The 136,781-nt window shown below is 34.2% G+C and overlaps 21 protein-coding genes across 38 annotated transcripts; 7 read left to right on the plus strand and 14 right to left on the minus strand.

The window, feature by feature from the left end:
* Positions 1–9,935: 9,935 nt before the first annotated feature.
* Positions 9,936–15,036, plus strand: LOC110724826 (calcineurin B-like protein 7). Of its 10 annotated transcripts, none has more exons than XM_021904303.1 (6): positions 9,961–10,931; positions 11,020–11,130; positions 11,248–11,320; positions 11,642–11,724; positions 11,864–11,923; positions 14,098–15,036. In XM_021904303.1, the coding sequence occupies exons 2-6, from the start codon at positions 11,050–11,052 to the stop codon at positions 14,332–14,334; spliced, it is 534 nt and encodes a 177-aa protein (XP_021759995.1). In that variant the 5' UTR covers positions 9,961–10,931; positions 11,020–11,049; the 3' UTR covers positions 14,335–15,036. The 10 variants fall into 10 exon arrangements, 5 of the variants coding, with proteins under 5 accessions (XP_021759997.1, XP_021759995.1, XP_021759999.1 ...); XM_021904306.1 differs by lacking the exon at positions 14,098–15,036 and adding an exon at positions 13,466–13,979 and having other exon boundaries at positions 9,975–10,931; XR_002512070.1 differs by lacking the exon at positions 14,098–15,036 and adding an exon at positions 13,232–13,979 and having other exon boundaries at positions 10,403–10,931; positions 11,864–13,009.
* Positions 15,037–15,145: 109 nt separating this feature from the next.
* Positions 15,146–18,814, plus strand: LOC110724825 (14-3-3-like protein). 2 transcript variants are annotated; one of them, XM_021904301.1, is made up of 5 exons: positions 15,146–15,207; positions 16,136–16,643; positions 16,734–16,856; positions 17,356–17,472; positions 18,426–18,814. In XM_021904301.1, exons 2-5 carry the CDS (start codon positions 16,164–16,166, stop codon positions 18,477–18,479), a joined length of 774 nt encoding a protein of 257 aa, XP_021759993.1. In that variant the 5' UTR covers positions 15,146–15,207; positions 16,136–16,163; the 3' UTR covers positions 18,480–18,814. The 2 variants fall into 2 exon arrangements, with proteins under 2 accessions (XP_021759993.1, XP_021759994.1); XM_021904302.1 differs by lacking the exon at positions 15,146–15,207 and adding an exon at positions 15,234–15,252.
* Positions 18,815–21,170: 2,356 nt separating this feature from the next.
* LOC110724829 (ultraviolet-B receptor UVR8-like) lies at positions 21,171–26,116 on the plus strand. The gene is made up of 11 exons (XM_021904308.1): positions 21,171–21,331; positions 21,450–21,594; positions 21,802–21,912; positions 22,013–22,073; positions 22,420–22,535; positions 22,857–22,942; positions 23,114–23,315; positions 23,660–23,713; positions 24,072–24,182; positions 25,329–25,385; positions 25,710–26,116. Exons 1-11 carry the CDS (start codon positions 21,303–21,305, stop codon positions 25,887–25,889), a joined length of 1,152 nt encoding a protein of 383 aa, XP_021760000.1. The 5' UTR covers positions 21,171–21,302; the 3' UTR covers positions 25,890–26,116.
* Positions 26,088–29,186, minus strand: LOC110724830 (protein PLANT CADMIUM RESISTANCE 2-like). Its single transcript, XM_021904309.1, has 4 exons — positions 28,921–29,186; positions 26,817–26,888; positions 26,487–26,699; positions 26,088–26,359 (listed from the first exon to the last, which is right to left on the minus strand). The coding sequence occupies exons 1-4, from the start codon at positions 29,045–29,047 to the stop codon at positions 26,283–26,285; spliced, it is 489 nt and encodes a 162-aa protein (XP_021760001.1). The 5' UTR covers positions 29,048–29,186; the 3' UTR covers positions 26,088–26,282.
* Positions 29,187–31,702: 2,516 nt separating this feature from the next.
* LOC110724831 (cell number regulator 9-like) lies at positions 31,703–33,069 on the minus strand. Its single transcript, XM_021904310.1, has 4 exons — positions 32,840–33,069; positions 32,622–32,693; positions 32,282–32,494; positions 31,703–32,085 (listed from the first exon to the last, which is right to left on the minus strand). The coding sequence occupies exons 1-4, from the start codon at positions 32,958–32,960 to the stop codon at positions 32,012–32,014; spliced, it is 480 nt and encodes a 159-aa protein (XP_021760002.1). The 5' UTR covers positions 32,961–33,069; the 3' UTR covers positions 31,703–32,011.
* A 3,130-nt stretch (positions 33,070–36,199) lies between these two features.
* Positions 36,200–37,267, plus strand: LOC110724519. Its single transcript, XM_021903940.1, has one exon. It carries the CDS (start codon positions 36,200–36,202, stop codon positions 37,265–37,267), a length of 1,068 nt encoding a protein of 355 aa, XP_021759632.1.
* Positions 37,268–37,850: 583 nt separating this feature from the next.
* LOC110724520 (protein ALP1-like) lies at positions 37,851–39,233 on the plus strand. The gene has a single exon (XM_021903941.1). The coding sequence runs from the start codon at positions 37,851–37,853 to the stop codon at positions 39,231–39,233; it is 1,383 nt and encodes a 460-aa protein (XP_021759633.1).
* Positions 39,234–39,828: 595 nt separating this feature from the next.
* LOC110724832 (protein PLANT CADMIUM RESISTANCE 2-like) lies at positions 39,829–43,198 on the minus strand. Of its 3 annotated transcripts, none has more exons than XM_021904313.1 (4): positions 42,992–43,198; positions 42,828–42,899; positions 42,456–42,668; positions 39,829–40,182 (listed from the first exon to the last, which is right to left on the minus strand). In XM_021904313.1, exons 1-4 carry the CDS (start codon positions 43,128–43,130, stop codon positions 40,106–40,108), a joined length of 501 nt encoding a protein of 166 aa, XP_021760005.1. In that variant the 5' UTR covers positions 43,131–43,198; the 3' UTR covers positions 39,829–40,105. The 3 variants fall into 3 exon arrangements, with proteins under 3 accessions (XP_021760005.1, XP_021760006.1, XP_021760004.1); XM_021904314.1 differs by having other exon boundaries at positions 42,439–42,668; XM_021904312.1 differs by lacking the exon at positions 39,829–40,182 and having other exon boundaries at positions 42,217–42,668.
* A 1,324-nt stretch (positions 43,199–44,522) lies between these two features.
* Positions 44,523–47,767, minus strand: LOC110724834 (cell number regulator 9-like). 4 transcript variants are annotated; one of them, XR_002512075.1, is made up of 5 exons: positions 47,470–47,659; positions 47,097–47,168; positions 46,609–46,821; positions 46,093–46,255; positions 44,523–45,506 (listed from the first exon to the last, which is right to left on the minus strand). XR_002512075.1 is itself a non-coding variant. In XM_021904317.1 (5 exons), exons 1-4 carry the CDS (start codon positions 47,546–47,548, stop codon positions 46,182–46,184), a joined length of 438 nt encoding a protein of 145 aa, XP_021760009.1. In that variant the 5' UTR covers positions 47,549–47,657; the 3' UTR covers positions 44,523–45,506; positions 46,165–46,181. The 4 variants fall into 4 exon arrangements, 3 of the variants coding, with proteins under 3 accessions (XP_021760009.1, XP_021760008.1, XP_021760010.1); XM_021904317.1 differs by having other exon boundaries at positions 46,165–46,255; positions 47,470–47,657; XM_021904318.1 differs by lacking the exon at positions 44,523–45,506 and adding an exon at positions 45,513–45,595 and having other exon boundaries at positions 46,165–46,255; positions 47,470–47,700.
* Positions 47,768–49,948: 2,181 nt separating this feature from the next.
* On the minus strand, positions 49,949–52,713 carry LOC110724833 (protein PLANT CADMIUM RESISTANCE 2-like). Its single transcript, XM_021904315.1, has 4 exons — positions 52,523–52,713; positions 52,214–52,285; positions 50,809–51,021; positions 49,949–50,318 (listed from the first exon to the last, which is right to left on the minus strand). The coding sequence occupies exons 1-4, from the start codon at positions 52,659–52,661 to the stop codon at positions 50,236–50,238; spliced, it is 507 nt and encodes a 168-aa protein (XP_021760007.1). The 5' UTR covers positions 52,662–52,713; the 3' UTR covers positions 49,949–50,235.
* A 1,462-nt stretch (positions 52,714–54,175) lies between these two features.
* LOC110724837 lies at positions 54,176–56,232 on the minus strand. Its single transcript, XM_021904321.1, has 2 exons — positions 55,985–56,232; positions 54,176–54,719 (listed from the first exon to the last, which is right to left on the minus strand). The coding sequence occupies exons 1-2, from the start codon at positions 56,115–56,117 to the stop codon at positions 54,316–54,318; spliced, it is 537 nt and encodes a 178-aa protein (XP_021760013.1). The 5' UTR covers positions 56,118–56,232; the 3' UTR covers positions 54,176–54,315.
* A 182-nt stretch (positions 56,233–56,414) lies between these two features.
* LOC110724835 (protein MAIN-LIKE 1-like) lies at positions 56,415–59,542 on the plus strand. The gene is made up of 4 exons (XM_021904319.1): positions 56,415–56,554; positions 57,377–58,714; positions 58,795–59,220; positions 59,317–59,542. Exons 1-4 carry the CDS (start codon positions 56,486–56,488, stop codon positions 59,455–59,457), a joined length of 1,974 nt encoding a protein of 657 aa, XP_021760011.1. The 5' UTR covers positions 56,415–56,485; the 3' UTR covers positions 59,458–59,542.
* A 108-nt stretch (positions 59,543–59,650) lies between these two features.
* LOC110724836 lies at positions 59,651–60,503 on the minus strand. Its single transcript, XM_021904320.1, has 2 exons — positions 60,423–60,503; positions 59,651–60,334 (listed from the first exon to the last, which is right to left on the minus strand). The coding sequence occupies exons 1-2, from the start codon at positions 60,433–60,435 to the stop codon at positions 59,712–59,714; spliced, it is 636 nt and encodes a 211-aa protein (XP_021760012.1). The 5' UTR covers positions 60,436–60,503; the 3' UTR covers positions 59,651–59,711.
* A 5,774-nt stretch (positions 60,504–66,277) lies between these two features.
* On the minus strand, positions 66,278–69,199 carry LOC110724838 (RHOMBOID-like protein 9, chloroplastic). Of its 2 annotated transcripts, none has more exons than XM_021904322.1 (7): positions 69,096–69,199; positions 68,241–68,774; positions 67,918–68,107; positions 67,658–67,823; positions 66,993–67,163; positions 66,745–66,899; positions 66,278–66,645 (listed from the first exon to the last, which is right to left on the minus strand). In XM_021904322.1, the coding sequence occupies exons 2-7, from the start codon at positions 68,728–68,730 to the stop codon at positions 66,375–66,377; spliced, it is 1,443 nt and encodes a 480-aa protein (XP_021760014.1). In that variant the 5' UTR covers positions 68,731–68,774; positions 69,096–69,199; the 3' UTR covers positions 66,278–66,374. The 2 variants fall into 2 exon arrangements, with proteins under 2 accessions (XP_021760014.1, XP_021760015.1); XM_021904323.1 differs by lacking the exon at positions 69,096–69,199 and adding an exon at positions 68,873–69,050.
* A 10,673-nt stretch (positions 69,200–79,872) lies between these two features.
* On the plus strand, positions 79,873–86,946 carry LOC110724840. The gene is made up of 13 exons (XM_021904324.1): positions 79,873–80,335; positions 81,338–81,435; positions 81,555–81,641; positions 81,802–81,967; positions 82,074–82,661; positions 83,135–83,301; positions 83,385–83,582; positions 83,660–83,750; positions 83,824–83,992; positions 84,751–84,858; positions 84,994–85,090; positions 85,782–85,882; positions 86,346–86,946. The coding sequence occupies exons 1-13, from the start codon at positions 80,117–80,119 to the stop codon at positions 86,372–86,374; spliced, it is 2,118 nt and encodes a 705-aa protein (XP_021760016.1). The 5' UTR covers positions 79,873–80,116; the 3' UTR covers positions 86,375–86,946.
* A 573-nt stretch (positions 86,947–87,519) lies between these two features.
* Positions 87,520–89,744, minus strand: LOC110724841 (transcription factor SRM1-like). The gene has a single exon (XM_021904325.1). It carries the CDS (start codon positions 88,676–88,678, stop codon positions 87,770–87,772), a length of 909 nt encoding a protein of 302 aa, XP_021760017.1. The 5' UTR covers positions 88,679–89,744; the 3' UTR covers positions 87,520–87,769.
* Positions 89,745–90,718: 974 nt separating this feature from the next.
* Positions 90,719–95,988, minus strand: LOC110724842 (thylakoid membrane protein slr0575-like). Its single transcript, XM_021904326.1, has 9 exons — positions 95,449–95,988; positions 94,799–94,845; positions 94,611–94,713; positions 94,256–94,342; positions 94,032–94,115; positions 92,601–92,654; positions 92,234–92,314; positions 92,031–92,076; positions 90,719–90,993 (listed from the first exon to the last, which is right to left on the minus strand). The coding sequence occupies exons 1-9, from the start codon at positions 95,719–95,721 to the stop codon at positions 90,938–90,940; spliced, it is 831 nt and encodes a 276-aa protein (XP_021760018.1). The 5' UTR covers positions 95,722–95,988; the 3' UTR covers positions 90,719–90,937.
* A 1,681-nt stretch (positions 95,989–97,669) lies between these two features.
* LOC110724843 lies at positions 97,670–101,178 on the minus strand. Its single transcript, XM_021904328.1, has 5 exons — positions 100,790–101,178; positions 100,610–100,654; positions 100,152–100,481; positions 99,839–100,041; positions 97,670–98,090 (listed from the first exon to the last, which is right to left on the minus strand). Exons 1-5 carry the CDS (start codon positions 101,001–101,003, stop codon positions 97,857–97,859), a joined length of 1,026 nt encoding a protein of 341 aa, XP_021760020.1. The 5' UTR covers positions 101,004–101,178; the 3' UTR covers positions 97,670–97,856.
* Positions 101,179–109,607: 8,429 nt separating this feature from the next.
* Positions 109,608–117,237, minus strand: LOC110724844. Of its 2 annotated transcripts, none has more exons than XM_021904330.1 (8): positions 115,746–117,237; positions 114,215–114,499; positions 113,311–113,436; positions 112,937–113,008; positions 112,352–112,409; positions 112,043–112,114; positions 111,822–111,966; positions 109,608–110,129 (listed from the first exon to the last, which is right to left on the minus strand). In XM_021904330.1, exons 1-5 carry the CDS (start codon positions 116,686–116,688, stop codon positions 112,381–112,383), a joined length of 1,455 nt encoding a protein of 484 aa, XP_021760022.1. In that variant the 5' UTR covers positions 116,689–117,237; the 3' UTR covers positions 109,608–110,129; positions 111,822–111,966; positions 112,043–112,114; positions 112,352–112,380. The 2 variants fall into 2 exon arrangements, with proteins under 2 accessions (XP_021760022.1, XP_021760021.1); XM_021904329.1 differs by having other exon boundaries at positions 112,937–113,017.
* A 1,326-nt stretch (positions 117,238–118,563) lies between these two features.
* Positions 118,564–120,726, minus strand: LOC110724846 (allene oxide cyclase, chloroplastic-like). The gene is made up of 3 exons (XM_021904332.1): positions 120,282–120,726; positions 120,065–120,189; positions 118,564–119,218 (listed from the first exon to the last, which is right to left on the minus strand). Exons 1-3 carry the CDS (start codon positions 120,496–120,498, stop codon positions 118,814–118,816), a joined length of 747 nt encoding a protein of 248 aa, XP_021760024.1. The 5' UTR covers positions 120,499–120,726; the 3' UTR covers positions 118,564–118,813.
* Positions 120,727–122,048: 1,322 nt separating this feature from the next.
* Positions 122,049–126,964, minus strand: LOC110724845 (indole-3-glycerol phosphate synthase, chloroplastic-like). The gene is made up of 11 exons (XM_021904331.1): positions 126,769–126,964; positions 126,459–126,645; positions 125,368–125,628; positions 125,119–125,295; positions 124,352–124,426; positions 124,222–124,266; positions 123,977–124,141; positions 123,473–123,551; positions 123,280–123,362; positions 123,083–123,151; positions 122,049–122,615 (listed from the first exon to the last, which is right to left on the minus strand). The coding sequence occupies exons 2-11, from the start codon at positions 126,630–126,632 to the stop codon at positions 122,532–122,534; spliced, it is 1,212 nt and encodes a 403-aa protein (XP_021760023.1). The 5' UTR covers positions 126,633–126,645; positions 126,769–126,964; the 3' UTR covers positions 122,049–122,531.
* Between the last annotated feature and the right edge of the window lie 9,817 nt (positions 126,965–136,781).

A 136,781-nucleotide genomic window follows, 5' to 3' on the forward strand; every position in this document is an offset into this window, starting at 1 on the left:
CTCCTTGATGTCGGCATCATCTTCCCCATTTCGAGTTCTAGATGGGTTTCCCCCGTTCATGTGGTCCCTAAAAAGGGAGGAATGACCGTAGTTGAAAACGAGAATGGTGATCTCATTTCAACTAGAACGGTGACCGGTTGGAGGATGTGCATAGACTATAGACGTCTAAATGCATCCACCAACAAGGATCATTTTCCTCTCCCTTTTATCGACCAAATGCTTGAAAGACTAACCAAGCACAAGTATTATTGTTTTCTTGATGGTTATTCGGGTTTCTTTCAAATCCCTATAAACCCGGATGACCAAGAGAAAACAACTTTTACTTGTCCCTATGGAACTTTTGCATATAGGAGGATGCCCTTCGGGCTTTGCAACGCACCGGCAACCTTCCAAAGATGCATGATGAGTATTTTTGGGGACATGCTTGAAGCCGAAATGGAAGTTTTCATGGATGATTTCTCGGTAGGGGGCCTTTCGTTCGAGGATTGTTTGTCCAACTTGGGCAAGTGCTTGACAAGATGTGAGAAGGTCAATTTGGTTTTGAATTGGGAGAAATGCCACTTTATGGTGGAAGAGGGAATTGTCCTTGGTCACAAGATTTCAAGCAAAGGGATTGAGATCGACAAGGCCAAAGTTGAAGTGATAGAAAAGCTTTCGCCACCAATCAATGTGAGAGGAGTAAGGTCATTCTTGGGGCATGCCGGGTTCTATAGGAGATTCATCAAGGATTTCTCACAAATTGCTAGACCCCTAAATGATCTTCTTCAAAAAGATGCCATCTTTATTTTTGATGAAGAGTGTCTCCAAGCTTTCAACAAATTAAAGGAGGCTTTAATCTCAACTCCAATTGTGCAAGGGCCAAGATGGGATTTGCCATTTGAACTTATGTGCGATGCAAGTGATTTTGCGATTGGAGGAGTATTGGGGCAAAGGGTAGAGTAGAGGCTTCACGTGATTTACTACATGTCTAAGACCTTGAATGAAGCTCAATGGAACTACACCACAACGAAGAAAGAGTTTCTTGCCGTGGTTCATGCTTTTGAGAAGTTTTGGAACTACCTCATTGGTTCCAAAACTATTGTTTATACCGATCACGCAGCCATTAGGTACCTTATTGCAAAGAAAGAATCCAAGCCACGTCTTCTTCGGTGGGTCCTATCTCTCCAACAATTTGATGTTGAAATCCGTGATAAAGAGGGGGCCGAGAATGTGGTTGCAGACCATCTTTCCCGACTAGAGAATGTGCAAGCTAGTGATGATGAAATCCCTATATGTGATGAATTGAGAGATGATGTGCTTTACATCTTGAATGAAAAGGAGCTTCCTTGGTTTTCCGACTTGGTGAACTACTTGGCTTGTGGAGAATGCCCACCCGATTTCTCCAAAAATCAAAGGAAGAAGCTAAAAAGGGAAGCAAGACATTATGTATGGGATGATCCCATTCTCTACAAACGAGGAGTAGATGGTTTGCTCCGTAGGTATGTCCCGGATGAACAAGTGCAAGGAGTGCTCAAGATGTGCCATTCCGATCCATGTGGAGGGCATATGGGAGCCAACAAAACTGCATTGAAAATCTTGCATAGAAGTTTGTGGTGGCCTCACATCTTCGAGGACGCTTGGTGATTTGTGAAGACTTGTGACCGGTGTCAACAAACCGGCAACATATCCAAGCGCAATGAGATGCCCCAACAACCGATTCTTGAGCTTGAGGTATTTGATGTATGGGGTATGGATTTCATGGGGCCATTCCCAAATTCTCATGGGAATCAATACATCCATGTGGCGGTCGACTATGTATCAAAATAGGTGGAAATCATTGCCTCCCCAACTAATGACCACAAGGTTATCATGAAGATGTTCAAAAAAGTCATATTTCCAAGATTCGGTATTCCAAGGGCGGTGGTGAGTGACAATGGTTCACATTTTGTTCATAGTGCTTTTCAAAAGATGCTAAGAAAGCACGGGGTCCACCAAAGATTCGGCCTTACCTATCATCCACAAACAAGTGGACAAGCGGAAGTGTCTAACCGTCAAATAAAGCTAATCCTCGAGAAGACGGTTGCTAAGAACAGGAAGGATTGGTCAGAAAAGCTAGATGACGCTCTATGGGCATATAGAACGGCGTACAAGACCCCAATAGGCACAACTCCATACCGTCTAGTGTATGGAAAATCTTGTCATCTACCGGTGGAGCTTGAGCACCGGACCCAATGGGCGATCAAGAAGATTAATTTTGACTTGGCTAGCGCGGGAGAGCAAAGATGGCTTGATTTGCATGAGCTTGAAGAGCTAAGGTTGGAAGCCTATGAGTGTGCTAGCAACTATAAGAATCGCACTAAGGATTGCCACGACCGGAACATTGAAAAGAAAGCATTTCTAAAAGGCGATAAGGTACTCCTCTACAATTCTAGGATGAAATTGTTTCCCGGGAAACTTTTATCAAGGTGGAGTGGACCTTTTGTTGTCAAGGAAGTGTTTCCTCATGGAGCCGTGGAAGTTTGGGATATGGACGGCAAGAGATCTTTCAAGGTGAATGGGCATCGCCTCAAGCTTTACTACGAGGGTGCTCATGTGGGTGTTTTAGAATCAACTCAATGTAATCTTACCTCCTGAGTGTGGAGGTCGTCAAGCTATTGACGTTAAAGAAGCGCTTCCGGGAGGCAACCCGAGTAAAAAAAAAAGAGAGAGAAGAGAGAGTCAAGAAAATAAAAGGAGTGAAAAATAAAACAATGAATAAGAGAAGAAAAGAATATGAGTGTTGGGAATATCTGATTTTGGCCAATATTGTTGAATTTTGTTCTTGTGGTTTTGATATAGGTACTTGAAGCAAAAAGAGCCGAAGAAAACAAAACAGGAAGCTGTCAACAGCTAGGAGCGGGCGCTCCATCACAACTGCACGCCCGCTCCAAATATCAAGAAAAACTGGCAGGAACTCCATTTCAATTAGGAGCGGGCGCTCCAACACCATTGCACGCCCGCTCCTGGCCAATGCCGTAGCCAAAATTGTTTTAAGGAGCGGGCGCTCCAACACTACTGCTCGCCCGCTCCTGTTTGGGTTAGCAAACAGGTTTCAATCATAGCATTAGTGTGGGCGCTCCTCTATCATTGCACGCCCGTTCCTGGCAAATGCCGTAGCCAAAATTGATTTAAGGAGCGGGCGCTCCAACTCACCTGCACGCCCGCTCCTTGCTGGGTCAGAAAGTCAGTTTCTCAACTTCGGCTTGGAGCGGGCGCTCCAACGTCTCTGCACGCCCACTCCAAAATAGGCAGGAACTCAATTTCAGTTAGGAGCGGGCGCTCTTCCCTCTCTGCACGCCTTCTCTAACTTTGGTCAAAAAGTGGCAGAAACTCCGTCTCAGTGAGGAGCGGGCGCTCCATCCTCTCTGCACGCCCGCTCCAGACTGGATCAAAAACAGGCAGGAACTCTTTCTCAGTTAGGAGCGGGCGCTCCTACCCTTCTGCACGCCCGCTCCTTCCTGTCTGGGTAAAAAAAAAAGAGGAACTTTTCTCTCTTTTTTTTTATCACTTTACCCCTCATTTCTCACCACTCATTCAAACATTCATACTCTCTCTCCTCCTTCCCATCTGCTTCTCTCTCTAAAAACCTCATATTCTCCAACTTCTCTCTTCATTTTCATCATCAAATCTCAACTTTCTTCAACCAAAATTCACAAATTCTTAATCTACATCAAATTCTCTCTCCAAAAACCATAATTTTACAAAAATTTGGGCAAAAATTTCGAAGACTCACAAGTGGGAATTGAAGAAAATCAATAGGGAAAGGGGCAAGCTTGCTAGTAAAGGAGGAATTTGGGTAAATTGGAGGATTTTAGAGTATTTTCATACTCTAAGTGGTATAATTTTCTTCCTTACTTCACTTTCCCTCTTAAACCTAAGGGTTTTTCTTCAATATTTCTCTCAATTTGTTTATTTCATGATTGTTGTGTAATTAGTTGCATGATTAGGTGATTTAAACAAATTTTCTTGCCTTTGATAATTAAATTGTTGATTTTTGTGGATAATTGTGGAGTAAGGGAATGGCTTGTGCATGAAAAATTGATTATAATTTGTGGATTTGTGAATTTTTTGTGTGAGAATTGTTGTGTTAAGATTGTTGGTTGGTTGTGTGGAATTATTACTGAATTGTGAGCAGGTACCTTGGATTAATTTGGGGGTTTGAAGTTAAGGAGGTTGTGTTTATTGAATTTTGGTGCTTGTGTGAGGAGTTTTGAGTGAACCCTCTTTACTCCTTATTCCAAATTTGTCAAAATGATGCTAAGATTATTTGGAGGTGCGGGAGGAAAGAAAAGAAAGACTTCCGGCATCCAAATATCCGAAAACCAAAACCAAACCCAAACTCAAAACCAAGACAATGCTCCTCCTCCCATTAGAATCCCCGAAAAAATCAAAAAATATCACTCCGAGCTTTCAAAACGAAAAATCCTTCCAACAAGATTTTACGACAAATCAGCTTGCCATCTTTTAGGGATAGATGAAGGAATTCGGCGAGTGGCCGATAATTTCGGATGGTTAAAATTCCTCAAGAAGAGGGAGCTAACCTACGAATCGATCACTCTCGAGTTCCTTTCAACCTTAACCATGCGCCGAATCAATGGTGAGGGAGAGCCTCTTGAGTGCGAAATTAAGTTTAGACTTTTCAATCAAGAAAAGACTCTAACCTTAACTCGCCTCAATGAAATATTTGAGTGGCCCGTGTATAATCAAATAGACAACCCCGATAGTTTCTACCTTTCTAGCTACGAAGAGCAAAATTGGTGGAATACTATCGCGGGGTATCCTAATTTCACCACCCGGTCTAGCCACGCTAGCCACATTGTCCACCCCGTACTCCGTATATTCATGAGAATTATGGGGTACGCTTGTTTCTCGAAACAAGATCTCGGGAAGCTAACAAAAGAGGAGATCAAATGCCTCTTTATAGCTTCCCGATTAGAGGGGGACCTTGAGGGTAATGTGAACATGGGATACTTGTTTATCAAAGGTGCCTTGAGATTAAGAGGAGTACGGAGTTGAGAGGGGAGATAAAATGTGGTGGCATGACCACAATAATTGCCAAGGCTTTGGGTTTCACTAATTGGGTTGAGCGATTAACCCCGGTGAACGGGTCCAATGTCCTTGACCTTGCCGGACTTGCCTCAATGCAAATGCTTGTGGAGCTCCATGGCAATGTCACCACATACTCTTGGTTGTCAAGGGTAAGCACCGTTGCATTCCCCCTAATGCGGCGGTAATGAACACCGTGGGGAACACTTGGCAAGTGCCAATTGAGCCACTCCCCGCGAATGTTCCCAACCTTGACCAACCATCTCAACCTCGTCGCCATAGTATTTCTACCGCTCCTAGGTTTTTCGGCGGCTCCTCTTCTTCTTCTTCTTCCTCCTTCGACCTTGAATTGGCTTTTCACCACCTAAATCTTTCCAACCAAAAAATCCTCCAAGAAAATGAATATCAAAGTTATATGTCTCAAATGACATATCAAAACCAAGTTGAGAGGGGAGACTTTCTCCCCTATGTCAACTATCCTAACCGCCCCGTTCAAGAGGGGCCGGTTGCGGGTTGGAACAACAACCAACCCACCTACTCTTATTGGCAAGGACCTCGTAGCTCCGTTTCAGAGCTACGATCCTCCCCTCCCTACGATTATACACAACCCGGGGGTTGTGATTTTAGGGGGGACCCTTCTTATTACCACGTCCCCGAGACATGTGGTAATATGACTCCCGAGGAAATCGATAACCACCCCTTAAGGGGATACTTCGGGTTTCCACCCGGGTATGATGGTGGGTGGGGCACTAGTAATGCACCGGACTACGGTCACTATCGTAGTAGCCCCAACTATGATCTTCCTCCATACGTGGATCAACCTTCCTTTTTTGGCGATGTAGACCTCAACTATAACTACATGCCATCACCGCCTAGGGAGGATGATCGGGAGTAGCCTTTAGACATTTTTTTTTACCGTTCCCTTCTCTTCTTTTCCCATCATGTGTAATACCGAGGCCGGTGTCGAGTTCTAGCTTGGGGGGGGGAGATGTTTCTCATTGTGTCCATCTATCGTGGGAACGGTAATCAAATGTCTAGCTTGGGGGAAGTCTTTGTGTCTAGGGTAGTTTTCGGTTTTGGTAGGAAATGTGCTTTCTTGTGATGCCTTTTGTGCTATGTATGGAGAAGTTTGAGATTGTTTGTGCTATCTATCGTGGAAGGGTAGTCTAACCTTTGGGACTTGTGGTAGGATTCATAATGTATTATGTTCTAGTTTGCGTGCCTATTTTAGGTTGGTTGTTACCCTTTTCACGTTTTTATGGCATGCCTAGGCTAGAACAATTGCATATTGATGTTTTTGTCTCACTTCTCTTTATGTGTGTGCTATTTGGAGCATCTTATCTATGGCTTTGATATGATTATGCTTTGGTTGGTTTGCTTGGTGGTTGGTATCATGGTTGATTGGCATTGTCCTTGGTCTTGCTTGATGATGAATTTTGATGATGATTTCCCTTAATATCCAAATTTCTTTTTCTTATCCTCTAACCCCTCTAACATCCAAATTCCCTAATATCCAAATTCTTTAATTAGTTTCTCTTTCCCCCATCTTCAACCTTTTTCAAAAAAAAAAAAAAAAAAAAGATTTTGTTTGCCTTTGATCGGTTTGCAATGATGATATTGAATTGTATGTGGTGGATGTTTGTTTTCTTTTCGTAATAAAATTTCGAGCATGGTTTAGATGCCCTTGGTTGAACATAGAATTGGTTAGTTTAGGCTAGTGTGAGAATAACTTTCCCGAATGTGCGAAACTTAAAGTCTAGGTTTGTGGTAAGATGGAGTCGCCCATATCAAAGGAATTTGAACCCCAAAAGGTAGTAATTGATCCCACATTGTTCCCAAAAGTGAGGTTGTAATATTTTTTTCAAGCCGACTACATTTTGAATGAGTGGCAAGGATCCTCTTTGATTTAGTACCTAGATCGAGAACTTGAGTCCTGACTCCCAAGATCGCGGCCTAAACTACTCTTAGTAATATGAAGTTGTTATGTATTGTTCATTAGCACAAAGTTAAGGCATGTCATTCTTGTTTCCTTAGTTCAATCTTTAAGTTGTTATAAATAATAGTTTGTGATGTAAATGCCCAAGTTTGAAAAAAAAAAGAAAGAAAGAAAAGAAGTGATGAATAGCCACCACCCTAGCGATTAAACAAGCTTGGGGGTGCGTTTTTGTTTCAAGTTTATTCATAGTTTGTAATTTGGGTCAAAGTTAGAAACCTCTTTAGGTTTGCTCTTAGTGCTATATATCTTAGCTTGACTTTAATTGCAAAGCACTTCTAGTTTTCTCTATGCCTTAAATTTGTGACGTATTCCTTGAGTCTTGTAATGTTAGTAGAATAGTTGAAGCCATAGACGGTGGAGGGAGTTGGTTCACAAGCATATGGAGAGGGTACTTATCATTGAGATGTCGAGTGTTCTAAACCTTATTTGGTCTATTTTTCTTCCGGCTCCTTCGAGGAGTCATGAGACATTACCGAATTTGAACTTTGTGTTGGGGACGCGGTAAGATTGGTTGAATGGACCAAAGTTGAGTACATTCGGGAAGGTTAGCTAGGCCTTGGCTAGTCATGACCGTGGTTGATCTTAGGCATATACCTCATGCTCGAGTTTTATTGCTTAAGGATTCTCATATCTATGCATGTGCTTTTCTTTGAGCAAATTGATCTTTGGGTTTGTTTTTGGGCAATGTGAATTGCTTGAGGACAAGCATTTGGCTAGCTTGGGGGGATTTGATAAGTGGTTTATTTGACCACTTATTGTGTAAATTTAAACCCGATTTTGCGTTCATTTCCCCTCTTTCTAACCCTATTTTGAATGAAAATGTTTTGTCTCGGCTTTCCCCCTCTTGGTTTGTGTTTGTCCATGTTTTGCAGGTTTATGGACTCAATTGGGCAGGCTTTCGGTGCATGAATCGTGTTTAAGACAAGAGGATTGAAGATTGGAGAGGGCGCTCCAGGGGAGCGGGCGTGCACCTCTCATGGAGCGGGCGCTCCTCGACTCTAGCTACATTCTGCTCAAGTTCAGGTGTTGTTAGGAGCGGGCGTGCATCATGTGAGGAGCGGGCGCTCCTCCTTGACTCTTTCAAATCTGATCCTTCATTGAAGCATTCTGGAGAGGGCGTGCAGCCGAAAGAAGCGGACGCTCCTCATTGTGGAGCGGGCGCTCCCTGCTGGGAATCCGTTTTCTTTTGACGGTTTTCCCTATGTGTTTCGGGGAGTATAAATACTTCCCCTTTAGCTCATTTAGAGGGAGAGTACAGTAGCCTAGTTTTCAGAAACCTATCTTAGTTTGAAACATTCCTTAGGATTAATTTAGCTTAGTTTTCATCAAATCAAATCATTGTATTAGTGAAATTCAAGAATTACTCTCAAAGTTTGGCAATTTGTATTCAACATTTGAAGCTTCAATTAGTAATTTCTCCAACCTTTTTCCACTTAATTTCAGATTTTATTTGGTATTTGCATGTTATTTAAATCTTCTTAGTTCTTGGTAATTTGTTATTGGATGATAGTTATTTCAATTGTTAACCACTTTTCCCCAATTATTGAAGTATTTAGAACCCTAATTCTTGATTGCATGTTGATAAACATGAGTTGTGAGTAGTCTTCTTGCTAGGGGTTGGGTGAAGCTCGACCTTTTGGGTTAACTATGCAAATGTGGGAGAAGCATTGATGTTTGTATTGCAATTAAATTGATTATATGAGATTGCTTGTTAGTTCCTCATGATAGGTTTAGCTACCCTTGACTTAGGAGCTTGATAGTATGATATGCCTAATTTGACATGGAAGTGTAAATTGAGTATGTCATTACTTATTGTAAGTTTGTTTTTGTTGTTGTTGTTGTTGTTGTTGTTGTTGTATTTGGTTCAAATTGACGACGGTGGCGACGGTGGTTGTGGGCAATCGATGCTTGCTCCGGATCTAACCCCAACCAGAAGTTGACGACGCTTCTTCGCCTTTTCAGGCGCAGACAATGTCTCGTCGGCCTCGATCTCCCTAATGTTCTTGATCAAATCACTCTTGAGTTTTAGCTATTGACAATTTTTGGTTTGAGTAGAGAGAGTGAGTGATTTGAGGAGAGAGAAAGAGCAGATGAGTGAGGAAGAAAAGAGATGCGGAAAGAGAGAGTGGCATGAGGAGAGAGAAAGAGAAGAGGAGTGAGGAAGAAATGCGGCTGGGGGAAGTGGGAACAGATCGAACATTTAACCCTAGAGAGTTATTTACTTGTAACGGGCTTTATATTTGTCCGTTACAATTAATAACTATCCGTAACGGACATTTATTTGCCCGTTACAATTATTAATTGTTCTTAACGGACATTTGTTTGCCCGTTACGAATAAGTTTTTTCGTAACGATCAAATATTTTGCCCGTTACAATTACTCTTTTTGTAACGGATTTTATCATGCCTGTTACAAATAGGGTGTTACAAATGACAATTTTTCCACTAGTGCTAATTTGACATGGAAGTGTAAATTGAGTATGTCATTACTTATTGTAATTTGATTATGTATCATCTATTGCTAAACTAATGAGGAATCTAAGTTTAGTAGTGTGAGTTGTTTTCTAATTGCATGAGGTTGATTTTACATATAGTCCTTGCTATATCTTGTCTATTTTACTCCCCGTATACCTAATTGCCTTGGTTGAGTGGATCCCATTCCCTAGTATCTTTAATTTATTGATTTAGAACCATAGTTTTTTTGTCTTCTTGACGAACCCCAATTCACCAATTGACTTCGAATTAGCTTAAGTGTAAAGATCTTTGGCAACCATATCCCGTTCCTTGTGGACCGAACTCTTACTTGTCATTATGCTTGGTTTGTAAGGTGTTTGATAATAAATGTGTTTGATTGAGTGTGGAATGTACGACCGTTCTAACCCCATCAATCATCGCTTTCGACGATGGGGCTTCAATTCTTTTCAGCGTCCGAGGTTGTGGAAGATTACTTTTCGATCGTCACATTTATCAGGTTCGATTTTGTTTCTCTCTCTTGATTTAGTTTCAAATTTTTGGGTTTGATTGTCGTGGATTTTTGCATATATGTTCCTTTTGTTTTCGATATGTTCAATGTGTATTCGAATTTTTTTGGTTGAATCTTTGTGGGTGTATTTCAACAAAATCGCTTCGTTTTTATTGGGGTTTATTTGATGGATTTGTTTTCGATTTTTTGGCTTTATTTGGTCGATTGGTTTTCGATTATTTTGGGGTTTATTTGATCGATTTGTTTTCGATTTTTTGACTTTATTTGGTCGATTGGCTTTCGATTGTTTTGGGGTTTATTTGATCGATTTGTTTTCGATTTTTTTGTCTTTATTTGTTCATTTGGTTTTCGATTATTTTAGGCATCATCCAATCTTCTTTTTTTAGTCAATCATAATTAGTAAAATATTTGATATCTTAGAAAAACAGGTCATTGGCTGCAAATTAGGGTATGAAACTTGGTATTCAAATACTTTAATGTTCCTGCTTCTTTATTTGATTGTCATTTTGAATAGAATTGTGCTAACCTAATCATCTAATGATTCCCATCCTTAAGTATGTAGACATTTGATTATTTATTTCCCATTAAAAGGTGCTTACACTGTTACACATGTTATGTAAAGTATTTGGCTTGTCAAATTTGGATATCTTTTCTGTTGATCTTTGGGTCAAAGTCTCTTATGAGATCCCTTGATTTTAGATATATATTTGATGCACAGAGTCTATTACTTGATTCTTTTTATATCTGGCTGGGTATGATCTAGCTCCCTTGTCTGACTGGTGTCCATTATGAATTGTTTGATTTACAAAAAGGTAAACCTTCACAAATTCCAGCAGTTGAAGTTGAGCCTCAAGGATGCTCTTTTAATCCAGAGGATGAGAGTCATAAGGTTATTAGTTATTACCCAATATCTCTTATTGTCTTGCGGTTTTAACCACATCAAACGTTTACTTAATTTTAATCGATGAGCATTTTAGGACTCCTTGGCACAAGCTGTTGCAGAAGAGATGGAGAAAATTTATAAAAAAGAGCTGGAGCCTGAGCCAATTCTTTTAACTGTTCCCGGAGAACCAGTCACTGAAGATGATGTAAGTTTTTATTCATTTTAGCTTGCCTTGTTTGAGCCTTGTGCCATTTGTAGTTGTCTTGTGAAGCAACAGAAGATCCTGACAATAGTAACATTTATCAGAAATATTTTCTGGAAGTGGACAATGAAGACGATGAGGAAATGGACGAGGAAAATCAAACTGAAGATGGGAATATCAAAGATGAAAAAAGGTAAATTTTGCATTACTTTTATAAGTAGAAGACTTGTACTCGCATATATGTGTGCCATAACTAAGAAATTATGTTGGACTCGGAGTTGGTACTTCTGAAATATTTGGCACAATATTTTGATTTTTGGTACAAAATATGATCTTTTTACTCCATATTTTTTGAAAGGTTTTTCTTTTTCTTTCACAAAAGTAATGTTACATACTTCTTTTTCGGTTTTTTTTTTTAAAATTAAACAAAGAAGCTATGCCCAAAATTACCTAAATATTTTAGACAAAATAAATATTTATAATTTGATAATTTATTGATTGTTTTGTGTTGCAGTTACTGAGGATGAAGTGGATCTTTTATATGACTTATTCAATAAACTCAGCAACTCTGTTGTCAAAGATGGTTTTATTCAAAAGGTATATAAATATCCTTGATGTACAAGTGATAATCTGTTTTATATGGTAGCAAATGAAGAGTTGTTATGTATTATATTATTGCTATATCAAGTTATTATTGTTTCTTTATTCTAATACAATTATCAATTATGATGATCAGGAAGAACTTCAACTTGCATTATTTAAGAATAGTATGAAGAGAAGCCTTTTTCTTGACAGAGTATGTGTTTCCTTTTTGTTGTTAGATGCTGATGTCCCATATTTCATGCAAGAATTTCCGATCTATAGTTGTTCACTTGTTCTTTTTCCTTCAGTTTACATAATACTGAAGTATTTTTTGCCTTACAAGATAAGTTGAGCAGTGTTTATTAAGTATGAACTCTTGAAGTTATATTACTTCAGAATTCATAAAACTGGACAACCTTTTAGCAATTTGAACTGTGGGAATATCATTGTATGATCTGATTCACTGATTGCTAGGTGTCACGTGTCGTTTTGGCAGTCAGACTGATATATATGGTGGATTTTATTACTATCTAGGGCCTTGCACATGCTGACAAATTACTAATTCACTACTGTTTTTGTTATATGCACTTCCCAGACTATTGTACTGACTTAAAATGTATCACAGCCTTTTGCCACAGCCTTACTTACTCGGTTAATTGCATAATTGCAAATTTTTGATCTCTTTGATGTCAACCACAATGGCTGCATTGAGTTTGGAGAGTTTGTTCGATCATTGAGTGTCTTTCACCCTAGAACTCCTGACAAAGATAAAATGAAGTGTAAGCGATACCATAACTTATATTTAAGCCCGAAGTTCCTAGATAGCTCAATAACTTGTTTTGCAGTAAATTTAAAGGGTTGTTTAGTGAACTAAGCTGGTTTTTGCAAAAAACTTTGGTTAAACCATTTCTTCTTTTGATTATGTCTACGTTGATTTCCACGCTCCTTAGTGTGGTCACTGCAAGCGTCTCTCTCCTGAGGTATCCCACTTCATTTTTTGGATTGAATTGAATGATTGTAAGTTTTCTAAATGATAAAGTTTTGATTTTGGGTTAAATTGAATGATTATAAGTTTATTAGCTGATAAAGTTTTGATTTTTTTATTATATTATATGCTTTTTGGGTGATAAAGTTTTGAACTTTTGATTTTTATGCTTCTTGGATTATAAACTACTTTTGATTATAATTGTTTTCTTGGATGATAAAGTTTTGATCTTTTTGATTTGGCTTTGCAACTATTCTGGGTTGTCTTTGGTCTTCCTTCTAATGTTGAGCCTTCACTACCGGGAGCGTGTGATAGGTTTGAGCCTTTTTCTGTTCTCTGCTTACCTCATTATAAGTTAAGTGTTCTACATTGGTAACTTTTGAGTTGCTACTTGTTGGTACATAATTGGCATGCTTTGTCACTTTAGAAAGAATAATTACCAGTGAATGTCAAAATGTAAACTGGTGATCTTGAAATTTATTTTTCTAAAGTAAAGGTCTTTATATTGGCTTCTAATCCATGGATGATGATGTTTAGGAATCTAGGGCATCCCTCCCTTTCTACACATACCCCTCCACCACCACCACCACCACCACCACCACCAGTCCACCACAATAAGATAAGTCTTGATAGTGTAACCATTTGAAGCGACTTTTCAAATATTGGTACAACTCTATTGGCATACACTAGAAATCAAAGTTTCTCTGATCAAAATGAAAAGTAGTGCCTGATCTTTTTCCGTGCTTACTATCTCTTTTTTGTTTACAACAGGCTTTGTCTTGCTTTCATGGGTAGAACATGGAGGCTGGTTCATTCATTGGGAACTCTTATCTTAAATGTCAGTCTGCATTATTTCATCTCATCATATTGCAGATGCTGCTGGTTGGCCAAAAGCTTATGAGTGTATATCTTGCAGTTATTTAGATACTATATTATGACTGCTGTTATGCTCTTAAACTAAGCTAAAATTTTGTAGAGTTGGTGGATTTGCACTTGCAAGTTAATGCCAAGTACATTAAGATTAAGACTTTGTTGTTGACCTTTGAACTATGCATCTATATGTTTTCCATTTCTATACAACTATACAAGTATATATGAAATATATATTTGTAATCTTTGAACTGTATTTTTATCCGAGACAAAGGTCCTGACCGTGGAACATGAATATGATTTTCAGTACTTGGTGGACTGCTGGTAGATGTATAAACACTATGAAGTGCTAAACTTCTTTATTGTGTACTTTGTCTCTGAAGAGCTTAGTAATTTTTTATTGAACAATTGAGGACAAAATTTATAATTTTTTTGTTGCTACTGGTTCAGGTTTTGTACTTCATTATCAGTCATTTTTTACTTGATCTCGGGTTTTTGCATATTTTATTGTTGTCCTGTTTTAATCATTTCAGGACGAGCTTAGGCAACTATGCTTATATGTTGTTTTGTTCCTTCCATTAAAGAGCATGGTGTACAGAGATAACAAGAAGAAAGTAGCCTTCAGGACCCATCCCCCCTCCCACACCCAAAAAAAGAGAAGTATAAAAAACACACTTTTGCACAACCCAGTCATAGCATCTACTTTTTTTATATTTTATGTATTTATTTATTTATTTTTATTTGGAGGTCCTAGATTATCCACCAATTGAAAGGTCCTCCGGTACTCCAAGAAAAGCAGTACATGAGGGGTATCAAGAACAAGTTTTTTTTGCAAGAACCAGCTTAGTTCACTAAACAGCCCTTTAAATGTATTGTATCAGTTTACAAACTCTAACAATTATAATTTCCAATAGAAGAACCACTCGAAAATTTTCTACTTTAAATAGTCTAACAAATATGTATACAATTCTTTTATATATTTTATATTTAATCCATTTTACATAACTTTAACCTCTAAGATTGCATTTCCTTATTACTAATCCTTATAATCACAATCATTTTAAAATAAAGCTCTTCGAAATTATTTAGGTACTCAATAAACCATATTATGTTCTGAAATAATATCTAAAACAATAGTATACTTTTTTTAAAATCATTAAATTCTAACAAATTCTAGATAACTTCACTTATATCAATTGTTTTTCCATACATATATCTCCATAGAAACTTTATCACTATTCCTTGTTAGTACTTACAAATTCTTGTATCCTTGCTATTACAACACCCGAATACAACCATGAATATTACAATCGAATTTTACTTATCTTACAAGTTTTATCACTACCCCTTCTAACAACTTATAAATTAAAACGCCTCTATAATCTTAACCTAAACAAAATTACAAAGACCTTTTGGAACAATTTCACGAATCATACTTATTTTGACGTTGCTCCAACGACTAGTATAAAAATAAAAAAAAAAAGATTCCCTGGTTCCCAACCAGGTGTCAGGTTTCAATTGGACCCCTAATTTTAATATCACATATTAATAATAAATAAAATGATATTCTTCCCATATTTAATCTCCCTTCCCCTATTCTTCTCACCTTCCACTCGCCCTCTTCCTCTCCCCCTCTTTCTCTGGTACGTCCCTTTTCTCTCTCCTCCGATTTCCCCTTCATTTTTAGGGTTTGTGCTTCATTCTTCTTTCTCATCGATTCGACTATTTTCTACAATTTCTTTAATAATTGTGTTTTTCAATTTGTCTCAGATCTTTGCTTTAATTTATTTTGCGAGATTCCGGTTTCGTAAATGTGTGAACATTTGACTTGTTAATTTTATTTTTAATTATTTGATTTTCTTTTTGGTGTTGTACTTTGGTTAATTTTTACGTTATTGCTGTTGATTATTGTCGATTATTAATTGGGAATGAAATTAATCTAATGATTTTATGTTTTGTTTATTAATTTTGTTTATCATGTTTTATCAGAAACCATTATTTGAATAATTGTCACATTGTTTGTTTATTAAAATTCAGATACAATAGAATTATCATGGATGATCGCTGAAAATGGGCAATTGAATAAATTATGGGGTGTTTTTTTTTCTTCTTGTTTTTAAATTTTTGTTCATGATTATTTGTTAAAGGTTGCTTTTTAAGCTTTGCATAATAAAGTACGAGTGGTTAATTTGTTTTTTTAATTAGTTGGGTGACATGTAGACTTTGACACCAAATTTCGGGTTTAATTAAATCATTTACCAAATGTTAGAGAAATTATTATTATAATTAAAATGGGTTGGTTTTGTAATATTTTATGTTCTTTTGATAAGGAAGGTTAATGTGAAACAAAGTAAATATTAATATTAGTTTAGGAATTTATGACAAAATCACAAGTCAATCGGTATATGAAAACATAATGTTGTATGATATTTTGGATGATTTGATTGATTGTTTTGTTAGTGATTAGATTTGGTATGAAATTTGCTGCAATAAGTTTAGAGATTTGCATTTGCTATTCCTATTAGCTTACAAGAAAAGTATGTCTCATGTGTTGTGCTTTTATGCTGCCAGATTTTTAATTTTGCTGTGAGCGGTAGAAATGGCGACTGAATCAAGGGAAGACAGTGTTTACATGGCTAAGTTGGCCGAGCAGGCTGAGCGGTATGAGGAAATGGTGGAGTTCATGGAGAAGGTTGCAAAGATGACAGATGCCGAGGAGCTTACTGTGGAAGAGAGGAACCTCTTGTCCGTGGCTTACAAGAATGTGATTGGTGCAAGGAGGGCTTCTTGGAGGATCATTTCTTCGATTGAGCAAAAGGAGGAAAGTAGAGGAAACGAAGATCATGTTACAACCATCAAGGAGTACAGGGGTAAGATTGAGACCGAGCTTAGCAAGATCTGTGATGGGATTTTGAACCTTCTTGAATCGCACCTCATCCCTTCGGCTTCCTCTGCCGAGTCTAAGGTATTCTACCAGAAGATGAAGGGTGACTATCACAGATACCTTGCTGAGTTCAAGACAGGAGCTGAGAGGAAGGAGGCTGCTGAGAACACCCTGTTGGCTTACAAGTCCGCTCAGGTTGGTTCTTCAATATATTTCCTATTCTCATTTGTTCTTTTGGATGGGATTTGCTGACTTATTTTATATGATTTTCCCCCCTATATCCAGGATATTGCTCTTGCTGAATTGCCTCCTACTCATCCAATTAGGCTCGGGCTTGCTCTTAACTTCTCCGTATTTTACTATGAGATTTTGAATTCTCCTGACCGTGCCTGCAATCTTGCCAAGCAGGTATTACATTGTATACTAGTTTTGTTTTGTTAGTATTAGTTTTTTCACTGATCATGTTGATGAATTTTATTGTCCATTTAAATCGTTAGTTCTTCACATGCTTTAAACACAATTATATGCTTGTAAAGCCTTGCTTTATATGACTATCTGATTATGAATGAACTTCTCCGTATTTTATATGACTATTTGGTTATGAATGAACTTAAGTTATTTCGTGTTAGAGAGAAACAAAAAAAGTTTTGTTGACATTGTGAAGAATTATTTGTTAAATATTCTGAACCTTTTAACTTATTGAGTGCATTGTAACCGTGTAAAGGTATTGAATTATGCTGTATCAAGCCCTAACATAATGATCTATGTTAAAAAGTTTACTAAATATCAGAAGTATTTTACTGTTTAAGCTTGGACTGGCCCTTATTTTGCTTGTTATGAGGAGGCTGGCTATGCTCTGGTGTAAAGTGTCCTGGTTTCTGACTCTACAATATTGTGTACTATATAGGCTTTTGACGAGGCTATCTCTGAGCTGGACACATTGGGTGAGGATTCATACAAGGACAGCACATTGATCATGCAGCTGCTGCGAGACAATTTGACCCTTTGGACTTCAGACAATGCGGTATTTATCTGTTCCTAAGGAGTCTATTTATGCCTTTTGTAGCCTACTGTGAAGTTAACTTAAATCTGATTTATTCTCGCCCAATGTGCTGCTGGATTCTCTTTTTGGGCTCTTTTTATGGTTTGTTCTATCATTGATTTCATTAAAGATAGAATTATTATCCCTTTGTTTAAGATAGGTTAACATGTAATAAATATGAAAATTAGAATTGGTTGCTTCTGCTGCAAGGATGAGATGTTTAGTGAGACTTAATATTCAGTAGATTGGCCGAGAGTAGTCAAAATAGGCTATTGTCTGAAGCTATAAGGGATTATACACCTGCTACAAGCTGCCAATTGGTTTCTGATTTTGTGGTTACACATGCAAATAACCCTATTCATTGTCTAAGGCTTTGAGTATCTTAACTACCTTATCTTGAGCATTTTGAACGTCTTTAGGAATTTTCACATCTGGCAGCATACATTTCTTTATATACTATCTTCTTAGTTTAAATTAGTCAGTAATGGAATGCTAACTAGACAAGTATGGGATGACATGTAGGACTTTTCTTACGGGAAATGATGTCTTACTATTTTCTAGGGCACCCTTCCACCATTTTATTTGTCATAAGTATGTAATAGAAGCTTGCATCATCATGAACAAAACTACAGAAGTGTGATCGCCTAAGAAATTTGATCATTATTTTGGGGGGGTTAGTAGTTGTATTTTTATCTTTGCTAATGCCCGATGTTTATGAATACCCTCTCTGTATCATTTCAGAACATGTATCATGTTTGCTTGAGAAGCCTTTGTACTTGTTTGCAGGCAACCTTTTTCACCTCTTGTTTTGGCTGTCTTTGAAGTTTATTGCTGTTTTTATTATTACATACTCGTATTATCATCATCTTAAGCTTTAATTGTGACCCCTACACCTCTGTTTAACTGACCATGCCCAAATCTATTTATTTATTCAGGAGGAAGGCGGTGACGAGATTAAGGAAACCGCTGGAAAATCAGGCGAACAGTGATAAGTTGGAGAATTTTGCTATGTATTTTTGGCATGAGACTCCAGTATAGTAGTTGTTATTTGGATCGTAGTAGCTAGGTTAATATATTAGAATCACATGGTTTTTAGTTCTGGGTATTATCGTACTCGTATTTAGTATTCTCTTTTTCATCTTAGACACTTCAAAACACAGCATTGTGCTATGTTTATTTTATGTTCAATGTGTGAGATGTAGTTGCATATTTAATCTTTGCTTGGCGAGGGAGTATTGATTTTTGTCATCCTCAAGGTTTGGTGTACTCTCTGATTGTTTTGTGACTTTCGTCAATGTTTAATAATTATATGTTTTTTAATAAATTGCTTTTGTTTCAAGCTGAATTAAATCATTCCACATTGCAACCAAACACACATACGAAATCATTTTTTTTTTTTTTTGTATGTACAATCGATTGTACATTGTGCATGATACAATCAAGGCTATATGTAAAGATCCTCGAGAGAAGAATTAAGTTTTCTTTTTCCGATGCGCATTTTTTTGCTTTTTCTTCGGGTTCTTTTCAATGGTGTGGTTGGGTTTAGCTTTATGTTCTTGTGATAACATTTAGTATAAGGTGGTTGCTGACTTGATGTCCACTACCAATTTCTTTTTAGGAGTAGATGGATTGGGGCATCTGGCAGCATCGTCCATGTTTGAGCCATTGATAGGATATGTCATATGTGGTATGTCCACTACACAAATTATGTTCTTAATTGAGCCATCGACTGCTCATACAAATTATGTTTGGTTCGACAGGAAATTTTGTGCTTTGAATCAAATTATAGCAAACTTCAAGTCTTTCAATCAATGACTTGTTAGATTATACACTTGTTGATACAAATGACTAGGTATGAAAGACATCATTAAAACTTTTGATAACATTTAGGAGTATTCCGTACTATTGCGCAGAGACATTAAATGACTTCAAGTCTCAATGTTAGTTCATCTAATTAGCATGTTTAGTCATCATTTGAATGTGCCTTAAATTTCGTTCCCTAAGATGATATTTTTCTCTATACATAATTATATGAAAATTTTGAATTCTTTTAGTTTCTTAGTTTCGGTTTCATATAATCTTTAGCCGTTCACGCAATATATTTTAATTTTAGAGTTTTGTTTTTTTTTTTTTTTGTTTGACGGGAAGCAAATTTATTAAGCAATAATGCATAATGTAATTTTAAAGTTGATTTTGGTTAAATTCAGCTAGTTGTGGATAAAGATTTGAAATTTGCTTCAACAGCGCATAAAACTCTGTAACAACTTTAGGTGATGTATCAACTTCCCATGAAAGTCCAACTTTTCTAATTTCATTAATTTCATGCCAACCGAAATGACAAATACGCAATTCAATTTCTCTATGTCCAATTACTAAATGGTGCACTCAACTCATGTACCGAGAGCTGATACACATACAATCATTGTATGTGGTCCCTACATACAATACCATTAGAGATTTGACACATCATAAAAAAGGGAAGAAAACTATGAGTCAAATATAAATTGAATTCTAATGGAGCTTGGACCCATAATTTTAACTAATAAAAACATGACAAATAGTGGTTGTATGTAGGGACCACATACAATAATTGAATAAAAAATTATGTATGGAGTACTACTAGATTGCAATTTCATAAACAAATTTTTTGAATTAATTAGCAATTTATATGAATAAATACTATCTACAAGACTACAAAGTATTATCTCACAACTTATTCTTCTAAAATATTTTGTTTCCTTTTATTCAACATAATGCTTTTTCAAAGCACATTTGAATGTAAATTTGATTAAATAAATGTATCTTTTGTTACTATGCATACAACATTACTACATCCATTGTTTTAGTTGACACATTTTATTTATTATACTTATTTATTATACCTGCCAACACATAAATTGAACGATTAATATTTTCAATCAACTAACATTGTAAATTTATATTCCATATAAAATAGATAAGAACTATAAATAAAATTTGCATTCAAACCATTCAACTAAATTCCACCTAACTATATATTGTTTCGGATGAAAACAATGGGACCTTGCCGAAGGTCCGAAGAAGTGGACGAAGACTGATCCGGTCCAATGGATGCTGGGCCGAAGGTTTCCTGCACAGCCAACACACGTAAACTGGCCTCGGGGGTGGATCCGAGGAAGACCCCTCCGATGCCGAAGTCAAACAGTGTATTTAGAGAGGAAGCTATGCAAGAGATTTAATGCTTGAGGCTTTTGTGTATATGTCATAAATGAATGAATTGAGGGCTTATATACCTTTGCATATGAGGAGAGGAGAGTAATTGAGCCCTTAAATAGTCATGGGCTGACCATAGCAATTCGGACCAAAGGACTCCTGGCTGACTTGGCTTGATTGGAGGCTCGGGCCTTGACCTTGGAATATTGGATCATTTAATGACCAGACCCAATGAAATAATTGGACCCAAATAAATGACTAGACCCAATTAGATAAATTGGACCCAAACATATATTATCGTAAGTTCGTAGCTATAAATTACAAAAGTTTAAAAACGGAGCAACTATGTTCTTTCGAATGTACAATGACTTACTGAGTTAGGGCCTATTCCCTTTAGTTCACTTCAGCTCAGTTCACTAAATTATAACCGGCCCTTAGCGTCGCAGCGGAGCATGCTTCACCCGTGTGCATAATCTAAATACCAAGCAGGGCAAGTACAGAGGCTTAAGCTTCAATCAAACAACCTCACTACTCAATTACTCGTTTCATACCTTCTTCACATAAAAACCCCGTTACTCTCGCCGTTCTATACATTTTTCTCTCTTCAACTCTTCAACTCTATGCCTTCAGACACCGCCGTCATCGCTTGGTCTCTTTACTTCTTCTTCCCTTATTTCTTCTGTATATTTAACTATTTTATTTTCTGGGTTAGTTTACTAATAGTTAATTAATTGAATGCTAATGAAGTTGCTTGTTAATGGTGGCAGGGGTTCAGGAGAAGATGGACAATTAGGTATAGGCAACAATGAAGATAAAGAATGGGTCTGCCAAGTTAAAGCTCTTCAAAATTACAGTGTTTCCTCTGTTGTTGCTGGTAGTCGCAACTCTCTCGCTCTTTGTGAAGATGGCAAGGTTAATTTTTGATTTTTAGAATTTTTTCGGACTAAAGATTAGATATTTTCATCTGGGTTGTGCTAAATTTTTAATTTTTTGTTTGAAGCTGTTCTTAATTTTGGTGGGTTTTGCTGAAAATTTCATTTTGTGCTGCAAATTCAAATTCAATAGTTGGGAGTAATTTAATCAGCTGAATTGATTGGAATTTGTTGATGTTTTTGATAGTTGTTTACATGGGGATGGAATCAAAGAGGGACTTTAGGGCAACCACCTGAGACTAAGGCTGAGAATGTGCCTACTCAGGTTAAAGCTCTTGCCAATGTAAAAATTGTACAGGTGAAGTCTATAAATTTGCTTTAAATTTTTTTGTGGGTTGTTTTGGTATATTCTGTTTGTGTTAGTGGAAGTAATGTGGATGGATTGTGTTTGATTTCAGGCGGCCATTGGCGGGTGGCATTGCTTGGCTGTTGATGATCAAGGCCGTGCTTATGCTTGGGGTACATGTTTTTATTACAGTTCTTGTTCTTAATTTGGTTTCTTACCTAAGGTTTTTATAGTTGAGGATCAAGCTATTCTATCCAATAAGACTATAAGAAAAGAAATTTCTTTAATCTTTAATTGTTACATAGCAATCTTGTAAGTGAGTAGTTAGTTAGCTCATGTATGTGTACCATTTAGCTGTTCTTTGATATCATTACAAAAACCATTGTTGAAATGGGAATAAGGTAATCCAGAGGCTCAAATGGGAATTTTTAAAATCTGTAAACGAAATTGTTTGCTATCGCAAAGCAAAATCATCTATATGTCTGAGCGACTGAGCTTAAATGTATGGGTTTGATGTAGGTGGTAATGAGTATGGGCAATGTGGTGAAGATCCCGAGAAGGATGAAACTGGCAGGCTTTTGCGAAGGGATATTGTAATTCCTCAACGTTGTGCACCTAAGCTTAAAGTTCGCCAGGTTGGATACTAGAAATTTGCTAGGCTCTTAATTTCTTGCTGCTTTCGGTTGTGTTAGATATTCATGATCATGTTCTTGATGATGTTTTTGACTAGGATGGTTGTTGGATTCTTGGATTTTTTTTTCTTAGTTGTGTACCTGTATAGATATTGTGCAATGAAAATGCTACCCGTTTAACTCCCAACTTTGAGGGGTGTATGAGATCTGCTAGAAAGAACTAATCTTCAAATTCTAAGTTTGAGGGGTGACTAAAAAATCTGCTTCACAGCTTGTGCCTTTATGTTGGACCTAGTAATTTTATTTACCGTTCAATTCTTTTAGGTGGCTGCTGGAGGGACACATTCAGTGGTCCTTACACGTGAAGGACATGTATGGACTTGGGGTCAGCCATGGCCACCTGGAGATATGTAGGTTCCTCTCAATTCCTACTGCTGCATATATTAATCTTTAGTTTTGTTTTGTAGGATAAAAGATGCCAGTCTCCCTTTGTTATGCTAGACAAATTGTTCATGCTTAAGTGTTGTGTTATCTTTTGTTTCATTTTCTTATCCTGGTGTCTTGTCTTCCATTTCCATCAGAAAGCAAATTTTTGTTCCAGTTCGAGTACAAGGACCTGAAAAAGTGCGATTGATTGCAGTGGGAGCATTTCATAACTTGGCTCTTGAAGAAGATGGGACGTTGTGGGCATGGGGTAATAATGAGTATGGGCAGCTTGGAACTGGAGATACTCAACCTAGATCACAGCCTATTCGTGTACAGGGGCTTTCTGGTCTTACACTGGTACATGGTTTCTTATAGTCCATACTCCATACTGCTTTATCATTTTTTTTTGGGTGTTTCTATGAATTCTATCCTGTGTTTGGAATTCTCTCCCTAGTCATCGGTATAACTGCAATTGAGTAGTATTTCTGATAGTTAGAGATGTAGATTTTCTGGATTGTACCTGACCATCTTCTTCGCTAAATGATGGTTCTTATTTATGACATTCATATCTTTATTATTTCTCTTAAAACATTGCTTCAGATTTATCGTTATGTCATATATGATGCTTAGATGGATTGCTGCTTTTGTTTAAGAAGGAACTTGTACATTGAGCCTAACTTTTGTTGTCTGTGAGGGACTAGGTTGATATTGCTGCTGGTGGGTGGCATTCTACTGCTCTGACGAGTGCAGGAGAGGTATGCACTTTCATCTACAAGAAACTTATTCATCCTGGCAAATGTTTAATTAACTCATAATGATTGATATTGTCATGTTCTCTCTGCCATGATGGCTTGTGACTCTTACTGCTGCTTATTCCTTAACTCTTGTCACTACCATGCCCCTAGCACATAAATCATGCTACTTTATCAAGGTGCATGCGTTCCTAGATTGTGATGTTTTATGTTCCGTATTTTATATGCCTTGTAGTGCAGCTATGAAAACACAGGGAAATATGATGCTTCTCGCACTTTCTGTACATTACTTTGCTGGACATAAATTTTCCTTTAATCTTTTTGGTTGCTAAGCACATTCCTCATTGAATGCTACTTGAAGGTGTATGGTTGGGGTAGAGGAGAGCATGGACGGCTTGGATTTGGAGATGACAAGAGCAGTAAAATGTTGCCACAGAAGGTGCAGCTTTTAGCCAATGAAGATATAGTTCAGGTATGATATTTGAAGCTTCAAAGCAATCTCCCTTGTGACGTTTTCTTAGGATAATTCAGCAAGAACCACTTTCTTTAGGAGAGTTTGATTGCTTAGAATGTAATAGATCCTTATCTTCCTCATAAATGGTTTTAATACTTTTGTTCGTACTACCTTAGGCCTTTGCTCGCCCTTTTTAATTTTTTTTTTCATTTGTAATTTGTCTTCCCAATAGCTTCTATAAAGATATCAATCAAATGCTTGTGTTTCTCCAGATTTTAAGCTCTTTTTAGTGTGCATGCTCCATTATGTCTTTGGCATGAATCGCTGATTGTAAAACATTAAAAGCTCAAGATATCTAATACTTTTATGGATTATATTATGCTTATGAGCTTGGTTTTTGAGCTCAAACCTCATGTGAGTGTGATAGACTAGTACTTCTAATGTAATCGAAAGACAATAATTAAGGGGAGATTGACTATTTGATTGACGAATTCATGTAACAGGGGATACAATAGCAACTTTAGGTTGCAAATCTCTCTAGCAACTTGAGGTTGCAACTCTCAATGTTTCTTTGCTAATTTTCTGGATGATCCTTCCCTAACACTATCCATGCTTCTTATACTAAGATGGTCAACATGACCTTAAGGTTTACATGTGAAACTTAGCTAATTTGGAAAAACATATATAAACAACATAAACTAAAGTTGCTTTCTTTCCATCCCTGCTTCTTAATTAATTTGTCATCTTCTTCATTGGAGTTGTCAAGGCATGGGATTGTTCTCTGTGGCAGCCCTTAGTTGCCCTTGATTGACTTTCCCCCTTCTTGCATAGACCTTCATAGGAGGTTGACCCGCATTGAGACTTGGACTACTTGGATCCGTGACAGTGAACTTGTGGGATATCCTAATCCTAAGAGTTAAATTGTTAAAGATTTGTACACTATGATGATGTCTGGGCGCTTGTACATGTAGTACAATATAGATACTCAGTAGAACAGTAGTGTGCTGAGAAATTAGTTCAAAGTTTTTTTTTATTTTAATTTTTTTATTTTCATGGGAATGCTGTTGCTGCTTTTATATGATTGATTAAGAATTTGTTATCGTGAAATCATCGAATCAATTTTATTTGACCCTATTGAGAGTGACGTTGACTTTTGATCATCAGGTATCTTGTGGAGGAACGCATTCAGTTACAATGACACGAGACGGACGAATATTTACTGTAAGCACCCTTCGCTCCTCTCCTTTCAGTGACTACTGGCCACAGGACAGGCTTGGTTTTTTGGTGATATGATTGAAAATTTCAACAGTGCTGTATGTTTACTCAATATTAATGCATCACACATTATGTGTATCCCAGTTTCATTTATTCGTCTGTTCGTCTGAAATACATCAAAATTATACTACTCCAGTATTCAAATCATTTTAAGTGATTACCTTAATATTGCACTGATATGGATTTTATGCCAGTTTACAGTGTGTCAGAGTTCAGTATTTAATTTCCTCAGTTTTTGTTGTCAGCTGTTTCTTCTTTTTCTGTTTGCAGTTCGGGCGAGGTGACCATGGCCGTTTAGGATACGGACGGAAGGTCACAACCGGTCATCCGATGGAAGTACCAATAAATCTCCCACCTCCAAGAAATGATGGTGAGGAGGAGAAAGCTGAAGCGCGTTGGCGGGCTAACCTTATAGCTTGTGGTGGTCGACATACTTTGGCTATTGTTTAATGGCAAGCTGATGATGATGAATTGTAAGCTATATATGAAACCAATATTCTTATCACGGACCTTTTATTGCCAATTATAATAATCTAAAACTCCATGAATTATAATCAGTGGTTTTGTTCTCGGCTTCTCGCTGCCCTGACCTCTGTTTATGTTTGGTTGAAGGAGATGAAACAGTTATGTATTTAAACACGAATGATATACGATGAAACATTGTTTTTATTCATAAATCTTTGCTATGATATGACAATTTACACATTGATATGAAGGCGTAAAACACTCAAATTCTCGAAATATAGGACATCCATATGAACATGTATGTAATAATCTTGAACATGTATTTTTCACATATGAACATGTATGTAATAATCTTGAAATGTTCTATATGTGTTGAGCTTATCGGGTCATGCCGCCCGGCATCGGTGGAGGAACCACCCTCCCCTGGTTTTGCCTCTCCATGTTACCATGCCATCCTATAGACACATAACAAAACAACATAAATACAAATTCCATTAATTACAAATTTCAAATGACACGATCAGTTGTTAAGATTATTTGTGGACGGAAGGAGTACTTATAAATAAGGTATTGATAACGTACCAAGGGAAACATCGTAGCCACAGTGTTCAAGCTCGCGGTACTCTTGGCATAATGCACAAGACTCACACCAGAAATGAGTACAACAATCTGCACAGCAGTTCTCTGGTATCCCATATTGCTTCTTCATCTTTGATCGATATGAACATGAATATATCCATTGACATCCCGCAACTACCATGATTAATGAATATAACGCTCCACTTACCCCACATGCTGCATCCCACAATTTATACAAATTCATTAATTCCATCATATCGACTTTTTTTATGAGACAATTACCGTCAAAATAAGAATGAGACGAAAGGAGTAACATTTTGTAGTGCTACTTACATGATGAGCCTTTGTCAACAATCTCTGCTATACGTCCAAAGGTGATGCAGGGGCACCAGCATGTCAAACAACCTGCATTATTTTGAAATTTATCAATTATTACCATGCAGGACAATTAAAAATTCAATAAGATTTTAAGGTTTTTTTTTTTTTTTTAAAGTCCTAAAACCCTAACCCTAACTTTCAATTTCCGGCAGTAGGAGGCTAGAGCAGAGAGAGAGAAAAGGAACAACAGCGGAGGCTACGGCTCCGGTGAAGGGAGATGGCGGATCGTTGATTTCCGGCGATTGGAGGTTATTTAAGGTGTTTTTTCGAGGGGGAGGGGTTACGAGTGGTTTTACGGGGAAAGGGGAGGGTCATCGAGGCTGTGCAGTCACCGAGGGAGGGAAAGGGGGTCTGAGAGGCGTCCGACGTTCGAGGGGACGGGGGTAGGGCTGGCCGTGGGTTGCAGCGGCTGGTTATGGGTGGTTGAATTGGTGATTTTGGTTTTATTTTTTCTTTTTAATTTTTTTTAATTTTTTTGGGATAACGGAACTTTATTAACGGACACTTAACGACAATTGACAATGAACGATAATGAAAACGAATTTAACAAAATCTAACAACAATTGACAATTAATATAAGTCATACGGCATCTACAATTGACAATGAACGATAATGAAAACGAATTTAACAAAATCTAACAAGAATTAATCGGGGAAGGGCTAAGAACCCAAATACATAAATATAACAATTCGGCATATTCTCGATTCGTTGTCTCATACAACTTTTTAAGTGGATCCGTCGTCGCTTCGTAATTTTGTGAGAAAGTAAATTCTTGTGCTGATTCCGTAACCCGAATCTGAGCCACAATCAATAGTAACTCCGCAAAACCGGAGACCAGATTAAGCTCAAATAAAACCTTGTCTTTCGAAGGAAATCGAAAAAACCTTGTCTTTCGAAGGAGATAAACCCATTATTTCAAGGGAGACATTATTGTAACTTAAAACAAAAAGCTTAAAAAGAAAAGGGAAATTCTACATTATAACCCGCTACTTTTTGAAATTCTACGCTGTGCCCCGACTTTTTGAAACTTCTACAATGTAACCCCAAGGTATAGTAAGTAACTCTATTGTACCCTTGATGCTAAATCACCTTTAATATAGTTCCGTTAGACATAAAAAATTTATTTAATTAAATAAATAAATAAATGAAATATAAAAAAAAAAATCAAAACACCAAAACCACCCCATGGTCAGCCCGTTGCCACCGCCGTCCCACCACCCTTCCCCCGGAGCGTCGGCCGCCTAGATTTCTTCCCCTCCCCCCACGTTCGTGTTGCCCCGACCACCTCCCCTTTCCCCTTTGAATCACCCACCACGAAGTTTAACAAAATCTCTCAAATTCCAACCCCCAAATCCCAAACCCTAACCCTAACTTTCAATTTCCGGCAGTAGGAGGCTAGAGCAGAGAGAGAGAAAAGGAACAACAGCGGAGGCTACGGCTCCGGTGAAGGGAGATGGCGGATCGTTGATTTCCGGCGATTGGAGGTTATTTAAGGTGTTTTTTCGAGGGGGAGGGGTTACGAGTGGTTTTACGGGGAAAGGGGAGGGTCATCGAGGCTGTGCAGTCACCGAGGGAGGGAAAGGGGGTCTGAGAGGCGTCCGACGTTCGAGGGGACGGGGGTAGGGCTGGCCGTGGGTTGCAGCGGCTGGTTATGGGTGGTTGAATTGGTGATTTTGGTTTTATTTTTTCTTTTTAATTTTTTTTAATTTTTTTGGGATAACGGGACTTTATTAACGGACACTTAACGACAAGGGTACAACAGAGTTACCAATAAGACCTTAGGGTTACAGTGTAGAAGTTTCAAAAACCAGGGGCACAACGTAGAATTTCAAAAAGTAGCGGGTTATAACGTAGAATTTCCCAAAAGAAAATAAAGATTGAGGCTTTCCACCGGTAAAATTCGATGGAAGCCCCTTTAAAATTGATAATGGAGACTAGGTTTAGGAGAGAGAAGAGAGAAAAGGAGGATTGTATTTTTTTATTTTTTTTAATTTATTATTATTATTATTATTATTATTATTATTATAATTATTATTATTATTATTAAGATGGACTTACATAGAGGAATATCAGATAAACAATCACAAAGACCAGTAGAGAACTCTCCAACAGCACCACCATTAGTTGGAGGAGCACTCGGCTCGGCCACCGGAAATCCCATTGCAGGATATTGTTGCTGCTTCATGATTCAACACTTAAAAATGTATATGTGCAAGAAACAAATCTTAAGAGTGGAGTATAGAGAGTTAATTGTAATATTGGATGATGAACAAAAAAGATTAGGATTATGAGAGTATATATAGTAAGTGCCGAAGTGGTGGGTACTTTAAATTTATGAGAGATGAAAAGTGAGTGGTGGCTGATTAATTAGGATAGAAAATTCAAGGAACAAGGTATGGCAAGTGTATTAAGAGGGTCCCCTTGGCCCTTACTATGTGTAGTCGATATTAGCAGCTTGATTAACACGTTAGAATTTGGATAGGAAATTGAATTGGTAAGATTTTTCTTAGTCGTTGTTGGTCAACTAAGTATTAATTCATAAACAAACAAGAAAAGTTTGTTTTTGTAATATAGGAGCTTAAATTAAGGTTAAGATGTATATGAAGCCTTTTTTATTTTTGTTTTTGTTTCATTTTGTGTGTATTTTGTTATAATTGAGGTCATATATTAAAAATTTAAAAGTTAAAACTAATGATATAGACATAATTTATAATCAAGTTTTAAGTACTACAAGTATATCATTAAGTTATACGACGTATTATAACCGTATTCCTAAAACTATTTGAACATCTTAAAATGCTCGTAATCTATGTAATTGTATCATTTTGTGACGAGGAATTGGTCAATTAAGTATATATAAGTATTTTAAGTAATAAGTATTTAAGTCAACGAACATTACTTATCTTGTAAGAAGTATTAAGATTGTTATGGAGGAAAAGGAAGGGTACAGTGATTGTGCCAAATTAATCAAAGTCAACAATAAAAAGCTTTGGTCTTGCTAAAGCCGCCAAGCCTATTTAAAGTGGAGATGGTCCATACTCCATATGCACATGGTCCTCTCCTAGTTGATAAATTCGTGAATTGAATTATATTTAGGAAAATTTGTGAGGAACTACAAGCTTAATAGGGGTATTTGGAAATAATTACCCACTAAAAAATTTTAGTAAAAACTACCCTCTAAATTAAAAAAGTTAAAGTAGCACTACCCATTTGCATTTTTCGGCGAGAATGTCCGGTGCATGGGCCCACTTTTTCAGTTTTTCTCTGAAAAGACACGATGCAATGACAAATTGGACCTTAATTCGTAACCCTAAGTAGATAACCAATTTGAATTAAAAGCAACAAATTCAATTAATTTCAAATTATCCCCAATTTCTAAGAACCCTAATTTTTCTAATCGTTACACCCTAACATCAAAATTCATAATTAATGGATTAAAAGAGAAGAATTACCTATGAATTACATACCCTACTTGTTTTCACTTCTTCAATTAGGAATTTTCAGAAGAAAAATTAAAAAAGTGGGCCCCACACGCCAGACTTTTTCGCCGAAAAATGTAAAAAGGTAGTGCTACTATAACTTTTTAAATTTAGGGAATAGTTTTTTTGATAAAATTTTTTAGTGGGTAGTTGTTTCCAAATACCCTTATTTAGCATGTAGTTCCTGACAATTTTTCCTTATATTTATATAATATGATTATTATTGTGTTTAATTTCATATAGAAACTAGTTATAAAAACGAAGAAAGTGGTAGCTAGTTATAAAAACGATGGACTTTTGATGTGTAGTAGCTAGTTATAAAAACGAAGAAAGTGGTAGGTAGTTTCAAGATCAATGTGATCATAATTACAAAACTTTTAGCTCGCGCGAGCACGCGTAATGGAGCCGTAGACAATCAAGTATTCAAGTGAAATCCAATCCTGGGATTTTATTTTCCAAATTAATCTCATTTGCTTTTTTCGGTATATAAAAACGCAACATGTCGAATTTAAAATTGACGTCACTACGTCAAGTACACGCTAAAATGAATTGACGTAGTAAAATTTGAAAGGAACTTAAAACACAATAATTTTCAAAGGAACTTATACTGCAAACGATTGTTTTATATAGGGACTTTGACTTGAATTTTACAAATGTATAAGTAAATAATTATAACAATTTCTTGGATTAGTTATAATGTACCAAGTCAACTTTTTCGATCTTAGTAATGTATAACCATCATATAATAAGTTGTTGGATCAGTTACAATGTATTGTACCAATCTATATTAATATTAGCAGACAATTAAACATATTAATGGTCAAAGTATGCATACTATGTTAGTAGCGTATCATGAATTCTTTGGTGAATATATACTTTTTTGCATTGTATTGCATGCAAATTAATATAGAAACATGGAATTTTGATATTCCACTCCTCAAAATAGTCGTTATTTAAATGATCGAGAGATATAATCTAATCTAAGAAAAATTGTAAAACTGATGTGGAATAGTATGAAAAAGGTTATGCTAGTATTGTAGATTAAATTAGTACGTGGTACAAGAAAACAAATACAAGATTCATATACTGTATACATCTGTTAATTATTATGTGCAATAAATGAATATTTTATTCTCACAAATAATACACTTTGTTGCACATAATAATTAACAGAGGTAGTATATAAGTATAACAAATTAGGTTAACTTGTAGTGTATGATTAAAAATCTTGCAACCTCAATTACTTGATCAAGAAAACCAACTACTAAGATATAAATGATACAAAACACATACGTATGTAGTAGTATTTTGTACTTTGATATAATAATAAGGAGCAAATAAGTGTAATAGAACAATAAAAATTTATAATACAAAAGTAAATATTATTTATTCATCAACCCGGAACAAATATTGTACACAGTACACATGCTCACACCCTCAAGGCCTCAATTATTCTCTATAGAAAAAGTGTGAAACCCTCACAAATTAAAAAATTAAATAATTAAACAAATAAAAGAAAGGAATGAAGCTAAAATTAGACTTTTGATACAAACAAACTTAAAAATTACACAAGAATTTATTCATGTCTACGAGTACAATACAAGTATGCAACACAGTATTTTAATTATCTTTGATTTTGAATTAATTCAATAAATGCTTATCAGATCAGCTTATCGCGTCATGCCTCCTGCCATTGATGGAGGTACCATCCCCTGGTTTTTCCTCTCCTCATTACCTTGCCATCCTATACACATAACAATTTAAAATAAACTAATATAAGTTCAATTTTTAATTGTCAAAAAAATTTCCCCTTTAACCTGTAATAATAGACACGAGTCAACTCTATAAAAGTATGAGCAATTACTATTAGAATTCTTTATCTCGAGGAGGATTCCTAATGCGATAAATATGTAAAGAGAGATTAGATGAATGATAATTACCGAGGGCAAGATCATAGCCACGATGTTGAAGTTCACGGTACTCTTGGCACAAGGCACAAGCTTCACACCAAAAGTGAGTACAACAATCTCCACAACTATTCTCTGGCATTCCAAGTTGAGCCTTCAACTTTGAACGATAAGTGCATGAATATATCCATTGACATCCAGTCAATACCAAAAGTAGTGAATACAATGCTCCACTTACACCACATGCTGCATTAATCAAGTTTCACAAAATCAAAATTAACCTAAATATACTTCTTACTACATCATAATTGATGGAATTGAGTTGATCAATCGATTACTCGATAATTTATATGCATAGGACTTGTATACTTACATGATGAACCTTTGTCAACAATCTCTGCTATACGTCCAAAAGTGATGCATGGGCACCAACATGTCATACAACCTGCGCGTGTATTAAATTTTAAGTAACAAACATTACAAGGGTGCACGGGTTGTTGTTAATTCATGGTATATATAGTAAATTAATATATGGAGACGATTAAAGATAACTGGCCTGGCGAATATATGATAGAGATGAGACCGACTTACAAAGAGAACAATCAGAGAAACAATCACAAAGACCACTAGAGAACTCTCCAGCAATTGCAACTGATTGATTTGGTGGAGCTGAAATTGGAACACCAATTGCATGTTGATGATCTTGCTTCATGTTTTTTATTATCTAGAAATAATAATTGTACACGAAAAAATAAATGTAACGTTTATTAAGTTTCTACTTTGTAAAAAAATGTATACAAATATATGATAAAGTGATATTATATCAAACTTGGAGTTAGTCCATATATTTATAGTAGTCTTGGCAGGATGAAATTAAAGCAAAGCTGGAAATTTCAAGGAAGTAGTATTAACTAAGTTATTTGTATTATCATATAATTATATGAAGTAGTTTATTAATACGTAAAATAATTGGTCAATTCAAAATTAGCAACTTGAATCGGATAACACGCTGGAAATGTGATAATGGTAGATAGTGGTCAGATTATTATTAATCGTCATTCATAGTTGGTCAACAAATTATTAAATAATTTAATAATCTCCTGTTATCATCTTTATTTATGATTTTTATTGCTTTCCTACCAGAAATACTTTAAAATAATACGGAGTACGTAGTATTATTTTAATTTGTTGGCAAGTTGTAGGCCATCTTGACATTTTTGTACAGTACTTTTTTTTTTTTTTTTTTTTTTTTTTTTTGAAGAATAACATTTTTGTACACAAGTAAAGTAGTTTATATCGTAGTATTGAGTCTATTCTTTTTTTTTTTTTTTTGACTGAAAAATAAAAAGTCCCTAATTTAATTTTTAGGATTTTTACTATGGAGTACCTATTATTTTTTAAAATTACTCGTATAAAATCATAAAATTGTAGGTTGTGTGCAATATGCATGCATGGAATTTTAAAAGTTATATGTGTATATACAAAGATTTTGAATTTTGAAAATTAAAACATTGAGTCATCAAGAAATTAGTACTCGTTTTTCTTATATAACAGTGTAATATTCAAAAGGATGTGTGTAGGAGTAGTATTATATTAAGATTTTTTTTTTTGACAAGAGTATTATATTAAGATTTAAGAATAGTATGGAGCAAAATGGTATTGAAATAGATATTATTGTACGTGTTTTCATATATTCATATTGAAATATATTTACATACTTTTAATTTGGATCAATGAATTGAATATAAATGTTATGTATATTATACATCGCGTACTCTTTTCATCCTATAATATAGTGCATAAAAAATTATTATTAATGTGTAACAAAAGATATTAATCGTCAAAAATGAATGTTAAACATACTCGGTATGATTGCATGTAATGAAATATGCACTATTATGTTATAAAATACAGTAGATAAGTACTTCAAACAAGTTAATGATAGGATTCAATTTTTTAAATAATAATTGACCCAAAAATGATGGGAAGACACCCAAACTTTGATAGACACTTGAAACAAATGGTACTCCGTATTAAATTAAAGTCAACATAAAAATTCCTAAGTAGATGGCTAATTGGCCATAGTTTCCGCCATCAAGAACTTTACTAAAGCTAGTAATAATAGTATTATTAGGGTTTAGACACATGGCAAATTGGGAAGTGGCTGCTTTAATTTAGTATTAGCGTAAATCATTGGACTCCACATTAGTCGTTACAAATATAGGCACGTTAGTTCTCTACTGTAGTCGCCAAAATCATTGGACTTTCAATCTCAAATGGTGTTAGAATATACAAAGTAATTGTCTCCATCCGTCCCTAAATTACATTCCTCTTTATTTCTATTATGTGAGGAATAAATGCTAAAAAGAGGAATGTAATTTAAGGACGGAGGGAGTACTATTTTTGCTTTCTTATTTGAAAACTTTGCTTGTCTTTTTCTTGATTAATATTCAACATTAATATACTACGAAGTACTCCGTACTTCGTATAGTATATTATAAGGTGATAATGATGTAACTAATTGGATAACTAATGTATGTACAGACTATGTGCGATGGCATGAACTTCATTTTTGTTGACTTTAGGATGGGTATAGTATTGAGTTTTATTATCATGGTTTTGTCGTTAATTCTTCTATTGAGCATGACGACATAGATTAACGTTTTTTTTTTTTTTTTTTTAATCGTCATTGTCCGTGTGTTTATCTGATTTACTCTTTGGACTAATCTGGAATCGGGACTTAATTTTGAGTGGTTATGAGGTTTCAATCACCTCTTAATTGTTGTAATGGGGGCTCAGTTTTAAATGGGTGATTAGAAGATTAGGTTTGTCTTGAATTTGATAGGCTTTAAATGGTTTAAAACCTTCAGTATTGAAAATTTTACAATAGTCGTTTGAAATCATCTTAGGACTTGGGAATTGGGATAATGGGATTGCCAATTTGCCATTCCATTTTCGTCACTTACTCATTTTAATTTGTAAGTTATAAATATATTTATAGAGTAAAATTTATTGATCATATTATATTTCATATTTTATGAATACTTTTATTTTTGTTGAACAGAGTAAAAAAAAAGTGAAGCTAGCTAATTTATTTATCAAAATAAAAGAATATGAAAAATGCAAATATTTATAAGAGCACTCTCACCAATGGGGAGAAAAATGCCCATGGGTAATTTTTGGGGTTTAATAAAAAAAAATAATTCCCCATCAATGGTCTAAATTAAAAATGCCCATGGGCAAATCAATTTTTGATCAAAGTTTGGGCAAAATTAAAAAACTGACCAAGAAGAAGTGGGCCCCACGTGCAAGCTGCATTTAATTTTTTTTTTTGCTAAGCATACCTCAAAACGCAGCGTTTTGAGGAAGCGTATGCTTTGCTTCACCTCAAAACGCTGCGTTTTGAGGGTAGGAAAAGCAGAAAAAAAAAAAAAAAAAGATTTTGGCAGCCCTGACAGGCGCGTCAGCACGCCCAATTAGGCGCTGACACGCGTCCTGTCAGGTGAGTTGGACCAATCAGGAAATTCCTGATAATTGCAACGGTAACAATTTTGTAACGGGTATTTTGTGCTTATAAAATTAAAAAAAAAAAAATATACCAACGGCTAGAAAAAAAAATTCTCTACAAATAGAGACCCATTTTGCCTATATTTTCATATTTTCAAAATTCACATAAATTTGTGGTATTTACATTTTCTCTCAATTTCTCCCTCATAATTAGTCATCCTTTTAATATTAATATTATTATTATTATTATTATTATTAAAATAAATATTATTATTATTGGAAGTATAATTATTATTGTTATTATTTTAGCTTATTAATATTATTATTGTTGTTCGTTATTATTTTTGTTATTAATAATATTATTATTATTATTATTATAATAGTTATTATTATTATTATTGTTATTATTGTGTTAGTTTTTGAAATTAATAAAAAAAAATAGATATGGATCCCAATAACCCCTTTTACTCAATACTTTCTCAAAATTGTAATGATTTTGATGAGAATTTCATGAATCAACCTCAATTTCAACTTTTCCTACAAAGATTGAGCAACACCTCTCTGCTAAATCCTCCACAACAACAAATACCTCCACAACTTGAAATACCTCCACAAATTCCAACTGAAAACACTGATTACGAGCAATCACCTCCTGTCTACCAAGGAAGTAACTCTCAGTACGATGATAGCCAAGAAGAAAATGTGCCTGAGACACCTCAACACCCTCCGTCGACTCAAAGAATGCGTGTGGGTTCCAACCAACAACTCGCTAAAGCTAGTCGTATTTGGTCGGTCGCAGAAGACGAAGCTCTTATTGGGCTATATTTAAAATACAGTGGAAATGCGATAGTGGGTACGGGCATGAAAGCTGCTGAACTTTGGCGACAAATATCTGCGGCGTACGACATGGTTCAAGCTAAGAAGCCAGAAATACTACCACCCAGAAATGCAAAGAGTTTGGAGAACCGTTGGAGAAGGATGGCGGCAGATGTACTGTTATGGACAAGTTGTTATGATGAAGCGGGTCCGTTAACTGGAAGTGGATTCAACGAAGTTGATCGAATTCAAAAGGCCTCGAAGTTGTTCCATATATCAGCCAAACCACCACACAATTTTGTTTTTCCCCACGCTTGGGAAATGATAAAGAATGACCCAAAGTGGAGGCCGAAACTCAGATGGGCATTGTCACTAAAGGAACGACAGGATTGTCAACTACGTCCGGAAGGGGACACCGAGGATAGCAGTGGAAGTGGAAAGAGATCGAGAACTGACAGTGAAGCTGAAGGAGATGTTCCCGTTGGTGGGTTTTCATCAGGAGGTATACCCAGACCCGACGGGGTAAAAAAAGCAAAGGCTAAGCGTAAGGGAAAAGCTATTGCTCATGATAGTGCAATTTTAAGTATTGGTGAACAGATACAGGCTTGTACTGAAGTTAGAAGCTTTGAGGCAAATTTACGGCAGCAAAGGTTGGAGCTTGAAAGGGAAAAGGAAAAGAGGAAAAGAAGAAGATGAAATTTGATATGTTGCAAGCAATTATGTCCAAAACGACGCCACTTACACCAACTGAAGAAGCGTGGAAGGAGGAACTAATTCAAGAAGTGTATGGTGGAAAGTAGAGTAGTTTATTATGCATTATGATTTCAAGTATTTTGTTTATTTTATGTTGCAATGAATTAATTTTTATTATTAATTATGTTCCAAAAATTTATCAAATTATATTACATTTTCATATATTTTGTTCAATTATAAGTGAAGTACTAGCTACTGTGTAGATTTTTGTCTTATATAATTATGAGTCAAGTGGTTGGTTTTATCAACCATTGAACTGTCAAATCCCAAAAAGTAGTCAAGTCCAATTGTAGTTTTTGTTTTATACAACCATTGAGTAGTCATTTCATACATAACTTCAACCGTATGACAAGCATTGGTATTGATTATTAAGAATTGAGTAGTCATGTATTTTGTTTTTACTATACATTGAGTAGTCAGTTCACACTCAGTTGAAGGACATGCATTGATAACATTTCCTATTTAAAGGTGTGAAATCCATAAATTGATCCACAACACCAAAACATTCAAAAACCAAACACAAAAAATGTTTTCCATAAGCTCAACCTCAAGCTCAAATTCTTCTGATTCAGATCAATATGCGGAATTTGATAATCTAGTTGACGAATTTGTCACAAATCACTTCCCTAACATAATGCTTCCTCAACCACCTCCATCCGAGACCGAAATTGTAAATGAAGATGAAACAGTTCCGCAGCATAGGGGAGATAGAGAAAGGGAGAAAGGGAATTTGCAATTGTACAATGATTACTTTGCAATAAATCCTGTGTATTCCGAAAATCAGTTTCGGCGTCGATTTCGAATGCACAAACCTTTATTCTGTCGGATTATGAATAAAGTGGTTGAGGGCGATTTGTTCTTCCAGCAGCGTAGGAATGCAGCTGGTAGGCTTGGCTTATCACCTCTGCAGAAATGCACCGCTGCAATAAGAATGTTAGCGTATGGTGTTGCTCCGGATGCCGTAGATGAATACATACGCATGGGTCAAACAACATCTAGAAAATCAATGCAACATTTTACTCAAGGGGTGATCAAGCATTTTGAGGCCGAGTACTTAAGAAGTCCAACAGATGAAGATTTAAGGAGAATCCTTCACCAAAATGAAATGCGTGGATTCCCGGGCATGATCGGTAGCATCGACTACATGCACTGGGAGTGGAAGAACTGTCCTATGGCTTGGAAAGCACAATACGCAGGTCGTAGCAAGAATGCAACCCTTATCCTCGAAGCTGTTGCGGATCAAGATTTATGGATTTGGCATGCATTTTTTGGAATACCCGGCTCTTGTAATGATCTGAACGTCCTATACCGCTCTCCGGTGTTTGACGATGTTTTGAAAGGTCGGGCACCACCAATTAGTTTTATGGTAAACGGCCATGAGTACAACATGGGATACTACTTAACAGATGGTATATATCCGAACTGGGCAACATTTATACAAGGTATCACATATCCTCAACTCCAGAAGGACAAGTTATTTGCAGATAAACAAGTTGCAGCTCGGAAAGACGTTGAACGTGCGTTTGGAGTTCTACAGGCTAGGTTTGTCATATTACGACAACCTTCACTTGCTTTCGACGAAGACATTTTGAGCGACATAATGAAAGCTTGTATCATTATGCACAACATGATTGTCGAGGATGAACGACACAATTACACTCGTGCCGAAATTTTGAGAAGGTATTACGAAGAAGATCGCCCTCAGCTTCATAGAGCAAGGTCCGGTCCGAGTACAAGTGCCACAGTGAATAACAACGAGCCTTTCGAATTTGACGTTGGCCGACCACCAAACGTTGATTTTGACGCGTATATTCAAAGAAGAATTACCCTACGTGATAGCCAAACCCATTTTTCTTTGAAAGATGATTTAGTTGAGCATATTTGGAAAAAATACGGTCGTAATGAATAAATAGTTTTGTAATCGTTAATTTATTTGGTTTGTATGATTGGTGTACGATCATTATGTTCCAATGTTGTAATCGTTATTGTTGTACTAATGAAAAATGAAATTTCGCATAAAATAATGACACAAATAATTAATATTGTACTCATAAATAATTTAATCAATAAAAAAATTTAGTTAAGAATAAATATTATTATTTTATTAAAAAATACATTTTGCAAAAATTAATATTAAAAATAATTAATATTGTACTACTCATAAATAATTTAATCAATACAAAATTTTGTTAACAATAAAATTAAGAAATACTAAATTACAAATTTAATGATGTGTAGGAGAGATAAATATTGGTGGGGTATAGGGTTAAAAATAGGAGAGAGAATGGTGGGGATTATAATTTTTGACCATTATAAAAATGACCAAGAAAATGCCCATGGGGAGGAGGAGGGAGAAAATGGTTAGAGAGAGATTGGGCAACCAAAAAATACCCATTAGTGGCAATGCTCTAACAGCTTGGGAGATAGACGATCTATACAAGCTCATATATTCTTAGAAAAAAAAAAAAGACTATTTCTTACATAAGCAAGTTGAGTAATCAAACTAGCTCAAACTTTACAAAGAAATCTTGAATAAAATCACATAAGATGATACATTTAATTTCTCTCTCAAATACTGGTAAAAAAAAAAAAAAAAAAAAACATACATTCGATCAACTTGAAATCGGGAAGAAAATTCTAACCACTAGAGTTATCCCTCACTTTCATAAAACATACATTCATCATAAGGAATAGTATACATTCATTATGTTATTTTACAAATATATACGATTTTTTTTTCAAGTTATCTCCCAAGGTTACTCATAAAATAAATCATCCGGCTTATCGAGTCATGCCACCTGGCACCGATGGAGCCATCACGGTTCCTTGATTTTGTCTTTGCACATTACCATGCCAACCTATAATAAACAACATAATTTATGCATGATTTTGTTGAAAATCTATTTTAATAAATGTTGAACAATCAAATAAAAGAGAGATTAATATAATCTATAAACCTATACTAAAAGCAAATAAGTAATGACACTTGTCACTACATGATGAATAATTTTCCCGTCTTTTTATTTTTCCTTTTTTCTTCTCCTATATTTTATTTTAGGAAATTAAGGAAAACAATTGGAAGGTGGAACATATTAAGTTAGTAACATACAATATAAGTAAAATAAATAATTCAACCATACCATTTACAAATTTGTACAAAATATTAAATATTTTAAATTAAAGCTTGACAAAAATTGTGTTATACTAAACATTTTGCATACTAGATTTTTTTATTTTTTTTTGAACGGTTTTGCATACTACATCAATACTAGCTAAATATAACTTTGTCTTTACATATAAAATAATTAATAGTTTCATAGATCATATCAGGAAAAAAAAGAGGCTTTGGATATAGCTCGATATAGGGCTAATATAGCTAATCTATGTATGCATTTTTTAAAATAATTATTGATATTAGAACATTTTAATTGTGTAAAATATTATGAGATAAAAGAGGAATATTAAAGAGACATATGTATATTTAAAAAAAAAAAAAAAAAAAAAAAAAAAAAAAGTAGACATGTGTAAATAAGTCTTTGTTCATATAGTTGTCATACATACATTTTCTAGCTTTTAATTGAGGAATAAGTAAACTATGAGGGAGTGCAATTTAAATTTTATTGTTGTAAAAACCGGTGGAAAGCAGGAAGTTATGAACCCAAAAGGATATGCATACAAAATTAACATTAGAATCTTCATTTAAGTTGTAGAGGCAGTTGGAAAGATTTTTTTATTCATGGTTTTGATTTAAAATTTTATGAATTAGTAGTTATGATTTCATTTTTCTTGAATGTATTTATCTTTCTGAAGTCTCACTAACTAATACGTCTTTCAAGATGGTATCCATAAAAATATAAATATATAATAAAAAAAATTGGTAAAGACATAGATTAACTTAGCCGAATTTAAGATGATAAAAAACCAAAGGGAATGAAATAGTGATAGAATGCGAATGCTCCAATAAAGTCTAAAATGTCGCGTGTTTGAACTTGTCTATTTAAATATGTCTAAAACCGAGTAAGTTTATATATTGAACTATTGCTTTACATTTATTTATTTTTTTAATTTAATTTGTTACATATAACTATTTTTTTTTAAAAAAAAAACAACTTATTTAAAATAATTTTTTTTAAAATTTATTATCGTGCATGGCACGGGACTTAAAACTAGTCTAATATATATTATTATTATATAAATAAAGTAGGCATTTTTGGAGAGCATTGGGAGCGCTACATAAGAAAATGTATATTTTCGACCAATTAAAAATTAGATGTCTATTTTATTTTAGAATTAAAAAAATCACTCGCCACTTAAACAAAAGTGACGAATGAAATTTTAAATTTTTTCCACGTAGGTAAAAACGACGAATAGTTATTTATTAAGATTTTAATTATTTAAGAGCACTAAATTTTTTCATTTTTATTTGTTACAAAACTAACAATTATCTTTAGATATTAGGATTTATATTATTTAAAAAACTAAAAATTATATTTTGATATTTAAAAAATATAAATTATCATTTGATGTTAATGGTTTTATGTAAATATTTGATGATACGATATTTTCATACAAAATTTAAAAACTTATAATGCAAGAAAAAAAATTAAGAGATCACCAAAAAAATATTTATATACAAAATGTATATAAAAATTCGTGCATCGCATGCCACATAAGCAAAAGTAATATTTCGACCAATGAAAAATTAGATTTATATATTAATTTTGAATTTAAATTTTCATCGCCATTTAAGAAAAAATTAGCAAATGAAATTTGAGAATTGAAAACAAAAAAAATAGTAATTTAAGATTTAAATTATGAAAAAAAAACAAAAATTATCTTTTTTATTATCTTTTACATTAGGATTTATATTATTTTAACAAATAATTAGAAATTAAAAAATATATTTTGATTTAATGATTTTATCAATCAATTTATAAATTCAAGTTCTATATACGTAAAATTTGAATAGGAATAATTTAAAACTTAACAAAATATTTTACCTTAAATTAATGTTAAAATAATAGAATAGAAAATAAAAACAAAAAATATTAAGAAATTACAAAAAAAAATATACAAAATGAAATATTTAAAAATCGTGCATCGCACGGGCTTACATCTAGTAATATATTACCAAGGGGAAGATCATAGCCTAGGCGTTGAAGCTCACGGTACTCTTGGCATAATGCACAATACTCGCACCAAAAATGGATACAACAATCTCCGAAACAATCCTCCGGCATTCCCATTTGGGCCTTCATTTTTGATCGATATGCGCATGAATATATGGATTGAAACCCCGTCAGGCCCAAAAGTAGTGCATATAACGCCCCACTCACTCCACATGCTACATTTCACGACAAAATGTACAATCAATTGACATGTAAACTTTTTATTAGAAACGAAGGTAGTAATTTATTTTAAAGATAATGTTTATTTATAAAGTAAAAGGTGAAGATCGATATATTATATTATAGTATATTAAATATTATGGTGTTATACTTACATGAGGAGCCTCTATCAACTATCTCGGCTATTCGTCCAAATGTGATACATGGGCACCAACAAGTCATGCAACCTGTTTGTGTACTCGTACGGAGTAGAATGTAAGATGGTGTAATTTTGTGTATTATATTATACGTACCTAGGCCGGGTCAAAGGGGGACTTACAAAGAGAAGGATCAGAGAAACAATCACAAAGACCGGTAGAGAAGTTTGCAACAGCAGCACCGGGTTGATTCAGGGGTTGAAATGGAGGAACATTCGGCACGGCCACCGGAACTCCCATTGCTGGTTGTTGTTGCTTCATGACTTAATGATACAATTAAGCAATAAAATTAGCCACAAATTATAATTATTGTGGCTTATAAATTTGGATTAATTGCTTAATGAACAAAGTTGCTTAAGAATAGGAGAGTATATATAGGTAGAGTGTATTGGCTTGAAATCTCAAAGAATATGTCATACTTTTACTGGTCTTAGAGGCCAGTTGAATAGGTACTTAGTCAGAGAATCAATTCTCCCGTACTTAATCAACGCTTAGTTCATTTAAATTTTAAAATGTATAATTCTTAGTTAATTATAATTAAGCTACAAAATAAAGATGTTTATACATAGTAAATAACTAAATTTAGCTTAGTCAAGATGTACATATCAGGAATGTACTGTCAAAATATACTCTAAGCTTTAAATAATGAATGAAACTAACATGGAATCATACAATGGCTCCATCCTTTATTTATTTATTTATTAGAAAGGGTAAGCTAAGGCTTTAGGCTTGACTTTTAAGTATTTTTTTTTTTAAAGGGCAAGTGATGTAAACAAAATTTGATCTCAAGTCTTGAGTATCACCCAGCTATTAAAATTTTTAATCAACTATGTTAGTTAATTATCTACAAACTTTAGTAAGCCTGATATAATGAGTAAAAAAAATCGTTGAAGTTTAGTAGTTCAAAGACAAGATCCATAACACTTCGCAAGTCCAAAAAAAGTTTCATCTCAAAACTATATGGTAATAGGAAGAGTAGCCTTTTAGCATTATAAAGTGTTTAATTCTCTTTTCTTTTATCAATGCGAGACTCTTACATATGTTATTTGGTGGGATAAACTTCAACAGTATTGCTTCGCCATATGATTCATCGCATTGTTTATGCATGGCTTCGCTTTGCGTACAGTAGCATCACTAGAAAGCTCGCCTAGTTTCGCAATTGAACCTCTAGATATTATATTGCATGGTACTCTTTGATTGGGTGCAGAGGCCAAACATATTGTGATAATAGAGTCCGAACATGACAACTTAATATTGGTACCACTAAGATGTGAAATGTTCCATTGAAAGTGGAGTAGTATTATAAATGGTTATAAATTTATAATGGTATTAAAGATTGTTAGAATGATATACTTTTAAAGCTAATATATACTACGTATGTACCAGTAGGTTGTGGAATTGTACCACTAATAGTATAACAGTATTATAGTTGGTTGTAATGGAAATTAAATGGCTACAATGATACAGCTAAAATCTGAAAATTAAAATAGAAAAAATGTGATCCTATCACCTTATGCTCTTGTTATGTACCAGCAAATTAAATAATACATAACAATACTCCATTTAAAACTCCTACAAGGTGTTATTAGACAAGCAAACAAGTAGATGAATTAAAAATTATACTTGTATTAGATTATGGAAATTGGAAAGATAGATACAACACCAAGTCTATGCATAAGTATTATTATATGATGAGAAATCTCTTATAACAAATTACAGCTTGCAATGCCACACACAATACCAAAATAATTGAATTGGGAAAAATCACAAAAGAATCACACAACCAATAATGAACTATTCAACATTCTTAACACAACAGATGAATAATATACATATCCCAGATAATTATTAATTAATCACCACCCCCACCATCGCCGCCGCCACACCCTCCTCCTCCTCCATCTCCATCTCCACCGCCAAAACCACCACCACGACCCCAACGCCGCCGTCTTCTTGGATGACCAAAGTGATTAGCACAAGCAACTAAAATCATTGACATGATTGAAATAGACAAAACCATCAAACATATCAACACCAAGACACCCTCAATACTTCCAAGGAACTCAAAACCACCATTCCATACTAAAGCATTCTCACCATGCTTAGAACTTAGAAACCTCACCATTTGATCACACTTAATAAATTAGCTCCTCTATTATTTTCTTCCTTAGTTTTTATACATGGGCTCTTACATATCATCATATCTATATATGTTGTTGACTAATTAAAAATATTAAATTACAGTAATAATGTATCTTAATATATTGTGTTACCTTCTCTGAAAGTTCAGCAAGTTTATAGACATTGATAAAGTCTTAGATCGATCAATAAAATTATTTGACAACGAAAATAGATAGATAGATGTACAAAATTATAAAATAACAAGTGTATGTATTTACATATGATATCTATCACTTACATAGTTACATTATTACAAGATTACAACATATACAACAAATAATAATCAAACAATTAATATGAGGATAGAAAGAGACTACACAACCAACAAGGTTTGACTTTTTCAAACGTACAACACCCCCTCCACCACAGCCACATCCTCCTCCTCCGTCTCCATCTTCATCGTCGACATCACCATCACCACCACATATACAACCGCGTGCGTCGTCTTTGAGGTTACTGTATAAAAACTTGAGTCATACTCCATAGTTCTTTAATTTGATGATATATTAATTTGTACACCGTATATATGTTTTGAGTACGTCTCACTGTTAATCACATGTGAATTGTTGTTGTTCAATTTCTTATTAGAGAAAGATAGAAGACAAAAGATATCACTTTACACTTTAGAGCAATTACACTTATTGTTACCAATTATTGGTCCAATTAATTTTATTATAGAATATGAATATCCTTTAGGCTTGTAAGTAGCCTAAATTTAACAATACGTATAACGCAATACAAATCAAATGCACAATGGATGTCAAATGGTAATAATCACTTTATTCTCTTACCATATACTATGTATATTTTAAGCATTTTCTATGATTGCGTATAAACCACAATCATGTGCTTCAACCATCAGCTAATCTAAATCTTTTGGTTGAGATGGTCCTTTAACACATTATATGTGGACTATCAACATAAAAGTAGATGATGGACATACACAAGTAATGCATTGATACAGAAATTGAGATAGACTAGGGGTATATCAAAGAAAATTAAAGCTACATACAACATATAGAGTACATATATATTATCATACCATATACTCTGTATATACATACGAGTATACATAGAGAGCAAAGATAATTTCTCATCCTCCATTTTGTTGTACCTTGTACGTGAGATTTATTATCTAATCATGCCCACAGGTATTTGAGGAGGCACAGTGGAAGGCTTTTGTCTCTCCATATTTCCTTCCCATCCTAGACACAATACAATGACAAACTTTAATTATTATCACATAAATTTCTAATAAAGTAAATATTCATTTTTAAAATATATATATATATATTAGTGTTAGTGGACCATCTCAACCAAAAGCTTAAGCTGATGGTTGAGACCCAGGAATATGTTTTATACTCTATTAATTAGAAAAAGTAAAAGACTATTCAATGAACCTAATAAACCCATAACATGTCCCCGATCCCACCTTAGGAGCTAGGATTATTGCGACAGAAGGGATAAGGGTAAGGGAATCCCCAAATAACCTCGATGATTTGTACGTCAATTCAAAACTAATGTATATATAGATAAGAGATGGGTTATAGATAGTTACCAAGAGCAGGGTTGTAGCCACGGAGTTTAAGTTCGCGGTACTCTTGAGCCAAGGCACAACATTGACAAAAGAAGTGGATGCAACAATCCTCACAGGTGCTTTCCGGAATCCCAAAATGAGCCTTAAGCTTTGCACGGTATGTGCATGTGTAAATCCATTGAAACCCTACAAAGGTTGCAAGTACCAAGTAGAAGGTTCCTGCAGCACAACATGCTGCACCACCAAATTCATTTTTAATTTAAACATTTACAATTGAACAATTAATTTGTTACAACTTTGTATGTAGTAGTATCAGAAATTAATTCATATACGGAGTAACATAAAAACAATGGTACTCCGTATATGTTATGTACACGATTAATCACATATGGAGTACTTGTATTCTTTTTTTTTTTTTTTTTTTTTTTTTAGAAAACTGGAGTACTTGTATTCTTATATACCTAACGTATATCTGGTAGCATATCGATCGATGTCAATATAAAACTTACATAATGAGCCTTGGTCGACAATCTCTGCAATTCGTCCAAAGGAAATGCAGGGGCAACAAAATGTAAGAAGACCTGCAAAAAATTCTGAATTTTGAATTTTGAAATAAGGGTGATACTTTAACATTATACGAAGTAGCATAAATTATTAAATTATTTAATACTACGTAGTTTATACTATTATCATGTAAGATTTTGTTCAATTAATGTGTGGTCCGAAATTGAAATACTTCATATTTACTTTAAATCAATTTTTTTACATAAATAAAGATAATTATTAGTTATGGTAAAATTAAAATCATTCATATTTTGAAATCATTTTGTGAGATAAAATCGAAATGAGTAGTAGAATAATGAGTTGATGAGCAGTGCTTACAGCTTGAACAATCGGAGCAACAATCACAAAGACCGGTAGTAAAGTCACTAGTAGCTGGTTGATGCTCTGCCTGTTTCATGGTGATGAATAATGTATGATAGATAAACCAATCAAACTAAAATTATTAATTGAAGGACTAAAAAAAAAAGTGAAAGATTTCTAATGATTTAGTTGGGGAAATTTAGCAACAAATATATAGTGCTGGTTAAAATGCATTTGTATGTAGTGGAAGGTAGGGTCTTCTATGTGTCCATCAAATTAAATCACACTATTATAGAAATGTTAGAAATCCAATAAAATATTATTGTCATGTTAGTATGGGTACAAATTATGTTAAACAAATAAGAATGACAATTTATGGAGTAATTGTAATTTAAATGAGTAACTAATTTAACCATAAACACAATAATTCTAACTTTATTTTTAGAATGGGACCAAGTCTCAATCTTTAGTCCAAAAGAGTATAGTAGGTGTGTGGGGTGAATAAACTTGATGATTAGAATGACTTGGATTACATTTTTATAATCATTACAAAATAGTATAGTAGGTGTGTGGGGTGAATGAACTTGATAAATAGTATGACTTGGATTATATTTTTATGATCGTTACAAAATAAGTTTGAGTAAGTTTAGGCATATATATTCACAAGTTTGAGATGAATAAATCGTATAGCCATAAATGAGTTTTATTAAACTATGATAGAATATAAGTCAAATAAAACATAATTTTGATCATTATAGTAATTATTGTAGTCTCATTATTTTTTTATTTTTTGGGGGGGTGAAGGACAGGGGCAAAGGCCCGAATTAAAGCCCCAAGCAGAACAAGTTAGTTAAACTAAAAAAAGAAAAAACTGAAAGAAAGCAACCCATCATCCTAAGCCAAAAATGAGTCATGTCACCCCTCCACAGCCCTCCGACACCAATTTAGGCCAAGTCACTCCACTCAAGTCCTCCAATAAAACGGCATAAAGGTTGAGTATACTTCAGGACCATCTTAAAGAGCACTAAAGATTGTTTGTCATTTGTTAGATGTATGATTGGAACTTTGTTGTGCTACATGCTAATCAGTTTATAGCCAAAGAAAAGGGCCAAAGCATATCAACAAGTAGGAAAGCCAAAAAAGAAGTGTTCTACTTGTCTGCCACATGCACAAAAAATGTACTAGTCGTACTAGTTGGACCCCGTTAGTTAGGAAGAGTTTTGGTTTGAAGCGTAGACAACATAGTCATATAAACACACGAAGTGACAATCTTTAGCCATATCCATCCATCCTAGGCTCCTGTATAGACATGGACAGACGGGTACGTTTGATTGCATTTTGGTAATTTGGTATAGAACTATAGATGGCCACCATACGGGCTTGATCGAGCATCCAACTAGCTAAATTGGGACAATTTGGACACAGCCTAAATACAGACTCTCTTAACTAACTATTACTTGGCTTAATGGTAAGGATTGTGTCTTATAGATAAATTCTTATTAGAGACAACTTAGAAGTGAGGATTCTTTTAATTATTCCTCCTCCCTTGGAATCTTCGACGCACTAACCTGAGTTGGATTGGCTTATGAGAGATTTGATCAGTTCATTAGTAAAGTCCATCCACACTAAAATATTAATGGTATGCATAAAGTTTGATATGATTTACCATGTCCATGTCAAAAATTGTACTGTACAAACCACCAACCATTCCAAGGGAAAAAGTAGGCTAAAGTAATTACTTTTTGTGCTATTGTTGTCAATCAAATGACTATGTAATGTGGATTAAATTTCCACTTTCATTTTTGGTGTCAATCAATTAATTTCTTTATTTCACTAAATTTATTTTATGATAATTTATGTTAGTCCACATTTTCACACCAAATTCCACACTAACCAAGTCACCACCTTGTATGTATTTGTGGTTAGGGGCCCGGATAAGATAGGTCATGACCCGACCAAACCCTTATAATTTTGGTCACAAATAACATATTCTTAAGGATCCACTAAGATATTATGCTTGACATCATGATTAAAGTTGGGGTTTCGGTGCTCAATCATATAACTGTAGTGCTCCAAGTTATCATTTGTAATATGCAAAGGAATTAACAATTTTTATTTTTATTCTTTAATTTAGGGTTTTAGCTAGGAGATTATTTAGATATATATTTTGTTTTATAGCATATAATAATCCGTAGTTTTTGAATTATTTATAGTATTTCAAAGAGGAATTATTGAAATGATACCGCTGGTTTTTAAAGAGTACAATCCGTCAAAAAAAAAAAAAGGAGTATAAATAAATATGACCATTTTTTTCCTCTTTGTTATTATTCAAATATAAGATTCTATAAGTTTTTCAAGAGCCTATCAATCTAATTACTTGTCTATTTTAATTTGATCGCATTTCCAAAATTTATCTTCTTACAATCATACAATAGAAGCTCTAATCTGGCTCATGATAGTATTACTAATAGTTAGATAGGGTGCAAAACTTAAAGCGAAACACAATTGTAAATTCACATACCACAAACACTCCATAATAACAATATAAATATTTTAAAGTACAATACACTTTTTTGCATTAATTAGCTAATAAATCTTTTTTTCTTAGTAAGTTGTTTTTTTTTTTTTTGGAAAGAATTAAGTTGTTAATAAGGAAACGATCTTAAACATTGGGACTTAATGAAGGTATAATTTAGTTCATAAATAGAATTACATAAAAACACAACATACAAAATAGCCAATCAAAGCTAGAAAATGAACTATAAAAGCATATGCATCTTTGATCTAACGGGTCATACCACCCGGCACCACAGGGGGATTATCCATACCCGTGCCCCCGTTTCGCTTCTCCAAATTACCATACCATCCTGTAAACAAAACCATGGATAATAAATAAATTTATAATATTAATTTAATATTACGAAATTTATAAATTAATTCATTATATACAAGTTGACTTACAAATTTGTTAAGATAATTTTAAAAATATATTATTATTCTTCCTTCATTTGTATAATATACTCTACCTTATTGACTTTAAACATAATTTTCATTAATTTTTTAGTACTCCATCTATACTTTAGTTAATACGGAGTATGATTTACCTACTATATAAGAAAAAGGACAAAAAAAAATTAAAATCAATTTCTTGTGAGATCAATCATGATTATTAAATTAGTCTCAAGCTATATGTATATGTTCAACACAAAGATGTTAATCAATACTTATTTAAGAGTTAAAGTTGTGTTTTAACCATTTTCATAAGTCGATGTGAAAAATTATTAAAAATACTCACGAAAATTAGTCCTCATACATTGTACATAAAAATAAATAAATAAAAAGACAGTGAGTACGTACCGAGAGGAACATCATAACCACGGTGTTGAAGCTCACGATGCTCCTGACATAGGGCACAAGGGTGGCACCAAATATGGGTGCACAAATCTTGAATAGGACTTGCTGATATTCCATATTGTCGTTTGAGCTTGGTTCTATAGGCGCATGCGTAAACAAAATGTAAACCCGATAGAAATCCAACTATGCCATATAGAGCTCCGCTCACCCCACACGCTGTCATTATTTACAAACTTAGGTCATGTTCGACAATAACTTTTTGAAGTTAGTATTGTTTAAGTTTAAAAGTAAATTAAAGTCCATTATTATATTAAGGGTATTTTGACTTTTACCACCTTCAAATAACCACTTAATTGAATTTACCACCTCCAAAAAAAAAAGATTTACTTTACCACCTCCAAAATTTCCAAAAATTCGATTTTACCACCAACTAACGGATTCCGTCCATGAATCCGTTAGTAGGGCCCACCTTTTTGACGGTTCTTCTTCATCTTCCCCGATTTCCATATCAACCCAGCCAGCAACGAAATTAACACACCATGGTTGGTCGGAATTTCGTGTGGGGGCAAGGGAGGGGTCGGAATTTGGTGTAACCTAGGGAGGTGATCGGAATTAGGTGGTGGTTAGGGTTTTAGGAGTGCGGAATTTGGTGGTGGCTAGGGTTTTAAGAGTTGTCGGAATTAGGGGGGCTATATGGGTGGTCGGAATTTGGTGGCTAGGGTTTTGAGGTCGGAAATTGGTGAAAGGGGGTCGAAATCCGGTGTGGGGGCTGTGGCTGGGTGCGGTGCGATGCGGTGTTAGCGGTTAGGTGGTGGGGTCGTTGGTCGTAGTGATTAGGTGGTGGCTAGGGTTTTGAGGTCGGAAATTGGTGGAAAGGGGGTCGAAATCGGTGTGGTGGTTGTGCGGTGCGGTGCGGTGCGGTGGTTGTGGCTGTGCGTTGCGGTGGTAGTTATTAGGTGGTGGGGTTGTTGGTCGTAACGGTTAGGTGGTGGGGGCTGGTAGCGGTTAGGTGGGGGGGGCTGGTCGTAGCGGTCAGGTGGTGGGGCAGGTTGTAGTCGGTCCGGTGGTGGGGTCTCGACGATGGCAGCAACCACCGGTTGATGGATGGGGTTTTTTAATTTTTTTTTTGTTTTTTTTTAACTTTTTTTTCTAAAGCTTACCCAATAATATGGCGACACGTGTGCAAGGTAGGCCCCACTAACGGATTTATGGACGGAATCCATTAGTTGGAGGTGATTGGTGGTAAAACTGATGTTTAATTTTTTTATGAGGTGGTAAAGTAAATCTTTTTTTTTTTGGAGGTGGTAAATTCAATTAAGTGGTTATTTGAAGGTGGTAAAAGTCAAAATACCCTTATATTAATGATATGCAAAAATAATTAATAAGAATTTGAAGGACAATAACATACATGATAATCCTCTATCAATTATCTCTGCATTTTGCCCGAAGGTAATGCATGGACACCAACTTGTTTGACAACCTGTACAAGAACATACATGTAACAAAGGTCAGTACGTACGTGTAACAAAGGTTAGTACGTATATCGGATAAGATCTATTCTAGTAATTTGAAAATAACTTTTTGTATACTTACGTACAAAAATTATTATGTGACAATCTCATATATAACAGGTTTGTACCACCTTTGATTTGATATATATACGTGTATAACATGTTTAAATATGTATGTATTGTGAACACGAAGATAGCAAACTTACATAGTTCGATATCTGAGGTGCAGTCAAGAAGACCATTAGACCATTGGCCGTGATCATGAGATGGAGTCCCCATCAACGGAGCATATGCCGGTTCAACAGCCGGTGAACCTATCGGAATTACATTTCCCGGCTTCTCCATGTTAATTCTCAAAAAAACTAGAGTTGTGTGGTGATCAAATGAATTAAATGATGACTACTTTATATAATAAAAAGTTTTGCCAAAAATCTTACTTAGTAGATAGCCACTAATTATGTGGGATTAAGTCGTTAAAAAATTAATTCAATAATTTATGATTATGCAGCATTATTATTATTTCAACTTGGCAAATTAATAACGTAACAGCAGCATTAAATTTTACAACTTGTTGGTCATAGTCTTGACTTTCAAACTTCCAATTATTTTTAAAAAGTCAACTAACCCTTAAAACGTAAATTACTCATCTGATTATGGAGACTTCAATTAGTTATTAAGGAGTAGTATATATATAACGGAGTACCTAATATTTTCACACAATCAATATTGAGAATATTCTCCCTAATGCTAATAGTCAAAAAACAAAATACGAAATTAATACTTGCCTACTTGGTAGTACAAGGAAATGATTCCTACAAATCAAAATCATAATTATAATAAGGAAAAATTGTTAAGAAGTACCCATTTTTTTTTTTTTTTTTTTTTTTTTTTTTTGGTGTGTGTGTGTTTAGAGAGCCACAAGGGCGGGGGTGAGAATCGATCCCAGGATCTCTTGGAATCGGGAGGGAAATTCTAACCACTTGATCTATCACTCACTCTCTAAGAACTACCCACCTAATAGGTCCGATCATTTTGTCAACAACTACCCGTTTAAAATTTTTATCAAAAAAACTACCCACTAAATTTAAAAAGTTTGAGTAGCATTACCCATTTTGGTTTTCCGGCAACAAAATCCGGCAAGTGTGGCCGAATTTTATTTTCTTCCTCCAAAACTTAAGCCGAAACCTCGTATATAACGACCAACATTATTTCCTTTACAATGAATCAACCTAAAAACACAATATTTTCCCAATTAAAGAGGGTGAAAGTAATAGTGATTTTAGTTAAGAAATATGTAATGCTTCTAAATTGATGTTGAATTCACTTGTTTTGGCTTCTTAATTGAGTTATTCATCATTTTCTGTTTAAATTTTTGAAGAAAAAAACAAAAGTGAGCCTTACTCGCCGGATTTTGTTGCTGGAAAATCAAAATGGGTAGTGCCAGTCAAACTTTTTAAATTCAGTGGGTAGTTTTTTTTATAAAAATTTTAAGCGAATAGTTGTTTACAAAATGATCTATTAGGCGGGTAATTCCTGACAATTTTTCCTTATAATAATCCATAACTTATTAACTTAATACTAAAACATAATAAATCGACCAAAACGATACAAAAGTATAAGAAGAAAGTACATAATCTTGAAGAAAAAAAAATAAAAAATCCAATTCTAACAAATCAGACACAATTGTAATCTACGCTAACAAAACCACAACTTATGAAATTAAGCACTAGGGTTTTTCACTTGACCTTAAAGGGTATCAGAAACTTTTTTTTAAAAGGTGAATTAAAAGACCCTACTAAAACGACACCTCTCACGAATTTAGCCAGCCCGTCTATGGAATTACACAAAATATCAGTACATAGCAAAAGTACACTGGATTAGAAAAGGCTATCAAACTAGCTTAGTACGACAAGTATTAGCAATATCAAAGTTTAACAATATACAATTCCGGAGTAAATGTCACGACAAAAAAAAAAAAAAAAAAAAAAAAAAAAGCCAATCAAGCAGCAGGAGGAGGTTCGCTTTCGGTAGTCTTTTGGGCTTCACGAGTTGAGCTTCCTGGGCCAGGCCCACCATGACACAGCCCATATCTCTGATTAAAATGGCCAGCATAAAGTAGAATTATATACAACAAATGGATCAATGTAGAAGTTATTATGAATACTTCAAGCGTTTGCAAACGTTTCCCTCTATAACCACCTAGCCTCACCTCCTTCCAAGCTAACCCAAATGCCAAACCCGTTAGAGCCCATGAGATGACCGCGACAGAGGTGGCTGCTGCCATGCTTGACACCGACCATGATCGAAAGTGTGCTATGCCCACTATGACCGATGCGATCCCGGTGGTTCCGGCTAAGAGTGCAAACATTAACATGTAGTTTGTAGCCGCATTTCCACCTAACACTGTGATCAAACAACTTATAATTAAGCCTTTCATTTGTTTTTTAGAGCACTATCTAACACATTATGTATATTGTGTTACACTAGATAGGGTATATTGCTTATGAGTTTATACATTAAGAATAAATTTATTAGATCATTAATTAATTATATGGTATAGAAGCAACAAGAGACGTTAATGTTAACGAGATTTGTGTTTAAGTCGTGCTACAAGAGACAATAATGTAAGCAAGATTTGTATTCATGTCACAGACTTGTACATATAGCTCTCATTAATTTTATAAACAACTTGGTTGACATCCACATAAATTTAACTTATTACCGGAACTTGGTTGACATCCACATAAATTTAACTTATTACCAGTCCTTCAATTCCATTATTGTAAATGTTTTTTTAAGGGAAATTTCATTGTAAAATTCATTATAATATTTTTTATTAATCCTTACAAAGGTGGTTTAGATAATGAGTAACAACTTTTATTTATATAGAAAAAGCACTTGAGAGTTGAAATTAACTTCTACTCCCTCTGTTTTTAAATACTTGCTCCACTTTCTTTTTTCGACCGTTTTTAAATACTTGTTTTATTTCCTAATTTGGAAAGCTTTTATAATATTTTATTAATTTCTATCACCAAGTGGACCCAACAATATTAATTTCATATTCTCTCTCTTTCAATTCTCTCAACTACTTTTGATTTTTTATAATTTTTTATTTTTTCACCAACCCCATTACTTCCATATTTTATTACATTCTTCAATTTCTCCTAAAACTCCGCGTATGAGAAATGAAACAAGCATTTAAAAACGGACGGAGTATATTCTTATCCGTATGTAGCACCGGTAGCCCAAATATTAACAAATTTTGACTTAAAAGAGATTTTTGCAACTCGTATTTTTGTACGGATAACTAATAAAGTAATAAGCCTTAAAAATTGAAGCAATTATTAATCCAAATTATAATCTAACAATAAACTATTGAGAAAAAGATATTAGACATAACGTAGTTTTTAATTTGAAGGTAGCATTAAACGATGTTATAGTAGGTATCAAAACTAGTAACGTTACAATTAAATTCGAATGAATACGATATGTATATTGAATATAGAGCAAGTACTGAAAACGTATAAAATCATGATTGGCGAACATAAGAGATAAAATCTTGATTCATGGAGCCGATTCCATTATTGAGACTATGTCTTATGATATATCATATTGAAATTGTAAAATAAATTTATATATCATCATAGAAAGAAAAAGGTGAGACTTACAATGGTGATTTTGGTGACCATCGATATATTTGTCAAGGGACCAAGAAGCAAGGCTTAATATTAAAAGATAGACTACCAAATCTACCACCAATATTGGCAACATAAACTTCCTCCCTAGCTTTCCATGCTCCATTTCTTATTTTAGCTTCTTCAAAATTATAACTAAATCACAAAAAGAGGACAGAGAAAGAACTAGCGGTGGATTTTGTCCTGATTTATTAGTTGTTATTTATATCAAATTATTAAATAAAATAAAAAGAGGTGGGGGTGTTTTTGTACTTTACTTCTTTAATGAGATGGCAACTAAATGTGGAAGCTTCTTGATTTATCTTCCTTTGCTTTACTAAAAGAGTAACTGAATTGCTAAACATCGCCCGCGAATCTCCACATAAAGCCCACAAAATTAGAGTGAATTGTCACTTTTGCCCTCAAAGTAAAAAACACAATTTCTTCTCTCAATTCTCTACTTCCACTTTCTCTCTCTAAAAAACTTTCCGAGCGATGTCGAGGCGGCCCGGCAAGGAAGTGGCGGCACAGGCGGCGGGTGGACAGCGGTTTTCCGGCGAGAAGGTATTTTTTATTAATTTTGTGTTTAAAAATTAAAAAAAAAAGGTCGGAGGCGGTGGCGGCGCCTAGGCCAGACGCCACCACCACGGCGGCGGCGTCTAGCCCAGACGCCACTACCACGGCGGCGGCGCCTAGGCCAGACGCCGTGACGGTGGCGGTGGCGTCTGGCCCAGGCGCCAGAACCACGGCACCGGCGTCTGGCCTAGGCGCCGCCGCCTTTTTATTTTTTTTTTTTAATTTTTTTTTGGTTTTAAATTTGAAATTTAATTTTCGAAAATAATTATTTTTTTTTTGATTTTTTTTTAAATTTGTTTTTCTTTTTTTTAATTTTAAATTTTATGTTTCTGATTTTTTTTTTATTTTGTTTTAAATTTTGTTGGTTTTTTTTAAAAAAATTTTATGTTCCTCTTTTTTTTTTTTAATTTTTAATTTTATGTTCTTGTTTATTGTTCTTGTTTTTTTTTTTTTTGAATTAGTTTTTTTACTTAAAAAAAATTTTATGTTCCCTTTTTTTTGTTATAAATTTTTTTTAAAATTTTGATGTTCTTCTTTTTTTAAGTTTTTATAATTTTATATTTTTCACTTTGTTTTTTCCAATTTGTTTTTTTTGGGTAATTTTTTTTTTTGCTTTGTTTTTTCCAATTTTTTATTTATTTATTTATTAGGTTATTAATTTTTTTATTTTTAGGTTGTTAATATTTTGTAATGTTTTTAATTTATTTTCCATCATATGTATATTGTTTTATTTATTTATTTTAATTACTTTTTTTATGTTTATATTACATGTTTATATTGCATATTACATGTTTTGTTATTTTGTGTTAGGCATCGTATTTTCGTTCTGGGGCTGGGAAGAGTATGGACATTATGAGAAGTACGATGAACTCAATGGAGAGCTCGGGGCCCAGACACGTTAGATCCCGTGGTATTTCGGCCTCGGCTCGTAGAGAACGGGTGCACTATTCTGAGGATGATGAAGATGATGATGGTGATGAGGAGGAGGAGGAGGAGGATGCAGATGAGGATGTGGACGATCAGAGTGGACCATATGATGATTACGGTCCATTCAGTCAGAGGCTTGATGATGTGTATGAGACGCGTAGGGTAGACGTGCGTAAGGGTAGAGATGGTAGATTTGTTAGTAGATCTGGCACATCATCTGCGTCCACTGTGTCTGCGGTTAGCAGAAAACGGTCGAGGGCCGTTAATGATTCTTGGGTGGTGAGGGGCGAGGTGGCTGGGGGACCTATAGACGGGAGTGTGATTCCTAGCTTTCTAGGACACATCGCTACCCGTATTTGGGAGGACCAAGAGCGGGCTTTGGATAGCGGCATTTTGAAATGCCAAACCCGGGAGAGGACTTGTAACTTCTTGTGTAGTTGGGCTGAGGCTTGGCCGGAGGAGAGCGAGATGGTCGGCCGATTGAGGGCCACTAGAGTGAGCCACCTTCCTGCCACCATGCATGAGAGGATTGACTCGACGCTGATCACGGCTTTCGTTGAGCGATGGCAGCCGGACACGAACTCTTTCCACCTTCCGTTCGGTGAGATGACGATCATGTTGCATGACGTCGAGGCCATCCTTGGGATTCCCGTAGAGGGAAACCGAGCATCTGTTGTCACAGATGCGGATCAGGCAGATTTATTGGCGGAGCTGTTGGCGGTGGATAGGGCTGCGCTGTACACAGCGGCACTTGGTGTGTGGGATCACGGCGGTGTTAAGATCGCAGCAGTTTTGCAGCGATGTTTGCACCCCACTTCACGTAGGACGCAGGACACACAGCTGGCTGCATATGTTTTTCTTCTTCTCGGGTGTACCTTGTTTCCGGATAAGAGCGGAAACAAGCTCAGGCCACGCGACATAGTTGACGCGTGTGAGCCCGACAGAGTAGGCCAGTTTTCTTGGGGGTCGGCTACATTAGCGTACATGTATCGCCAGTTAGGATTCTCGAGCCGGGCTGATGCGGCAGGTATCACTGGATGTATGACGTTGTTACAGACGTGGATATACGAGTATTTCCCGGCGTTTCGACCACACCGCGACCCGGTTCCTATTGGGGATGGCCAGCCACGTGCCTGTGCGTGGAGTCCGCGTGTCGAGAAGAAGTCCATTGACCGCCTGCGATCGATACGGTTATTGCTTGACAGGATGTCCCCATTAGAGGTAAAGTGTTTAAATTATTTCTACTTTTATAGTTTGATGTGTTTATTGTATGAATCTTACTAATTTTAAAAAATGTGCAGGTGAACTGGATGCCTTTCGGCCAGAACCCTAGTAATAGGGTACCCAGGACCCTCTACACGGGACTGATTCAGTATCGTGAGATCGTAGAGGCGTACATGCCGCAGCGCTGTCTTCGCCAGCTTGGATATGTCCAAGTTGTTCCTCCTCCACCAGCATGGCCCAGTAAGGCCGTCCGATCTGCGTCGTTGAAGGAGTACGTCGTCCAATGGCCGGCAAGCATGATTGGCACGTGGGAGCAGTTTCCGATGGTTGCCCGCATATGGATTGAGCAGTTGCAGCGGCCGCCAACTGGGGTGGCTGCCATGTGTGACCAGCACTACATGGAGTGGTACAACCGGCACTCGCACCCGAGGTTGATCAGAGACGTCCACCACGGCGACGACGCCGATGATGATGATGTGCCACCGCCCACTGCCGTGGATGCGGTACGTCTCATAAAACATTTGTAGTTGTGTTTTTTTTTCATATAATACGTCTCATAATACGTCGTTATTGAATTTTATGTGTTTTGTTATGTGTAGTGGATGGGAAAGATGACGCAGTTGGGACACAGACTTTTTGAGGAGAGGGACAACATGACGACTGCAACAGGCAGAGCTGTTATTGATGAACTGGAACGGGCCCTTGAGCAGTGGCAGTGGGCGTCACAGAGAGATTATTGATATGTCGGCAGTGAATTTATAAAACATTTTCCTAGTTGTTTGTAAAAGTTAACATTATCTGTTCTTATAATTATTATTTTAAGTTCTTAGAATTTGACATTATATTTTTAGTTTTTATAACTTTTATTTTAAGTTGTAATTAGTGGGCATACGAAAACTAAATACAGGTTCACATTTAAATGGGAAAACTAAATACGAAAATTAGAATCCGAAAATTAAATAAATGGGAAAAACATAGCAATAGCAATATTAGGTCACATAGAAAAGGCAACTAGATTGTTCCACTGCTGCACCCGGTCATGATATAACGCATCCCAGCCCTCTACGCTTGCTGTACGAATGGTGTACCACGTTGGTATAATCGGTGGGACCGGAAAATCGGGTGACAGGTCCAGTCGGATGAAATGTCTGTATGACGGCCCCAGAAATCCAATAGCAACCTCTCTTACCGGTCTGGTGACGGTCTCACGCGAACACCAAGGCAGAACCGTGGTACACGGATAGTAAGCTCGACCATGCAAACCAAGGCCGAAATGCATCACTGCACACTTGTAGATGTTTGCAACGGCGAAGAGATCAAGGGGCGCGTCGAACCAATGATTTTGACCGCAACGTCCTCCTCCCCACCGGATACGCTGCAGAGACCTATCCAAGTCCTGTCCGTACACGTGGCGATAAACAGCTCGGTTTGAGGCGATTTCACTGTACATCAACTGACGCACTAAACCGTAGTTGTCTTCACCCATCTGAAACACATCAGCCACAACCCGAAATCCACAGTTACCATCTGCAACCACATCATTCCACCCGTCCAGGAACGGCATCATGATGTTAGGGATCCTGTCTTTATATGGAAAATGTTCAATGTCCATTCTGCCTGTTGCACACATCAAAAAACACAATTAACAAGTTAGCAGAAAACTAAACAAACACTCTAAAAAGTAAATTAAACTAAAGTACCGTACCGGTGCCGGGCATATTCACCGACGAAGATGTTTGACTACCACTTGATGACGATGTACGACCACGGCCACGACCACGACCACGACCACTTCATGAGTCACCGATATAGCACATCCGCACCGAATAGCCACTTCATCACCCAACTCCCTCATCCTGGTGTGCTCGCTCAGAATCAACCCCAAGCAGTAGTGTGACACACGACCATGGAGAATCTTAAATATGAAATGGCTATACATCGTGCCATGTCGCCGTCTGGAGTCCTCGAGAGAGTTCTTGATGCCGTTCCTCTGAGTATCAATAGCCTTGTTTATTCTCTCGAACAGTGTATCCAGAGCAGAGGTGGAAGAATCAATCCAGTCCTTCAGAGCTCTATGAGCGCTCTCAACTCTACATGTAGTAGTGTTTCCAAAATGAAGAACTTGGTTTGTCCAATATTTGACAAACTTTTCCCTCTGAGGCACCCACTGCTGCATCACATAGTCTACGATTGCCGGGCACCATTGGTATGCATCCTTGAAGTTATCCAAGGCTCGGTCGTACTCTGCCTCCGTGGTAGCTTGCAGGATCTTCCGCCACTTACCATTTACCAATCTCTCTGCTGAATCTAAGTTCTTGTTGAAAAGGTTTTAGGCTTTGACTTTCACGCATTTGTTGATGTGCCATGTGCACAGTAAATGGCTCGACTCCGGAAACAGCTCCGCTATAGGGGCAAAGAGACCTCCCTCACAATCGCTGACGATGGCCGATGGCTGAACACTTGGGCCGATGTAATTTCTCAACTTCTCCAACACCCAACGGTAACTCGCAACCGTCTCATCCTTCATAACTGCATAACCAATCAAAAAGTTCTGGTTCGTTGGAGTCATCCCAACCATCTCAACCAGTGGAAACTTATACTTGTTTGTCTTGTACGTTGAATCGATCAGAATCACAGATGGCCAAGACGAAATCATATCAGCACAATCAGGATGCACAAGGAACAAATGAGTCACCTCCGATGTGTCTTCATCAGATTCAAACCAGTACAGGTAACCACGTGCTTGTGCCTGGTGTAGAAGCTGCTGTATAGGGTTCCTTCCCTCTGACCGTTCAAACCTCAATTTATGTCTGACGTTGTAGATGTGTCTTCGGTTTGGCTGGTCTTCAGGAAATTTCTCCAACACAGATGCTAATATTTTAGCAGGCTTCACTTGAGCATCACTCATTTCTTTTACAATTAGTTTCGCAGCAGGACTTAGGCCACTTAACTGTCGATGACCCACTTCATATGCGATCATCTCATGGTTGTGATACCCCCATTTACCGTAACTCTTCACTTCCCAACCGTCACCCCTTTGCTGTTGTCGAACCTTTACTCTGAACTGACACCCACAACCTTTCCGCTTTGTATCAAACCGAATCGCTTGACTGAAATCTCGTTCCTCCCTTTTGCGATAACGGTCGCATCTCAAAATGCGATCCATTCTACCATCCCGTTGAGATTTATGAGTTGCTACTACTAAACAAAAACCTGATCTAATTGCAACCTGTTTCGCCCAATCAACCGCTTGTTGAGCATCTTCGAACAGACCATCGTGTACAAAAATCCCACTATAATCATTTCCGTCTCCACCATAATCCTGCAACAATAACATATAAATATAATCACATAAGAGTAGATTAAATTAATACATTTGACACAACATTAGCACAAAAGCAAAAACAATAATAAATTATAAACAACAAACAAAGAAATAAACAAAAAGTATTCAAAAAAAAAAAAAAAAAAACACAAAAATAAAAAACATAAACAAAACTTTAGATTAAATAAATAAAAATAAACCAAAAAAATAAAAACAAAAAAAAAACATAAAACGAAAAAAATTGTAAAAAAAATAATAAAAAATAAATAAATTAAAAACAAAAACAAATTAAAACAATTAAAAACAAAACAAAAAAAAAACCAAAAAAAAAAGAAAAAAATTGTAACACAAAAAAAAAAAAAAACAAATTTTAAATTAAATTAAATAAAAAAAAAAAAAAAATAGTGGTGGCGCCTAGCCAGGACGCCGCCACCGTGGCGGTGGCGCCTGGCCAGGACGCCGCCACCGTGGCGGCGGCGTCTTGGCCAAACGCCACGGCCACGGTGGCGGCGTCCTGGCCAGGCGCCAGAGCCACGGTGGCGGCGTCCTGGCTAGGCGTCACCACTACGGTCACGGCGTCCCGGCAGGACACCAGCCGCCAATTCGTGGTTTTAGATGGCTTCGTACCTCCTTTTCCGGCGTCAACGGCGTCTCTCCGGTGCATCTACCCGACGTTGAGGGCTCTTCGGTTTCACTCGGCGATCCAGTCCTGCTCCACATTTTTTATGAGTGAAAAATTTTATTTTCGGTAAAAATTAAAACAAGGGCAATAATGTCAACATTTTTAAAAAATGTGGGCTTTATGTAGAAAAACGCGGGCGATGTTTAACAAATCCCAAGAGTAAAGAGCACTTTGATTTTACTAAAAGAAAAGGAATATAATAAAATTCCTCTTAGCATTAGCATGTCCTAGAAGTGATTAACGCCTTCCTCTATAGTGAAAAAGTGAGATTAGTGCAATTTTGTGAAATATTTAGCAACTCTCATATATTCAATCCCAGGTAGAAAAATTGTCGTAAATGGTTGTGGACCTTGTGGTGGTACATGTTTGTGGTGGTATTTTAAATGAATGTAATACGTGTATGGAACATTACTTAATAAGTTAATAGTGACATTCTAAATTATTGTGGATTTATGATAGTGGATTTTGGACTAGATAAACTAGGATGGTCTGAAATTAGAATTCTGGACTTAGGTTGGGTCATAGGCCCAAGGTCAAAAATTTGTTGGATTATTTTTTGCAATTGGTATTACATGCACCTTGGTGCACTTAAAAATAGGTGCACCAGGCCCAATTCTCCGCCCAGCCCAGCAAATTCGCGCCCAACAGTCTAAAGGCCCAGTCATTTTATTTTTTTTTGGTTTTGACCATTGAATTTTGATATTCTCTTTTTTCTACCTCTAAATTCTTTGAAAACCTAAATTTAAATTTTCAACAACCCTTTTCAATTTTTCTGTCTCCTTTTTTTTTTTTTTTTTTTTTGAAGATTATTTTTGTTTCCCTCTAAATTACTAGAAGCTCTAAAAATTTTATCAATGGGGAAAACTCAACTTTCTCTATCCACTTTAATATAAAGTTTCTTGTATTTTGTTAAAAAAAAATGGAGATTTTTTTTTTTTTTGGGAGCTTTTTGACCAATTTCGGTGATTGTGCAATAAAATTAGCAAATTTGATACTAATCGTTCCATATCCCTTACCTTCATTTTTGTGTTCATACATTTCATGTTTGATGTTCATATACGTTGTCTTTTTAGTTCATATATATGTGTTGTATGAAGTAATAATTTGCGTATAAATTTTATCAAGTATATTGGTATGAATTAATAATTTATTTGGATATTATGTATTTCCTTTTTTTTGTTGTTTAATATTTAATTATAGACCAACTACTGAACACCTTCAAGAAATTTCTGAACATCCCCTAGAAACTTCTGATAAGATACCAAAAGCTACACAAAAGCCCCCATAAACTTCTGATAAGCCCCTAGAATTTATGATAAGCTACCAGAAACACCGAACCAACCTCAAAAACCTCTGAATCCCCTACAAAAACTTTTGAACCACAATTACAAACTATTGAACATCCTTCAAAAACATTATAACCACCTTAAAAAAACCTCTGAATCCCAACCACAACCAACTGAACACCCTACCAAAACCTCTGAACCCCCTAAAAAAACTTTTGAGCCCCAACCACAAACCACTAAACACCGTACAAACACCACTGAACCCCAACCACGAACCACTAAACGCCCTACAAAAACCTTTAAACCCCCTACAAAAACTTCTGAACCCCAACCACAAACCACTGAACGCCTTACAAAAAGTTTTGAACCCCAACCCCAAACCACTGGACACCCTACAAAATCTTTGAACCTCAACCACAAACCACTGAACACCCAACAACAAATTCTGAACCCCAACCACAAACCATTGAACACCCTACAGAAACCTCTGAACCCCTACAAAAACTTCTTGACCCCAACCACAAACCACTGAACACCTTACAAAAACCTTTGAACCACCTACAAAAACTTCTGTACCCTAACCACAAACTACTGAACACCGGTACCTTTCAAAAACTTCCGCACCTAAAGACACTGCTCAAAATGCTGCTCAACCTTCAGACTATCCTTATAAATGACTTCATATCTTATACATGTAATAAACAAACACAGTTCATAATAACCATTACTGAAGTTCAAAAATAAAACAACAAAGTTCAAATACAGGAAAATGTTCATAATTACGTTTACAATTATTTTTTAAAAAGCATATAATATATATGCTTAGAGAATTATGTAAATCAAAAAGGTTCATTAAAGTAACCTAAATGTTCATAAAAATAGAAACAGTGTTCATAATATGATATTGCTAATAACAATTTTGATAATAAATAAAATGAAAAGTGCGTCACTCAAATTATATGAACAAAATGTTCAAAAACATGATATAAACAAATTATATTCATATAATACATATTAAATCATCAATTCAACAATTAAATTATAAATGAAACTGAAAATCATCAAAAATAAAAAAAAGCAATTAAAATAAAAAATGAAATTCAACACACTTTCAGCAGCTTATTTAACATTAAATCTCAAATTAATCAATAATTAATAAACAATAACTAATTAATCACATAAATTCTGCATTAAGTGATAATATGAAGCGAATGTTCAAAATCATATTAAACAAATTCTAACAGAATTGTTTAATAGTTTAATCAACAAATGATCAAATTCATCACAAATTAATAAAAAAATGAGAAATCAAAATCTCATCGCAAATTTCATCAGCTTAATTAAAATTAATCAATTGTTTGATCAATTCATCAATTAATCAATTGAATTATATTAAAACTAATTAAACCTAAAAATTATACAGTCACTTCAAATCAACAATCACTCAAAAAAAGTATTAGAATCAACAGCAAAATGAAAAATCAATAACTAACATCAACAACAAAAAAACCTAATTAGCGATAATTATCAAATACAATAAGAAATCTAACCTGTAGTGTCGAGAACCTCAAGTACATAAATTAAATCCATCGCGATGAATAGCAGTGATGAACAAATTTAATAAAAAACAGAGGAATCAACAATGGAGAAAAATTGAGGAGAGAGAAAATCGAGGAGAGAGAAATTGTGTATGATGATTAAAAATGGGAAAAGAATTAAAAAAGAAGAGAATTGAAGAGAAGGAATTGAGAAAGTAGGAAATAATTGAAAAGGAGAAGGACATGCGAAATAATAGAGGAAGAAAGCCGAGAATTTGAAAGATGAAAACTGCAGCTAGCAAATTAATATGTGGCGTTAATCTATTGGTGGAGCACATAGTTTAAGGTGCACCATGGTGCATATTATAATTTGCCTATTTTTTGGGTTTTTGGGCTGGGTTTGGCAAGAGAAAAGCCCAATGAAACAGCTTATTATGGACTGAAGCTTCGAGCCTTTTTGAGTAGATTGTCCAGCCCAAATTTGTCTCAACTTAGGCTATATGAAATCCTTTTTTCACTCACCTTGCCTAATAATGAGGAAAAGAACTTGGCATCAAGAATGGTAGTAAGGCAAGCTATGTGCATATGCCAATTGTTTACGGTCAAGTTAATCTGGTAAATCGCCTTCCTAATTCAAGTTTGTTTAGTTTCCTGAAAGTCTAAACATCGTAGAGGCCTATGATAAGATTGATAACAATCACTTGCTCACATTATATACAAAGTATAGTATAATATCTATAAAGTAACACACTAACATTTTATTTATGTTACAGAACTGTATAGGTAACATATGCATAGGTGCTATCTTACAGAAAAAGGAAGAAAATTACTCGATAATCTGGATAAGCTCTTCAAATTCCAGTTTATCAAGCGAAAGCTCAGCAATTAACAGCAAGGAGCTCAAAGCAGAAACAAAAATTGTGAAAATGAGAAAAGATTTACAGGGTTTAGCTGCTTGTGTGCTATTAAGTGTGATTTCTTCTTTCATCCCACTATTTCTTTCTTGCATGGCAGATGCTGGTGCATCATCTACTTGCACCACAGGACATGTTAAGTACCCGTATATGATTCCTGATACCGCTGCACCAAGACTTGTCCTGCCACAGTTAACAAATTGAGACTTTCAGAGAATTGTTTTCTGATAAATTTCAGGCCTGTTGATGTGACCTACAGAGTTGAAGAACCGAGCAACTTACCAGTTGTCCACAGGCCCAAAGTTTCCGAGAAAAAAGCTAAAAGCTGTAGCAATGACTGCCTTCTGAAACATACTATCAGACAGTTCCTTTACAATTACATCTTTGTTTTGCATTTGATAAACGAGCCAAGCTCCAATGACAGCAAAAACTGGTCCCTAGAAATGGCGTACAAGACTTGGTAAGTCAGTAACAGCAGCAATTGTTGATAGGAGTAAAGAAAAGGAAACAAAGAGGAACAAAATTCTTACTGATCCACCAACAGTGGCCTCTGATGTATGAAGGAAGCTTGAGAGGTTTCCTGAAATGCCTCCTAGAATGAATATCAGGAAGAATGTGAACGAGCCATATCTTTTGCAAACTTGAGGTCCGAAAGAAAGAAGCACCCATGACCCAAGTGCAATGTGCAAAAGTCCTGAATGCTGCATACATCAACTGGTTACATTAGTAGTATACACTGAATTAATCTGATCATTCAAAATCACATAATCTGAATACTAATATTCAAGAATACGACATTATAATAGTTAACTCAGTTCTGTCATGCTCCTCTAAGGCTATAAGTATTGCCAGTTTGAGAATTCTAATCATAAACCATCACTATATTAGGAATTGTGACCAACTTCTTACGAACATTATTAAGAACCATCATGTGTGAATAATAATTTCAGATGGATGGAATTATAGTTATTTAACACTCGGAGTCAGAGAACAACCACTACTTTCTGCATTCTGAGCTCAATCCAGACAGCTTAAAATTATTTATATTCTCATGATTATGCTCAGATTTTCTTACATGAGGCCACAGATTAGTCTGAATAGCCTAAAGAACAAATCCTAGAGATTTAATTAAGGACATATCTTCAATCAAACACAAAACAGAAAGGAACTACGAACCAAATCACTAATCGTGTACCAGAAACATTGGTGTGACAAGCCTCCACCATTGGCCAACCATGATCAAATCATTAACCTTGGCACCGTACATCAGGGGCAGTGAATAGAGGTTGTAGTCTGAGCCTTTTACTGGACTAGCTATCTCAAACAGAAACACAGCTATATTTATCGACAGCAACGTACTTCTGTATGTAAGAAAGTACGGAGAAATTGTTAAATCAACAAAAAGCAGACATTAAACTAACAGAAAATTACAGCAGAATCTTAGCAGATAATTACATCAGGTATAGATTGCCACTCTCTTTTTCGTCGTACATAGGAAATGATGCAGCCTTCCTAGCAATATTACTGCTTTTCTCAAATTCTTGTATTGCCATGCCTTTTATCTGATTCATGCTCATAGATTCATCAGACTTGCCTGATGCATTTCTGTCAGGAAAAGATGACAAACCATCTTCAGACTTTCCATCTGCAAGGAGGAGAAGACAGTAAGATTTCACATTTTTTCTGAAGATTCATAACTTAATGCAACATACAAATATACTGAAAACTCGCAACTACAACAATCAAGCCCTTTACTTAAGCCCTTAACATCTAATTACCTTCTTTAACTGATTCAAAATACTTCTCGAGTAGTCCAAGTTCCTTCCTTGCTGACAGTTGACTGGTTTGATCATCCACATCGGAAACATCACTGTCATAATCCTGTGAAACCTGTTTAGCTTGGCTCTGAAGTTTCTTCAAGTATAATTCTAAAGAACTCTTATGCTTATCCGTGAAATCGGACTCTGAGGCATAAAAAACAGGACTTAAAACATCCTTGCAGGGTGATCCTTGAGCACTACTAGCTTGGAAACACCTCTTTCCAAGATCATCTTCTGTTGAAAAACTAAACCTTCTACTCAACTTTGTCCTCGATTTACTCGAGATGTTATCTTTATATGGTAAAAGACTATTGTTTTTCATACTAATGTTGATAGTTGAAGCTGAAGACGAACACTTGAAACCGTCTTGAACAACATGGAACTCTGAACTGAATCTCCTGGACATAGGTAGTGGTGCAGCCATCCTCTTCGTTGACAAAGCATGCATATATCATTCGAAGCTCGAACACACTATCAAGTATCAATGGTTACCTAAACATTCATCAAAAGACATAGAATAACTTCATAAATATGTTTCACCAAAATAAAAAATAACTTCATAAATATGTTCTTTTTATATAAGGTATTACCTTAGAACATGGTTATATTTAAATTAAACCATATTGGATAATTTAATTTCATGTATATAATTTAACAATAATAATAAAGATTTGTCATAGATGAAAATATGCTGTGCAACATTAAACAGTAGATTTTATCAAAAAAAAAAAGGACAGTCTAAGAATAGTAACTTAGAATATTCCTAAAAAAGATGTAATTATCATAGAAAACAGAAGAAATGATGTAGCATACCTTGTAAAATCATAGTACATGTGAGAGGGGGGGACAGTGGGAGTGAAGCTCATAAGTACTATAAAGGTTGTATTAATGGATTGTCATAATCAAACTAAAATGAAACAGCTAAGGGATACATCCAATAAACTAAATCTTCTCCTATCCATGATGCCCTGTCGACTACTGCCACATGTAATGGAATCAAATAATTTTCGCGTCTTAATGGCCAGACATTTTAGTAGGAGGGATATAATGATGAGGAACTAGAAATGGAGAAAAGTTATGCATTTACTAATGCATAACATTTATTAAAATATTATAAAAATACATGGTAGAAAGAGAAAAGAGGAGAGAGATAGGAAGAGAGAGGCATGTAGGTGGACCACATATATTTTTTGGTTGGATTGCATCACGTGATGGGGGACCACATGCTGATTGCTCCACTAAAAGTTTATATAGTACCATTGAATCCTCAGTGGTACTATCTACGCATAAATTTAGTACAATTGAATGCATATATATAATATCATTATGTGCACATATAGTATCACTGTATATTCAATGGTACCATTTGATCATCCAATGATATCAGAATATTTATTCGTTTACATATGTATAATTACATGAATACCCTTTGTTATGCATTTCTAAATGCCTAACATTCCTCCCTTTAAAATTCCTCATATAATGATATTTCATATTCATTTATCAAACATTTTTAGGCAATATTGATGACTGAGTTCAAGGGCTCTATTTCATTTTATAATGGAGTATTTTATTTGTGTCTCGCGGTTAATCTAATTTTGCTAATTACTTGTTAACTAGTTTAGTTGGTTTGAAACAAACACATTGTGAAATTTGTTTATAATACGGAGAAAAAAGGTTTCTACTACGTAAACTTTTTGTATGCATGGCAAGTATTTTTATACTATAGCATATTGCTTGTAGAATACTAGAGCTATCAAAAGTTGACCTAACTCGAAATACCGCCTCAAACCCGATTATTAACCAACCCATCTAAATCCGAAAAAATGGTGATCCAAACCCGACCTGACTCGACCTGAAACCAACCCTAGACTCGAGTATGTGAGACCCGAACCCAAACATGAACTGACCTGGAGATGACCCAAACCGAATGTAACCCGTAAATTATTGACCTGAAACTGAACCCGACTTGAACCGAAATTGACCCAAATCCGTTTTAACCCGTTAAAACCCGAATTTAACCCGACTTGTTACTAACCTGACCTGATTTCAACCCGAACCATTCCTTACCCGACCCGAATTTAACCCAACCTGTTACAAACCCGACCCGAAATCAACCCGACTTGATATTGACCTGACCCGAATTCAACCCGACTTGTTATTGCCCTGACCCGAATTTTATCGGACCTATTACTAACCTAACTCAAAAATTCAACCCGATCTGTTACTTACCCGATTCGAAATCAAAACGACTTGTTATTTACCCGACCTAAATTTAACCCAAATTGTTCCTGACCCGATTTCAAATCACCTTAAATTCAATTTAGACCACCTTATTATTGTTGATCAAAGCATTTTGTCTAAGGAGACCAAGTCGGTCCAGGCCAGCAAAAGAAATAAACATCATCCTCAAATTTAAAAATTAAATATAGTATATAATTGTTGTATGTCAAAGGAGATAATTATCTTTCTAAATTATAAACTATATAGTTCCCTAATATATTTCCATATATATTATAGTCAAAGGAAATAATTAGCTTGATAAAAATGATAATTATTTATTTACAGTTAGTTGAACCACAATATGAACTCACTTGGAAATGACCCGACCTCATTGTAACCTGCAAATTATTGACTTGAACATAACCCGACTTGAATCCGAGAATGACCCGACTTGAAAATAACCCAACCTGATTATAACCCACAAATTATTGTCTTGAATCGAACCCGACCTAATTATAACCCGCAAATTATTTACTTGAACCGAACCCGACTAAAACCCGAGAATGAACCGACCTGATTATAACCCGCAAATTATTGACTTGAACCGAACACGAATCGAACCCGAGAATTACACACTAACCCGTGAAAACCCAAATTAAATCCGACCTATTGTTCACCCGACCTGAATGTAACCCGACATGTTATTAACCCGACCCAAACCCGATAAGAAGTATGACACGACATGACCCTACTAAAGCATGACCCAACCTAAACCCGACCCGCATAGATTATGGAATTAATCCGAATTAACCCGACTCGAGTTGAGTCGACCAACTCTTACCGACCTGAACCCCATCCGATTACTCGAAACCTCCAAAATTTCTCAAAAAGCGTGGATATTAGTCTTCAATTTTGGAATATTTTGACTTTTTTTTCACCCGGAAATAAAAATTTCCGAAATGTTTACCATGGTCCCTAATACCCTTCTAGAGTCCAATTGGCTGGGTGGAACCATCCAATTTGCCTTTAAACGACTAATTTACCGATTTACAACTTGCACCGATTTCAATAATTTAAGGCTACCACGAAAATTTATTACAACAAATAATGATCATATATGATTCCAAACGACATTATATGACCCCGAGATATATTCCCAACCATTTCAAGACTTTCCAACACTGGGCCCCGAATACTCCAAAAATTCTCAAAAAGAGTGGTTACAGCGTTCAATTTATGAATTTTTTGACTTTTTGTGGCCCGTAAATAAAAATTGCCGAAATGTTTACCATGGTCTCTAATACCCTCCGGAAGTCCAATTGGCTGGGTAGAACCATTTAATTTGCCTTTAAATGACCAATTTACTGGTTTTCGATCAACTTGCGCCAATTTCATTAACTCAAGTCTACCACAAACATTTATGACAACATATAATGATCATATATGGTTCCAAATGGAATTATATGACCCCGAGACGTATCCCGTATAATATAAAGGCTTTTCGACACCGGCCCCCGAAACCTCAAAAATTTCTAAAAAAGCGTGGATATTAACCTTCAATTTTGGAATTTTTTTTACTTTTTTTGCCCGAAAATAAAAATTGCCGAAATTTTTATCAAGGTCCCTAATACCCTCCGGAAGTCCAATTGGCTGGGTGGAACCACCCAATTTGCCTTTAAACGACCAATTTACCGGTTTTCAACTTGCGTCGATTTCATTAACTCAAGTCTACCACAAACATTTATGACAACATATAATGATGATATATGGTTCCAAATGACATTATATGACCCCGAGACGTATCCCCTATAATCTAAAGGCTTTTCGACACCGGGCTCCGAAACCTCAAAAAAATCTAAAAAAGCGTGGATATTAGCTTTCAATTTTGGAATTTTTTTACTTTTTTTTGCCCGAAAATAAAAATTGCCAAATTTTTTACCAAGGTCCCTAATACCCTCCGAGAGTCCAATTGGATGGGTGGAACCATCCTATTTGCCTTTACGACCAATTTACTGGTTTACAACTTGCACCGATTTCATTAGTTCAAGCCTACCACGAACATTTATGACAACAAATAATGACGATATAAAGTTCCAAAAGACATTATATGACCCCAAGATGTATTCCCTAAAATTTCAATACTTTTCAACACTTGGCTCCGAAAACTCCAAAAATTATCAAAAAACATGGATATAGCCTTCAATTTATGAATTTTTTTGAGTTTTTTTCGTCCGGAAATAAAAATTGCCGAAATGTTTACCATTGTCTTTATTATCCTATGGGAGTCCAATTGGGTGGGTAGAATCATCCAATTTGCCTTTAAACGACCAATTTATCGGTTAACAACTTGCGCCGATTTCATTAACTCAAGTCTACCACAAACATTTATGACAACATATAATTATCATATAAGGTTCTAAACGACATTATATGAACACGAGATGTATCCCTTCTAGTCTAAAGGCTTTTCGACACCGGGCCCCTAAACTTACAAAATTTCTACAAAAGCGTGGACATTAGCCTTCAATTTTAAAATATTTTTACTTTTTTTCGCCCGGAAATAAAAACTGCCAAAAGGTTTACCATGGTCCCTAATACCCTCCGGGAATCCAATTGGGTGGGTGGAACCATCCTATTTGCCTTTAAACGACCAATTTACTGGTATACAACTTTCACCAATTTAATTAACTCAAGCCTATTACGAACATTTATGACAACATATAATGATCATATATGGTTTCAAAAGACATTATATGACCCCAAGATATATTCCCTAGAATCTCAAGACTTTTCGACACCGAAACCTGAACACTCCAAAATTTCTCAAAAAGCGTAGATTTCAATTTTGGAATTTTTTAACTTTATTTCGCGCGGAAGATTTCCGAAATGTTTACCGTGGTCCCTAATACCCTCCGAGAGTCCAATTGGGAAGAAGAGATCATCAAATTTGTCTTTAAACGACCAATTTAACGGTTTACTACTTGCACCGATTTCATTCACTCAAGCCTACCACGAACATTTATGACAATATATAATGATCATTTATGGTTCCAAATGGCATTATATGACACCGAGATGTATCTCTAAAATCTTATTTCTTTTCGACACCGGGACCCGAATCCTTCGAAATATCTAAAAAAGCATGGATATTAGCCGCCAATTTTGGAATTAAAAATTGCCGAAATATTTACCATGGCCTCTAATACCCCCCTCGGAGTCCAATTAGGTGTGTGGAACAATCCAATTTACCTTTAAACGACCAATTTATCGGTTTATAACTTGCACCGATTTCATCAACTCAAGCCTACCACGAACATTTATGACAAAAATTAATGATCATATATGGGTCCAAATGACATTATATGACCACGAGATGTATTCCCTAGAATTTCTAGACTCTTAGACACCGACCCTGAACACTCCAAAATTTCTCAATAAGCGTGGATATAAGCCTTCGATTTTTGAATTTTTTGACTTTTTTTTCGCCCGGAAATAAAATGTGCCGAAATGTTTACATATAATGATCATATATGGTTCCAAACGTCATTTTATGACCCCGAGATGTATTCCCTAAAGTCTCAAGGCTTTTCGACACCGTGAACCGAAACCTCCAAAATTTCTCAAAAAGCGTTGATGTAAGCCTTCAATTTTTGAATTTTTTAACTCTTTTTCGCCCGCAAATAAAAATTGCCGAAATTTTTACCATGGTTCCTAACACCCTCCGGGAGTCCAATTGGGTGGGTTGAACTATCAAATTTGCCTTTAAACGTTTAATTTACCGGTTTACAACTTGGACCGATTTCATTAAATCAAGCATACCACGAACATTTATGACAACATATGATGATCATAAATGGTTCCAAACGTCATTATTTGACCCCAAGATGTATCCCCTAAAATTTAAAGGCTTTTCGAAACCGGGCCTCGAAACCTGCAAAATTTCTCAAAAACGTGGATTTTAGCTTTCAATTTTGGAATTTTTTTTTTACTTTTTTTGCCCGAAAACAAAAATTCCTGAAATGTTTACCATGGTCCCTAATATCCTCTGGCGGGATTCCAATTGGGTAGGTGGAACCATCCATTTTGCCTTTGAACGGCCTATTTACTGGTTTATAACTTGCACCGATTTCATTAACTCAAGCCTACCACGAAGAACTATGACAACATACATTGATCATATATGGTTCCAAACGACATTATATGATCCCCATAATTATTCCCCAAAATTTCAAGACTTTTCGACACCGGACCCCGAAACGTCAAAAATTTCTCAAAAAACGTTGATATTAGCCTTCAATTTTGGAATTTTTTTACTTTTTTTTGCCCAAAAATGGAAATTGCCAAAATTTTTACCAAGGTCCCTAATACCCTCCGAGAGTCCAATTGGCTGGGTGGAACCATCCTATTTGCCTTTAAACGACCAATTTACTGGTTTACAACTTGAACCGATTTCATTAATTCAAGTCTACCACGAACATTTATGACAACAAATAATGATCATATATAGTTCCGAAAGACATTATATGACCCCAAGATGTATTCTCTAAAATTTCAATACTTTTCGACACTTGGCTTCGAAAACTCCAAAATTTCTCAAAAAACGTGGATATTAGCCTTCAATTTTGTAATTTTGACTTTTTTTCGCCCAGAAATAAAAATCGCCGAAATATTTACCACGATCCCTAATACTGTCCAGGAGTCCCATTGGGTGGATGGAACCGTCCAATTTGCCTTTAAACGACCAATTTACCGGTGGGTGAAACCATCCAATTTGCCTACCACGAACATTTATGACAACAAATATTTATCATATAAGGTTCCAAACGGCATTATATGACCCCGAGATATATCCCTTAAAATTTCAAGACTTTTCGACACCGGGCCCCAAAACCTCCAAAATTTCTCAAAAAACGTGGATATTAGTCTTCAATTTTGGAATTTTTTGACTTTTTTTCGCCCGGAATTAAAAATTGCCGAAATGTTTACCATGGTCCCTAATATCCTCCGAGAGTCTAATTGGGTTGTTGGAACCATCCAATTTGCCTTTAAACGACACCGGTACAATTTACACGGATTTCATTAACTCAAGCATACTACGAACAGTTATGACAACATATAATAATCATATAGGGTTCCGAACGTCATTATATGACCCCGAGATGTATTCCCTAAAATATCAATACTTTTCTACACTGGTCCTCGAAACCTTCAAAAATTTTCAAAAATCGTGGATATTAGCCTTCAATTTTGGAAGTTTTTGACTTTTTTTCTTCCGAAAATAAATATGCAGAAATGTTTATCATGGTCACTAATACATTCCGAGATTCCAATTGGGTGGGTGCAACCATCCAATTTGCCTTTAAACGACCTATTTACCGGTTTATAATTTGCACTGATTTAATTAAATCAAGCCTACCACGAACATTTATGACAACATATAGTGATCACATATGGTTCCAAACGTCATTATATGACCCCGAGATGTATTCCCTAAAATCTTAAGGTTTTTCGACACCGGGCCCCGAAACCTCCAAAATTTCTCAAAAAACGTAGATATTAGCCTTCAATTTTGGAATTTTTTTGACTTTTTTTTGCCCGAAAATAAAAATTGTCAAAATGTTTACCATGGTCCTTAATACCCTACGGGAGTCCAATTGGGTGTGTGGAACCATCCAATTTGTTGTTAAACGACCAATTTACCGGTTACAACTTGCACCGATTTATCGGTTTACAACGACCAATTTAATTAACTTGCACCGAACCCGACTTGAATCGAAATTGACCCTAACCCGTTTTAACCCGTCAAAACCAGAATTTAACCTGACTTGTTACTAACCTGATGACAGGGTAAAGTCATCCCCTAATCAAAAATAATTCCTAGGTCCTCTAACTAAAGTAGATAGGGAGATATGGTCGATCTCCACAGGGAAACAAATCTTTTTACTCCTAATTAATTAATATAATCTAAATTATTTAAGTAACCAATATTTATAATTAAGTAAGAAACTAAACTACTAAGGTTGAGAATAAGAAGAAAATAATATATGAAAGGATCTAAGGCATAGGTTCACCAATAAATAATACTCCAGGGTAAAACATAGTAATCAATCATTGACATAGCATAAATAACATGATTAACAGGCTCTCGCAATTTATTAATCAACATAGATCTAACAGGCTCTCGCAATTTACTAGATCTAAGTTCTTATTGAAAATAGCCTTTAATATCAAATTAACATCTGCTCGATTCATCAATTTAATATTGCTATACTTTTACAAGCCGCAATTGTAAAACATTAAAACAATCCAATAAGAAATTATCATGCAATACCAATAATCAATAATAGTCAATCATCAATGCATCAATTAACCAGATTGTAAAGGGCTCTCGCTACATATTACAATCACACAATTAATTTACCGGTATTAAATCTCATCTCTCGAATATTGACTTAACCATTTATAAATTAACTTGCCTATTGAAGCTATACCTAAACATTAATTCTCATCTCTCGATTCTTGAATCAATATTGTCAAACTCATGCATAAAAGATAGGCCTAATCTAGTCACAGAGCATTCAATCAATCAATAGGAAATTAATCTAGCATTGATAACAACAACAATAATTTACCCCTTCATATTAATTATGGATCCCCATAACCCTAGAATGAAATTACTCACACATAATTAAATATAAAATAAACAAAGTAATTGAAGGAGACATGATGAAAGAAAGAAAATAAATAACTGAAATTAAACCAAGAGTTGTAGAGATAGAAACAAGAGAGAAAATAATACTAAGAATTTAATTAAGGGAGAGAGAGAAAAATTAGAGATAGAAAAAAAGAAAAGAAAAAAACTAAAACTAAAACTAAAAGAAAATAAAAACTAAAACTACATAATCTACCTCCTGACCTCCTCCCTTACATACTACTACTACTCTTATTTATATCAAACCCACCGACTTAACTACAAACAAAGCCCACTAATGAACGAAACCCACAAATCCCACTCACCTTAAAACTCTAAAGGAATTTAAACAACATGTACCAATTTTTAAATCTGTACGCCTGAGTTATTTAAATCTTTGGCCCAATTTTCCCCTTGGTTAGTCCATAATAATTTGTGGAATCTTGTACCTTCTCATATATTGAGCCCTTATTCACCGAATTAAAATTCTCCAATTCGGCCTTGGGCTTAATATATATAGTCATAAAATACGATCCGACTCTAATATTTTCATAGTGGCTCAATAAACTCGGAAATTGTCATAAATCTGCAAATTCCTACAAAATAATACCAACTCTACAAAAACACTATAAAATGTGTTTTAGTAACAAAAATAGCTCCGTAGAACTCAAATTAGCACAAATACGACCATGGGACGGGGAATAAAAATATATATAAAATAGACTCATCACCTGACCTTTATTCAGCCCGACTCATTCTTAACCCGACTCGAATTTAACCTAACCTGTTACAAACCTGACCCAAAATTAACCCGACTTGTTATTAACCTGACCTAAATTCAACCCTACTTGTTATTGACCTGACCTGAATTTTACCAGACCTGTTACTTACTCGACCCAAAAATCAACCCGATCTAAATTCAACCCAAATGGTTCCTGATCCGATTTCAAATCACCTTAAATGCAATTTAGACCACCTTATTATTGTTGATCAAAGCATTTTGTCTAGGAAGACCAAGTTGGTCCAGGCCAGCAAAAGAAAGGAGCATCATCCTCAAATTTAAGAGTTAAATATAGTATATATTTCCTGTATACTTGGATGGTCAAAGGAGACAATTGTCTTCCTGAATCATAGACTATAGTTCCCTAGTATATTGTCATATATGTTATAGTTTAAGGAAATAATTAGCTTCATAAAAATGATAATTATCTATTTGTAGTTAGTTAAACCTGAATATGACCTGACTTAGAAATGACCTGATCGATTGTAACCTGCAAATTATTGACTTGAACATAACCCGACTTGAATCCAAGAATGACCCAACCTGATTATAACCCGAAAATTATTGACTTAAACCGAACCCGACTTGAACCCGAGAATGGCCCGACCTGGTTATAATCCTCAAATTATTGACTTGAACCGAACCCGACTAAAACCCGAGAATGACCCAATCTGATTCTAATCCGCAAATTATTGACTTGAACCGAACCCGACTCGAACCTGAGAATTACCCTAACCCGTTTTAACCCGTGAAAACCCGAATTAAACCCGACCTATTGTTCACCCGACCCGAATGTAATCCGACCTAAACCCGACCCAAACCCAATAAGAAGTATGATCCGACATGATCCGACTAAAGCATGACCCAACCCAAACCCGACCCGCATAGGTTATGAAATTAATCCGAATTGACCCGACCCGTTTACCTTAATTAACAGCTCTATATTTACCCTCGTTATTGCTTTTGTTGCTTAGTGGCTGTTTCGTTAGGCTGGTTTAAATTTGGTTTAGATGTCATTATGAAAACCTATAAAGTTTTGATAGAACAAAAAAAGTTGGTTCTCAAATTTAACTAGTGATAGTTGAATATGTTTATTGACACTTGTATTTTTTTTTTTGAATAGCAAAAATATTTCATTCGGTGTTAACAAATACATAAAATATTGAATCAAATAGAATTTTCCTTCATAAAAACTACGATCGTCAAGTAGATCTTGCACTGCGGAGCATCTCCCGCTTATATCGCTGAAAATTACAGCCTTGTTGGAGAGACAATCTAACAATCCTTTGTAGCCGTGAGGATGTTTTCCTTCTGATTCATTTGTTCGTATTCGAAAACTTGATAACTTTTTCACCAACGAAATAATTTCACGACAATCCATTAGATCTGCTACCATGGATTCAAAACTAAGAAATTTTTCCCTCGAAAAGAAGAGATAAACCTTGTCTTTCTTGTCTTTCGAAGGAGGTCGAAAAACCCTTGTCTTTCGAAGGAGATCGGAAACCCTTTTATTCGAGGGAGAAAAGTTCCTCCCAAAAGGAGAAAGCATTATTATAAACCTAAAAAAACAATAAAGAAACAAGGATTGAGAATTAATTTTATCTTGATACGGTTTTGGAGAGAGAAAGGAAAAGAGGTATTTAATTCAACAATGGAGGCTAGGGTTTTGTAGAGAAAAAGGAAGAGAGGTATTTAATTTTATCTTGATACGGAGTATTATTATTTCCTTATGTACATTAACAGTTGTAATTTAATGTCAGCTTTTCTAATACGATACGAAATACTCTACAACATTACATGAGAGTATGAGATGGGATAAAGAGATGGAAATATTGAATAGTTTATTTAAAAGTACTACACTACAATTGAACATTTGAACCCAAATGTAACATGGCACCCTAGCCCAAAATTTTGGCCACAAAAAAGAAGTTGGAATGAAATAAATCAAATTGGCGCCCAATTCCTTGTTCCAAAAATCTTTCCCAAAAACTTCGAAAAATGTCCCGCCTTTAAATCCAATTTCTCTGCAATTAATACAACACATTTCTCCAAAACCCCATTTCATCTTCTTTCTGAATCATTCTCTCTCCTCAACTTTCTCTCCTACAACCCCACTTAGCTTTTTGCAGAGGGATTTTAATGGCGGTACCTTCTAGTCCTGTAGCTGCTGCTGCTGCTTCTGAGAAGAAGAAGAAGAAAGAGGAGAAGACGAAGGTCGTCAACAATCAAGTAGTGGAGACGACAATGGAGACCCAGAAAGCTGAAGATCTGAATCAACCTAAGCGTAGTAAAGATCCTGGTGTTCGAGTTGTTGGTGGTAGAATTTATGATTCTCAAAATGGCAAGACCTGTCATCAGGTATATATGTATATAATTCCCCTCTTTTTTAATTTTAATGGGTTTTTATCATTTCTTAGGTTTCAAATTTTTCTGGGTAAATCTTGTTTTTGTGGGTTTTTGAATTGATTGCAGATAAACCCTAGATTTGATTTTGTATCATGTTAATGCTGTTAATTTTTGCGATGATAAATACTTGTGATAGATAATTTTTGTTAGGGTTTAAGGGGGGAAATGGGTTGAATATTTTGGGGTTGCACTTGTTTATATTGTATAAATTGGTGATAATTAGAGCGAATATACCCTAAATTTATAGTACGGTATAGTTTAGTTTTGTCGGGTATTCAGTTATTCGTGTGTTTTTGTTATGTGTTTGTTGGGTCTTAATGGTCGAAGTTACAATGTACATTTCATGAATTGGTGATCTTAGAACTATAATTTTGGATTAGGTGTTAGCCCTAGTACTTTGAAAGTCGTGCGCTCGAGTTCTCTACACTTTGTACTTTGTATAGAATGGTATAATTTATATTCATATGATTTAAGCTTAATAGTTAGTATGAGGTATATTGCGGAGTACTTTGTATAATTTAGGTTTTCAAGGCTTTCATGCTGCTGAAATGTGTAGATTGCCTTGATTGAATAGTAGAGGTTGATTAATAATGCATCAGTATATTATTAACTTTTGTCGCCGAGGATAATAACATACGCGTTTATGAGAGAACTAGATGGAAAGTTGGCAACTATGGTGCCATATTACAAGAATGGTATAATTTCTGTAAGTTTAATGTAAGAAATGATCATGTTTGTTGCAGATTTTGAAGTGTTATTTTCTTCTCAGATGGCATGCCTGAATTTTTAGTGTTGCCATTTAAGTAACGTGTAGGACTTGTTGGAGAGGTTATACGTGTTTATCAAATATAACTGATAATCTGATAATGTAAATCATTAGAATTGAAGTAGTTTACACAATTGGCTTTCTTTTGGCTGTATTTGTTCTAATGAATTGACAAAATGTTTCTATAGTGCCGTCAAAAAACAATGGACTTCACTGCAGGATGCAAGAACATGAAGGGAGATAAGCAATGTCCAGTCAAGTTCTGCCACAAGTGCCTCCTGAATAGGTATGTTACGGAGATGAAAGGAATTTTTAGTTTACTACAAGAGGATCTAATGTAACCATAAATGTTATATTGTGTTGGTATCAATATTGTTTTTATTTTTTTTTGTGTTGTCATCTTAGGTATGGAGAGAATGCAGAAGAGATGGCAACTCTTGATAACTGGAATTGTCCTAAGTGCAGAGATATATGTAACTGCAGTTTTTGCAGGTAATTTTCTCACCAACTTTGATCCCTTGGGTATATTTTGCTTATATATATTTATTTGTGTCAACATTGTTTTAAGCTTCTAGGTAAATTCTTGCCCAAGGTGGTGTTAGACATATCCAGATCTGAATGTGAAATTTTAATGTTGCAATTTCTATGACAGGAAGAAAAAAGGCCACAAGCCCACTGGTATTCTTGCCCATACAGCAAAAGCAACTGGGTTTTCCTCAGTTTCAGAGTTATTGATTGTCAAGGGTCATGATGTGTGTCAGGAGCGGATTGTCAAATGCAAGGCAACTTCCTCTAAGAAATCAGCAGCTTCAACTGAGGTGGATGTGATGTATCTTATGGCATTCTATAGTTTTTATTGAAATTGGACTATTGTTGTGGTCACTAACTTGTCGGGGATTGCTGTGAATATAATATTGTTGGCAGGGGACGAAACAAGGGAAGGAAAATTCTTTTGATGGATCGTGTACTACAACCTTAAATTCTCAATCTCCACCCTCAAGTCCTAATGATAAGAAGGCAAAAAAAGCCAAGCAGGAGGGAGTGGTGGAAGGGCTCAAGGAGAGGGTTGAAGTTGCTGAAGATAATGGTGCTGTGAGTAGCCCCAGAAAAACTACTGATATTGCCCTAAGAAGAAGTCCGAGAAAATTCAACATCCCCCAACAAGTCATCAAAAAGGAAGAGATGGATGGTAATGATGACAAGCATAATGTGAGAAGAAGTCCTAGGAAATTCAATGCCCCTCAGGAAGTTACTAAAACAGATGAGAAGATGAGTGATAATACTTGTAAGAAAGAAACAATGAAAGTTAAAAAGGCCAAAGATCAAGCAGAGCCAAAGGTGAAGTCTCGCAAACGCCAGAAAGAAACAGATACTGATCATATTGCTGTGGAAGTTATCTTGCCCCCACTTCCCCCAGGCAGCTTGTTGACCAATGTGGCTGGGATTGACTTGCTTCCTGATGATGCTGGACATGCTTTGCAATTTTTGGAATTCTGCTCTTCTTTTGGTGAGGTAATATATTGAAATATCTTTCTTATTAATTTATTATTAGAAAAACTATATTTCTTGGTTAAGGGTATATTTTTCAACTTTATTGCTCAACTTCGTTGACTCATGGATGTGGATTTAAGTCCTTAGATCAGAGCTACTAAGGTTTTGATCTTAGAGTATGAGGTGTTACGCAGTATAGCTGCATTTGTGATCTGGACAAGCTGTTATTTACTGTACAGTTTACATAAGCCAACATTGCTTTTAGTTGTACTTGTGCTTTGTTTTTGGTTATTCATCTTTGTTTCTCCTCCTCAGCGTGTATGTTTATTTCATAGCTGTTTTATGTGGGTGATGTCTGTGTTTGATTACTTGGATTCAATGATATATATGGTGGTTTTCCGCTTCACGTGTACAGTGGCAACTGACTAGTAATGGTGGACAAGGTTTAGTGCCTTTTTTTTTTTCTTTTATACTTAACTTATCTTATTGCCTAGGTTCTGAACATTAGGAAAGGACATCCTGAATCTGTACTGAGAGATATAGTGTGCGGACGGAGTAGGCGCAAGGGAAAATGCTCTTCTACTGTCCAGTTTCTTATCCAGTTATCGTCTTTTGTTCTGGAGGAAATGGATGAAGAGAAAGAGGAAGAGGAAGACGAAGAGTAAGAACTTCTCTTTCCAGTATTGATGCTTGTTAAATTAATTCTATCATCATGGTAATGTATTGTCCTTGTAACCTTTTCAGATCTCTTTCCTTAAGCCCTGGTAATGACAAAGATTCTTGGATACATTCCCTAAAAAGATGCCTCTCTGAATCTGAGCTTGAATTGGAGGACTTCCCTGAGGATTGCTTGGACAAAGGATGTGATGGGTATGAGATGTTGGAATCCTCACAAAAACTCAGACTTCTAACTTTTCTTTGTGATGAGTCACTTTCTACCAAGTAAGTGGAGCATATGATTTATCATTTCATACTTCCAGAAGAGAAGAGTGACAGCTAATATGTCTTCACCTTTCTAGAAAAATGAGGACTTGGATAGATGAACAAAAGATGAAGTTTGTTGAAAGAGAGAAGGAAGCAAAAGAAAGTATAAATGCAGCTAGGGAAAAGGTATTGTATTCAGCAACTTTATGATAATAGGTGCTGAGCTAGGTGTTTTATTTAAGCTCTGTAACTTATGCAGGAAAGGGAGGCAAAGCGCAAGCTGCAGGAGAAAATTGCTACAGCAGTGCTTGCAAAAAATGGTGTACCTCTTACTATCTCTGAACATGATACTATCATTTCAAAGATAAAAGAAGAAACTGAGCTTGCACGTGCAGAGTTGCTGGAAGCCATGGACTCAATGCCTAAAAGTATGACTTTGCTTGGCTTCAATTAGTCTAGCTTTTTCTTGAATTAATCTGCCATGGATTTTATGGTTGGACATAAGTTCAGGGAACGTCACATGTCTTTCCAATGGTTTTGCACACTAGTAAATCATATTGTGATGGAGATACAATCCACATTAATGCATTGATCTCTAATTATGTCATATTTATTATAGTTTCCTATAAAGTTTCAGCACGTTTTTTTTTTATCATTTATCTTGTTCATTACACTTCATTTCAAAGCTATTTGTGTTTAAATGACTTGGTGAGTAATACATACATAAGGCTTCAAACAGATGGTATGTATTTCAGCTGTTGTACCGACTTCAGCTTAGCTATTGCAATGGATGGATGATGTCTTCATGTGGAATCTTAGTTTTTTTGAAAAAATTACTCTAACAGTCGTGGGATTGTAATTTTAAACAATGGTCAATATTTATTTAGTTTTATTTATTTCTTTTTTTTTACTATCTACTCCATTAATACACTTGGCTAAAAAAGCTGGTTGCCTTGTTTGCATAATTCTTTTGTCTGATATATAGTTCCTAATATATACCTTGATAATCCCCATCACCTCACCTCTGCATTGAAAATTAGATAACCAGATGCCAAATCTAGTTGCACAGTAAGTATGAATGCATATACAAAGTATTTGATAGCCTTTGTTTTCTGAATTGCCAAATTATGGGATATGTGTGAACTGTTTGATATCCGATATCTCATCTGTTGACAATATTTTACAGAGAGACGAAGATCAGATGCTGTAAGGACAGATTCAGTCTTTTTAGATGACAGTGGCCATGCTTTTTGGAGGCTTACATGTTATGGTGATTCAAACTTACTTCTTCAAGGTCAGTTGTAAAACTGTAAACTTTATTTCCACTGTATATTTCTGCTGTCGTTTGAATTATTGCATATGATTCGTTTAAATCTTGATCTGAGTCCTTTGTTCAGAATACTGACTGTTTAGCTCTTCAAATTTACAGAAGTGGGAAGTCCAGAACAAATCGACTTCAAAGACAAGTGGTTTAGTTATAATGCTGAAGAGATAGAGCTCGTTGAAAAATATATTTCTTCTATAAGGTAAATCATAGTTTATTGCTTGATATGTCAAATGAATTTCAACATATTTACAATTAAACTAAGTTAACGCTTGACCCTAAGTATTCTTTTATCTTGCCTTCCACATAAGCATTCGAGGTGAATGAAGTTTATTTTAATAACTAATGGTTGTTAATATGTTTTACCTCCTAGGAGGTTTCAGTGTAAGTGTTGCAATTAGAGCATTTATTGTCTGAAATAAATATTCCCTCTACATCTAAGCATTTCTATTGTATGTTAAGCAACTTCTGTGTGAAAATTTGGTAGCCTATATGTAAATGGTAAGAATAGATAAACAAATTGCTGCTCCATTAATAAAAGTAGGTTAAATGTGAATTCAACAATCTGCTTCCTTTTTATGATATAAATACTTGTTTCATGTTTGTACTGTTAGATAGTTGTCTACAATTGATATTTTTGTAAAAAAAAATCCTTGTAAGTGCTCAAAACTTCAAACCAATTGGCTGTCAGCCAGTCAAATAATTGAGTATTCCATAGTTCATGATCACAAAAGGTATGTACATGTGTTCAACCTTCAAACTTGTATATTCTGATTGTCGAAGCTTAATTTTTCATCATTTATGGTTTACCTTAATTTTGTGCGGATAGTTTTGGATGATGCTCGTTTACAAACAGCAGATTAATTTCATGATCTTATCTAATGTGATTGCAGACTTAATAGATACAAGCGCGTTAAGCTTGTTGATAAAACAAGGGTGAAGAGTGATTCTGAAATTGAAGTAGAATCAAGTTCCAATGATGATACTCCACCTGGTATGAATTCTTACTTGATGCATTCTTTTGTGCATTGTTAATTGTATTATTCAATCTTACACTAATGGTCTTCTACTCTTCTGTATGCTCCTTCATGGTCTCTGCCTTGAAAACTATTTCTTAACCCTACCTACAGAAAAAAAGGCTTAATTTTGATCATGTTTGCAAACCGCATTGAACAACTTTAGCTAAAGTGTATATCATACAAGATGCATGAAAATCTTCAGTTGCTGGATTATCCTCTTATTTCAATAAGTTAGGAGTTACGAATAACAATAATATACTCATTTTTCCTTGTAACCGGAGTACAGGACCTTCTGTTATATGCAAAGGATCCCACTTTCTATAAAATTTCTACATTCATTTTCTTAAATGCTGCGCTTTAGTGATGAAAAGATTGAGCTAGTCTTGGTCTCTTGGATATGGAAAGTTGATGAACTATTTTGGTATGTTTGCTTGTCAGTGACTCAGCAGGTAGTTGATCAAAGATGATTCTGGAAGACTTGTTATTTGCTTCTTAGTCTCGATAGCTTATCAAAGATGATACTGGGATGATTCTGGAAGAGTTATTATTTTGCTTCTTAGTCTCGATAGCTTATCAAAGATGATCCTGGGATGATTCTGGAAGACTTCTTATTTTGCTTCTTAGTCTCGATAGCTTATCAAAGATGATCCTGGGATGATTCTGGAAGACTTGTTATTTTGCTTCTTAGTCTCGATAGCTTATCAAAGATGATCCTGGGATGATTCTGGAAGACATTATTTTGCTTCTTAGTCTTGATAGCTGATCAAAGATGATATCCTGAGATGATTCTAAAAGATTTGTTATTTTGATTCTTGCTTTCTTAGTCTCAATGCTAGAGTAGTACAGTTTTAGGACTTTGTTAGACTTCATATATGCTTGTAGCAAAATAGCACAGCCATTTTTAGTGTAGGCTTTTGTGAGGCTAAGAACCCTAGTTGGGCAGGAAGATTTTCCAACTATTTGTATGTAATTGCTTCCAAAACTCGTAACATGAATCAACTTTCAGATGTTTCAATATATCTCCTTTGTTATCATGTCTTGCTAGTTGCTACCAAACATTACATACGAGTATATAGTTTGTAAGTTATTACTCCATTATGAAATACTTCATAGTTCATACTGCTTGATTTTTCTGTTTTCAGCTGTCAGCGTGCTTATCACACTGAGCAGCTGGTAAGCCACTTCTCATAATCACCAACTCAGATGTCTGAAAGCAAACATGATACGAAGTATAGTTTTTGATTACCAACAAGTTCTAAAAGTCTGATCTTGAGAATAGACCATTGCTTTATTTTTCAGTCTTCAAATATCCAGCAAAGAGATTACGGCTTTCAGTTGAGGCAGGATATTTTACAGTATTGTGTGCTTAAGTTTCTAGTCTTTTTCCTGTAAATAAACTTGTAAGTTGCTAGATAAACTTTTAAGTTGGGGTCAATTGGACATGTCTTACTAAGTTCACACTTCCGTCTGTAACTCACTTCACCCTTTCGTCGGCTGCATTGATTTGAACAAGCTACTACTTATCCTGTAACCATTCTATAGATTAAATATGCCCAATTAAACATATTAATCCCAATTCAATTTAACAATCATGCACAAACTGAATTCTGGCAACATAAAACCAATAGCTCCCTTTGATATTTCTTCTACTTACATTTACATTTTTGCTAAAAGAAAATGTGCTCAATAATCTAGAAGCATAAACTCAAAGAAGCTACATATTCTGTTCATACCCACATACTTTAATACTTTGAACTACCAATTTCCCCTGCTTAATACTTTAAACTACCAATTTCCCCTGCTTAATACTTTGAACTACCAATTTCCCCTGCTTAATACTTTGAACTAAGGTACTAACAAATTCACAGGGGTGGAAGTTGCGACGAACACTCATTAACATTAAAATCTGCAGCCAGTTCATCCTCGAGACACCAGCTTTCGGGGGGTGACATATATTCCTGTGGTACAACCACCGGAACTTGTTGCTGCATGGGCTGCACCTCGACGAAACCCTCCTGAAACATTGCCTGGTTGATGGCAGAGTTCATTTCATTTCCCTTAGGAGCATATTCATAATTGCTACTGCCACTGCCACTGCCACTGCTACTACAACTGTAATTTTGTATGCCTGGGTGAGCCTTATTAGGAGCAGTAATGTCGAAAATACTCCATCTTTTGGTGTCTTTCTTCAGCTTATTAGCCTGCCTCTTAAAGTACTTTTGTGCATGACTTGCAACTTGAGTAGCTGACCTTGTCTTAACAAACTCCTTGGATATGCTTTTCCAATCTCCCTTGCCATACCTGTCCAATCCTAACAGGAATTGGCGGTGCTCAGCCTCTGACCACGGCTGCCCTTTACGCGACTCCCACGTGTATTCCTCTTCAGTCACAGGGACCTCGAAATTATGAGCTCTGCCACTAGGGGTGTATGATGGTATAGGGACCATGCCTGATTCAATTGCCATGATATCTTCAAATAACACATGATAGTGTTGCTTGACATCTTCAATGGTTTTGTTTCCTGGGATTTGTGATGCAATTTTCGCCCATTTAGCTTCAGAATAATCCTCAAAATGCATTGCTAAAGCTGTCTCAAATGCCTTGTCTTGTTCCCATGTCCATAAAGAGCTCGAATTTTCCATCTGATAATAATTTTTTGAACAATAATGTTTAAAGTTACGATAAATTATTAACAAATTAAGATATATAATTTTCGATATTTGCCTTATATATTCAATCGTTAGAAGGTGTACTCGGGTGCACAATACCATCTAATCCATCTCGATGCAAAAGTTTAATTTCGATACATTAGAAAGTATATAATTTTTTATATTTCCCATGATTAATTATTATAAGGCTCTAATCACTTAAAGTAATTGTGTCATGTACATTCTTTGAATACTAGCCTAATAATTAATTGATTACCTCATTCATAAGAATCATAATAATGTTTTCTATTTAAACTAATAGATTTTGCTGGCTTTTCGAAGGATAAATAAAATCTTGATGACTACCATTACATATACCAGAAAACAACACAAGTAAGAGAGTATCCTTTAATTTGATTGATTAAAATAAAATCAAAAGCATGTTTTTTGTTTTATTAAGTTATTATCAGACTTCTTTCAAAAAAAAAAAAAAGTTATTATCAGACAAAGATCCTAAGAGTTTCACAAAATTATTAACATATATCAACTATCAATAAAATAAAATGAGTAATAAACTATAAACAATAACCAATGAGTAATCAGACTTATCACCTGATTAGAAGAGATACTCAAATGATAATTTCAAAATTAATTCCCATGTTTTTTTTATTCACTTATCCATATTGTCAAGAGTACTTTTCCTAAAACTAACACTGCTTGAAACTACTTAACATTAGTACTGATTTTAACATTCATTAAAATTTAATCAACCAAACTTCTTACTCTGCTTATCTAAGACAGTAAAAATTAATTAACAACGCTATTATTCCGTATAACAACAACAAAAAAATTACTCCATGACAATTACTCGTACTATGTTTTTACTCCTAGAGCGCCGTAAATTGTAATCTGAGAGAGAAAATTCTTATGCTTTAAAACAATGTGCAAAAAAAATTGAAGTGATTTCATAAAAGAATTTAATAACAAATTCCCAAATTGTTTTTAGGATTAAACATCATACAATCAAATTATAATTAAACAAGCACTAACCTCTCCTTAAACAAATGGATGGATTCCTTCCCAGTGAACAACTTGAAAAAATAAAATGTGTTTATGATAATGTTTTGGATGATAATTATATTTTGGTGAAAATGAAAATAAGAATCAGTGATAATTTATAGTCCAAAATGGGTATACTTCAGATTATTAATTAAGGTAAGAAATCATAATACCAAGTGAATATAGAAGAATATTGTAATCCTTAGAATTGTGATCCTTACAAAAAAAAATTCTGAGATTTGTCTGAGTCAGACAAAAAATGTTATTACAAACAATTTGGAAGGGCATGGGCCTTGGGATTAGCAAAAACATCCATTAAGATTTATAATACTATTTTTTTAATAACAAAAATAAAAATAAATTAAAATTACACCTCATGTTTAATTTTACAAAATCTTATTTAATATTCTTTCATCTAAATGCTGACTCATAGTAGGGAATAGGGTTTAATACATATATTTTCTTTTTGAGGAAGATAATAATGCATTTTGTAGACATAATTAATGGAAAATCCAGTTTGATCCTGTTTTGATATCCTTTTTGATATATTTTTGATTTTTTTTTCTTTTCTTTTTGACAAATCTACTTATCTACTCTAAAATTCTTAAGGCCTTTTAACAAACTACTTCATAATCAATTTACAGCTTTGCTATTGTAAAAAAAATAAAAATAAATAAATAAAACATATTCAATTTACAGTGGCATTTCTTAAACAAAAAGGTATTTATAGTTGCATTATTGTAATTATAAAAAAAAAAAAAAAAAAAAAAAAAAACTCACAACCCATCCTTTTGATACGTATAAAATCTCTCTGATTTATGTACCTAGAGTCCTAGATCATTATCAAACATGATAACAATCTGTTCAGATAATAACACCATGGATAGTGTTCAATATTAGTTTGCTAAGAGAACATGAAATAAATAAAATGAACTAACGAAATTCATAGCATAATAAATTAGAATCATTAGTGGTACCTAGGCACAACGATACATCATACATGACACTTGCTATAACTGTTAAAAAGCAATACATGTCATTTACTATAGAATGTTTTGCTGTTGTACGCGTGCTTATATGTAACAAATCATACTAATTGCAGAGTAGGTTTTAATTGAAGACTTGTAATACAATTTTATAAACACACATGAGTATATGGCGAACTCAATGACCATATCATAGATAAATGAAACATTAATTATATAATCTGCAGGTTTATTAACATGCTAGTATATCTGGTATGTATACAAACTATACAAAATTCTTACAAGGCTCATAATCAGGCTGCTAGAAGAACTAGTTCCTTAACTGTTGGTTACTCCTTTATGCTTGTGTATTAGATATGAGACGAACTTCGTAGAGATCATCCGCTCCTTTACCTGTAAGCGAAGAAAAATCAGCACGTCATTATACAGGGTTTCTATAGAACCAGCGCAAGCCTTGTTTTTGACAGAAGCATTGTACATGTAACATGTCAAAAAAATTTGGGCACAATCTGAAGTATTTTAGAGGAAGTCAGATCTTACTTAATACAGGATCACAGGAACACAAGATTCTTCATTAGGACTTATACATATAGTGCCGACAATGATAATAATTAATGGTTGGGTCTGGTTCTAGTATGACTTAGTTGACATATGGTCAGACACAGGGGCTTGGATCCAACATATGGTTAAACCTGGTTACTTTAGTTACTACCATTGTTAGCACTTAGCATTTAATGGAGATGATTACACCTTACAAATTTGTAATCAGATTTACTTTAGTTGGTTAATTCTGTTAGGGTGTGTATGGGACAGAAATCACAGAATACTTTACTGTTTTTCAGATTAATTTAGAGGAAATTCAATCTTATTGATACGGGGAACAAGTTCTTCATTAGGGTTTGTTCCTTAGAACTGTAATAAAACAGTAAAGACATATGGTCAGACCCAGGGACTTGGTTCTGATATGTTTGAACCTATTTTAACACACTTTAGTTTAGTTACTACTGATATTGTTAGCATTAAAGACTTAATATTTCAAGCTTTACAAATTTGTATTAGGATTTACTTTAGTTTGTTATTTTTGTTTTTAGTGAGCGAGGGACAATATACTTCAGTGTATTCCATCCAGCTTTTGTTCAAGTATTTACTTGGATTAAGATACTGGCACTATTGAAGTTTAATCCTAATGTTAGGTCTTTCGGTGTTTTATTAGGCTTATTTCAGAGCAAATAAACATACATCAGATTTTGGGAACAAGATTTTAGACCTCTGTGACAATCAGTTTTCTTTAAAAGGCCAAAACCAAAATCTTGCACAATCTTTGTGAGTCCAGAGACTTCATTTTTGAATTTTAATGAGCGAAAGATAAGGTACAATTCAATTTGATTTCCAAATTGGACTAGAAAGGGTGGAAGATTCAAATCACTTACCAACTTCAGCAGTGATCCCTGGTCCAAAGAATGAAGCAAATTTTGCCTAAGAAATAAAAGCAAGAGTTAGTCCATAATATGCCCATGAGGTTTGCAGTATAATGGGTTTGGAGCGTGATGCAAGAAGATAGAAACTCATTGTCACATGATTGCCAGTTTCAAGCAGAAACTTCATGTGCTGAAAGAGTTGAAAGGTTTGTTACCTGTCTTCGTTCAAAATCTGAAAGTTGCAGATCTTTTGCCTTAAACGCCAAAACTAAGCAGTATTTGCCATCTTCAGTCACCTAGAATAATTAGAATAAGTAGCCAAAAATTAGTAAAATGACTACAACTAGAATCCATGTAGGATCCACTAATAGGTGAATACAACCCTATAGTATGACAAACTACCCCAAAAAGCCATCGTGTCACTTTATTATTATACAAGGAACATAGCAGTGAAGATGAATTCATTCAACGAAGGAAATTACACACATAGCTGAATTACAGTAAGAAAATTCAAAATAAACACTAGAAGACATCCAATCATTAGAAATTCCTCATGATAAGGGCTATGGGAGGCAAGCATACCTCTTCACGTATCATTTGAAGGACAGGGGCACTTCTTCTTGCTATACCACCACCCTAAATGGGAAAAAACAAAAAACAAAGTCACAGATCATATGGTGACGTGAAGTTCCAATTTGTAAGCTCTCCACTGAATTGGAATGCTAAATCAATAGTTATATTACATAATCAGGTTGACACAGTTTGAGGTCAATAAAGCAGATGTTTGTATATTAACATGTTGGCCTATTCATCCAAAACATCAATTATGGAGGTGATGGTCTATATAATTAAAGCTTCAGTTTCAACGAAAAATTGATGGTGCTAAATTTTTTATTTGTTGTGTGGGTGGCAGAGAGGTGTGGGGTATGTGTGAGGAGGAGAGACCACTGCTTATTGGGTAGGAAATGAACTATGGGCCGAAGAAACAAGAAGGAAGGGAAAAAAAAAAAGAATGTGTATTGGTTTTCAGAATGAATTTCAGTGCTAAAATTTTTCCATCTGTTCTAGCCTCTCATATTAAATTGACTGCAATAAAATAAAACATTAAAGTCCTAGAGAACTGAAAGATACTATTGCACTTAGGCAGAATGGAGAGTGAAGCAAGTTCTGGCAGATAGATGGTATCTTGTGAAGAGTTCCCTCTTTGACTTCCCATACCTAAAGCTCATAATTTCAGCTAGGTCCAAAACTCCAAATGCAACCCAGCAGAATTCCCCCAAAAAGTCAAGAGGGCAACTTTTTCAGGGTCATGTTTAAAACCATTGACCAATATGATAGAAGTTGGATGCAGGCATGCAGTAGGAATGTCGGAGACAGAGCTACATAAGTAATACTTTAATATGTGGTAACTGGTAAGAGATTGACATGTCTGACACTATTTTTTTAGTGACTGAATAAAGTATCAAATGGCACAAATGGATTTGTAGCCAAACCCTCTATAAGGTTGTAAATGGATGAAGAGGATAGAAAAAATTTCTGAAGATCAGTTTATCCAGATAAGGATAAGCTGATGATTGCACCTTAAATAATGTCCTTACAGGTTACAATTGGAGTTTTCTGATCATATCCGCTTAAATCACAACTCAGCAATCTCTAAATCAATGTCCTTACTTGGAGACTCTGATAGCATCCCTTCAACCATATTCATTGGTCTGGAAAGCTTTGTTAGTAATGTCAATTTTCTTGTTTCAAAAGCTGTCATTAAGGCTTTAACTGCTTTTTGCTTGAACTTGCTAATATGGTAATCATCAGATTGAAGATCTCTAAATTTTATGAACAATACAGACTAGTCTTTGGTTGCACAAATCAACTGAGCGTAAGACTGCTTGAGACAGTCTTGGTGTTTTTTTTCCCCTCATATTCACAAGGTCAGATATAGTATTTTGTCAGCATGTCACGGACAGGAATGAAGGGAAAAGAAAGTTAGGTCAAGGGATAAGTCAGAAAGCACACCTGGCCATATTGGAAAATCCGTTTCAACGCTTCATCAAGGTGTTGTTCATCCCCATACCGAAATCTGGTAACATCTGTCTTTACCTATAATATTTTGGAAGGGTCAGTTCATCCAATATCACTCAGGGAAGAGCAGATAAATTGGTTGTCACATCACATGGTGGATAAAAATTGCATATGAAAACTGCAGCTATGGTTTAAGTTTCCACTCAGCTGAAACTAACCTGCTTAAGAACTGGAGTGGCACACTTTTCCCGCACCATTTCAGCATCAGAATAAGTCACACAAGGCACAGGTTTAAGTTCTGCATACTGCAAGAAGTGAATGACAAATATCACGATTAAAAAATAGAGCATACACATGATTTCCCAAGCTAGTTAGGGGCCGAGTAAAGATAATATGTCAAATGGTCCACTGAAACATTCAAAACTTGCAACTCTACTGATGTAACTACAGCGCAATGCTAGATATCAATCACATTATCTACTCCCTTGGCAACTTATCAATATGTTTTGGTATGGAAGTCCATAATATAGCAGTTATCCAATAAGAGTAGCTGAGTTAGGCAGTATATTTCACCTTGAGAGCCATGCCAATAACTGCAACAGGGAAACCATAAGTCAACATTAACGCCGACCATTCTGATCCCGGAAGAATATTAAAGTAGGCACCAAAACCATACCTGCACAAAGAAAACATGCTAAGAAACTATAAATCATTATGCTAGGACAGAACTTAAATATATATTCGGCCTCCAAAGCGCTCACGCTAGTAATGTGACTCCACTTCCAAGTCCCACGACACCAAAGGAAATCTGAAAAGTAAAGGGCAATGCCATTTAGATTATGTAGAGAACATCCTCTAAAAGGGTACATGGTAGAACTCAAACAATCCATTAATGTAGTAGTCATCATTACGCTTTCCCTCTCTCATTTGATTCCATTTCATTCGTTCCTACATCATAGGATCAACCTAACACTCCAATAAGATCAACGATGAACTCGATTACTCGAGTAATTTTAAGTAAACACAAGCAGCACCAAATATATCACAGTGATTCACAATTGAATTTTCCTAGTAATAGAAACGTCTCCACTTATCCACAATTTAACTCTTAATTTATATAATAATTCCTCCTTTAATCACTCTCAATAATCAAACTAACCAAGCTATAAGTAATTCAACTAGCATAAATTAGCATTGCATTACAAAATTAGAAAGATTATCATTTAAAATGGGAATAATCAAACAATTTAACCCTAATTCATTTGTTATTTATTAAATAAAACAAGAAGTATCCAAATTATCACTAATACATCAAAATTTCAAGAATCCAAACACATTAAATTCAAATACAACAACAAATTAGGTTAAATAAATTAGAAATATATAAACAATTAAAATACGAAAATAAAACCTTGGAGAGAGATAATTGATCATCAGAAACGATTGATTTGTCGGCGGCGGCGGCGGAGGCGGTGGATGGCGGAGAAGAAGAAGTAGACGAAGAATCAACGGCTTGAGCAACGAGGACAAAACGGCGTCGTTTAGAGTCGGAATTGAGTCTACCTTTGAGTAAGAGAGTAGATGAAGAAAGAGGCGGAAGCTGATGATGCTGACTAGGAGAGAGAAAATTGCTCCGGTGAACGTAGAGCGGAGCAGCCGCCATTGATGCTGCTCTTAGAGGCATTTTGATGCGTAAATTCTGGGTTTTTTTAGAGTAACAGAGTTTGTGTTGAAGATGTGTTGTAAGATGAGGAGAGAGAAAATAAATAACTAACGGCTCTCAACCGCCAATATGTGATTACTTGTCACTTGGAATTCTACTCATTTTTTATTTTAATTTTTTAGTTTTTTTTTTAAAAAAAAATGGGCCTTTTCAGTCCATTTTGTTATGAGTTTGGAAGTTGGGGAAGTCCAGTGAGCTATGGGTATGAGGTCCAAACATAGTAGTAGATCGTGCCTACTGCGTAAGTGTCTAGACCGTATTACTGTTGGAGAAGTACAATAAGGCATGACCATGATATAAATGGAAGTTGATCGAGGCACATAAGCTTGACATGAACTGATACGATGGTTATGTGAGCTTGGGTTGTCATTTGAAAGACAATACATCATGTAGGCTAGTGAACATCTAGCCAACTCTAATGCATTTACGCATGATATAACCTAGAGCCATCTTTAGCTGATTGAAATAGAGAGTCTCTTCATATTTAGGGCATGTTCTAATAGACTGAAATCAGCTGAACTGAACTGAACTGAAGTGAAATGAATATTTTATAAGAGAAGGAAATTAGGAGTTGAACTGAACTGAACTGAATTGAACTGAACCGAACTAAAAATAAATGTTTGAGAACAGGCCCTTAAACCAAATCTTGAATATGGGTTTGTTTATGCAAGTCTTAAAGCCAATCAATATTTTGTCTTAAGTTGGGTTACCTTTGTATTGTCCATTACCATTTTATACTTTTATAGGTTTATATTTATTATAGTCACTTCATTGTAAATGGCTACATTATGTATTCATCAAGGTTTTCAATAAGCCCAAATTTAATTACCATAGGGGTTTTTCAATCCAATATTTATTGTAGCATGAACTAGAATAATAACTATGTGTTGTTTTGAAGTGAGTTATTGTAAACAAAATATTCGACGTAGTTTAGGAAAATGGTCATCATACCTTAAACCTTCATTGTTTCCACACTAGAATTTATAATATTAATTAGCTCGATCAACACACACGTAAGCAAAATGAGTACTAATCGAATACGATCATAATCAACCCCCGTTGCGAGTCACAAGCAAGTCCACTCGGATCTTCTAGGTGGCTAAGAGTAGAAAATAGATTCTCCACTAAAACAAGTAGACAAACTTGGTCCCAAAACAATACCTACATGACAAATTGGCTAACATAGAAGTAGCAATTCATGTCCTTCCTTTTGATGATACAAAAAGTAGCACCATCAACTAGTGCTAAAATAAACCTAAAGCTGTTAAAAGGCATACATTTATAGGGATCAATCAACAATAAGTATGACCTAAAACAAGACAAATACAAAAACATAGGCTTATAATATAATAATAAATCCATAAAATCATAACCATAAGAATATTTGATGAAGCAAGCATAACATCTTTTTGCAATCACTAGTCTCTACATCAAATGTAACAGTGAAGCACGTGAAGACCTCAAATAATAGTATATGAGTATATTCCAACTTAGTAAACAACAAAAAGTGTTACATCTTTCGTTACAATAGACATACACTCATATAAATCCTAATTATTTATTTTTATGCTTTCTTTCCTTTTTCTTGCTCCATTTTTTCTGACCAACTTACCAAACTTTCTCATCCTCAAAAATCATTGAAAAAATAATGTTATATTACTACTCTGTATATTACATTCATTAATTTCCTGTAGGAATCTTTTGGCCTGATTTATATATATTCCACTTATTTCAAGGCGAAAAAAGGTTTTATACGTAATAAAACATTTCAGGTTTAATATAAAAAAAAAAGTTTGATCTAGTAATTGAAAATCAAGTGAATAAAACACGATTTTATTAGTCTTTCGATCAGAGTTAAGAAATAATTTAAGCATGTATATATAAAAAATTAAACAATTAATACTTAGTATCATATAAATTAATCTTATTATTTATTTTTTTATTATCGAGATCCAAATAGGGATTTGGGAAATTTAACTCGTTACAAGTAACCAAGTGGATCCATTTGAATACGTAATATACAATGTAGCTCGAACTCAGGCTAGTTTTGGTCTTACCACAAAATAAGACATGATTTATATATTCAAATAAAGAAATTAATTAATTGAAGCTTGAATTTGTCTCTCTCTTCTCTTATTATTGATCCAAAAGCAGGTCCATGATGATGAAAATTGTAAACATCCATTAAAAGGGCAGCAATAATAGCATAATTTATGCCCTTTTTCACTCTTCTTTTTTGAATTCTTCCTCTTTAATTGCCCGCTTTTTTTTGTTCTTCTTTTTGTTTCTTCTCCCTCTCTTGTTACTTTCACTTCCACCTGCATCGTGCACTTCAATAGTACAGTAAAAAAAAAAAAAAAAATTAGTTACGTGCTTTTACTTTTTCTGTACATTTTTCATACGTTACAGGCTTTTTAATGTTGTTACAAACAAATATAGTAAAAATGTAACATTAAATATGTATATTCTTTTAAGATTATTCATTCGAATGTTTCGTAAAAGTAGCCTATGATAATTGAATTAGAGAAAGGAACACATGAATTATGAAAGTGCTTTAGAGATACTATTTACGTGTAATTTCTATCATGCATTCATGCATGCATGTGATCGATGTGCAACAAGCCATAAATATAATACCAAGTATAAGTATACGTACTACTAATAAATTTGAACCATTTTTTATTCATCTATTAGTATAATATATACGTAATGCACGTTAACTTTAATAATCATATATACGGAGTATTTACTTAAATTTTGACCTCATAAAACATCATATATTTCATATGTTGATGAAAGACGAGAGAGATATTCACTTTACAATTATCAAGCCACTTCCTTTTTGTTATATGGTACTCACTCAGTAATAAGTTACTAGAGATCGAAGTTAAAAATTAAAGAAAGTATTTCAATTAGTGTGAAATCCTCTTTAAATTTAAAGGCTCATCATATATTTGTGGGTGTTACTACCAAATCTTTTTCAAAATTGGAGAAAATGGTCCCTCCATTTTCAACAAGAAAATTAGAATACCCACTGTATTATAGAGTGTGGTACCAGTAGAAAATTTAACTTCTAGTCATTGTAACCACTTATTCAAATGAGTATTTCTTATCATCACATGATGAGAAAATTTCGATTTTTCTTTCTTTTAATTTTCAAATTTACTATCGGACATGATCATTTGAAATAAATGTAGCACTAGCACCTCAATTCTTATCCATAAACCCGCAAATTAAAAATCATAGATACAATCAAGTCTTGTTTCACTTAACGGTAAAAGTTTGACCAATGAAATTTTACATTTACATCCCTCATCAATTCCTCCTCTTACATTGAGAATTTATGAGGTCGTGATGAGGGATAGTAACGAACAGAGCCATTCATCTTACCTACCAACCAAATAAAATTTAGCAGCGAGCATGGGATAATTAAAAACGTCATGTCTGTTGTTACCCTCGGCCCCGTAGTAAGTATGTAGCTAGGGACCAAGCATTATTAGGTCCCCATCCTATTAAGAACACTGTCCCAATGAACAACAGTATCATGAAACACACGCACCCTAAAATTTGTTTATCTTGAGAAATACACCTTAAGATTTAAGGACACTTCTCCATCAAAGTATTGGCATACTGGCATGCGAGAATAATCAAGTGATTTACTTTGTCTACCTCTTCATTTATGCCACTTTGTTTGAGGTGTATATTTGAAATATTATAATTTTATTGCTCAACATTTTATTACTCCGTACTATTATTAGACATGCAAGCTGTTTATTTTGTCACCAAATGTCAAATGAAGTTAAATTAAGTTCTCAAAAGTCAAACTATCACCTTATAATACTTTTCAAAATAAATAAAAAAATATACACCTTTGATGTACTATAGTAAATTACCTTAATATTTTATTTGTGGATGAAACTTGTGGTATTGTTATTAAATATAGATGTTACGCTTATTAAAAAGGAAAATACTATACGTGTCAACTAAAAATGAAATATAAATAAACAGGATTACTCGTATTACTATATCTGTTTCTTAAATAATATTTGATCGATCAAGGGTTGTCATATATACGTACCTCTTCCACGGGATTCAACTTATTAATGCTAGAGCATGAATTCTGAGTATCTTGATCTCCATCTTCAGTCTCCTCAAAATGCTTCATTTTTCTATCTTTAATCGAAGGAGTTGATGTTGGACTTGGACTACTTGAACTCCCCTCTGGAGGTGTACTTTGTGTTCCAACATCCCTTGTTCTACTTCCCATTAAATTCTTCTCCTCTTTATTAATTCAAAAACATAACTAAATTAAAATTAATTTAAAAATTCCATAAGTGGGGTCGGATACATAAACCAAATTCAAACATTATTATTATGAAATATATAATTACCTTGTTGTTTAAGAGATGTAATTTTAATAAGTTGTTCTTTAATGACAGTAGCGGGCACGGCCACGGGAGGTGGTTTAGAAGGGTGGTGGTTGGTGTTTGTTGTTCTTCTTGGTTGCATAGAATAAACAAGGGGTGCAGACATGGTGACTCTACTAGCCATGTTGCTCCGAAACGACCGCGCGCTTAATGTTTTAGCTGATAAACACTCCATTGGAACTTCTCCTGATAATGGATTACATATAAACCTCTCTGCATCATTCCATTTTGAGTTTAATGCAAATCCTTCTGGTGATAAACATTCCCATACACACCCTGATTTTGCTTGTAACGCTTTTATTACCAAAAAAATAAAATAAAATAAATCGTTAATTAATTAGTATGTACAAATTGAAATTAAATGTAAATGTATGTGATGGAAATCAAATTAAATTAAAATTATTAGATTAACTATAATGTACCTTTGAGAGCTGTGGTGAACGAGTATGTTGAAGGGTCGATTTCATCTGTGTATAGTGTACAAATTCAAAATTACATATAACAAGACAGTCCAATAACATATATTGTGCTAGACTAATAGAATATAAACGACTTATAATGTTAATAACGTGTTACATACGTGAATGTTAATTAGTATGTACCTTTCAAATTGTAGCCGGGGGAGGAGGCAGTGCTAGAGACGGTAAAATTGGACTTGAACGATGTCCTCGAATCCTCTCTAAAACTTCTAATATAAGAGGCGGAATACCGCCTCGAACTCGTGTTTTCTCGACTAATTCGAGCTCGAAGGTGCCATTCTTTTAGATTGAACTCTTGCTCTTTAGGGTGTTGGGTGCCTAGAGGGGAGCCTTCCATGTATTGGGTTCAATTTACTTTGTTTTGTGTTATTTTTTTTGAGTGTGAGAAATAATGATTATTTGAAGTAAAGTAGAGAAATGAGAGAATATGTATATATGTTGTTTGTTATGAGAATCCTTCTCCGATCCTTTTAACTATTGTGTCCAGCTACTAAAAGGCGGTATTTTTCCTATGGGAAATTGAGTTCAAAAAATATTGGTCCTGAAAGTGACATTTATGAGAATGATATTTATTGATATATATACTTTGTAAATAATAAATATAGTACTCTCTTTAATATTTATTTCGGTTGTTTTACTTTTAACTGTACATGTTTGCCCATATATAATTTTGATCACTAATGTCGTTAATTATTAACTAGCTTAGTAACATTATTATAAAAAGTCGATAATTTGAAGTTACTAGATCCAACATGCATGATCGACTATGTTGTTCTATATACTTTGTACTTTCGTAATATCGTATTGTATATAAATAACAGATAACAATCATAGAAATAAAAGGAGGTAAATAGTGTCAAAAATCAATATACTATTATACTGTTTAACACATCAACGGCCCACATACAATATTATTGTTGACATGCAATGAGCCGGCCTAAAGTTGTAACACAATATACTCGGTTTTTTGTTACGTGTATGCCTATATTTATACATAGACATCTAGCTAGCTAGTAATAATAATTCAGATTTGTCTATTTGGCCTTGTTTCTTAGAATAACATAATACAACTAACAGAGTTGTATTCCATTCAATCTAACTATTCAATTAGTGTCAAGTTTATATTGTCATTTTCTCTTTGTTTCATCTCTTTCAATTTTGCTCAATTTATGCTGAATTTAAGATTAATTTGCTCAATTTTAAATGGGAAATAGTAAAGAGTTATTCCTATTAATATCAATATAAGCTAAGCTTAATTTACTTCTCTATAATTGTAACGGTTTGTCAACTATGTAGTGAGGACTGAGGAGTGTGAGCTATATCAGATTAAAATTCTATCATTACTTAACTAATATTTTAAATGCCGTGAGAGTGAGGGACAGCTCAAGTGGTTAGAGAAACCTTCCCGATTCCAGAAGATCTTGTGATCGATCCTCACCCCTGTCCTTGTGGCTCTCTAAACACCAAAAAAAAATATTTTAAATATTGCACGTACACCATGTTCTTTGTGTAAGCAAACAAAAAATGAACCTTCTCAAACTTAAATTATTGTACTAGAACTTGTACATTACGAATAATTATCTTGGTTAATTAAATAATACATGAAAAGACTTGAAATTTAAGCTGGTGGAGCCTTGTTATCTAGATAGATTGATGATAACTCATTTTCTGTTATCAATTTTAGGTGAAGCAATAATATTCACCAACTGTTGTAAATTTATAAATGCATTAGTTGGAAATAAATAGCATTAAAAAAAGTAACGTCAAATGATTATAACATCTCACATATACGTATCTTATTAAAGGGATGTGTATAGTGTTGCACGAATAAAGAGTTCGTACTAATCATGTTATATTACACAGACGTGGACCAACCCTTATGTCCAATTATCCAAAATAAGACATAAAATTAGGATTTAAGCTACAAAAATTTTGGGGTGAATATGAATGAAATGAAAAGCAACTTTAACTATTTGATATGGTAGGATTGTTTATTTATTTGATTTTATTTTTTGTAAAAAAAATTAATATACACGAACTTGCAACAATTTTATGACACGTACTATAAGAAATTGCTAAAATATAGAGAGAATTTGATAAATTGAATAAACTCAATCACTTGAATTACAATTATGCAGAGGTTTTTCAGTGCGGCAGGGGTTACTTGTATGATGTTACTTGTATTATGAGGTTACTTGTATAGGTTACTTGTATGTGACACTTGTATTCTGAGTAACTCCTACAAGTAACTACAGACCAAAATTTCATACCAAACCAGAAACACCCTACAAGTAATCCCTGAACAAAACCAGTAACACCCATAAAACTATACAAGTAACCCTAGAATACAAGTAACCCCTGACAAAACCAGTAACACCCTACAAGTAACCCCGACCAAAATCAGTATCACTCATACAAGTTACCCCAGAATACAAGTAACACCTACAAGTAACTCATGACAAAACCAGTAACACCCTACAAGTAACCCTTGTCGCACCATGTGGCCAGCCGCATACAAAAATTTGTAACAATTATGATGGCCATGGCCAATAAATAATACATCGTTCCCAAACCTGATAGAATTAGGAAATAATCAAAGGCATAAAATATATACTAAGCATAAAATATGGAAACTAAATATATCTGAATAATTTCCCAAAATATATCCAAAATATATCCTCCAAAATATATCCTCCAATAGAAATGGATTGTATGACATGTAGTACATATACAAGCAAACAACTTAATTGCCTGAGAGTGAGGGATAGCTCAAGTGATTAGAGCTTCCCTCCCGATTTCTAGGAGATCCTAGGATCGATTCTCACCCTGCCCTTATGGATCTCTAAACACCAAAAAAAAAAAATAACAACTTAATAAACTTAATTAAAATCTTAATAACCTAACTTATCACGCGATCTTAAGTGTAATCAGATAAAACCCAAATAAATAAACTTGCTAGCTACACGCACAATTTTTATAGCTCGTACTATTGATACTTGCTTTTTTTTTTTTTACTAAACTGGTTATCTAACATGATATCATAACTAACATAATAAAAAGGTCAGGATAGGAAAAAAAAAAAAAATCCACCTTCACTAGAAGATAAAATCTTTGGTTACCACCCTATGCTACCGTGATTAAAGTTTTGAGATTTGACATTGTTGTTGCATTAACTTAGTGATATTTTGTAGAAATCTTTTATCTCTTCTCAGTTGGATAAGAGGAAATTTAATTTATGTACTTGATAAGCTTAGAGCATGACACGTGGAAAATAAATATTTCAAAATAAGCTCCAATAAAATTATTTCCAATATATTTTTTAATATCATCAGCATTATTTCATGTAGGGTAGTTTTCAAAATCATGGGAAAAAAAAAGTTGTAAAATTTGCCAAAAATATATAACGTGGCCAAGTGGATGCATCATGTGATTGTCATCATCATGATAGTGAAATATGGGTGGTTGATACTCAAATATGTTGGACGATCAAAAGATCTGGACCGTTAAAAATTTGTCTCTATGTATTTTATACAATTGCAATGTAAATTTCAGTTAAATTAAAAACTTTACTCTAAAGAAGAAATAAAGGAGGGATTTCTGAAATTTATGTACCGCAGGCTATTTTACTGCCTTCATTCAATCTGGAAAGGCTTTTTCTATGATTTCTGACTTACTTATTATTATTACTGATTGGACTCATTTTGATATGATGATTGTCATGCATCCATGTATGCAAGTTTTATTTGTCATTATCATAAGTAATCATTAATATATTCTTAATGATAAATCATTTGATATGGTTATAGATTTGATTAAATGTAGGGTTAATTGTAAAATGGAAAGTGAAGCAAGTATTTAAAAACGGAGGGAGTAATCCTAAAAAGATCTGATGACACTGTATAATTGAGTTATATTCGCAACAATAAGTCTTGTGTGAGACGAATATACTTTAATTTTATTGTAAGACGGTCATTTTGAGAATAACATTAACTATTTTTATGATAATTTTAAACAAGGATAACTTTTAATTTGCGTTGATTTACATTTTATTTTAATGTGTAATTTCTTATAAATTCATGATTAGTTAATATAAAGGTTAATAGGATTAATATAATACATTATAAGTTTTTTACAAGGGAAAATTAATTGTTAGAAAAACTAGATGTAAGCCCGTGCGATGCACGGTTCTAACAAATTATTTTATTAATTTAAAATTTTGTATATTTTTGAAGATCATTCATTAAATATACGGATAGAATTTCTAATATCATAAGATAATTTTTTAATTTTAACGCTAAAGTTATATTCTGTTGTTTTATTAATTTTATGTGACGCTTGAATTTAAAATCTCAAACCTTATTCACTAATTTTTCTTATGTGACAATTTAAATTTTTAATTCATATATGGATGCAATTTTTTTATCGCAAATATTTTTAATCTTTCCCTAGAAAATATTATAAAAGTTTGATTTTAATAATGTACTCGTCGAGACGAATAAAACTAAATCTCATATGACTAATTTCCCATAATTTTTAATAGTTAAACGATTATAAATGAGACTGCCATTTTAAACGGAACGAGTATATTAAATAAACGCATAGGCAAAAGACTTATTTTTATCAATAAAAAAACTAGATTTGTCATTTATTTTATGAATTGAAAATTTAAATTGTCACATAAGAAAAATTAGTGAATAAGGTTTGAGATTTTAAATTCAAGCGTCACATAAAATTAATAAAACAACAGAATATAACTTTAGCGTTAAAATTAAAAAATTATCTTATGATATTAGAAATTCTATCCGTATATTTAATGAATGATCTTCATAAATATACAAAATTTTAAATTAATAAAATAATTTATTAGAACCGTGCATCGCACGGGCTTACATCTCAAAATTTTGTTTAGGTGGCGAGTAATTTTTTTAATTCTAAAATAAAATAAAAATCTAATTTTTAATTGGTCGAAAATATACCTTTTCTTATGTGGCGCTCCCAATGCTCTCCAAAAATGCCTACTTTATTTTTTCTTGCATTATAAGTTTTAAAATTTTGTATGAAAGTATCATATCATCAGATATTTACATAAAACCATTAACATCAAGTGATAATTTATATAATGGATAAGTTTAAATATTTGTAACTTTAAACCGTCTTACAATAAATTAACGTATTTTAAGAGAATTTGTGTTTCACAATATTCCCAAGTTGTTCAAATTTTGAAAAAAATAAAAGAAAGGATATTTGTCATTTCACTACTCATATGCCTATAACGGCTATAAGTGATCTAAACAAGGTTTTATTTGGAGTATTTGCTAATAAAAGAGAGATTATGATTTTCAATAACCTACTGAAGACCCATTCATGTGGCTTTTACACGTTCTAATATCTAATGTAACAAATTGAATTCCTCTTCTATAAATTTACAAAAACACATTTAAAAAAAAAAATAAATTTACAAAAACACATTTTAAAAAAAAATAAATTTACAAAAACACATACTTGTAATAGTCATCATCACAAACTAATAAAAGATTGTAAAAGTATTATGTAATTAATAAGCATCGATCACGCAAGACATATGTAACATTATTAAGAACGAATTGAAGAATTTATGGAGATCATGACAATTTAGGTTTCATGAAATCGTACAATGTTCCAAAGAAGACACAACACATTCCAAGCATAGACAAATTTTAATCATAAAATATTTTATTTTTTAAAAAAAAAAACATATTTGCAATTAAATTTTTTTTTTTTTTTGGGGGGGGGGGGGAAGTTACTTTTCAATTAAAAAGGCTAATTCTTTTTTTTTTTAAATAATAATAATTAACAAAATATTCCACATGTAATAGAGTGAGTTTTCAATTATCATCTTAATTAATTGATATCAACAACTACTCCGATCCGTTGTTTATCTAATTTTAAATTTATGATTTGTAGTTCAAATAAGAAAAAGACATTCCCGCCTAATATTTTTCTAGGTTAGGGATGAGATCGAGGGAGGAAAAGATTGAGAAAGAATAAGAAGAACGAATAAGATCCACACAAGAAGTAGTACAAGAAATTGGTCCATCCCTAAATGAAAAAGATGTCTAATGTAGAGGTTCAATCAAATAGGCCATTAGATGGACCCAATAACCACACCATATCCAGATTGGAGTTAAGTTATTAAGAGTGACATCCTTTTCATTACCAAGGATTCTCATGCAATCTGTCCCCATTACCTATCTTCATGGATTACTATTCTAGATTCCATCCTATTGTTTATGGAGGGGACCTCTTTATAAACAATGTGTAATTCAAGGCCTTCTCCTTCCAACAAATACTTTCTATAAAAAATCCGGCATCATTTCTCTATCTAGCTATGACCCATTCCTAGTCGTGAATGTCTCTTCTCGTGTTTTTTTTTTTGTCAAATTTTTATTCAATCAATTATCTTGCTATGCTCTCTTTTTAAAATAGACGGTTCCTTCCTTATGATGATTCACATTAGTCGACTTCAAACCATTTTAGGATTAAATCGTTATTGTTATACTCAGCGGTATGCTATAAACTCGAGCATATCTTTAATCAATGTTGAAGTTTTTAAATTCACCAATCTTGATTGTTGCTACATCTTCCCCATGAAAATCACACGTACAACTTAATCAACTACTATGTAAAAGACACTAGGAAAAAAATTGTAGATTTAATCCTCTTTAGTTAGTTAAAAAAATCTAAGAGCTTGTCAACCAAGACCTAAAATCGATTCTCAAATGACTTCATAGACAACAGAGAACTATGCTACTCACATTTCATAAATGATAGAAAAGAAAACCTTGAAATTCGGAGGGTAAGTTTTGAAAATACAGGCATGAGAATGTTCATGTCACTTCACCCCATGCTAATAATGCTGTGCCAGTAAGTTTTACTGGAAATTTTGTCAGACCATTTGTTTTCATACATACCCTACCTTTCTCAAACTCCTCAAAGCACACAAGTCAGTCTTTTCTCATACTACCTCCGTTACATATTATTTGCAACGATTTGACATAAAGTAGAGAAGAAAAATGTCTAATCATTGCAAATAATATGTAACAGAAATAGTATAATCAATAGTAAAACCTATCCACCCAAATTCACTATACACAAGAGTGAGTTGTGTAGCTCAAGTGGTTAGAGTTCATTTATTGGTTCTAGGAGATCTTGGGATCGATTCTCATCACCCGTCTTTGTAACTCTCTAAACACCAAAGATTCACTTTATACTATATGTCTAATGTCTACACATTAGTTAAAGAATCTACTATACACCCAGATTTACCATGCACATGGCGATCCACAAGTGTTAAGTTAATCCATAATTTAAAAGTTTAAAGTTTCTCAAATGATGTTGATAAACCTTATCTCTTCAAAAATTTAAAATTCGAGTCTTACAAGTTTCACAGCTTTTACATAAGGAAAAAAACAAGCAGAAATAAAACTCCAAATTCCTGAACGAGCTCCCAGGCCTAAAGCCCACACTAGCAGAAACATATAACCAACTGTGGTTCATGACTTACAGTTACTTTATGTCAAGGTCAGATCAGACACGGTCGTAAAGAACGATACTGGAACAAGCTGTGTGCAGAGATTGATTCCCGAACCCAAGAATAGCAAACCAGAAAAAGTGGCAGATAATGGATACTGATCAGTTTAGTTTATGGCTCATAAGTTATGTTCAGGACTTCAGGATAAGATGCAGATAAGCTGAGTTTAATGGTAATAAGTTCAGATAACTAAATTTCTCAGTTCAATGCTAGTAAGTTCAAATAAGCTCAGTTCATCAGCTAAGTTCGGATTTCAGGTGCACCTAAAGCTAGATCCTGTTCAGATAAATTCAGAAATATCTGATACAAAATTAACAGCTGAAGTTTAATTAAGGCATCAATTACAACAAAGGAGTACTAGTGTATATCCCTACAAGGCACAAGCAAGAGCATTTTACTGATACAAAGATGCGAGTCATGCAACAGACTACTAGTGTATAACCCAAAAACACACAAGCAAGTGCGAGTATTCACGCAGTATAGTTTGACAGTAGCACTCACAGTCAGATTTCGCAGAAGAAACAAAGTGTACATAAAGTATAACAACAATGGCATAGTAATTTACTACAATGCTAGTTGAATATTATGTATCATATTCACAAATCAGCAGTAAGAAATTAGCTGAATTATCGACTCAGGTACTTCAATCTATACTCTTAAGACAAAAGGCAATTAGAGCATAATGCACATTCAGGTACTTCAATCTAAACTCTTAAGGCAAGAAGCAGTAATATAGAACAATCGATTCAGGTATTTCCCGGAATGTGGTAACTCGAAACATTAGTTCTAGCGCATAAGAAGCATTCATAAATAATAAACATATCAAACTGTCCAATATATGTGCATACTTGTGTCATTGTGTGCGTACCAGTTCCATGGACATTGTACTTGAAGATGGTCATCAAGAACACTAAAGCAAAAATTTGACAAACTAGAGACCAGACATTTGAATAGAAGAGAAAAGAAGTTTGAAATTGAATAGCAACAATATTTTCAGCTCGAAAGATTTTCATCTAGCATGTCTCATGTGTATAACGTGATATGGAGTAATAAATTTTTGCATTAAACGTCTTAGTTTGTGGAGAACTTTGCTGGGCATGCAGAAAACCAATGGAGAGCATGGATTGCACAACAGAGACAAAAATCTTATGTTTTCACATCTTTTAACTTATCAAACATTCTGGTTGCTAGACCAAGGACTAAAGACTCTATAGCCAAAACCAACCTTCATATTGACAATCACACAAAAGCATAATATAAACTTTCACATGCTCACACACAAGGACACATGGATTCGTCTTGATCTGGGCATACAATAAAACTTTGCATCAGTTTCCATATGCATTCCCTATCAAGCACAGAGCTACTCTATAAAGTAATCTTTCTGATGCAATATATAGAAAAAATTATGCCAAAGTTGAATTAAACATTAATGTACCAAGGAGCATTAGAGAATCAAAATGACAATCCAATACAACTAAAACAAGTATGAAGCTTTGTTTCAGGTGTAGCACAAATAAGGAGTCCCCAAATACAAAGGGAGGCAAGATACAAACTTCCACTACTTAAAATTGGTTCAACTATAGATCTGGAGTTTCATCTAAATTAAGGAGTACCTTGAAGCAATTGCCAGCAAAAGGTTACAAAGCCCCATACTTCTACTTCAACGACAAGCCAACAGATGTGAAGTATTTTACCAACAGGTGTTCATTGGCATTTAGCCGTAGGCAAGCCTTTCCTTTCTTCTCCACGAGCCTTGTGTAATACGTAAACTTCCAAAAGCAGATGCGCACACTTCTGGTCAAAGGAATAAGGGCTCAGTATGTGGAAAGAATTAGAATCTGCTCCATTTCCATATCCAGGCATCCAACTGATCACCAGATAATCTTTCCCCTGAAAAGCATGGCACACGAATGTTTAGGGAAAATAACACAAGTAATCTCAACAAAATATAGGCAACAATTTATGAAAAGGTTAATCAATTCTCCATATCCGACAGCATTCATAGTAAGCCACTAAGCCTCCTGTGCAAATTCATTCTCTGAAAGTATTTAACACTTTGTTTGGATAGCAAAATAGAAGGAAAGGAAGGAGTGCTAAAAGAAAGGGAAGAGGGGATCCATTGGATGGTGTGATTAATGAGGGAAAATGGATCTTCTATCTCACTCCCAGCACCTCCCCCAACCCCTTATCCAAACAAGGGAACCTGTTCCCCTCCATTTCTCTCTATTTCCTCGTATCCTAAAAAGTGTAAGCTGCAAATAGCTAAATGCCTAAAGGCACCAAGCAAATTAAAAAACTGTAAGCACCCATTTTTCCACATATTAAACCAACAACAATGGGAACTTCATCTCCTTGTTAAATTTTTAAATACTAGTCTCCTCCAAAGCACCATTCTTAATTTCTTAGCATCCATTAAAAAAAAGGACAAAATTCATGAAATGAATAAATAAATCATGTCAGCAGGAAAGTATGAATAAATAAATACGGATGGTTCAACAGGTAATTTGGTGCAAGGTCATAATTATTTGGGAGCAACTTTTTTCCTTGCATCTTCCTTACAAAATACAATGTCTTTCTTTATTGATCTTAACTTACTAACGTCAATACCTTTTGGTAGTATAAACATCAATGAAGAATAACCATATACATTTGAATAAAATATCAATTCCTCCGATCCATTAAAAATTTCCAGTTTACTGTACATGGTGCGATTCTTACCGACACCAGAAATCCCAGAGGTAGTGCACCCTTTTTTCTAATGGCTCATTTGAAGATTTTTAAATGAGACGAGAAATTACCTAGGGTGCACCCAAGTGCATATAGGAATTATCACAATTCATGTGGTAAAAAATATATAACTTTAATCGCCTTGCTTAGGGTGAATTATATAAGATAAAAATTATCACGTGTAATCTTGTTGCAATTATTTAAATGTATATTTTTATAGCATCATAACATCATTTATTATTATTTTTATTTGTATGGAGCTAAAGGTATTTATGATCCAAGTTGCAAATTGAAGATGGCGAATTGGCAAGTAATAAGGAAGTGGAAACCTAAACACCTTTACGAAACATAATGAGTATATATCTACTCACTAATTAATATCACTTGACCTAATTTAAGATCTTGTGCCAAAAGGGCTATAAATAAGCCTGCATATCATTGATCGAAGATGCGCAGGCTTTTACAGGAAAAATAAAAGGAGTGGAAAATTCCAATTGAATAATGATACGACTGGTACCAACAGAAGATGGGCGCAGCAAACAAAAAAAAATGCCATCAAAAATTTCTATCTTTATAAAAGCGACCAGAAAAGAAAAAAAAAATATATAAAAAAAATATAGCATCCACTATCCAGCATTTATGGACAGTATGGCATCTAAGTCCCTGATACAGCTATACGTGGATCTCATATGATATGTTTATCAAAACTCTACAAAGGTTGCAAATTTGAATATTTTGAGTTCAATCACCCCTACCCCTTCACAGCTGTAGTGCTTTACCATCAGTTCCACTGGCTACTAATTGTCTAATTCCAAGCCAAAAAAAAAAGACAAGCAGAACAGATAGTCCAAATACCTGAACTAGCACCCAGTCCTGAAGGCCACACTAGCAGAAAGATATAACAACTGTAGCTCATACTTCTGTAACTTTAAGTCAAGGTCAGATGCTCAGATCAGAGGTTTGTAAAGGACACTGGAACAAACAGTGCATTGATTGATTCCTGAAACAAGTATAACATAAGAATAGCCAAAGACAAAAATGAGAGAATATATGAACTATTAGAATCGACAACTTACAGTCTAAACAGAAAGCTATTGTAGAGCCCATTACTCAAAAGACTTGAAATTTGACCGTGTAGACAAATTCACCTACAAAAAAAAAAAAAAAAAAAAAAAAAAAAAAAAAAAAAAAAAAAAAAAAAAAACATTAATTCACGTAGTGGTGTCATATATTAGTGCTGAAACTACTTTCAACCACCTCGTCCTGCGAAAGATAGAGAGCGGAAAAAAGATAGAAAAAAATAAAGCAAGATATCCAATTATCCATAACCAAAAGAGAAAGAAACCCCTTATTACCCCGAGAAATATGATACTTAAATGGCTTACCATCACAAAAAAAGATGCCATAAGAAGCTTCATGAAATTCCATAAGCACAGACGCTATCTGAAAAAGAAAAATTACAAAAGTACTTATGAATTACCCCCTTCTCAAATCTCATATACCACCTTGGTAAAAAAAAATTGATAACACCTTGAAATAAGGGATAAGTAAACATCTGTTTTATTCTTAAGGACTGTGCATATACCATTCACATAATCACTATCCATTCCAACAGAAGTACAGAACCTAACCATGTTTACCAGTGAGATTTAAAAAATAATAATAATAAAAAAAAAAAATCATCTTTTATTAATGAAATGAGAACAATACTACTTAAACCTATATACAACTACAGTTACTAAGAAGTGGATACCAATAATGATAACAATAGGAGCAAGCAAATTATATAGCGAATTATTTGCGTACGCTGATTGCTGGTTAACCACATAATAAATTAAGTTACTTCAAAAAATCTAGCATGAGTTGGCGTAAAAAAGACATTGCATGATTTCTGAGAAAAGAATAGGTTACATATAGTCACATTTTCATTCACCTAAATGAAAGTATTTCAATTGCTAAGCTAAAGTTACCTTGACCAAGGACCAAGAATCTGTTTGCAGCCAAGGGCACCATATCCTGAACGCTCTCGCTTGTAAATATCACTTGGGTAACTAGCAGATTGAGAATGTTAGAATGAATTTTTTTTATTTTATTTTTTAAAAAAAACTACAATTTTTTGCCTTTACTGGAGAACATGGGAAAACATATCTCCACCAATCATTACAACATTACTAGATCGTAATACTTAGCTTATGGAGCATAATTAAGTAAATCTTAATTAATCAAGGCCATTATGAAAAGAGAACCACAACAAACACATCATCCATTCATCCCTAGTAGGAATAAATAACTTTCCTTTCCTCACGCCATAAATTAATAGATAAATTGGTGGCATTGTGCAAACCTGAACTTTGAATGATCTCTCCTTCATTGTTGCTCATGTCATTTTCCTCTTCTGTGGTATCTGAATTAGGAATAACCATCACGTGCACAGAATTAAGTCCATCAGACATCCAAAGAGAGGGAGAATCTGCACAATCATATATAAAGCACAACTTTCAGTTGGATTAAAAAAAGGTGCAAATGTCATCCTAATCGAACTGGGAACTAGCAATGTGCATCATGTCACCATCAAATAGTGTTGGTATCACGATATCACCGTAAACACTTTTTAAAACAGATGCCATTGCTTTAGATCGAAGGTCACATGTAACTATCAACTGTACCCCATACTAAGGCCTTTTTTAAACACCTTAACAAAAAAAAAAAAAAAAAAAAAAAAAAAAAAAAAAGGGTCAAGTTAAGATAAATTCATATTACACCCATAATCGATTCAGATAAGTTCATTTAGGGGTAATAATTTCCAAGCAGAGCTTTAAAGCTCAATTGAGTCACTTCACAGGTAAAGAAAAGTTCAGTTTAGAGCTTATAACTTTGGGATTTTTAAGTTTAAAAAGATGCACCCTAAGGCTATATTATGTTAAAATGGAGATATCTCATGAATTGGTTATGCAGTAAGACAAAGAAGATTATGATATTACATACAGTATAATGCTATAAATTTATTTAACTCTCCAATTTTTCCTACTTTAATAATTGAAATGAGATCATTTATAAAATACAAGTTTCAGAGTTCTCCTTATCAAAATCTAAAATAAATTCATAATATCCTTCTTACCTTCTTCCTTTTCATATTTTCCTCTCTTTTAAAAAATTCCTTGTCTGAGGGTGAGGATGAAGACTTTAGAAAGATCATGTAAAAAATTCTAAACAACAAACAAGCGTAAAGAAGTAGAAGGGAAGCCCACCAGCAGATGCATCAGGAAAAGCAGCCAAATGCTGAACTTGGATGGTACAAGATAACTGTCTCATTCGAGAAGAGCCAGAGTTTGACACATGAAGTACATGCACAACTCCATTTGAATCCAGAATCAGAAACTTCTCCTTTGAAATAGCTTGGATAGAAATTGCCTTTGTTTTCTTATACGGCATCAATTTGAAACTAACCCCTTCAAGGACATAATCATTGAACAAAAAAAACTGCATTCCCCATTCACCAGAGTCTTGACGAAATTTTAAAGACCTCGGCTTCACTGGAGTTACAGAACAACATCAGCTGCTGTAGCCAATGGCACCATTAAGACTTTCAAGATTTAATTTTCAACAATAAAACTCTAAGATATTTCCATGAAGATCAAGATTGTAGCAAGTGTAGATGACAAGGACATAAAATTTCTGTCGGCATATTAGTACATAGTGCTTGTTTGAAAGCTCAATCTCATGATGAAATTGTGAATGCATTAGCAATCATAATAATATACTAAAACAAGAAAAAGCGGCTGGCGGCACTAATCAAGTAATCAGGAAATATAAGATAATATTAAATTAAAAAAAAAAGGTAAAAAAGTAAAGAAATCTAAAACACAAACACATGCAGATGAAATAATAAAAAGCAGAGAGATAGAGCACAGAAGCTTTGAGGATACGACGGGCATCTAGTTTAGAGAATGAAGCTATAATATTGAAGAAAGGAGAATAACTGCTTTAGCAGATCGCTATTGAACATACAGGTAGCATGCACACTCATTAAACCACATCAAGAAGAGTGGTTAATTTGCATCACATATATAAAGTACTACAGCTAGATTTCAGTCATAACTCATAAGCCTCAACGTATTTATGAAGAGATCCCATTATATAAGTTAATTTGATTCCACCCTAACACACAGCCAATCAAGGCTTTTCCTTAAATAAGCTTTAAATGTTCTGGTCTCAATAATCACTTCATTGGCTCATACAAAACATAGAATTACTCAAAATTGGTGGCTATTTTTTTGCAAATCAATCAGAATGGATGCTGAATAGATTAACAGTTTGTCGCGGTGATACAGAAAATTCAACAATGGGCATGGATAACAAATAAGCATCAGTCAAAAGCATAGGTATACATCCCAAGTTGCCAACAAGGCACAACCAAACAAGCAAGAGTAACTGATCCTGCAAGCATTTACACAATATCTCATGAAGTCATGATAGCAACAGTAAAGATTCGGAATACAAAGAAGTAACAAATTTCAAATAATAATAACAATTTGATCTATTTATGTGCCATCAACATCATTACAGTTATAATTGAATTCCCTTGAGCACTACTATTCGTGTTAACTAGCTTAGCAATAAGACACAAGTTCTTCTATTTAATATAACCAAACTCTACTAGTTAAAAAATAAGCAATTAGCTAAATAATCAATATCTTTATTGATTTAAAGTGCACACCCAAAACAAAATTCACCACATTAAGTCATTAACCAATAAATGTTGCATAATTGTATACTCACCAGTTCCATCAGAATATGAACTTGAGGACACACCATCAAGAACACTATTACCATACCCATTAGGCAACACCTTAGATAAACTCAAATTCCCAATGCTCTTATCAATCTCATTGCTCTCATCAACAAGCTTCATACCCCCATTCGGCACAGTGGAATTCCGCCCCTCGGCTTTCACACTAACCTCCCGCTCCTCAGCATTCGAATTCTCACCCTTCCCTCTCGCTACTCTCAACCTCCTTTTACTCCCAACCCTCCCTTTCACCAATACACGCAATGGAAAAACCCGTACCCCTCTCATCTCCCCTAAGATCAAAAACCCAAACGAAAGGCAAATCGACGAAATTGGAAACCTACAATCAATCACAGCACACTTCACTAACCTCAAACTCCTCCCATCCCCAATCAATTTCACCCCAAAAACCCATACTTTCCCCCCTGAAGCTGAGTACAAAGCCAAATAATTAATCGACCCAGAAATCATAACCTTCATCCCATGACTTACATCCACAATCACACCCAATTTCCTATCAAAACTAACCCCATTTTGACTACAAACAACCTGAGGTACATTCACAAATTTCCCATCAAAACCCAACAAATAAAATCTCAAAACAACCCTAGACCCACCATTGTAGGGCCCAGCAGCAACGAAAACAACCCTTTTATCATCTTCTGGCAAAACCCCATCAACAATTTTAGGGTTAGGGTTAGAATTAAGAGGCACAAAACAAGCAGAAGAAGAAGGAGGGGGAATTAGGGTTTGAGGAGGGGGTAAATTGGAAATTGAAAAGGGGGAAAACGAAGGGAAGAGAGAGAAAGTAGAGTCAGAATGCATCAAAGCTAAAGAAAGGGAATTGGGGTCGTAAAGAAAGGAAGTAACCTTAGGAGAAGAGAGAGAAAGGTAAGGAAGGCTGAACTTGCGAGCTTCTACTGCAACAACCATTGATTTGATCAAGATTTGTTGCAGAAGTTCAGAGGAAGAAGATGAAGAAGGAAATTGAACATTGTTTTGACATATTATTTTGATTTGTTGATGATCTGAAAAGGCAAGGAGAGAGAAAATAGGTCGTGTGAAAGTCTTGTTGTTAATCTAAGAACACAATGTTTCTATACAAGAGAGAGATTTTGAGTTGTTAAGTTTTAATTCTGATCAAACTTGTTCTTTTGGATTTCGTTGATTTTGTTTTAATCTTGATAAAGGACAAATGGATACTGATTATTGGTGGAGTAATTTTGCAAGTAACTTAACTTAGTTAGAGCTTAGAAGATGTACATCAAAGGGTGTTTCAAGAGGGGAATACCCATTCAATCAGCCTGATCAACAAATATTGTAAATTAGGTGGCAATTGAGTATTTTTTTGTAACATTTAAAAAAAAAAAAAAAAAGATTTTAAGATTTCAGATCCACTCAATAGTCAATAACACGATCGCAAGTTCGCAACAACTACCACTGCTCGAAGTCCATCACAGCCGCCACAAATCTGTCTTCCCGTCGATCAACTACGGAGGCTTTCCTCTTCTTGTTTATCCTTTCTCAATCGCAATGACCCAATGCCGCTTCGCGACGGTAATAAAACGACACCCTAGTAACAAAGAATGTAAATTTAGGGCCATACTAACCCTTTAGGGAAAGCATCTTCCTCGTGGCGAGTTTTCATCTCAACGATAACGGTAATGCTCATGGGGAGGAGGGAGGAGAACAGTTTAAAAAGCCATTGATTTACCGATGTGAGAAGAGAAGAAGATTTCAATTACTTATTTGTTCCCATTTTTTATTGCTGAAATTACCAATATACCCCCTGATTTACAAAGTTGGTAAAGCATCGTGATTGACTTGTATTTCCTCGTTTCGAGATACACATGTTAGTTGTGTGGGGGGGGGGAATGCACGGGTTAACCGGTTAGGTATGAATCGAACCCATGATCTTGAGACGAAACTCATACCAAGTACTTGTACTACTTAGTTTCATTGTTTCAAGATAGGCGTGCCTAATATAATGGGCATAATGTATGCGTACAACATATAAGTAAATTCATGAAGCAAATGATAATACTGACTTAAAGGTGAGAGTAATGGATAGCTCAAATAGTTAGAGCTTCCTTTTCCATTCCAGAAGATCTTAAGATTGATTCTCACTCATACCCTCATGGCTCTTTGGAGTTGAAGCTTTTCTTATCCTTCTCCCTCTATCTCAATGAGTTTAACCTGCAAAGCGGGACTAGAGTGACCTTGAGAAATTACGAGTACCGTTTCAATAGGGTCCTTTTTAATTAATGCTTATAAAAAATGCAGCAAAGGCAATCCATTACATTTCTTGGCACGTTTTCATTTTCCCAAAGACCACCTAGTTTCAATAGGGTCCTTTTTAATTACTGCTTATAAAAAATGCAGCAAAAGCTTTCATTGTAAAATCAACATCATTCTTAAGCTCCACTACAACTTTTTTTTTTCCAAAGACAATGAAAACTTTTAAAGTTGACATAGGTCCACTAACGTTTCCCCTTGATTCATATATTTATACTCCGTAATTTTTTAGATTTTGCTAACAAAATTGTACGGAACATGAAAGTACTTTAATTGCCAGATTTTTATCCATACCAAAACAACGTAAATTGGTTAATTAATGCCATAATTTTAATGACTAAATCGTACTTTAGTCAACAAAGGTCTACTTTCATAAATTGCAATTACACTCCATAATATATAGTTATGAATCTAAGACTCGTTTTTTCCTTGTGATGAGAAAATATGAAGCCTAGTAATGTTAAATATTTATAATTAACAATGAACTTAGAATTAATAAATCTCAAACCAAGTATATAATGGTACGCCATAAAATTAAATTGAAAGATTCAACAACAACACGCAAAATAATTATTCGGTACAAAAATATTACGATTTTATTCATTAGAAACAAGCTAAGTGAAACGACGAAAATTTAAAAAAATGCTCCATACTAACACAAGTCCACAACCAAACTAGACCTCCCCTTAAATCTAAACGAACAAAACATAGATAGATGCTCAGTTTAAGTCATTTAACACATAATTATTTACTAACTACTTAATCAATCAGTGAAATTAGGGATAGCAGCTTCAGGAAGAGTGGCCTTAGCAGCAGGAGAGGGCTCAACACCAGGGTGAGGCTCGACCGGCTTACATAGGAGAACCTTAGGCAAGTCACCCTTGATTCCCTTCAAATATAAGGTGTAGAAAATCTTGAATGGGTACACAATTTGTTGCAATTTCACCTGTCCATAGGCTCCCTCGAAGATCCCTGAACCGCCCGTGATTGATAAATATGATTCATCATAGGTTAAGTATGGTCCTTGGATTGAAATGTGACCATAATCTCCAAAGTACATGCTGTATGCTGCTTCATATCTGTCACCATTCTTTTCTGGCTTGTTTTGGATTAAGATGCATATTCCTGCTGTTATTCCTAGCCTTGTTTCCAAGTCCCCTGTGTACAACTGTTCCATCACAAAATATATATGAGTACCCTTTTTCGTCGATTTTAATTCTTTTTAACCGTCTCTTGTTACTTTTATGTAAAGGAAAACATAGTCATATTTACAGATTAGACTAAAGTATAAGGTTGTGTAACAACAAACATGAATCTTCAAAATGGTAAAATTGTTTAATAACAAATGAGTATTACATCAAAAAAAAAAAAATTTGAGTATTACATCAAGTACAAGTGTACAACATCAATCCATACCATTTACTCCGTAAATATAATCAAGTCTTAAATATTCCAAACAAAAAAGTCAAGGAGAAAATTGTTGGGAAATTGCCATCAAAAGTAATTACCATTATCTATCAATTTTTAGAAATCATTGGAGCAGTTTCACTTTCACCCTTATTACTACGTATTAAGAAGTTGCCAAAATAAAATACTTCTTTCATTTCTTAATACAAGTAAAATCTTAATTTTTTTTGTACATTATACTCGTATTCATATAAAAAAAAATACTACTCATTGTATAAACTACAAATACTCCTTCAAAAAAAAAAAAAAAAAAACTACAAATACTCCTTAGTTAAATACTCGTACATAATAATTAAAGTGCGCATTAATCGGCATAAAAGGCTAAAAAGTACGAGAACTAATGTAAAAGTTAAAAGTGTTACACATTGGAAAAAAAAAAAAAACTATATTGGTGAAAATGGTGACATTCTAGAAATCTAGACCAATTAACACAAAAAGTACGATCAATGCTTAAGATAAATAACATCAAGAACAAAATTAATCTATACAAAATTAATTTCTTTTTAAAAACAGAAAATGCAGGAAAAAAAAAGGTAAAAATTAATACCTTGTTGGTGAATGGAATCAAGTCACCAAGAGCAAAAACAGGTTTCTTGCTAAGTTTCAGAACAGCAGGACTTTCACGATCTCGCTCATTGATCTCATAAACACTGAATTCATGAACCTTATCATCTGAAAATTACCCACAAAATAAAAAAAATTAGCAACATAATTCTAAAAAAATTATAAAAATATTTTAAATGAAGCTTGAAGTTTATGCATACTTTCTGAACGATCAGAAGAGTTCCTGCAAGTGAAAGATCTGAAAGACTGCTGATTTGCAGAGTTAGACTTCAGGGATTTGTTGGTAAGAGAAAACCCAGAAGATTTAAACCCAACTTCACCAAATTTAGCAGGAGAAAATGCAAAAGATTTAGACTTTTGGCAAGTTTTTATAGAAGAAGAAATGGCATTTGATAAAAGAGAAGATGATGCAGCCATTATTATCAGTAAAGATTGAAACTTTGTGAAAAAAGCTCAGTAAAGATTGAAACTTTGTAAAAAGATTGAATTTTTAAGAGAGAAAAACAGAGGAAATGGTGATTTTGGTGAAGAAAAGAGAGTGGAATTTGGTAGGTATAAATAGAGGAGAGAGAAAAATGAAAAGCATGATCTGGGAAAGTTGCAAAAAGCACAGACCAATATAAACACAGGAAAAAAGTGGGAAGTTCAATCATGGTCAAAGAACCCACTTATTATTATAGTGGTAGACTGGTGGACTCATGGACTGTGGTCTTGGATTCGTAAAATAAAAACCTTTATTTTAAGTTTGCAACAAAAAAACATGGTTGAATTCAATTTGTATAAGTAGAAGTGGTTAAGTGTACCTTTTTTTATTTTTTTATTTTTTTTGTGGGGGTGTCTCCTTTAGTCTTTACACCGGCCAAATGGATCATTGTTAGCACATGCACACTGTTGATTCCGGGGCTCGCAAAATGTACAGTGTTTTTTTTTTTTTTCCTTTTTTATGCTAGGTAACGAAAAACGGCCATTGTCATAATTTATATACTCCCTTCGTTTTATATTACTCATATTCACATTTCACAACACTTTGATTGACATATGTGTTAATGTATAATTTTAACTACTAATATTTGTTACTCACTTGCTCCATGTTGACTCTGCCCTCGCTCCAATATATTATTCGTAGTAAGAAGTTTAAAAAATTGATATAATAAAAATATGGAACATGTTATACATACTCATTAGGGCTACATATAAGCAAATACGTAATAGAAAATTGTGTAAAGTTAGGAAATTATGAAAATATAAACACTATTTACACGTGTTTTTGTCATGAATTCCTAATTTTATACGTACCATAGAGAGTGCCATAATAAGTGCTCTCACATAGAGAGTGCCATAATAAACGTATTGTGTGCCAAAAACTTATTTTTGGTACCGATATAATTTCATATTTCATATAAAGGTGTACCATAATAAACGGATTGTGTGCCAAAAACTGTGCTCTCACATAGAGTGTCATAATAAATTTATTGTGTGCCAAAATTATTTTCCTTTTAAAAAAAAAAAAAAAAAAAAAAAAAAAAAAAAAAAAAAAAAACATTTCCCTTTAGGAGGTCAATTGAACTTACTCTAAAAGTCTAAAGCCTATATGATTTTAAGAGAGGTTTCCAACTGGCGATAAATGCTCTCGTAAGCTACGCTAAGTTAATGCATAGACTTCAGTCTTCCAAAAGGTCAACTTATAATTAGCCTCTTCCCAATACCACTGAAAGTCTGAAACATATCCATTAAATCCCAATTACTGAGTACTTAAGTTTAGCATAATGATAATGATATATATAGCCCTTATGATTACCCATAAGTACTTTAACCCAAATTTTAAATACATACTCCGTACTCCTTAATCCTTATCATTGTACTCCTTACTCAATAGTCTATAACAAAATTACATGTCGATTTAATCCTTATCATTGTAGCTCTATGTACTACGTATCATTTCCTTCGGCTTACAATGCAATGAAAAATTAAATAAACTGAAGAAATTGATATAAAAACTGGCTTATTACGGAGTATGCTTTCTTACAACACTACGGAGTACTTCATTGAGGCTACAAATTATGGGTTATTAGGGCTACAAATCTAGAACGCAAAACAAAATATATATAGTTCGGCAGCTACATGTAAAAATACAATGTCACGCCTCTGAACATGTTTTTATAGAACACAAGATCAGCTCAAGTGCGTCCAACACCTAAGGCATCAAAAATAGTATCCCTCCTTTATTTCTCTAATGCATTGTCTTATTTTCCTGTTACATGCATCAGTTTTATTAAATATACTATCTAATCAGAGTTGCAACAACATACAACATAATTGAGATGCAGGGCAAACAGAACCATTAGCTCTGCATTTATTGGGCAATGCACAATGTAGGGAGTTTGAAGAAGACAGAGTGAATGTCTCTTGGTTCTGATTTGTAACTGGCCGGCATTGTGTGACTTAGCAACTCACGGCGATATGTCTTTACCAAATAGAGTAGCGATTCCTTTGGCTGGGTCAGTTTGTTTGACAAGGGACTCCCCAACCAAAACCTACAACGACAAACAATTATCTTTAAAACGGAAAACAACACATTAGATAACACTTTGTGTAGGATGTACAAAAGGATACAAGGGAGATATTCATTGAGCAACCTTGAGTTTGGCTTAATTACACAAAGGTTACAAGGAAAATATTCACCGACCTACCTTAAGTTTGGTGTGAAAACTATGTTTTTGTAGCTTTCGAAGAGGTGTGCCCAATGGGTCACAGATCTTTCCAACGACAGCCCCCCCCCCCTCCTCCTCCTCGGAAAAAGGTTCCAATCAACGGCACTTGTTTATAATTTTAAAGGGAGAATATATATTTTAACTGCTGTTATAGATTGGAAGGATCAGAAATCCTCTGAATTGCATACATGATATAGACCAAGCACGAAACCATGCTACTTAAACAAAAATATGCACCCAATATTTAGGATCATATCAGCATAGATGGCAACAAAATTTACAGAACTAACCGCTTTCACACCAGCCTCTTGAACATAATTAATATCAGCAGGTGTAAATAAGCCTGACTCTCCAACCACCTGAAATCAAGGGGTTTGGCATAAGAGAAAATACTGGGGGAACCGCAGAAACGATGGAGAAGAAGAAATTTAAAACAAGCAGCCACTAGTCACTCAGAGCAAACAAGAGAATCAAAATTAACACTTACTATGATATCTCTCTGACTGAGAATCTTTAGACGTCTTGCATCAAGAAGCTTCTTGGTGTTGCCAATGTCAACCTTAAATGTCTCTGGACAGGCGCAAGTTGTACAACTTGTTTAGAATGATAGAATATTCTATGCCCTTCACTAATAAGATGACAATCAAAAATATAAGTTAAAATGATAAGGAAAGTATTACCAAGGTCACGGTTGTTAATCCCGATAAGTTCGATTCCTTCAATTCCAAGCACACGATCCATTTCCATTTTGTCATGTACCTTAAAAGAAAAGGCATACACAAAGGGAATTCTTCATGTGTTAAAGCCAAAATAACTCTAATAAAAATTTACAGCAAAAATATGCCAACCAATCAAAAATCATCTGAACAAATGGTAATAACATGACTTTTTGTATAAATAACATACTCTAACTTCTCCCTATGATGGTGTTACTCAAACCTAAGGACAACGATTATCTTGGATTTTTGGCACATTTTGAAGCACAAAGGTGCCATGTCATATCATGGCATCCAAGCTTTAGAGACTAAGTATTTGGTTTATAATGCAAAGTGCAAACAGAATTACATGGGAGGAACCAAATAGTTATTACAGCTCATAACAGTTAACAGACTTGCAACAGCTGAAGCTAGAGCAGAATCATGGAAACAACAGTGATAGAGCAAAAAGGAACTTCGCAAACAAACCTCAACAAGAGCCGCCAACCCCAATTTCTTGCACAGATTCAAGAAGTATTTAATATCCAGATCAGGCAGAACTCCAGCGATCAAAAGAACAGCATCAGCTCCTTTGGTGCGAGCATAATATATTTGCCAAGCATCTACTATAAATTCTTTGCATAGAAGAGGGCACTGCAAGGCAAAAGTAAGTTTAATTTGATGAATGACTGCAAATCATGGACAAAAAACGCAGTGGACAATCGTATACCAACCTTTACACCAGCATTGCGTATAGCCTCCAAATTCTCAAAACATCCCTGCTCATAAAGTTAGAAGGAAATCAATGACTCAACTAAATAGCTATGAACAAAATGCAGAGATATAGAGCCACAAGAGTTCAACCTGAAAAAACTTTTCATCTGTCAGAACACTGAGGCATGCAGCACCACCTTTCTCATAGGCTTTAGCAACTTCTACCTATCGTAAAAGTTGATAGTTAATATATTGATTGTTGCAAGAAAAAACTTTAACATTCACCCACTTCTACCCTGGCCAATGAAAAGTGAATATGCAAGGAGAGAAATGAGGTCAATAGTTGGTTTGCAATCTCTGTGTTATCCAATTAAGATATTTAGCTAAACAAAGTCAAAGACAATAATCATCTGCGTAGTAAACTTACAGAAGCAGCCTATGTTTAGTTCTCAATACCAAAAGGTATTGCAATGTGACCAATCTGATTTAGCTCACTGTCATACTTAAAAATTCTTATCTGGTTGAAAACAAGCCTAGTCTTATAAACAAAGTTAACAAGCATACTGCAGAAAGAAAAAATCTTGAAATCTGAGGTCAAATTAACAGCTCGGAATAGAGCACATGAAATGGTTTTTTACCCAAGGAAAACAACCACTGCATGTCAGAAGATATGAAATCAAATCACTGTACAGAAATTATGCATCCTTACATCGAGGCTTAAATAACATCTAATAAGACACACTCTCAGGAAAAGATGAGGAAGCCCAGGAAAACACACAGCAACAAGAACGTCTAAAATCTCATACGAGATGTATCCCGATCTCTCTTTTTTCTTTTTTTCTTTTTTTTGTTTTGGTGAGGGTGGCATTGAAGGTAATATGAAACAAAATACAATAGAGAGAAAGAAGCATCCATACTGGATTGAAGTCCTCTCTTAAAATGCCTCTACTAGGTGAAGCCTTCTTAACTTCAGCAATCAAACCAGGCAATCCTGTCCGTTGGTAAGCTGCTCTTAAAGCGCCAATAAAATCTCTTGCTGGAGGAGCATCATCAATTGCCTTTTCCAAATCATCAAGAGGTCTTCTTTCCTTGAACTAATAAGAGCACAAGTGTGAGAGACCACTTAAATGATAACATTATTGACAGGAAGTAGCAGATTAGTATACCTGTGAAACCTCAACATCCTTGTACCATATAATCTCCTCCAAAATGTTACGAGGAGTGTTTGACATATCCTGTATTTGAACCTCAAATGGACCATCATAACCCGAAGGAGGAGCAATTGGTGGCCGTCTTCTAATAGTTATGCCCTGACTAGCAGCCATTTCCTCTTGTAAGATTCTAGCCTCCCACTCTTTGATTTTCAAATCACGCTCTTGAACATCACCAGCAGATGAAACTACCGAAGATACATACCCAGAACCAGACTACAGAGTAAACAAACAAATCAAGCTTTGAAAACCTTAAATGTCCTTACAAACTCTAGTTTTGATATGACTACTCTCCTACTAAGTACTAACTGATACAAAAGTCGAGTATAGGCGTATAGCATATAAAAACTCAAAAATCCCCCCTTCCAAAACACTTCCTATGTGGCCTATAAAATCACCAAACACCCACAACATGCAAAATAATAAAACCTATAATGAAAAGCAAATAAATAAAGGGATGTTGAGGTTCACAAAAAACCAAACCAATCATCCTCAATTTTAAACGACATTACTCGCATATTTTTGCAAGAGTTTCCCCTATATTAGAAAATTCCTCCCATACTTCCATGGTGGAAAACAAATCAATCATTCTCAATCCAACCCACATTACTCGCACTTCGGGCACCCAAATAACAACAACTGCAGAACAATCCAAATATCTGCTATTCTTGCAAGACTCCCCTATTTTGAGAAATTCCTAAATCCAATAGTTACTAATATCAGCTATTTTGAGAAATTCCTTAATCCAAATAACAACAACTGCAGAACAAACCAATCATCCTCAATCCAGCCTACATTACTCGGCCGCCTAGCACCGAATCAACTACAACTGCAAAACAATCTAACACTCAGCTAATCTAGCAATAGTTTCCCCTATTTTAGCATTTGAATAAATCATTTAATTGACATGATTCTCAAAATAAAATTAATAATGTAAACACCAAACTATAATTCTCCTATAACAAATTCATAAATATATACAAGTTGTATGAAATAAAACAAATTAAGGGGAAGAGAGAAAATTAAAAATTAAAAAAAATAGATACCTTTTGAGCTTGGACATGGAGGGCAGCATTGAATTTGTGATCAGCCATCGAAATACGAGGAATTGATCTTGAATTAAAGAAATTAGGCTTTAAATTGAAGGGTTTTAGGGATTGAAACGAAACCCTAGAATTTGGTACAAGTGATTGCCTCAATGATACCGAACCACAATCCATCGAAATGGAAAACCTGCAAAGATTAGCAGTTGAAGATGAACAATTAAAAGAGTAATTAGAATAAATTAGGGAATTTAAATTTGAATTTTGAAATAATTAGCTAAAATTAATATCTCAAATGCTAAAGAATTCGAACCTTGTATCAAATTATATAGGATTCAAATTATTCAACAAATTGTTGCAACTGTTAGCGGCAAACTAATTTAGGACAGGCTTAATAAAAACAACTGTAATAAAGGTTTTTTTAAAAAAATTCTTTTATTTTTCTTTGTTTATGTAATTGCAGGAAGAATTTGTGTATGTTAACCTTTTTTTTTTCAAAGTTGTTACTTGGAAGTCCATATATTCGTGCGCATGCACGACATAAAATCGGTTTTTACAACGTTATTGTACGAGAATCCTTCAAGATCAGCCCGATTAATATAAATGGGCTAAGCATTTTGAGAGTGGGATAACTATGAGCAGATTGGTCTCTAAAGTGCTCATACAGTCATACGGTCTTACTCCACAGATATATGTGGACTTATGAAGTAAAAAACTAGTTAATTTCCGAGTGATGGTTGATTTTTTAAACCAAGAAAGGGTGATTAAATATTTTTTTAAAAAAACTAAATGTTGTATAAAGTGGATTATCGTTGAAAAACGGTTAGTCTTAGGCTCTAAGGGTAACTTGAACAAAATTTATGGTAATTTTACATATTTATTGTATTTAGATGATCATTTTTATGCAAATTTTAAATTTAGTAGTATTTTTGTAGGCCATACATGTCATGATGATAAAAGTTACTGCAAAATACCACATATGAAATTTATGTGGCTTCCTTGTTCTATTCAGCTTAATTTCAGTTCAGGTCCTAATTTCCTTATCTCATAAAATATTCATTTCAATTCAGTTTAGTTCAGCTCAATTCACTAAATCAAAAGTCAAGTTATTATCTATGTCCAAAAACACCACGTTTTGATCACTTGTACTTTAAAAACAAAACTAAGGGCATGTTGTCATTGACTGAACTGAAATGAATATTTTATAAGAGAAGAAAATTAGGAGCTGAACTGAATTGAGCTGAGCTGAACTGAACTGATTTTCAATGTAAGAGAACAGACCCTAAGTAGACATATGATGGTATCACTCTTTCTATTAATATAATAATATCTGTTATCAACACAAGTTTTTCTTGACATAGTCGCTACTTATTTGATTAATTCAAATTTCAAATAACGATTAGAATAATTTGTTGGAACTAGGAACACAATGTGTCTAGCTAAGTTAAATTTCAATCCAAACTTAGATCATTCTTAACAAGCCAAATCCGACCTTGTTTTATAAGTTTCAAGTTCCAATAATACTACGTATTTGATCAAACCAAGAAGACCCATATTAGAATTTGGTTATAGTTATACAGCTATACTCTAGATTAGACCAAACATAATCAATCAATAACTTAATACGTAATGCTAAATTAAACACTGACATGACACGGGCCAAAAGACTAGTTATAGACGAAGACTGAAATAAAAGACCAAAACTGAATCAGGTAATTGGTCTTTAAAGCCAAAAGAAGCCCAACAACATTTGATCCAAATCAAACTTAATTTCAATGCCAAAACCCTAGCCGCCTCTTCTCTTTATATTCCTGACTCTTCTCAATTTGTTTCTTCATCTTCTTCATTTTCTGCAAATCGCATTTTATAATTTCATTTTCTCTCGATTTTCATTTATGATAATCAAATTCAAGTCAAATGATGATATTGGATTATCATCTCACGACGGTCGTCTGAAGGAAGAACTTTTGTGTTCCTCTTTTGATGCATTCAATCCTTGTTTTCTGATGGTTTTTTTTATTTTTTGGTTGATTATAACTTTATAATTTGATTGAGCATATTGATGATGAATTTATATATTAATCCGACAAATCCATGAATGGAATCAAACCTCCTACTCATACTGAATGCTCCTTTTTTTATTTCATTTTAATTTAAATTTTCGTCAGAATTTTTTCAAAAAAGAAAATGGCACTATGAGGATCAAATCGACTCGTTGGATGAGATCAATGGATCGTTGATATTAAACTTTTATTGAAAAGTCCTTTTCATTCTGAGTGCCTTTTTATTTAAAATTTCAGTTTTTTAGTTCATAAATTTTGTTTATTTTTAAGCAAAGAAAAAAAAATTTGCGGTCCGAGAGAAATGGAATGTGGGTCGGATAGTGTTGGTCTGAATTAAAAGAGGATCGGGTTGGACTAATTCTGTCAATTCCTGACCCGACCTGATTGGAAAAAACTTGAATCTGTCCATTAATTCGAATGACTCGAAATATACCTAATTTGATACATTGATCATAATTTGTAATGATCAAATAATTTGAACCATGCAAAAAAAACCAAACTTTGACCCGTTATCGCATATGAAACAATATTTGAACTTTTTAGTTGGTAACTACATACTCGTATACAATTACTAATATTGTAACAATAAATTTTATAGATTAAAATATTGTGATTAATTAAAAAAAACAAAATATAAACTTATGTATAATTACATAAATCTAAAATTATACTTGTAAACCCTCCTCACGAGAGGAATTTTTAATGTGTCCGAAGAAGATATCCAATTTCTAATACCACGGTGTATTGGTGTGTTGACCAGATACCTTTAACGGAGTTAATTACTAAAAGATTATCACCTTTAATTATAATATTTTTGATCTCATGTTCAAGAGTAAGAAGAATGCCTTTATGAAGAGTCATGACCTCTGTTATGAAAACCTTAGTGGTTCCGAGGTTGAAAGTGAGTCTTTCTATCCTCCTAACACTGTTACGTTGTTGTCTCTGATGACGATCCTTATTGTTGCTAAGTTAAGCAATAAACCATCAAAATTGAGTTTGTAGCTAAATTGTTACATCTAACATTCGACTTGTAACATTAAACGATTAAACTTATAACATTAGACGATTAAACTTAAACCAATCTTATTATCATGATGCAAAAGTTAAATTGCTACATTTAACAACAAATGGTTTAGCCAATAAAGTTGGTTTTGGGTGGAAAAAGAAAGGTATTTTGAAATACCTCTTATTATTTTAAATAATCACCACCACTTTTCACCACCACCACACACACCAGCATTTGAACCCCTTACCTGAGGCCCAACACTTGTCTACATCAACACTTTGATGCCACCAGGCTGCAGGGGTAGCCAGTGAAATTCTATGATTTTTTTATTATTTTTAAACCTTTTCTGTTGTAGTAGTACACTAGTACTAATATTTGGATCACAAGTTGGGCCTATATAAGAGTACAGCCCAAAAAAAAGTATTTTTCATTTAGAAATAAAGTACATACATGTAATTGATGTAAAGGTATGTCTCTACTACTCCGTATGAAGTAGAATGTTCTCATTCTGACAACTCTTTTGTGATTTATGATTCTTTTATTTATATTATACATAATTAGATTCTCCAAAGAATTAATGAAGTAGGATTAACTAATCCATGTACTAGGCATTTTCTACCTCATTATTGTATTTATCATGTGTTATTGTGTGCTTAATTTTAAATTATACACTTTTTGTTTATGTTATTTAGGTTATTTCTCTTGCAATCATATGAGAATGTAGGATGCATTTTTTTTTTCCTATTAAATTTCTTCTACTTTCCCATCCAATGATCCAAGGTCACATAACAATTTTGTAAAGGTTTTTATTTTGATAACATTCAAAAGTTATTTGAAATATCAACTTTTAAACTTTTGTTCATCTTATTATAGTGATTAAAGGAGTTAATATTTTCTCCATTAAATTTTGTGTTCAACGGATGTTTAAGAATACATATAATAATACATATATAGAGAGAGGAAAGTTCTATCAACTTGAGCTACCCTCACTCTCGGATGTTTAACGATATTAATGTATGTATATCATATCAAATAATTATTGGGTAACTTTTAATCAATTTTTGAGTAACATTAAGAGGTCGTTTGGTTGTACAAAAGAAATGGGGGAAATAGAAAATCATGGGAATTTAGATATTGAGGTTTTGTTTGGTTGACCACAAAACATAAAAATGTGGGAATTTCAAAATCATGGGAATTTTCAATTCTTACAAAATATGGGAATTAAATTACCAAGTACCCCCTTGGTAACTTGAAATTCCCATGATTTGCAAATTCCTCCATGAATAACTAACAACTTTTAACAATTCATGGGATTTCTAATGTGGGAAGTTAATTCCCGTAATTTGTCAATTCCTATGGGAAGTTATTTCCCTTGTCAACCAAACGACCCCTAAATCGAACAACTAACATTATAATGTAAATAGGACATGAGATAAGTTTTATGGTGATAATACAAATACCTTTTCATCATATTGTGATTGATTTTTTACTCATTTTAAAGGATTAACCTTATTGATAAACTATATAATGAGATAATTTCATGAGAAATGAGTAAATTAAATATCATAATAAGTAACAACTTATTATTATTATTATTTTATTAACAGTAAGATACTATCACAGAAATGGGGGAATGAGTATCGAACCCCAACCACTCGAGGGCATCCCTCAATCTCTTATGTCCTCTATATGTTCATTTCAATGTGGAAGTGAAAAGACTGAAAACATGGATAACCATGGGTTGACTACTTGAGCTACAAGCAAACTTAAATCTATACTAATTTTGCCAGTTGTATTGTACTAGTCAAATAAGCCAACCTTCCATATAAAACTATAAACATGCAATCTAGTGAATCTACATTACATTCCCAATCTAAAATCATTTGATTAAACAAAATAATTAGCAATTTTATAAAGAAAATCCCTCCTTAGATGCCAAATCTTTTGGGATTTACATAATTAAATTTTATGTTTTAAAGGTTAATCCAATTATAATATGTGTTAAACATACACTTATTAAGATTTGACTCTCATACCAAGAGATGCTGAAAACCTCTGTTCAATGAATCATACGGTATTGTACGAATGTGTTGGTACAACAAATCTTCGAATTAACCAATGCGAAATTAATTAGGATATAATAATTTGATTATTTATGATTGTTTGAGACTAAAAACGAAGAAGATTGTCTAATCTTTGGTCCTGATATGAAGCAAAGTAAACTACTAATTAATACAATTAAGATTCAAGACCATGCATGACATACTTTATGTATCATGTAGGCCTGACGATACGTAGGCTCACTTAAGGCTTGTTCTCATTTACTGAACTGAGCTGAACTGAGTTGAATTGAACTAAGTTAAACTGAATTGAAGTAAACTAAACTGAACTGAATTGTTTATGAGATAAGAAAATTAGGAACTGAACTGAACATAACTGAATTGAACAGAACCGAAATGAATTAAGCTAAAGAGAACAGGTTCTTAGTAAGGTTAACACTTCATATATAATTTCATATTGTTGATGTATGGGATTCAAATTTTGTTAATTGAGTGTACTTGAAGGTAGAGATCCTCTTATATCTTATTCCTAATACTTAGAGTTTGTCTTGTAATTTATAGATCAGAATGAATTAGGTTACATTGTGTAGGGGTTGAATTGAAGTTTGATTTATTAGATGCCTTCATTTCTTTTTAATTATCATTAGAAAAATAAATTGTAAATTGTTGTGACGGTAATTAAATCTACTCTATTACAATTTTTGTGAGTCAAATCTACTTTATTATAATAACTTGTGTAATTTTGACTTTTTTTACTCATAACTTTGTATAAATAATATATGAGTAGATTATCAAATGGATAGCTAGAAGCAAACTACACCACACAAGTGTCAAGTCATTTTCTTATGGTTTTATACTTTATACAAGGATGACAAAAGGGATTTGTCTATCACGAGGTAATCACGTGCTGACATGTCCTTAACAAATTGAGCAAATATGTCTTTTATTTTGTTTTTATAAGGTAATAAAAATTAACATTAGTAGTATAAGAAGGAAACATCTTTGGACCATAACTACCCCACTGTCTGCTAATACATATGCTTTTATCTTAATCTAATCTCTATTGTCTTCTTATTATTTCCATTGTCTCCTCCCTTTCTGCTCATCCACTACTTTTTATTTTATTTCTTAATTGATTTTTTTTCAATATATTATACATGCAATTTCATAATTATACTTCATTCCCACATATTAATTGTTTTTTTTTTCAATATTGTATTTTACATGCACTTTCATAATTACAATTCATTTCGACATAAAAAGATGGATTTATTAGCACTTATTTTTTATGCGGTTAAAATATAATAACCTTATTATAAGATTTATAATAAATATATAAAATGTTATCTCTCTTTATAATAATACTCACTTATACAATTATACACTTATACATACCCAAAAATGTCAATGATTAAAATTGTGTTTTATTGAATTAAATACCGTACAAAAGGCAATTGATTTAAGTAAGTCAAATTATAATTTTTTGAGAACGAAGGGAGTATTATTATTGACGAAATACTAGATTCCGTACATATGTATAAGTTCATAACATATAAAATATTAATATGTATAAGTTCATATCATATAAAATATTAATGTATTGCATCTTCTCGAATCATTAGGACTTGTCGTCAACAATGTATTATAATAAAATTATAACAAGACACATGCATGCATGGTTCTAGGAAATTATGATGCAAGTACAATCTTTTATCCTTTTTCGTACCATTATATAGATAATATATATCCACCTTTTAGATAATTATTCCTGCATACTTTTAAAGCTATTCTGATTGCATTAATGATTAAGTCGATTTAAATAATTAATCGTATTATTATATCGTTGAAAGATAGTTTTTAGTTCTTTACAATATGATTTGTAATTTAATGGATGTATAGTTTATTTACAAGCTTATATAAAATCACACCCCAAATCACAAAAGAATTCATTTAACTACTTTTAAATTCCCATGATAGATATTATATGTTATGGTTAATGTAGTGACCAGTTTGAACAGCGGAATCAAAATTAAATAACAACTATTATTTTTGTATGATTCATGCAATATACTGTCTATATATATCGGTCTTCATTGAAGAGGTAGAGGGCTATATGTACTTAAATAGCTCGATCATGTTGCAACAAATAGACTATGTACTGTGTATATAACTTAGCACTTGTTCTGATTTACTGGAATGAGTTGAGTTGAACTGAGCTGAGCTGAGCTGAACTGAATTGTTTATGAGAGAAGGAAATTAGGAACTGAATTAAACTAAATTAATTGGAGCTGAACTGAAATTAAGCTAAAGAGAACATGCTCTTAATCTTATAAAAGTACTCCATATTATTAAATACTAAACCTTGATTACGTACCTACTCTATAGTCTATTTTACATCTTAATTCAAATTACCTTATTATTATTTTTCGCGATGTGATATAATAATACTACTATATGCACTATGTAGGCCTTTTCTTCTCACAGTTCTTAATTAACTACAAATCGATCCTCCCCATAACTGAGGTCATTACACAAATTAAATTAAGAGGTACCTTGCATTGTATATTACTCGTACTAGTTTCTTTTAAAAAAACATATTAATTAAAAAAAAAAAAGAAAAAACAGACAATGGGAAATAAAAATTAAGAAGTAAATAGAGAAAATCGATGAAGAAGTCGCATCCCCTTTTACCCCAAAATTAAAAGATTAGTGAATTAATTACATCATGTACATGTAATAAGGAGGATGTAATTAGCCATGTCTAAATTATTGGGTTAAGCACGAGGTAAAAACATGTTTAGAGAATAGGGGGTTAAGGGTGTGTATTTCTAAGGCAAATTTCATAAAATAATCCTAAGTTTGATTTAATATGTTATATGTTTCTAGCCGTCGTTATATTATGCATGGGAATGAGAGAGAATCTGATTTTTGTTGTTTTAGTGAGTTACACTCCACTCTTCACTATTTGCATGCATACTTTTTTTGTGGGTTAAGTTTTTTAGCTGTCGTGTTGCCCTTGTTTCTAAACTCTCAAACAATAGGATCATTATATCGATTTTCGTTTATATCACTATATAAGGCTCTCTATATATCAAAATATACTTATTATTGTATGTTACTTACCATAATTTTTAATATTTAATTAAGGATCTATTCCGATTTAGTGAAAATAACTGAACTAATTGGAGTTGAATTGAACTGAAATAAATTATTTAGGAGAAAAGGAAATTAGAACCTAAACTAAGGGTCTGTTCTCATTAACTGAACTCAGCTGAATTGAATTGAACTGAACTGAACTGAACTAAACTGAACTGAACTGAGCTAAACTGAACCGAACTGAGCTGAACTGAACTGAATATTTTATAAGAGAAGGAAATTAGGAGCTGAGCTGAATTGAACTAAATTGAATTTCAATGTAAGAGAACAGACCCTAAATTGAACTGAACTTAAGTTAAGCTGAACAAAACATACATGCACTTAGTTTTGAATATATGATACATGAATGTGAAGCATATAATCGTCTATGATACCCCATGACTCATTTAGTCATGTAAACCTAATCCAATCCAAAAAGGCAATCACTTTCAAGAGATGTATAGTAATGGGATCAATATATTTAAAAATCTTTTGCAACATAATATAGTATCGTATGAGGTATGGTATGACTGTACTTGCACAAAGTTACGTATACAAACTACAATTATTTTTGCATGACGTTACAAATAATACCAGTAATTAAATTTTAAGAGGGAATCAAGCAAATGCAACGGTTTAATAGGTTAAAACAAATGGTCATCCTCTTTTTCCTTAGCCGCAAATACCCAACTTTTATTTAATTATTATTAAACAACTAATAAACCGTAGCATCTTTCATTTTATGCTCTTATATTGTCATTGATGACTTCTGCTTCTCCATGTCTTCTCCTCTAGATTGGTCTTGTCCATGCCACCACTATTACTATTTTAACTCTATATTATACTCCCTCCGTTTCAATTTATTAGTCCCATATACTATTTTGGGTGTTTAAAAAAGATATACCCATATTAAATGTATTCCACTTTTAACTTAGTTTTTATTTCCTATTTTATTCATATTAAATTCTGATTGGTTAGATTAATTGATTGTGAATTAATGACATGTCTCTAAGTAAAGAAATTACTCCCTTGATTTATGCAAATATGGCTAAAACTTTCCTAAAAAAATCAAAAAATTAAATAAGGCAAAACTATTTATGAATTGTTTTTTAATTTAATGTTAGATTCCAAATATTATCCTTTTCTTATTTTATGTGATTGATTTCATATGGGACTATCATATTGAAACGGAGGGAGTATTATAATATGATTAATATCATAATCTTAATTATTTTTAGGAATCTAAATTTCAATCATTGAGCATATGACATAATATTCCACTGCATTAACAACACTAATTAATTAACTTAGGATCATTATTATTATATTATAGACTATTTATAATTATAATTTCAAAACAAAAAAAATAATTATAATTTAGATTTTAAATATTTATTTAGCCGAGATTTTTGACTCTTTATTGGCAAGCATTAAGGTACCCTCCATTAATTTTAACCTCTAGTAAAAGGACATTGGTAGAGTAGTAGTCTAAGGCTAACCCTAAAAACTACTTGGTAATAAATTTGTATTCACTATTTATTCATGGATCACCCATATAATAAAGTTAGTAGGTCAATTTTGGACTCAAGCATAGCAAGGCTTTTGGGGACCAAGACCTAAGAAAAAAGTTTTGGATATGCCCATCCCATGATCCATATGCAAATATATATTTTATTCGTATGCATTTAATTAATTTGATAGGTTGAAATAGTTTGGTGGTTTGCCTTCATAAGGTAATGTTGGTACCTAGAACTAGTTACTATTCATTGAACCATCATTCTTAAACTAGAAACAAAAGGTGTGGACATAACAAGCATGTCTCATCTCGTAGCTCTTTGTATTTTATGCTAACATAATTAATAAATTGGCTATTGTATGTCCTATGCTATTATACTTGATACACACGTGAATAATGTATTATGTGTTAGTTTTGAGTAACCAAGATTAAATTTTTTCCTACATAAAATTTTCAATTAATCATACATACATTTGATTCTTCGAAACTTGATGAATTGTACATATGTATGCATTAAATTATTTTTGTCATCTTCTATGAAAATTA

Source organism: Chenopodium quinoa, unplaced genomic scaffold (assembly GCF_001683475.1).
Source record: "Chenopodium quinoa cultivar QQ74 unplaced genomic scaffold, ASM168347v1, whole genome shotgun sequence".
NCBI lineage: Eukaryota > Viridiplantae > Streptophyta > Magnoliopsida > Caryophyllales > Amaranthaceae > Chenopodium > Chenopodium quinoa.

Coding starts and splice junctions, on each gene's coding strand:
- LOC110724826 (XM_021904303.1), top strand. CDS start 11,050: ATGGAGAAAATTTATAAAAAAGAGCTGGAGCCTGAGCCAATTCTTTTA. Junction 11,131..11,247: donor AACCAGTCACTGAAGATGAT/GTAAGTTTTTAT, acceptor ATTTTCTGGAAG/TGGACAATGAAGACGATGAG. Junction 11,924..14,097: donor GAAGCCTTTTTCTTGACAGA/GTATGTGTTTCC, acceptor TAATCATTTCAG/GACGAGCTTAGGCAACTATG.
- LOC110724825 (XM_021904301.1), top strand. CDS start 16,164: ATGGCGACTGAATCAAGGGAAGACAGTGTTTACATGGCTAAGTTGGCC. Junction 16,644..16,733: donor TGGCTTACAAGTCCGCTCAG/GTTGGTTCTTCA, acceptor CCCTATATCCAG/GATATTGCTCTTGCTGAATT. Junction 16,857..17,355: donor CCTGCAATCTTGCCAAGCAG/GTATTACATTGT, acceptor TGTACTATATAG/GCTTTTGACGAGGCTATCTC.
- LOC110724829 (XM_021904308.1), top strand. CDS start 21,303: ATGCCTTCAGACACCGCCGTCATCGCTTG. Junction 23,316..23,659: donor GGCTTTCTGGTCTTACACTG/GTACATGGTTTC, acceptor GTGAGGGACTAG/GTTGATATTGCTGCTGGTGG. Junction 24,183..25,328: donor CCAATGAAGATATAGTTCAG/GTATGATATTTG, acceptor TTTGATCATCAG/GTATCTTGTGGAGGAACGCA.
- LOC110724830 (XM_021904309.1), bottom strand. CDS start 29,047: ATGAAGCAGCAACAATATCCTGCAATGGGATTTCCGGTGGCCGAGCCG. Junction 26,889..28,920: donor TTTATCTGATATTCCTCTAT/GTAAGTCCATCT, acceptor AAAATAATGCAG/GTTGTTTGACATGCTGGTGC. Junction 26,360..26,486: donor TGGCTACGATGTTTCCCTTG/GTACGTTATCAA, acceptor ATGTGTCTATAG/GATGGCATGGTAACATGGAG.
- LOC110724831 (XM_021904310.1), bottom strand. CDS start 32,960: ATGAAGCAAGATCATCAACATGCAATTGGTGTTCCAATTTCAGCTCCA. Junction 32,694..32,839: donor TTTCTCTGATTGTTCTCTTT/GTAAGTCGGTCT, acceptor ATACACGCGCAG/GTTGTATGACATGTTGGTGC. Junction 32,495..32,621: donor TGTTGACAAAGGTTCATCAT/GTAAGTATACAA, acceptor TGATTAATGCAG/CATGTGGTGTAAGTGGAGCA.
- LOC110724519 (XM_021903940.1), top strand. CDS start 36,200: ATGGATCCCAATAACCCCTTTTACTCAATACTTTCTCAAAATTGTAAT.
- LOC110724520 (XM_021903941.1), top strand. CDS start 37,851: ATGTTTTCCATAAGCTCAACCTCAAGCTCAAATTCTTCTGATTCAGAT.
- LOC110724832 (XM_021904312.1), bottom strand. CDS start 43,130: ATGAAGCAACAACAACCAGCAATGGGAGTTCCGGTGGCCGTGCCGAAT. Junction 42,900..42,991: donor TTTCTCTGATCCTTCTCTTT/GTAAGTCCCCCT, acceptor GTACACAAACAG/GTTGCATGACTTGTTGGTGC. Junction 42,669..42,827: donor AGTTGATAGAGGCTCCTCAT/GTAAGTATAACA, acceptor CGTGAAATGTAG/CATGTGGAGTGAGTGGGGCG.
- LOC110724834 (XM_021904316.1), bottom strand. CDS start 47,548: ATGAAACAGGCAGAGCATCAACCAGCTACTAGTGACTTTACTACCGGT. Junction 47,169..47,469: donor TTGCTCCGATTGTTCAAGCT/GTAAGCACTGCT, acceptor AATTTTTTGCAG/GTCTTCTTACATTTTGTTGC. Junction 45,507..46,608: donor TGGCTACAACCCTGCTCTTG/GTAACTATCTAT, acceptor GTTTTTATACAG/TAACCTCAAAGACGACGCAC.
- LOC110724833 (XM_021904315.1), bottom strand. CDS start 52,661: ATGGAGAAGCCGGGAAATGTAATTCCGATAGGTTCACCGGCTGTTGAA. Junction 52,286..52,522: donor CACCTCAGATATCGAACTAT/GTAAGTTTGCTA, acceptor GTTCTTGTACAG/GTTGTCAAACAAGTTGGTGT. Junction 50,319..50,808: donor TGGTTATGATGTTCCTCTCG/GTACGTACTCAC, acceptor TTTTGTTTACAG/GATGGTATGGTAATTTGGAG.
- LOC110724837 (XM_021904321.1), bottom strand. CDS start 56,117: ATGGAGCATGGAAAGCTAGGGAGGAAGTTTATGTTGCCAATATTGGTG. Junction 54,720..55,984: donor TGGTCACCAAAATCACCATT/GTAAGTCTCACC, acceptor GTTTGATCACAG/TGTTAGGTGGAAATGCGGCT.
- LOC110724835 (XM_021904319.1), top strand. CDS start 56,486: ATGTCGAGGCGGCCCGGCAAGGAAGTGGCGGCACAGGCGGCGGGTGGA. Junction 58,715..58,794: donor ACAGGATGTCCCCATTAGAG/GTAAAGTGTTTA, acceptor AAAAATGTGCAG/GTGAACTGGATGCCTTTCGG. Junction 59,221..59,316: donor CGCCCACTGCCGTGGATGCG/GTACGTCTCATA, acceptor TGTTATGTGTAG/TGGATGGGAAAGATGACGCA.
- LOC110724838 (XM_021904322.1), bottom strand. CDS start 68,730: ATGCATGCTTTGTCAACGAAGAGGATGGCTGCACCACTACCTATGTCC. Junction 67,164..67,657: donor TTGTCACACCAATGTTTCTG/GTACACGATTAG, acceptor TGATGTATGCAG/CATTCAGGACTTTTGCACAT. Junction 66,900..66,992: donor AGGCCACTGTTGGTGGATCA/GTAAGAATTTTG, acceptor CGCCATTTCTAG/GGACCAGTTTTTGCTGTCAT.
- LOC110724840 (XM_021904324.1), top strand. CDS start 80,117: ATGGCGGTACCTTCTAGTCCTGTAGCTGCTGCTGCTGCTTCTGAGAAG. Junction 80,336..81,337: donor ATGGCAAGACCTGTCATCAG/GTATATATGTAT, acceptor ATGTTTCTATAG/TGCCGTCAAAAAACAATGGA. Junction 85,883..86,345: donor CAATGATGATACTCCACCTG/GTATGAATTCTT, acceptor TTTGCTTGTCAG/TGACTCAGCAGGTAGTTGAT.
- LOC110724841 (XM_021904325.1), bottom strand. CDS start 88,678: ATGGTATTGTGCACCCGAGTACACCTTCTAACGATTGAATATATAAGG.
- LOC110724842 (XM_021904326.1), bottom strand. CDS start 95,721: ATGCCTCTAAGAGCAGCATCAATGGCGGCTGCTCCGCTCTACGTTCAC. Junction 92,655..94,031: donor GGATTTTCCAATATGGCCAG/GTGTGCTTTCTG, acceptor TTTCCCATTTAG/GGTGGTGGTATAGCAAGAAG. Junction 92,077..92,233: donor CAGATTTTGAACGAAGACAG/GTAACAAACCTT, acceptor TTTATTTCTTAG/GCAAAATTTGCTTCATTCTT.
- LOC110724843 (XM_021904328.1), bottom strand. CDS start 101,003: ATGGAAGGCTCCCCTCTAGGCACCCAACACCCTAAAGAGCAAGAGTTC. Junction 100,655..100,789: donor CCCCGGCTACAATTTGAAAG/GTACATACTAAT, acceptor CACTATACACAG/ATGAAATCGACCCTTCAACA. Junction 98,091..99,838: donor AGTTGAATCCCGTGGAAGAG/GTACGTATATAT, acceptor GTACTATTGAAG/TGCACGATGCAGGTGGAAGT.
- LOC110724844 (XM_021904329.1), bottom strand. CDS start 116,688: ATGGTTGTTGCAGTAGAAGCTCGCAAGTTCAGCCTTCCTTACCTTTCT. Junction 113,437..114,214: donor TTTTCCTGATGCATCTGCTG/GTGGGCTTCCCT, acceptor ATGATTGTGCAG/ATTCTCCCTCTCTTTGGATG. Junction 112,410..112,936: donor ATTCTTGGTCCTTGGTCAAG/GTAACTTTAGCT, acceptor TTTCTTTTTCAG/ATAGCGTCTGTGCTTATGGA.
- LOC110724846 (XM_021904332.1), bottom strand. CDS start 120,498: ATGGCTGCATCATCTTCTCTTTTATCAAATGCCATTTCTTCTTCTATA. Junction 120,190..120,281: donor CTCTTCTGATCGTTCAGAAA/GTATGCATAAAC, acceptor GGTAATTTTCAG/ATGATAAGGTTCATGAATTC. Junction 119,219..120,064: donor TGATTCCATTCACCAACAAG/GTATTAATTTTT, acceptor GTGATGGAACAG/TTGTACACAGGGGACTTGGA.
- LOC110724845 (XM_021904331.1), bottom strand. CDS start 126,632: ATGGATTGTGGTTCGGTATCATTGAGGCAATCACTTGTACCAAATTCT. Junction 125,629..126,458: donor TCCATGTCCAAGCTCAAAAG/GTATCTATTTTT, acceptor TTTACTCTGTAG/TCTGGTTCTGGGTATGTATC. Junction 123,363..123,472: donor GATTAACAACCGTGACCTTG/GTAATACTTTCC, acceptor GCGCCTGTCCAG/AGACATTTAAGGTTGACATT.